We start from the raw sequence: 144,179 nt of genomic DNA on the forward strand, positions 1-144,179 counted from the left end.
ATAATAATGGGGAAATCAGCAAATGGCAGAGGAGTTGAAAAAATACTTTGCTTCAGTCTTCACGGTAGAAGGTACTAATGGCATTCCAAAAATACTAAATAATCAAGGGGCAAAAGGCAGGGAAGAAATAAATACAATAACTATCACTAAAGAAAAAGTACTAGGGAAACTAATGTGGCTAAAGGCCGATAAGTCCCCTGGACCTGTGGGCTGCATCCTAGGATATTAAGGGAAGTAACTACAGAGATAGTGGATGCACTGGTAGTAAACTTCCAAGAATCCTTAGATTCTGGAAAAGTCCCAGAGGATTGGAGAACAGCCAATGTAACTCCCTTATTCAAAAAGGGAGGGAGACAAAAAAACAGGTAACTATAGGCCAGTTAGCTTAACATTTCTCATTGGTAAAACGTTGGAGTATATTAGAAAGGATGTAATAGCAGAGCATTTAGAAATACATAATCTAATCAAGCAGAGTCAGCATGGCTTCATGAAGTGGAAATCATGCCAAACAAATTTATTAGAATTCTTTGGGTAGGTAACAAGCAGGATAGGTAAAGGGAAACCAGTAGATGTAATATATTTGGATTCCCAAAAGGCGTTCGCTAAGGTACTGCACATAAGGTTACTTAATAAGATAAGAGGCCATGGTGTTGGGAGTAGCATGGGTAGAGGATTGGCTAACTAATAGAAGACAGAGAGTTGGGATACGGGGCATTTTTAGGATGGCAACCTGTAACTAGTGGAGTGTCACAGGGATCAGTGTTGGGGCCTCAATTATTTTCAATATATATTAATTACTTGAATGAGGGAAGTGAATGCGCCATCGCCAAGTTTGTGGATGACACAAAACTAGATGGGAAGGGAAGTGTTGACTATGACACAAGGAGTCGACAGAGGGATACAGACAGGTTAAGTGAGTGGGCAAAAACGTGGCAGATGGAATATAATGTGGCAAGATGTGAAGTTATACACTTGGGCAGGAAGGATAGAGAAGCTGAATATTATTTAAATGGAGAAAGACTGGAGAAGGCTGCAGCACAGTGGGATTTGGGAGTCCTTGTGCATGAATCCCAAAAAGCTAACATACTAATTCAACAGGTAATATGGAAGGCAAATGGAATGTTGGTCTTTATTTCAAAGGGAATAGGGTATAAAAATAGGGTAATCTTGCTAAAACTATACAAGGCACAAGTTAGACCACACCTAGAATACTGTGAACAGTTTTGGTCCCCTTATCTAAGGAAAAATATACTGGCATTGGAGGCAGTCCAGAGAAGGTTCACTAGGTTGATCCCTGGGAAGGAGGGATTTTCTTATGAGGAGAGATTGAGTAGTTTGGGCCTGTGCTCATTGGAGTTTAGAAAAATGAGAGCTGACCTTATTGAAACATATAAGATTCTTAGGGGGCTTGACAGGATAGATGCTGTGGGAGAGTCTAGGACCAAAGGGGCACCCATTTAAAACAGAGATGAAGAGGAATTTCTTCTCTCAGAGGCTAGTCAATCTGTGAAATTCTTTACAGCAGAGGGCTGTAGAGGCTGGGTCATTAAGTATATTCAAGGCTGAGATAGACAGATTTTTAATCAGTAAGGGAATCAAGGGTTATGGGGAAAAGTGGAGTTGAGGATTATCAGATCAGCCATGATCTCATTGAATGGCAGAGCAGAATCAATGGGCTGAATGGCCTTCTTCTGCCCCTATGTCTTATGGCCATCTTATAGTCCCATTAGTTTTCCTAGGACCTTTTTTCTAGAGATCGTGATTATTTCAGGTTACTCCCTCCCTTTTGTTCCCTGCTGTTCTGCTATTTTTGGAGTGCTTTTTGTATCTTCTACTGTGAAGGCTAATAAAAATACTTGTTCAAAGTCTTTTCCATTGCCTTGTTTCCAATCATTAATTAATCACCCAAGCGACCAATACTTTAGCTACTCCTTTCCTATTTATGTACTTACAGAAACTTTTACTATCTGTTTTTATATTTCTTGATAGTTTTTTCTCATACTCTGATTTCCCCCCTTTATTTTTTTTTCAGTCATCTTTTGCTAGTTGCTAAAATTATCCCAATCTTCTTGGCTACCACTAATCTTTGTAGCATTGTACGTCTTTTATTTCGGTTTGCTAGCATCCGGGGCTGTTTCTATTCCCTGTACACTAATTAGTTGGAATATAGGCAGGGGGGAGCGCTGCTGAAATTTTCAGCAAGTGATTGGAGGCAGAGTAAATAATTCACAGGACCAATGAAATCTGTAAGCAGAATTTGATAACATGGTGAAATGAACAATAAATGCACAAATTGGAGGAACAACACCTCATCTTCCGATTAGGCACTTTACAACCTTTTGATGTAACATTGTGTTCAACAGCTTCAGGCCATGACCTCTCTCCTCCATCTTTACCTTTTTAAATCCAATTTTAAAATTTATTTATTTATTTATTCATTTTTTTAACCTTTCCCCCCACTCCTACACAAGGCCATCTGTCACTTGTTTTTATGTTTTGCTTTCAGAGTGCTAAACCCTTGTTCTGCTGTTAACACATTCTGCTGTCTTACCCTTATGCCACTATCAGCACCTTCTTTAGCTTTTATCACTACCATTAACACACCCTTTGTTCTGTGTCCATGACATCTTTGTTAAATGTCACCGTAGTTCCCACGTATCTCTGACCTTCGATTTTGATCCACCTGCTCCGCCCCCTCTTCAGTATAAAATCCATCACATTTTACTTCTCTCGAGCTCTGAAGAAGTCATACAGATTCAGACCGTTCGCTCTATTTCTCTCTCCACAGATGCTGCCAGGCCTGCTGACTTTTTCCAGCATTTTCTATTTTTATCTCAGATTTCCAGCATCTGCAATTTTTTACTTTTGTCCAACATTCAATAGTTTTACCAGAATGTCCCACCGACTTCGTACTGACACCCTTCCTTTATTATGAAGGCAAAATACTGCGGATGCTGGAAATCTGAAATAAAAACAGGCAAATAAAAACTGGTAATACTCAGCAGATCAGGCAAGACAAGATGGAGAGAAGCAGAGTTAATGTCGGTAACCAGAACGGTCCTGATGTTCACCCACTATGTGAAACAGCGCAGAAGATCGACCAGTACAAAACTGGGGGTTGAAGGAAATCTGCCACGTCTGACATATTTTGATTTACGAATATAACCTATTTTAACAAATTACTTTTAAAAAGCTCCTTGTTTAAATTGGTTTATTTTAAAATCAGTCACGGACGTTTTCGGAAAAGTTACTCTGAAGAGTTTTTTTTTCGCAGGGCAATATATTCTTTGCTAAAAACAAAAAAACTGCGGATGCTGGAAATCCAAAACAAAAACAGAATTACCTGGAAAAACTCAGCAGGTCTAGCAGGTCGAAGGGTCATGAGGACTCGAAACGTCAACTCTTTTCTTCTCCGCCGATGCTGCCAGACCTGCTGAGTTTTTCCAGGTAAATATATTCTTTGCCTTCAATCAGAGGATCCTCCTCGACCCTGTTTAATGTTTTGAAAAGGTCAAAGAGAGAAACGCGCTGTCGAGTCGCCGCCTGTTTAGAACTTAAGCAGGAGCCGTAGGTGCGGCGCGCATGCGCAGTTGGAGTCTGGGCCGGTGTTGCGAGCTGTGTTCGCCATGAGTCGCAACTACAATGATGAGCTGGGTTTCTTGGATAAAATCCACAAGAACTGTTGGAGGATCAAAAAGGGCTTTGTGCCCAACATGCAGGTGATTGGAGCACAGGGAGAGACCGAGAGAAAGACACGCGGTGCAAAAGCTACTCGTCACCACCCTCATCGTTCCCCGCGTCTCGCTCCGCCCCCCCCTCCCCCCCTCTCCTCCCTTCCCCCCCTCCTCCCTCTCTCCCCCCTCCCTCTCCTCCCAACCCCACATGTCTCTCCATTCCCCCCCCCCCCCGGGATAAATCATAGAATTGTTATGGTAAAAAAAAGACCATGTCTGCAGTGCTTCTTTGAATGAACAGTTTACTTAGTGCCATTTTCCTGCCTTATGCCTCTAACCCTACACATTCATGGAATTCGAAGACACTATTTTACCCTGAGAGTGATGGGAATGTGCAATTTGCTCCCACAGGGAGTACTTGAAGCAAATGCATTTAAGGTGAAGTTAGATTAGCATACTCCTATGTAGGAGAAGGAAATGGAGGATTATGTTAATAGTTAAATGAGGAAAGACTGGAGAATACTAGAGTAGAGTACAAATGCCAGCATGGACTAATTGGGAAAATGGGCTAATTCTGCACCTTGTGTTCCATGTAATTTATTTGAGCTACGTTTTCAGTCATTGGACTGTTAACAAACTTGAATTATATGGCTCTCTATTCTGTTATCTAAGTTATTAATAAATATAGTGACTAGGTGAAGCCCCAGCACATTCCTTGTGGGATAGCACTAGTTATTCTCTTCCAATTCAAGTACATTCCATTACCATGCAAGAAGAATAAATTGAAGCATAAGGTATTGTACTGTGAATCTGCGTATTATTAAGATAAAGTGAGGGGAAAATTTGATGGGCTGGTCTTAAATGCGGGCTGAATGGCCTACTACAGCTTCTCTTTATGGTCTTGTGTTATTTGATGCCACTGGTATTGGAGAGTTTGCTTTATTAAAAAAAAACTACAAATTCCCTTTTTACAGAACAAAATGCCCCAGGTATGCTTGGGTATTAAAATGCATTTGTTGGTCATTCACTGGTGTCTCAAAGATGCCTCTTTGGGACAAGATGTACTGATCTCTGTCTAGTGGATTAATATCATTTTTGAGTCCTGGTATTGTCAATTTGTTCCAAAGCTTGAGAAAGGGACAATTTACAATGATTTTTTTTACCATCCACAGCTTCAGGAGGCCTCCAAGTGTTTCACAATCTGTAAATTACTTTTTGAAGTGTTGTTTCTGTTTTGTAGTGACACTCGGTAGCCAATATGCATAAAATATGCATGTATGTGTCAGCTGGTAGCACTTTTACCTCTGAGCCACAAGTCCGGATTCAAGTCCTTATCCAGGACTTGAGCACAATAATCAAGGCTGACACTCCAGTGCAGCACTGAGAGAATGCTGCATTGTCAGAGATTCAATCTTTCAAATGAGATGTTAAACCACAGTCCCATCTGTCGTCTCACATTATTTCAGAGAGCAGAGGAGTAGACCCTGGCATATATTTATCCCTCAGTCAACATCATAAAAGCAGATTATCAGGTCATTATCATATTGCTGTTTTGTGTGAGCTTGCTGTTTGCATGTTGGCTGCCACATTTTGTACATACAACTGTACCCATGCTCCAAAAGCACTTCATGTTATATGGCTGTAAAACACTTTGCGATGCCTGGTGGTCAAAAGCGCAAGACTTTTTTTTACGAGCTGCATATTAGATAATTCACCAGTTATTTTGTTTAGTGGTATTGATTGAGGAATGAATGTTTGCCAGGACATCAGAAGAACTCTGCTCTGCGCTTTGAATAACATCATTGGATCTTTTGCAGCTTTGGTTTAACGTCTCATCTTAATGGCTGCACATTTAAAAAATGTAACATTATGTGAAATCTACCCCAACATACCAGGCAGGCTGCTTTCGATCTCTTTAGTGTCACTGGAACCCACAACCCCTTAACTTCGAGTGTTATAAATGAACCAAACTGGTACTCCCTTCACCTGAAAAGTAGCTAGCTGGCATTCATTTGAGTTAATTTGGTCTCGGATACAAGACTAATCAGCTGTAGTTAGTGTTCTTGTTGCAAAGAGGAGACGCAGCTTGATGATTACAGATTTGGCCTTGGTAGGAATTCTCATCTCTCTCTGCTATATTAGTGAGACGATAATTACGGGTTATTGCAGATAGAAATTAGGCAAAAGTTGATGCTGTAGTAATATGTTGATCTAATTTCTTAAAGGCTGACCTGATATTCTTGTGTTCTAGGTGGAAGGGGTGTTTTATGTCAATGATACCCTGGAGAAATTGATGTTTGAGGAGCTGCGAAATTCATGTCGTGGAGGAGGTGAGAACAAATTGTAAAATGTTTGTGATGTACAATTTGAGCACAGGAGCCAGATTTTAATTGTCCACGTGTGATGATAAATTATAGAATCTCAAACTAGCATTTGTGTATGTGTTATGATCTGATATCATAATTTGACCTTGGTAAAGGAGAAGTGCAGTCTTGTTCATGTAGCAGTTCATATAGCAGTACAGGTCAATGATGGCATTTTTAAATCTCTACACATTGGAGGAAGCTGTAAATGTATGATATCACACTAGTAATGTCACTAGACTATTAGTACAAAGGCCTGGCGACTAATCTGTAGACATGAGTTCAAATCCCACCACAGCAGCTGGGTACTTCAAATTAAATAATTTAAATAATTAAATAAATCTAGAATACAAAGATAATGTCAATAACGGTGACCACAAAACTACCGGATTGTCATAAAATCGCATATGGTTTACTAATGTCTTTTAGAGAAGGCAATCTACCATCACTATCGGTCTGGCCTACATGTGACTCCAGGCCCACAGCAATGTAGTTGTGTTTAAACTACTCTCTGAAATGGCTCAGTATTCAAGAAGCTGGCTCACCACCACCTCAAGGGCAATTTGTGATGTCAGATGGACAGTGATTCAAATTTGTTAGGAGGAGTGGACGTAGCAGCAAAGTAAAAGAAATGCCATGGAGAGCGGTTCCTGAGATTTACCCCCACTCTATCCAAGATGAGCCTTTTTTAACGTAGTTGGTCATATCTACCTAAATTTAGACATATCTTGTGACTCTGCCAACCAGTGTGGCGCTGCACTTAATAAAGTAATTGGAATATTAAATAACATCGCCAAAAATTAGAGTACAAGTTAATGGGAGTGTTGCTGTAAACTGTACGGTACTGTGATCAGATCACACTTTAATTTCTGGTCACAAAGACATCAGAGTGACATTTAGTCTCTAGAGACAGTTGAGAGAAAAGCCACAAGGCTGATCTCACATCAGGCGACTGATAGGTGAGCTTATACAAGCATATAAAATAACAAGCAGTATAGAAAATTACTTCAAACTAAACAGAGTAGGACAAGGGAACATGGTTCAAATGTATAAGTGCAAATTTAGAACTGATGTCAGGAAGTTTTTATTTACACAAACGCTGATCATGTGGAATGGAATTGTGGAGGTGACAACCCTGAAACTATGTAAGAAATAATAAGTGTCACGGGGATTTTAGATTATTCCTTTGAACTCGCTCATCTTTTGTGATGTTATGATTATGGTATGTATCCAGTGGCTTTTCCCCCTTGCTTTAAAAAATAAATTTTAGTATCAGACTCCTGGAACATCCATCCGCAGGGTAACAAAGATTTTGGTGGTTTATCACATTGCAGTAAATTGACCAGTGCTGAAATGAATGGACTCAGTTGGATTATAAAGCTCTTCTTTGGTGGCTACAGCTGTATGCAGTTGGTTCTTTTGGTATCTTTATATCTCCCACCTTTCTTGAATAATGGTGTTACGTTTGTGGCTTTCCAACCTGTGGGCAGTTCTGCAGAATCTAAGGAATTTTGGAAAATTACAACTAATGCATCCACCTCCACTATCTCTGCAGCTACTTCCTTTAAGACACAAGGATACAGGTCATCAGGTCCAGAGAACTTGTCAGCCTTTCGTCCCATTAGTTTTTCTAGTGCTTTTTGTTTAGTGATTGTAATTGTTTTAAGTTCTTCCATTCTTTTTGCCCCATGCCTTTATATTATTCTTGGGATGCTTTTTGTGTCTTCTGCTGTGAAGACAGGTACAAGATACTTGTTCAAAGTCTGTTATTTCTTTTTTTCTCAGTATTAATTTCACAGTCTCATCCTCAACTTTCTGTGAAAATAAGTTCCTAACCTTCTGCTTCTATAGCTATAGTGATGCCTCCCAATTCTCTTTTGCTTTCCTAATCTGAGTAACCTATCCATCTGAACAGAATCTATTCTCTCCATAGCATTAAAGACAACAGGTCTATCCTCTTGAAGTTTATGTATTTCCATAGCAAAAATTTCTTTCCTCTGAATGTTTTCCGGGCTTCAATATTCCCTATTATGAGAGGTGACTAAAATTACACAGTATTATAGATCAAGTTGGGCCAGGGCTTGCCTTGTGTTTTCTGACCTAACTGTGAATCCTAAACTGGTTTCAACTTCATAGCAGCCTCATAACATTGAAGGTGTACCTTCAACAACTTATCTATAACCTCCAACTGTTAACTTCAGTGCACAACTGTGAATGATGTATACGTGCTATAGGCAGAGTTGCCCTACTTAAATGCACCATACTGCATTTATTTATATTTCTCTTAAAAGGCATCTAGATACTAGCCCATCCCCCTACCATATCCAGATTTCCCTGCCTGATATTCTTGCATTCATACATAACTTAATGTCATCAGCTCATAGTGCATTGATCTCTAGATGTAGGAGAGAAATTAAATGGTCCAATCTTGAACCAAGATGTTAATGATTTATAAGGCTGCATAGCCTTTTCTGTTCTTACGTTTTGTGACTGCAACTGCAAATTTGGTGAAATTTGGATCCTCTCAGAAAGGGATAGTCTGGAGCATGGTGTTGTATATATTGATGGACTACCGCTGTGCATGTGGGTATATTCTTCTTTGTCACTCAACTCTCATCTTGTTGCTTACAACCACAGGAAAACTAAAATGGTTAATCCTTGTCTTCTAGGTGTAGGTGGTTTCATGCCAGCCATGAAGCAGATTGGAAATGTGGCAGCGTTGCCTGGGATTGTTCATGTGAGTTAAAATTTCATGTTCTGGGACCTTGCTTTTTAAAAATGAACAATGTGTTATTGCATAGAAAAATTAAATCCAACAACATTGTTTATTAGATAGCATAAGGGTCTGAAGTATGTTTCAAAGTGTAAACCATTGTGAAGTACGGATATTGTAACAGGATCCTAGCTTGAGTAATAGATGAACCCAAATATTATAACTTTTAAATGTTGATGTTTCTGAAACGTAGATATGAGTATGTGGGCAAGAAGAGATGCTTGAATGCTAGATTTCTGTGCATTACACATGGTAGAGTGAAATGGCATTTCCTTTATATGTTGTAATGGCAGAATTCAAGGGAAGTTAATATCTAGAGTAGATTTTTGGCATTGCTTTGCAGTGGAGTGGTTCAAATGAGGGTGCTTGTCCAACAGATTATTATATCCCAGCGTGTCTAGAGCCTGATGCTCAGGAATGCCATCGTATATATCCTGTAGACGGTTTGGGGTGCTAATTGATATTCTTGAGATCAGGTCATTTGATAGCACATTGTCATCAAAACATGAAATGTACCTGTAAATAAAATAAAATGAAGGAAGTTTATTTTGATAGGAATTGTGGAAGAGAAAGCAAGCATTAAAACAAATGGCAAGGCCTTTTATAGGCTCCCTTTGATAATATTGGTTTCAAGCTGATACTATGAAAGGTACTGATCTAATGATGCTTTGAAGCATTCCTGACGCATGACACCTATTACAACAAAGTTGTTTGAAACTTGACAATTTCAGTGGCAGCCTTCCATCTTGTAAGACGGTGGTTTGTGTTGTGGTGTTTAGATCTGTGTTAAGCATCGTCTGGTGGGACTCGTCCCCATTCTGGCATGGCAGCCTCTGAGCATTTGCTGCAGTGGAAAGGTGCACAATTTTCTGACCTCTGTTTTCTTTGGGCCCTCGTTTTGCTTCTGCTCATCTCTTCCAATGCCCTTCCAAACAGTCAGCCTCCAGAGTTCACAGCCTTCATGAGTTGTCAAAACTTGACAGTACTACTGGACATTTGCAGATACAGAATGTCTGTAATGAAAATGCTTTAATGTGAGATCACTTGTTAAAACTTAAAATAAACTCTTCAAGATTAATGCTAAGTAAGCATACGTTATGTGCAGCTAGAAGAGCACACAGATAGTGAGTTCTGAACACAGTGGTTAAAACTTTTCAAGAATCTAATAGATTACTGTGCGCATGTGTGTTTGTGTACATTCTGATGCGCGTGTTTCAGACTTATTTCTAGTTATTGAAACATTATTTTTATTAACTCTCTTAAAGAAATCCATTGGACTTCCTGATGTCCATTCAGGTTATGGGTTTGCAATTGGAAACATGGCTGCCTTTGACACGAATGATCCTGAGGCTGTGGTATCCCCAGGTAAAAAAAAAATTCACTGGCTAGATTGGGCTGGGGTAGACACTTAATTGTGAAGCACTTGACAAGTTGAAGATCTGGAGCTTTTTCTTAATGATTTACATATTATTTTGTTACATTAGATAAGAAAAGCACAGAAATATGACTGTCCTTGTTATTATAACTACTTATTTTCAAGGGAATGGTGCGCTTGTGGCAGTGCCAGAATATTGCACGAGGATAGGGGTGTCCAAATGCAGTCCAAAAGCTCTTTTGATCAGGTCTACAAAGCTCTTGTCACCTGTGTGTGCAAAGCAAACTTTAGAATCTTTGGACTTTGACTTTTTATAATTCTCAGGACATGAAAAGACTGTCCTTCAATTGATGAATTTTAACTAAACCTGGAAGTTTTAAAGAGCTAAAGCTTCCAAGATTTTGTGAAAGGGACTTAGCAGGTTTGTGCACGGAGATGTCTTGCTATTTATGAATTTGGAAGGGTGAACCTTTTTTTTTCCCTGAATAGGAATTTCATCTTTTGTTTATGGGGGCTCAGATTACTGGTTACCTGCTCTGCAGTTACTGTTTTTCTCTGTATTTGGCTCCCATATCCAGATATTTGGACATTTCTGCAATAGGAAAGCTAAGCTGGAATTCCAGTTTCTATTGGTGTTATTTTCATTCTGATCCATGTTGGCACAGGGAGTCTCTATTTATGAAGATCCCTGTGGATTGAGCAATATGTGCATTCATTCAGATACCTGAATTTGGGGAAGGGTAGAGGTGAGATGGATTGTAGATATATGAAAATAATATATTAGTGATATTTATGGAAGTATATTTTGCTTTTGTAGGTGGTGTGGGTTTTGATATCAACTGCGGAGTGCGTTTGCTGCGTACCAACCTCGATGAAGGGGACGTGCAGCCAGTAAAAGAACAGCTGGCTCAGGCCATGTTTGATCACATTCCTGTAGGAGTCGGATCCAAGGGAGTCATCCCTATGGGTGCTAAGTAAGAATGTTGCATAAGGACTTGGGAGAAAGGAATGTAAAAATTATATTTTTGATGGCAGGAAGCAGGAGAGAGTGACCTTTAAGTTTTGTTGCAAATTAGATGGGTTAGCATTAATCACCATGCGAATGAAATTTGTTTAATGGAAGGGGGTTTGGCATTGATGTTACAACTTTGTCAAAATTAATATAATATGCTGAAAGAAAGAGATGAAAAATTGTGCTCTCAATGTTTAAATGTGTGATTCTTTAGATAAACAGTAATTTTTAGTTTGGCTGAATCCAGTGACAAATTAATTCCAATTAATCAGAAGTGATAGTTTTTTTTTAGTCCTTGTACTCCATATGTTCCACGTTTCAACCTACTTTCCTAAATGAGTTCTCCCTCACCCCATGAGAGTATTTTCATTTTCTAGATTTTATATGTATAAAGAAACAAAGAATAAAACATCTTTCCACACCAAATAATAAATCTATCCTTTTTTGGATTGCTTCAGCTACTAGATCTATCCTGTACAGGGTCTTTCTGTCTTCAAAATTGGTTGAATAACATTTGCAATAAACTTTATTTGGCTTTAAATTCCCAGAAAGTTTATTCAAATAGTAACAGGAAAAACAAGCAGCAGTAGTAAAGTAATAGGTACCAGTTGCTCATTTATAATTGAAATAAATAGTTTTAGCACAAAGGTTAGGAACCATCATTTGTAATTACTTTTTAATGTAGTTGTCCTATTGAAGTTACTTGGCTTTCTTTGGTATTTGCAGTCAGATGACCTTTTTTCAAAGACACCAGATCAAACTCAGTTCGAAAAGCACAAACTAATATTGCCTGAAAAAAAAACAACTAAAAGTAACTAGCTGGTAAATTCAGAAAGCTGCTAATTGTGGTAGCTATTTGAACAAATCTCTCAGTATTTGAATTGCATGACTTGGCTTTGCTTTCAAGCAAACTGCCAGACACTGAACAGACTGTTGTTGTAACACTGTATTGAGCTAAGCTAGACATACTTTCTGTGATTGTAGCTGTTTTTAAATCCTTTACATAACATAATGATAAAGAGCGCAATATTAAATGTTAGGACAAATTTGATTCATTTTTGTTACAATGATAAAACAATTATTTTATACTTGAAGGAAATATCCAAGTAATTAACAACTTTCATTCATGAAATTACTGTTGCTTATATGCAGCATTGTTACTTCAAAAGGAGCAGGAAGTTTGAGTACTTTGTGTTCAAAGTATTCCCGCCCATCCCATCAAATATCTGTTAAAAGTGCTTTCAAATTTGCTACGTTTTAGCTTAAGACATATTTCAAGACCTGACGGTAAATAAAATGCTGTTTGTAATTGACCTTTGCTATGCTATACCAATCTTCAAAATTACTTAAGATTGTTAAGTTTTAGGATTTTTCTTTATTGATCCTTCTGCTACCTTGCTAACAGTTGACATTTACTTGCAGAGATCTAGAAGAAGCTTTGGAGATGGGAGTGGACTGGTCCCTGAGGGAAGGCTATGCCTGGGCTGAGGATAAGGAGCACTGTGAAGAATATGGCAGAATGCTGCAAGCTGATCCTTCCAAGGTCTCTTCAAAGGCCAAAAAGAGAGGATTGCCCCAGGTAATGTTTTTTGTACCGTGCATCCTCCTAGGCTGAAAGTAGCCATGAGGCTTTGTGTCTAGGCAACAGACTTGCTCAAGAGCAGTCTGCAGCAAATGGTAAATCACCGCCATGTCAGTTTTGTCCAAGATTAACTTGTTGCATGATGATTCACAGGTATCGCGCAAAGATGGGTGGTAGGTCAGAAGATTGGACAGAATATAAAGAACAGCAAAGAATGACAAAAAGATTAATAAGGAGGGAGAAATTAGAGTACGAGAGAAAGCTAGCTGGAAATATAAAGACAGATATTTAAATAAGAAAATAGTTAACAAAGGGAGTGTTGATCCCATAGAAAGTGAGTCTGGGGAATTAATAATGGAAAGTAAGGAGATAGATGGCAGATGAACTGAACAGGAATTTTGCATTGGTTTTCACAATAGAGGATACACGTAACATACCAAAGATAGCTGTAAATCAGGAAATGGAAGGGAGGGAGGACCTCGGGAAAATTACAGTACCAGAGAAGTGGTATTGAGCAAATTGTTGGAACTGCGAGCTGTCAAATCCCAGGTCCTGATGGACTTACCCTTGGGCCTTAAAAAAAAAAGTGGCTAGTGAAATAGTTGATACGTTGGTTTTAATTTCCCAAAATTCCTGAGACCCGGGGAAGCTTCCATTAGATTGGAAAATAGCAAATGTAACTCCTTTATTCAAAAAAGGAAGGGAGACTGAAAGCAGGAGACTACAGGCCAATTAGCTTAACATCTGTCATAGGGAAAACATTAGAAGTTATTATTAAAGATGTTATAGCAGGGCATGTTTAACCAATTTATTAGAGCTCTTTGAAGGAGTCACATGTGCTGTTGATAAAGGGAACCTGTGGATGTACTGTACTTGATTTCCAGAAGGCATTTGATAAAGTGCCACATCAAAGATTATTGTAGAAAATAAAAGTTTATGATGTAAGGGGTAACATATTGGCATGGATAGAAGATTGGCTACCTAACAGGATACAAAGGGTAGCCATAAAATGGGTCTTTTTTTGGTTGGTGGGATGTAATAAGTGGTGTGACGCAGGAATCGGTGCTGGGACCTAAGCTTTTTACAATTTATATAAATGACTTAGATGAAGGGACAGATGGTATTGTTGCTAAATTTGCTGATGACATAAAGATAGGTAGGAAAGTAAGTTGTGAGGAGGACGTAAGGAGGCTACAAAGTTACGTAGGTAAACAAGTGGGCAAATGGAGTATAATGTTGGCAAATGTGAAATTGTCCATTTTGGCAGAAACAGTAAAAAAGCTAAATGATGAGAGATTGCAGAGCTCAGATACAGAGGGATCTGAGTGTCCTACTGCATGAATCACAAAAGGCTAGTATGTAGGTACAGCAAGTAATTAAGAAAGCTAATAGAATGTTATCATTGATTGTGAGGGTAAGTGAATACAAAAGTAGGGAGGTTATGCTTCAGTTATACAGGGCACTGGTAAGACCCCAAGTGGAGTACTGTGTACAGTATTGTGCCCCTTATTTAAAGAAGGATGTAAATGTGTTAGAAAAAGTTCAGAGAAAGTTTACTATATTAATACCTGGAATGGACAGGTTGTCTTATGAGGGAAGGTTGGACAGGTTAGGCTTGTATCCACAGGAGTTTAGAAGAGTAAGAGGTGACTTGATCCTTTAAGATCCTGAGGGGTATTGACAGAGTGGATGTGGTGAGGATATTTTCTCTTGTGGGAGAATCTAGAACTAGGATTCATGGTTTAAAAATAAGGGGTCACTCATTTAAGACAGATGAGAATTTTTTCTGAGGGTCATGAGTCTTTGGAACTCTTTCTCAAAAGGCAGTGGAAGCAGAGTTGTTAAATATTTTTAAGGCAGAGCTAGATAGATGCTTGATTAATAAGAGGTTGAAAGGTTATTGGAGGTAGGTGAGAGGTTACAAGCAGACTCAACATGATCTTATTGAATGGTGGAGCAGGCATGAAGGCTGAGTGGTCTACTCCTGGTCCTAATTTGTATGTTCGTGCAGTCTTTTTTAATATTAAATGGGTATTATTGTTGTTTGCGTGCAAGTCCTTCTGTGAACTCATTGCTTTGCATGGACAATGCCCAACTTTCTGGATCACAAAGCTCATTGTGATTGGAATAATTACGGACAAACTTATTTCCTACTTTGCTTTTTTGGTGTGCAGTGGTGTGTAATTTTCAGCTTTGCAAAGTTAACTTTGGAAATTATTATTAGAAAGTTGATCATTGTGGTTACAACATAAATGTTAGGAAGTGTTTGGAACTGAATTGATGCCAGGAGTTGTATCTAAATGGTATGCATTTTTTTAGCTGGGAACTTTGGGTGCTGGAAACCACTATGCCGAGATTCAGGTGGTGGATGAAATCTACAATGATTATGCAGCACGCAAAATGGGCATTGACCACAAGGGCCAGGTGTGTGTCATGATTCACAGTGGGAGCAGAGGTTTTGGACACCAGGTTGCAACAGGTGAGGCACTTTTCCCTTTTCTACTTAGCATATAGCCAAGATATAACATATCTTTTGTGTTCAGTGCAAAGCCTGCCCCAAATACCACTATTCCAATGTAGGGTCATAAGAATTGGGAACTGTCACTTGAGTCTTTCTTGTCAATCAATGAGATCACAGCTGATCTTGGACCTCATCTCCACTTTCTTATCTGACCCACATTCTCTTGCTTCCCTTAGAGTCCAAAAATTATATTGATCTGAACACCTAAGTACAAATCTGTAGCATGAGGACAGCCTTACAAATGCCTGATGTTATAATTACAACAAACTATGTTGAGAAACTCCTCCATCACATTGATCCATCTAAAGCTTGTAGCCTTAAAGACATCACAAACTATACACTTAAAACTACAGCGAGTGAGTTCCACACCTATGTTACAATATGTCCTTCAACAATCCATAAATATAGGTGAACTACCCATTGACTGGCTATGAGTTCAAAGTGTCTCCAACTTACAAGAAAGAGCCCCTTACTGATCCAGCAAACTACTGACCCATTTTGCTTAATAGTGTTTACTGTAAATTATTAGCAAATATCATTGATAGTCAGCTAATGAGACATCTTGAAGGGCAGAAAGTCCTTACTGACAAACAGCATACCTTTTGTAAAGCTGGATCAACAGAATCACAACTCATGCTTACCATTCACAACCTGACCTATAACCTTGACAACCGCATCACCTAGCTATTTTATATCTTTCCAAGGCTTTCGACTGTGTACCACACGCAAAGCTACTGGAAAAACTGGATCACTGTGGAGCACAATGAAATGCTAAGTAATGGATAAGAGCCTATCTTAATAAATGGCAATGAAGAGTAACAGGGAATGGGGAAGCCTCAAACTGAAACCAGTCTTAAGCAGCATGCCCAAAGATATCATCTTGGGCCCCCGTTTGTTTCTCCTCTTTATAAAATGACATCCAGGATTGAATATCAAGCCAGATCAGATTCTTTGTAGATGATTCTTTAGTCTATAGAGCCATCAGATGTGGTTAGCCTTCAAGAAGACTAAATAGTCCCATCAAATTGGCCAATATATGGGGGAATTAGAATTCAACATGGAAAATGTAACATCATGCGAATCAACTATCATCGATGTCTGACAGTACCCAACTACACAATGCATGATTCCCCCTGAAGCTGCTAAAGAATGCCATTATTTAGGAATCTGCATCCAAAATAATTTAAAGTGGAATGTGCAAAGGCAACACGCAACCTCCAAGAAGTCCAAAATGCTGGGTTTGTGAAACAGAACTTCCATCACTCTTCAAATACAGTAAAGGAAATGCTGTACCAGACATTGGCTAGATCATAAAGAGTATGGCGTAGCCACTTGGGACCCATATACTGCTAAAAACATCACCTTACTTTAGAGAGTTCAATGCTGGGCTACTTGTTTTGCAAACAATAACTTGCGAGATTCTAGTGTCTCCCAGTTGCTTACATCACTAGTCTAACACCGCCTCAAACCAAAGTAAAACCCATAGGTTGACGTGCATCTATAAAATTTTGAATGAACAAGTAAATATTTCTAAGCAGTACAGTAAGCCCAAAAGTGACCAAGCTTAGAGTTCATGACCAACAGCTCCAACTGTACACAACCCAATGTGCTTCCTTTGCCATCTTCTTTTTCCCAACAACAATTAAGGGCTGGAATAATCTTCCTCAAACCTAATCTCCATGCCCTCTAAGGATTCATTTAAAAAAATTTGTTGAGCATTTTTATTAATGTGACCATCGACTGCACTCATTATGCACTGCCTGTAAAAATTCCCTAGTGGATGATTATGGAGGAAAACCTTACTAAGCACTAATCTCCGCTTGAAAATACTTAAGTGAACATTCATAGCCATCTGAGATAGAGAATTCCAAAGATTCACAGTCCTCTGAATGAATAAAGAAATTTCTCATCTCAGTTGTAAATGGCTGACCCTTTATCCTGAGACAGTGCCTGGAGAAACAGACTTGAAGGGCTAACTGGCCTGAACCTGTATACATTAGTCCAGGTGTGTCTCACCAAAGCTCTGTACAGTTGCAACAAGACTTTTTTACCCTTATACTCCAACCTCCTGGCAAAAATGGTGAAGATCAGTGTGATAATGGTGGATTGTGATACCTGCCTCATGCTATCTCAAATGGCTTACATTGAAGCACTTTCCTCTTCGAGTTTTGCACTTTCAAAACTCGGTATTATACAGTGAATGTTGTCTCTATCTTCCCTTGTGGCTCTGTACAACAAGATTTTGACCAACACTTAAGGGTAACTACAGGGTAAGGCACAATAATGCTTTTAACCTCAAGTGTTCTGAATTCTAAATAGATTTTTCCTGTTTTAATTGATCTAATTTATTTTTACCTGGTTATGGCTGGTGATTTTTGAGTGAGCATTTCAATATTTGGGGAAAACAAACCATGAGGTTTCGGCACATAAGCTTGTCCTCCCACAGCAGTGATTGAGTGACATAGTGTGTCTTACTGTTAAGATAACATTGCATGAAGTGGCTTTTGAAGTCACTTTGATGGAATTAAAATGCAAATCATCAGTGCTGTGAAGACTCTACAATATAGGCATAATTTCTTTTCTGTCCATTGCAAGAAGATTATTAATCCCCTTATATAGTACTCCAGATATCTTAAGCATCCTAAAAGTATAAATTATTTTTGTAAATATGATCAATTTATGCATGTTTTAAAATATGTGTCTGTTGGTTAGATTTAACAAATCTAGCTTTTACTTCATTGAAATGGTATAGAATCTACCCAACGTACTTGCTGGCTGAGGCAGAGCATTGCTTTGTTTTCCAGATGCGCTAGTGGCTATGGAGAAAGCCATGAAGAGAGATAATATTATTGTCAATGACAGGCAGCTGGCATGTGCCAGGATCAATTCCCAAGAAGGTCAGGACTATCTCAAAGGCATGGCAGCAGCTGGAAACTACGCATGGGTGAATCGCTCCTCTATGACCTTCCTGACACGACAGGTAGAGATTGTGTTGAACTGTATTATTCAGCTAATATTTCAAGCTTTTGTGTGCTAACTGTTTCTCAATTTGTTTATACTCTTAAGTAAAGCTTTTGCTTTACTTATGTACATTTTTTAGCAATATTTTTTTAAAAACTGCTGCGAGAGGCACTGTGTCAACACACATCTTAGATTAGTAGAGAATGGGTTTCTCTAAGTAATTTCCTGACAGGGAGCACCTTATTTCAGTCCATGATGGGTGTGCACCTCCTGCACAGTGGGATTTATTGTTGTGTGCTTCATCGATTTAAAGGGAAGGCTAACACATTGCATGGAAATTAGGAAATTGTCTTTTTAGTTCTCTGGTGTGGCAAGCAACAAGGGATTAAAGGTATGATCTTATGCAAAGGTGGAATTTGAGCATTTGGCTGGAATTGTATTGAAGTTTATTTCCTCTTCCTTCTGTCCTACTTTTCATACCTTGCTCAAATATTTATCTTCCACTTCTCTCTCCTCCTATTTTTCACTTTCATGTTTTTTCCCACCTTTCCTGCTTCTTCCATTTGTGTTCTCATCCACTTCCTATTCGTTCCCCATCATCTGCTTATGGTCATTTTATTTCCCATTCATTGTGTGCACTTGCTCCATATCTCGCTTTTATTTTTTGCCAATATTTCAAACACTTCCATTTGCTTTTGGTTTTTTTTTTTGGCCCTCTCTTCCTTATCTCACTTTAATTCATTCCTTATGTCTCCTGCTCTTTTCCCAAATTGCTTTCACCTACCTTTCTTGCTCTTGCTCATGTGCTCTCAAAAGCATTAACTCCCTCTTTTTCTCTTCCTCCCACCCTGTCTGTTTTAGGCATTTGCCAAAGTCTTCAACACTACACCGGATGATCTGGATATGCATGTGATTTATGATGTATCTCACAACATAGCCAAAGTGGAGGAACATGTGGTTGATGGGAAACAGAAGACACTGCTAATCCATAGGAAGGGTTCCACTAGAGCCTTTCCACCACACCACCCTCTTATACCAGTTGATTATCAGGTATGGAAACTACTGAAATGGAACATGTGGGCTCTTTGAAGTTTTCTAGTTATGAGAGTTTTGCTAGACTTTAGAAACTTGCATGGCGTTAAGATTGTTGACTCTTAATTTGGATGAATGCTATGGAAAGGACTATTTAACATTTAAATTGGACAATTAGTACTAAAAACTGGAACAGTATTGATCTGCCACTAAAGGCACAACATTTTAGTAAAAATAAAAACAAAAAACTGCGGATGCTGGAAATCCAAAACAAAAACAGAATTACCTGGAAAAACTCAGCAGGTCTGGCAGCATCGGTGGAGAAGAAAAGAGTTGACGTTTCGAGTCCTCATGACCTTTCAACAGAACTAGCAGTTCTGTTGAAGGGTCATGAGGACTCGAAACGTCAACTCTTTTCTTCTCCGCCAACATTTTAGTAAATATTGGGCTGAAACTTCTGAGAAGTGGCAGACTGTCACCCTGCTAATTTTTTTTTTACATTGCACCGGAGCTTCCGAACCGGGCCACTTCAGAAATGTGGAGTGTACATGTTCTGGAGCTCTCCGTTGTAGGGCTGGGTCATTGGGGAAGCCGAACCATGCCTCCTTTTTATGGCACCAGCTGCTGGAATTTGGTAAATCTTCATTCACTAATGCAGAAAAGCTTTGCGACATTTTAAATAGATTTTCAGAGTGTTAGTGAAAGAGTGTGGTAATTGGGTTGGGTGGTAGGTGACAGAATGGATCGGATGCCAGTTGGGTTCGTGGGGGGTGGTTGTGTCGGGTTGGGAGTTGAAAGATCAGGGTGGGAGTCGAAGGGCTAGGGTGTCAGTGACAGTTATTATGTATAAGTTAAAACTTTTTTCCTAATCTTCCTGGGTAATTATCCAGGTAGGTAAGTCAGAACCCTCCGAAGTCTCCAACTCTTAACTCAGAGTTGGGGACTCTTTCGGAGGGTTCTGGATACAGGGGAATTGCCCATTGGAAGTTCAAACTCGTGCATCGGGACTTCCGAGAGGTCCCATAGTGCATCTTGAGTACATCAGCATATGGAAATCCAGAAATCATAAGTTATGGGCCATTAAGTCCTGCCATATATGCAAGGTGCATAAAAATGAGAATCGAAACAACATTGCTACAGCAGCCTAAACTTCACTTTGATTCATGAAATTTGAACATGGGAGTCTGCACTGAATCTTCAATCAGAAACCTTGGAGCCATTTCAATACTCAAGCTGCTCAAATGGAGAAGTTGACTTTATGCACAATTAATCCTTGGATTATTTAGATGAAGGCCATTTGTACATGTTTTTTGGATTTGGTATGCTGAAAAGTTGAGTTTTTGTTTTAGAAGTGTGATTCAATTTGAAACTTAAAATAGTACCATGCTGTTATACAAATTGTCTTTTTTGGAAAGATGTGTGGTCTGAAATTCTGTTAACCCAGATTTTGTATATTTTTTGACAGTTAAAATTTATAGCTTAGTTTACATACGAGCACTGGTGCTCTTATCTGCACTGCATTTTTCACTGGCTGGCTAACAGAGAAAAGTTAGAATGTCTTTCTTCACAAAATTGTTCAGTACTGCAAAATGTTAACTTGCTTACACACCATACAATATAAAGCCCATTAAATATATTCATAAAACATCAATCCAGGATATTGACTGCTCTGCAGTGGACCCATGAATTTATTATACAGACTACATTTAATATAATTAATCACTCGTTATGCAGACTGTTCATAATCATAATTAAAGCTATTGGACAAAATTTTACAGATCAGAAGGCTGGCAAAATGGTGTGGGAAAATGTCTAGAGGCATGCCCAATACCTTTCCGCTGCCATGCCATTTTACCAGTCATGGGAAAGCTTGGAGACCAATTGAGTCACTAAAGTGTCCAGTTAAGGGCCTCTTGCTATCTTAGCTTGTATTTTAACAGCAGCCGCCTTGTTGAGAAACATCAGGTAAATCCTGGTGGGTTCCAGGGGTGGGTCCCCCTCTTTTGAATACTCTTTGCCCTCAAAGGCCCCCTTTCTTTCTCACCCCCCTCACGCTAATGACCTATCCCCAGTGGTAATGGCACCACTTGCCCTCACTGATCCTACCTTCCTGTTGGTGCCTGGCTGGCCCCGGCATCCCCAGACCCCCATTTAACAGGTTGTGAGGGCTTATGTCCATTAGTGCACCCTCATCCTCCAGATGCAACCAGAGTGGCCACCATTCTTGGTGGTGCTACTGGCCCTTTTATTGGGGTGGCTGCGCACATTGTAACATTTTATTTATGCTCTGTCGACCGACTGCAGCTCATTTGGTTTGGAAACGGCTAAGAAACAGTGAAACAACATTTAAAACTGGAGGGGAATATGAAGTAGTTGGCGTTAGAAATTCTCATGTTGATTAGGTAATATATAACACAAAAAACTTAAAGAATGTAGCTGTCACTAACCTGGCGATTTGGGTGTATTTCAACACACATTTTATTTACTGCTTTTGCTTTTATCATCATTTTATGGGTAATTTCCTAATTGGTTTCTAGTCCAATTTTATAAAGCACCTTATTTATCTGCATATATATCTTTGGAGGCAATGTAGCTGATTCATATTGAGACTTGTGAAAGACAATGAAGGGAAAGTACTAGGAGCAGAGGCTATGTAGGAAGATGATCGGTAAAAGATAATGTTGCTAGGGATGTGCATAGAAGGCCCAATTGGAAGAAGGTACCTGTGATCAATCAGAGCTCAGATTTATTAGCCATGTGATTTCCATGTGTCAAATAATGATGTACAGATGATTAACTTTAAAAAGAGATTATATAGATTACCATTCAGAAGATATTCTGACGAAGAATTTTCATGCAACTATAACTTATGTGTTACTTGTGTTCTCCTGTTTATATTTTTTTTAATGCTTGTAGTTGACTGGACAGCCTGTTTTGATTGGTGGAACAATGGGAACCTGTAGCTATGTCCTTACTGGCACTGAGCAAGGCATGACAGAAACATTTGGAACCACCTGCCATGGAGCGGTAAGGAATTATGAAGTGGAGTGTGTAACTGGAAAGTGTTAAATTTCAAAGGTTTCCCCCTTCTAGAGTGACCTATCAGTGTAGACCTTCACAATGCAATATATAGCCCAATTGTCTTCTGATTCTAAATTATGTTGATAGACTTCCTTGAATTTTTTAATATTTTACAGGCATAGCCCATTGCATACTCTGTATGAATAGATTGTACAATATGATTAGAATTCGCTTATGTAAAGTAAGGAGTTGGAATATAATTTTAGAATTTTCTTTCCAGGGGCGAGCTTTGTCACGTGCAAAATCCCGACGTAATCTTGATTTCCAGGATGTGTTGGACAAACTAGCAGATAAAGGAATTGCTATTCGTGTTGCTTCACCCAAACTAGTAATGGAAGAAGTAAGATCTGCACTTTTGTCTTTGAGATTTTTTTTGAAGTTGGCTAAATGTTGTGAGAGCAAGTTACTTTCTTAATCTTTTTCCTATGCATGTTAGGTGCCATTGATAAAAATGTTAGAGATCCTGTGTATATTTGAATTAAATTTCTGAATATGGAAAATCCTGATGTGGTAGACATTTGCAACTTAATCATCTCAAAGTTGATTTACAAATGTGACAAACAAGACCCAGTCCACATTAGAAATAACTATCTTTACTATGGCATTGAGTAGAAAAACATTTTTCATCTTGATTACAATGGTTAAAGGGATGTTTGTACCCTGCAGGGCCTTCCCCAAATGTCCCGTTTCTTGTGTTTGAGCCCAGTTATAATTAGCAGGCTGTTTGAAGGAGGTGCATCATAACCAAGCACAACTGATTCCTCATCCCATATCTGCACCTGCATTTCAGATTATCAATCATGAGTATTTTTTCATTCCCTAATCCCTGGTGCTAAAGTCAATTGTAACTTTCCTAATACCTTAGCAGCTGAGGTCAGCTAACTTACTAAAACTGTAAAGAACTGGTTATATTTTTCCCCCTTTGATACTACATGCACATTTTGAAGTCAAGGTACCTGATGGAGACCTGCTCAACGGTGACTGCCAATCCTGCTAGACTTGAGAACTCTGGAGTGACTGTTTCCTTCTTTCTGCAGAAGTGCCAGTTTCCAGGCATCTTCTGACAGTGAGTGGGAACTCATGACGGTTCCATTTATACATTGTTGCTTTTGACAATGTCATTGTGCTTTGATGCATTGCATGTTCCTTAAAATTTACAATGATAGAAAACAATTTGTAAATAATAACCGTCCTATTAATAATTCAGATTTGATAGTATAGTTTTGCCAAGCAGAGTCAGTGGTCTTCTCTTTCTTTGGGCCTATACTAAAGGTGGCTATTTGATTTCTGTGGAACAGGGTAAGATAAATGTTATTCAGAAATTAGTTTGTTTGTTTTGTTCCTTGAACATTTGTTGGAATTAAGATAGTAAACTTCTGTTCGTAATTAGATCTATTAGTGTCATATGTTTTCTCAAAGAATTAGGACCCAGGTTCAGACTCCTAGTCATATTACAAAAAGCAATACTAATGTAAAACTTGTTGTCGGTTGTTAAAGAATATCTTTTTCTCTTCTAGGCTCCTGAGTCCTACAAGAATGTAACTGATGTTGTGAATACTTGTCACGATGTAGGTATCAGCAAAAAAGCTATTAAACTGCGACCTATTGCAGTTATAAAAGGCTGATGGAGACTCCTTGATGGGATAAATTAGGAAAAATACTTTGAATGGACTGACCTTTTTATTAAACTTCATGTACCTATTTGGTGAAAAATCTTGATTTTTCAGGCTTACCGTGCAACACAACAAATACTGAATTAATTATTGTCCCACTTTTACTTTAAGAAATCTCATCACATTACTAATATTTGTTTATTCCAATAAGTTGTGATACTTTTTCATCTCTCCCTACAGCTAACTTTGCAGAATGTTTCACCTTTTTAATTTGATAAAACAGGAATTGTGATTTTTAAAATCACAGTGCAATGGATAGATGTACAATAAAATGGTGGAGAGTCAAATCTTGTCTTTTTTTTTGTAAAGAAATATTGGCTTGAAATTTACGGTGTTGAAACTGTCAGCATCTACCTTTGTTACTCAATCAAAATTGACTTCAACTTCTGAAGTCTGCACATGCACAGAATGTTGCAGAAATGATGACGCTGCACATCTCCAGAAGGCAGGCTGTCAGGAACCCCTGAACTGCAATCAACAGAAATCGGTTGAATTAACTGCAATTTGCACTCCTAGGCTGTTGGTCTCGCTGTAGAAAAAAAACCCTTGAAGTTGCACGTCGTTGAATGAGATATAACTAGAGTTTTAAGGATGTGCTAACTTAATTACTGTTAAATATCCTCACTGTCCTGAAAACCTAATTTCATTTTTGTGAAGTGTCAAATTTCTGCATGAAGGATATTAAATGCCTTTAGCCTATACAGAAGCAAAAATACTGCCGATGCTGGAAAAACTCAGGTTAAATCTCCTTTCTTCTTCTCCAGGAAAGCAGTCCCAATTTCTCTAATCTATCTTCATAACTGAAGTTTCTCATCCCTGGAACCATTCTTGTAAACCTCTCCAATGCATTCACATCTTTCCTTCCTAAAGTGTGGCATCTAGAACTGTACACAACATTCCAGCTGAGTGTTACTTAAATGAAAAACAGCTGTGGATTCTGAGGAGTAGAGAGATCTGGGTGTTCTAGTACATGTCACAAAAAGTTAGTAATACAGCAAGTAATTAAGGTGGCTTATGGAACACTATCCTTTATTATGAGAGGAATTGAACATAAAAGCAAGTATGTTATGCTTCAGTTATACAGGGGATTGATGAGACCAGAGCTCAAATATTGTGTGCAGCTGACCTGATTTAAGAAAGGATGTAAATGCATTGGAGGCAGTTCAGAGGAGGTTTAGTAGATTGATACTTGGAATGAGGAAGGTTAGACAGACTGGGCTTGTTTCCACTGGACTTTAGAAGAGTGAGGGGTGACTTGATTGATGTATGAGATCCTGAATGGTATTAATAAGATGGACATGGAAATTATGTTTCCCCTGGTGGGGAAGTCCAAAACTAGGGGGCACTGTTTTAAAATTAGGGCTTGCTGTTTTCAGACAGAGATGAGAACTTTTTTCTCTCAGGGTTGTGTGACTTTGGAACACTCTGGTGGAGGCAGGGTCACTGAATATTTTTTAAGGAAGAGGTAGATGGATTCACGTTAGGCAAGAGAATCAAAAGGTTAATTGGGGGTAGATGGGAATGTGGAATTCGAAACACAAAACAGATCAGCCATGATCTTATTGAATGGTGGGGCAGGCTCGAGGGGTCAAATGGCCTACTTCTGCTCCTATTTCATACATTCTGCTATAATAAGTCCTAGTTAAACCATATAGAATACTGTGAACAGCTCTGGGCACCACACCTTAGGAAGGATATATTGGCCTTAGAAGGAGTGTAACAAATTTACCAGAATACCACCTGGACACTACAGTGTGCTTGCACACGGACAGGAGAGAGAGAGCACATCCTGAGTAGGGCACAGCCAGAGTGGGTATTTGGAATTTGTTGCATGGGGGAAGAGGTGCTCTTTGCATTTTTTCCTTGCTATCCAAACTTCTTAAATCTTCAGAGCGTGCTGCAGCAGGAGGCACTACAAGGGAAAGGAATCACTAAGTTATTTACTACTTTAATCGCTTATAGTTTAAGGGTTTTTTGTGGTTTACAATTTGTATATTCTACAGTAACGAGGATCAGGTAAGGAAGGGCCCTAGAGTAATTGACTTTAAAAGATTTAATTTAAAGGGATAAGTCATGGCAGGAGAGCTCAAAGCCGTGGTGTGCTCCTCATGCTTCATGTGGGAAGCCAGGAACATTTCCAGTGCCCGGGACCAGCATGTATGTGGGAAGTGTGTCCAGCTGCAGCTCCTGGAAGCTCGGGTTTCAGAACTGGAATGGCGGCTGGGGACACTGTGGAGCATCCGCAAGTCTGAGAGCATTGTGGATAGCATGTTTAGAGAGGTCACACCGCAGATGAAGGGACTTGACGAAGGAAGGGAATGGGTATTGAGGAAGGAAGGGACTTGAATGGGACTTGAGGAAGGAAGGGAATCCAGGCTGTCCAAGAGAAACAGGCAGGTAGTTCAGGGGTCCCGCTCACAAATCAGTATTCTATTTTGGAGGCTGATGAAGGCGCTGGCTCCTCCTGGAAGTGCGGACAGAGCCAAGCTTCTGGCACCACAAGCAGCCTGTCTGTACAGGAGGGGAAAAGGGAGGAAGAGCAATAGGAATAGGGGATTCTATAATCAGAGGAACAGATAGGCGCTACTGCAGCCGTCAATGTGACTCCAGGATGGTATATTGCCTCCCTGGTGCCAGGGTCTGGGATGTCACTGAGCAGCTGCAGGGAGAGGGTAATAAGGCAGAGGTCATGGTACATGTTGGTACCAATGACAGGTGGAAAGGGATGAGGTCTTGCATCAAGAATTCAGGGAGTCAGGCGATAGACTAAAAAGCAAGACCTCTCAGGTTGTAATCTCTGGATTACTCCAGTGCCATGTGCTAGCAAGCTCAAATAGAATAGCGCAGATGAATACGTGGCTTAAGAGTTGGTGCAGGAGGGAGGGTTTTAGATTCCTGGATTACTGGGACCGTTTCTGGGGAAGATGGGACCTGTACAAGTGGGACGGTCTACATCTGAACCACAGCAGGACTAACATCCTTGCAGGTGGGTTTGCTAGTGCTGTTGGGAGGAGTTTAAACTAATTCGGCAGGGGGAGGGGACATAGAGTAGGGACACATCATAATACAGTAAAACAATCAAGTCAGAGGGAGTACAGCTGCAATAAGTTTCAAGGGAGTAAGGCAAGGCTGGATGGCTTCTACTTTAATGCCAGGAGTATTACAGGTAAAACGGATGAGTTAAGGGTGAGGATGGACATGTGGAATTGTGATATAGTAGCCATCACTGAGACGTGGTTGAGGGAAGGGCAGGATTGGCAACTCAACATTCCAGGATATAGAATCTTCAGGGGAGGGTGGTAAAAGAGGAGGCATTACATTATTAGTTAAGGAGTCAGCTACTGCAGTAAGGTAAGATTCTATCTTGGAGGGGGCATCAAATGAAGCTTTGTGGGTAAATCTTAGGAATAAAAAAGGGGCAACCACATTATTAGGTGTTTATTATAGACCCCCAGATAGTCTAGTGGGAAATTGAGGAGCAAATATGTGCACAATTTGTGGAGGTGTGTAAAAACAATAATATTAGGTGATTTCAACTTTCCCAACATTAATTGGGATAGACAGTGTTAAGGGCATGGACAGCGTGGATTTCTTGAAATATGTAGAGGGTCCAACAAGGGATGGTACATTGCTGGACCTAATTCTGGGGAATGAAGCCGGACAGGTAGCTGAGGTGGTGGTGGGCATTTTAGTGATAGCGACCACAACATGGTACAGTTTAAAACAAAAACAGAATTACCTGGAAAAACTCAGCAGGTCTGGCAGCATCGGCGGAGAAGAAAAGAGTTGACGTTTCGAGTCCTCATGACCCTTCTACAGAACTTGAGTTCGAGTCCAAGAAAGAGTTGAAATATAAGCTGGTTTAAGGTGTGTGTGTGTGGGGGGCGGAGAGTTGGAGAGAGAGGTGGGGGGGTGGTGTGGTTGTAGGGACAAACAAGCAGCGATAGAAGCAGATCATCAAAAGATGTCAACGACAATAGTACAATAGAACACATATTGTTAAAGTTAAAGTTGGTGATATCTAAACGATTGTGCTAATTAAGAATGGGTGGTAGGGCACTCAAGGTATAGCTCTAGTGGGGTTTTTTTTTATAATGGAAATAGGTGGGAAAAGGAAAATCTTTATAATTTATTGGAAAAAAAAGGAAGGGGGAAACAGAAAGGGGGTGGGGATGGGGGAGGGAGCTCACGACCTAAAGTTGTTGAATTCAATATTCAGTCCGGAAGGCTGTAAAGTCCCTAGTCGGAAGATGAGGTGTTGTTCCTCCAGTTTGAGTTGGTCTTCACTGGAACAATGCAGCAAGCCAAGGACAGACATGTGGGCAAGAGAGCAGGGTGGAGTGTTAAAATGGCAAGCGACAGGGAGGTTTGGGTCATTCTTGCAGACAGACCACAGGTGTTCTGCAAAGCGGTCGCCCAGTTTACGTTTGGTCTCTCCAATGTAGAGGAGACCACATTGGGAGCAACGAATGCAGTAGACTAAGTTGGGGGAAATGCAAGTGAAATGCTGCTTCACTTGAAAGGAGTGTTTGGGTCCTTGGACGGTGAGGAGAGAGGAAGTGAAGGGGCAGGTGTTGCATCTTTTGCGTTGGCATGGGGTGGTGCCATAGGAGGGGGTTGAGGAGTAGGGGGTGATGGAGGAGTGGACCAGGGTGTCCCAGAGGGAGCGATCCCTATGGAATGCCGATAAGGGGGGTGAAGGGAAGATGTGTTTGGTGGTGGTATCATGCTGGAGTTGGCGGAAATGGCGGAGGATGATCCTTTGAATGCGGAGGCTGGTGGGGTGATAAGTGAGGACAAGGGGGACCCTATCATGTTTCTGGGAGGGAGGAGAAGGCGTGAGGGCGGATGCGCGGGAGATGTGCCGGACACGGTTGAGGGCCCTGTCAACGACCGTGGGTGGAAAACCTCGGTTAAGGAAGAAGGAGGACATGTCAGAGGAACTGTTTTTGAAGGTAGCATCATCGGAACAGATGCGACGGAGGCGAAGGAACTGAGAGAATGGGATGGAGTCCTTACAGGAAGCGGGGTGTGAGGAGCTGTAGTCGAGATAGCTGTGGGAGTCGGTGGGTTTGTAATGGATATTGGTGGACAGTCTATCACCAGAGATTGAGGCAGCGAGGTCAAGGAAGGGAAGGGAAGTGTCAGAGATGGACCACGTGAAAATGATGGAGGGGTGGAGATTGGAAGCAAAATTAATAAATTTTTCCAAGTCCCGACGAGAGCATGAAGTGGCACCGAAGTAATCATCGATGTACCGGAGAAAGAGTTGTGGAAGGGGGCCGGAGTAGGACTGCAACAAGGAATGTTCCACATACCCATAAAGAGACAGGCATAGCTGGGGTCCATGCGGGTACCCATAGCCACACCTTTTATTTGGAGGAAGTGAGAGGAGTTGGTACAGTTTAAGTTTATTATGGACAAAGAAATCGACAAGTTGCAAAAAAAATGTTTTGGATTGGGAGCGAGTGGATTTTAGTAAAATAAGGCAGGATCTGGCCAAGGTAGACTGGGAACAGTTACTTGTGGGGAAATCTACAGAAGAGCAGTGGGTGGGTGGGTGGGGCGTTCAAAAAGGAAATGGGGAGGATACAGGCTCAACATGTTCCCTCTAGGGTGATAGGAAGGAGTAACAAGCCCAGAGAACCATATATGACCAGAGATATTCAGGTTACGATGAGAAGGAAAAGAGAGGCTTTTAGCAGGTACAAGGGAAGCAAATCAGCAGAGGCATTAGTGTAATAGACAGTGCAGGGTGGAGCTTAAGAAAGCAATTAGGAGAGCAAAGGGGGGATATGAGAAAGCTCTGGCTGGTAAAAGTAGGGAAAATCCCAAGATATTCTATAAGTATATCAATGGGAAGAGGATAATCAGGGAAAGAATAGGGCCCATAAGGGACCAAAGGGGAAATCTGGGTGGAGCAATCACTAGAGTGTTGAATGAATACTTCATATCCATCTTCACCCAAGAGAATGAGGATGAAGGTATCGAACTCAGAGAGACTATGTTTGATATAGGGAGTATCAAGGTATTGGAGGTGTTGGCAGGCTTCAAAGTGGACAAATCTCCAGGTCTGGATGATTTGTGTCCCAGACTGCTGAGGGAGGCAAGGGAGGAGATAGCAGGGGCTATGACCCAAATGGCTCTGGCCATGGGGGAGGTGCCAGAGGACTGGAGAACAGTTAATGTGGTTCCGCTATTTAAGAAGGTTTGTAGAGACAGACCAGTGAGTCTCATGTCAGTGGTAGGGAAACTATTGGAGAAATTTCTGAAGGAGAGTATCTATCTCCACTTGGAGAGGCAAGGTTTGATCAGGGATAGTCAGCATAGCTTTGTCAGAGGGAGGTCATGCCTAATAAATTTGATTGAATTTTTTGAGGTGATGACCAGGTGTGTAGATGAGGGTAGTGCAGTTGATGTAGTTTCTATATGGATTTCAGCAAAGCCTTTGACAAGGTCCCAAATGGGAGACTTATAAAGAAGGCAAATGCACATGGGATACAGGGTAATTTGATAAGGTGGATTCAAAATTGGTTTAGTTGTAGGAGGCAGAGGGTGATGACAGAAGGATGCTTTAGTGACTGGAAGCCAGTGTTCAGTGTACCACAGGAATCTGTGCTTGGTCCCCCGTTATTTGTCATTTACATAAACAACATAGATGACTGTCGGGGGTAGGATTATTAAGTTTGCGGATGACACAAAGATTGGCCGGGTGGTTAACAGTGAGGTTGAGTGTCTTGGGCTACGGGAAGATTTGGACGGGATGGTCAAATGGGCAGATGGAATTTAACCCTGAATAGTGTGAGGTGATACACTTTGGAAAGAGTAATTTGACGACGAAGTATTCAATGAACAGCATAGCACTAGGAAGTTCTAAGGAACAAAGGGACCTTGGCGCGTGTGTCCATAGATCTCTGAAGGCAGAGGGGCACGTTAGAGGGGTGATGAAAAAGGCATTTGGAACACTTACCTTCATCAATTGAGGCACAGGTTACAAAAGTAGGGAGGTCATGTTGGAGTTGTATAGAACCTTGGTGAGGCCACAGCTGGAGTACTGTGTGCAGTTCTGGTGGCCACATTTATAGGAAGGATGTGATTGTACTGGAGGGGGTGCAGAGGAGATTCACCAGGATGTTGCCTAGGATGAAACATTTAAGTTATGAAGAAAGGTTAGATAGACTTGGGTTGTTTTTGTAGCAGAGAAGACTAAGGGGACAACCTGATCGAGGTGTACAAGATTATGAGGGGCGTGGGTAGGGAGCGACTGTTCCCCTTAGTTGAAGGGTAAGTAACAAGGCGGCATAAGTTCAAGGTGAGGGGCAAGAAGTTTGGGGGGGGGGATTTGAGCAAAAACTTTTTTACCCTGGAATGCACTGCCTGGGAGGGTGGTGGAGGCGGGTTGCCCCACATCCTTTAAAAAGTACCTGGATGAGCACTTGGCCCATAGCCTTGAATGTTATGACAGGCCAAGTGCTGGTAAATGGAATTAGGTTGGTAGATCAGGTGTTTCTCACATGTCGGTGCAGACTCGATGGGCTGAAGGGCCTCTTCTGCACTGTGATTCTGTGACTCAAAGGATTTAAATTATGAGGAGAAACTATACAAACTTGGGTTGTATTCCCTGAAATTTAGATAGATAAGGGGTGATTTTATTGAAATTTTCATGTTCCAGGGTAACAGATGGATAGAGATATTTCTGCTGGCTGGGAAAATTTACAACTAGGGCATTGTCTAAAAATCAGAGCAAAACTTCTCAGGATTGAAAGTTGGAAACACTTTTACACACAAGGTGTTAGAAGTTTCATACTTCCTTCTGCAACTGACAATTGATATTAAGTTTAAAATTAATTGATCTGAGGTAATGCTTTTGGTTAACAAAAATTTCAGGGAAAAAGGGGTACAGGTGCATATATGGAGTCAGGTTTCAGATCCGTTATGATCTCACTGAATCTCAGGCACAAGGGCCTGAATGGTCTACTACTGGCTAATCCAGAACAAAAAAACCTTTTGTTCATATTGCACCTTTGACCACCACGAGGTGTCCCAAAGAGTGTAGTCAACTTGTAATGTAGGAAATGTGGCAGCTGATTTGCACACAGCAAACGTCCACAAAGAGCAATGTGATAATTAATCTCTTTTTGACTGAGTTGACACAAAAGGGAGCATAATCAAAATTAGAAACAAAAATACCTGGAAAAACTCAGCAGGTCTAACAGCATCTGCGGAGAGGAATACAGTTAACGTTGAGTCTGTATTACTCTTCAACAGAACTAAGGAAAAATAGATGAGAGGTGAAATATAAGCTGGTTTAAGTGGTGGGTGGGGGGACAAGTAGAGCTGGATAGAGGGCCAGTGATAGGTGGAGATTGCCAAAAGATGTCATAGACAAAAGGACAAAGAGGTGTTGACGATGGTGATGTTAGCCAAGAAATGTGCTAATAGGTGACATTAAGGTAGAAAGCAGGACAAACAAGGTACAGATAGCCCTGTTGGAGGTGAGGGAGGGGCGGGGGGGAAGGGATTGAAGTAGGCTGAACGGTAGAGATAAAACAATGGATGGAAATACATTTAAAAATAATGGAAATAGGTGGGAAAAGAAAAATCTATATAAATTATTGGAAAAAAGGGGGAATCGGAAAGGGAATGGGGATGGAGGAGAGAGTTCATGATCTAAAGTTGTTGAACTCAATATTCAGTCCGGAAGGCTGTAAAGTGCCTATTCGGAAGATGAGGTGCTGATTCTCCAGTTTGCGTTGGGCTTCACTGGAACAATGCAGCAAGCCAAGGACAGACATGTGGGCAAGAGAGCAGGGTGTGTGTGTTAAAATGGCAAGCGACAGGGAGGTTTGGGTCTTTCTTGCGGACAGATTTCAGGTGTTCTGCAAAGCGGTTGCCCAGTTTACTTTTGGTCTCTTCAATGTAGAGGAGACCGCATTGGGAGCAACGAACGCAGTAGACTAAGTTAGGGGAAATGCAAGTGAAATGCTGCTTCACTGGAAAGGAGTGTTTGGGCCCTTGGATGGTGAAGAGAGAGGAAGTGAAGGGGCAGGTGTTGCATCTTTTGTGTGGGCATGGGGAGGTGCCATAGGTGGGGGTTGAGGAGTAGGGGGTGATGGAGGAGTGGACCAGGGTGTCCCGGAGGGAACGATCCCTATGGAATGCCGCCGACGGGGCGGGGGGGGGGGGGGGTTAAGGGAAGATGTGTTTGGTGGTGGTGGAGGATGATCCTTTGAATGCAGAGGCTGCTGGGGTGATAAGTGAGGACAAGGAGGACCCTATCATGGTTCTGGGAGGGAGAGGAAGGTGTGAGGGCAGATGTACGGGAGATGGGCTGGACACGGTTGAGGGCCCTGGCAACCACCATGGGTGGAAAATCTCGGTTAAGGAAGGAGGAAGACATGTCAGAGGAACTGTTTTTGAAAGTGGCATCATCAGAACAGATGCGACGGAGGTGAAGGAACTGAGAGAATGGGATGGAGTCCTTATATGAAGCGGGGTGTGAGGAGCTGTAGTCGAGGTAGCTGTGGGAGTCGGTGGGCTTGTAGTGAATATTGGTGGACAGTCTATCACCAGAAATTGAGACAGATAGGTCAAGGAAGGGAAGGGAAGTGTCAGAGACGTACCATGTGAAAATGATGGAGGGGTGGAAATTGGAAGCAAAATTAATAAATTTTTCCAGGGCCAGACGAGAGCATGAAGCAGCACCGAAGCAGTCATCGATGTACCGGAGAAAGTTGTGGGAGGGGGCTGGAACAAGGAATGTTCCACATACCCCATTAAGAGACAGGCATAACTGGGGCCCATGCGGGTACCCATAGCCACATCTTCTATTTCGAGAAAGTGAGAGGCGTTTAAGGAGAAATTGTTCAGTGAAAGAACAAGTTCAGCCAGATGGAGGAGAGTAGTGGTAGATGGGGATTGTTCGGACCTCTGATCGAGGAAGAAGCGGAAAGCCCTCAGACCATTCCAGTGGATGGAGGTGTATAGGGATTGGACGTCCATGGTGAAGATGCGGCGGTTGGGGCTAGGGAACTGGAAATTGTTGATATAATGTAGGGTGTCAGAGGAATCGCAGATGTAGGTGGGAAGGGACTGGACAAGGGGAGAGAGAAGAGTCAAGATAACGAGAAATGTGTTCCGTGGGGCAGGAACAGGTGACACGATCGGTCTGCCGGAACAGTCCTGTTTGTAGATTTTGGGTAGGAGGTAGAAGCGGCAAAATTAGGTTATTTAGCAATGAATCAAGGAAGGTTTTTGTCATTCAGGTAATGGAAATCTCCTCAAAAGCCAGGGATAACTGAAATTTTTAAATTGAGATTTTTGTTCAGTAAGAGCACCACAGGATATAGAGCAAAGGCAGGTAAGTGAAAGAAGAGCAAGAGGAAAAAGAAAAAAAATACAGCAGGGATGTTGGAAATCTGAAATAAAAACAGAAAATGATGTAAATACTCATGTCTGGCAGCGCCTGTGGAGAGAAAGTTGTGACATTTCACCAGAACAGTTCCGATAAAAGGTCAGGACCTGAAACATAACTGTTTCTCTCCCACAGATGCTGCCAGACCTAAATTGAGTTGAAGTACTGATCAGCCATGATCTGATTGAATGCAGAACTGGTTTAAACTGAACGGCCTGCTCCCATTTCTATGACCAGTGTAATCTTAATAGGCAGATTAAAATACCCGATCACCCAAGGGATGATTCCTTGCCCGCTAAGCCAAGAACTGTAAAGTAAAACTAGTGAGAGAGAAGACAGACAAAGCTACCTGTGAAAGTCTTATTTCAACAATTCCTCTTGTTGAAAAACAAGATCACAGCTTTTACCACCTTGCATGAAACATGGCCAGTAGTACTAGTGCATGAATGATGACGGCATTTTAACACGGGCGATAAAGAAATGCATTATACTTCACATGAACTCTGGTTTAGATGTCTCTATGGAGCTGACCAACGTTATGGAGCACAGAAGCAAAGGGAAACAATCAAAAAAGATTTATAACATATCCTGAGACCCCACTATTATGAGCTACCACAAAGAAAAAATCCCATTCAACATCAGTAGTAAAAGTTTTTATACTTAGATTTACAATTCTATATGGTTCATGGCAAAATATTGACTGCTCCCCTTGGTCACTGATCAGCTTCTTGTTTAAAGTGATACAGTGGAACTGATATAATAAAACGTGCAATGAGGGCATTGCAATGTAGATTGAAAAAAGTATATGAAGTGACCCCGTGGCCTTTCTGAATAGCTTTGGCAGATACAATGGCAGCTGTGATAATGAAGTACTGTCAGCATTTCTGCATAATAGAAATACATCAAGATCTGTTCAACCATAGTGAAAGTTTAAAGGACAATCTATAATTGCAAGCCATCCTTTAATAAAAAAAAGGCAGGTTGTGTACATTCCAATCTGACAGCTTTTTGCATAGCTTATCTAAAAACTTCACCATTTTCTCATCACTTGGAGACATTTTGTTTTTGGGTTGATGTAGCTTATTGAATAATTTCAAAGAAATTGCTACAATGGGAATTTTCTCATGCAAAATGGCACATGGCTGGAGACATTACAGTCAGTCTCCAAAATGGTCAATTAAAGTACAGCAGCTATGCAGGAACAGATTTTCCTTACTGTACACAATCTGCCAACCTGCAGCAAACCTTTACTGTACCTTGTGGCTAATTTGAAAATGTCCTGCTTATACAAAAAAATGCAACACAAGGAAAGCACTCTGCCAACCCACAAAATGCATATTTGATCATTCTACATTAATTTTACACTTTATGTTATTTCACAATTCTTTTGGACAGCAAATTAGATTTTCCTCAACAAGCTCCTCATTCCAATTTAACTGGTGACTTATACAACAGGAACACTTGTGTGTCACACTTTCTGTTTCACTTAATACCTGCACAAACATGGAGTTGTGTAGAAACCATGCTGTTTCCAAACTATTGGTAACAGCCATTTGTATTTCAAACTTTACCTCTTCCATTCAACGGGCAGACTAAACTTTGACTGGTCTGTTATAATTGTGCAAAAGTTCTATGGATAATGCTAAGTTTGGGTTGCTGTAAATTTAAACTACATACGTTGTTCATCATTTTGCTAAACTCTAATCCTTGTGGAATTCTGGATTAATATTCAATAGCACCTCAAAGCTGTGCATTAGACTGTAATATCAGAATAGTGGAACATACTGGCTTCTTTCCTCAACTCATTATTGTTACGAGTTGGAAATTTGGGCCATTGTCACCTGTTTTCTGAAACTGGTGAAGCAATATTGGCGGAAACCCGGAAATAAATTGGCCATCCAGAAGAGGCATACGGCCATATAAGAGCTGCAATTTTAACATCCTTTTAAACTAGAGATAATCAAAGGAATAAATATTAGAGAAAAAATTGCTTAAAGCAATAGCCTCTTACATTGTTTTTATTAGCTGGAGTTTGGATTTCCCTTCTGCTCACACCACACACACACTCCAGTCAGATGGACATAGGTGTTTGTGTTGCAGCTGAGGCCCTTTAAGGAATATAAGAAAATATGATAGACATTCTACTGCTTAATTGTTGGGGTCTTTGGCTAGCTATATATTTATATATGTATCTAACTGGGATGCCAGGAAGATGAAGAGTCCCATGATCGTGTCTACATGGATTGGGTTGTTCTACTCCCACCATTCACAAATTGGGTAGAAAGAAAGTCACACACAAGCAAACATCTCCCCTCCCTTTTTTGCTTAGAGAGTTCCAAGCTTGAGCTGGACTTGACAGATAGACATGACACAAATTAATGAAAAGTTAAAGGTTTCACAGGAACCAGAGATTTAATACAGACATCTTTGCCAAATCAGGCAGCAAATCTCATGCGTCCCATTCATCCTCATCTTCAGCGGTTTGCTGCTGTGGAGGTGGGAGGGGTGGAATAGCATCAGACATTCGAGCAAAAGCGCCACCTGGTACAGGAACATCGCCAGCAGCTGCTCCACTATTGCCACCCTCACTTTGAGGACCTTTACCTGAGATACCTGTAAATCAGATGTACAAGTTTTAATCCAGTCAATTACACAGAATTATAGCATGTGTTGGTATGATAAACCGCTATTATATTTTGAGGAGTTCAAGTTACGACACTATTCTGTACATAGTTTCAGCATCGAGCTGTCAGTTCCAGCAGAATAAAGTTTCTGTTGGATGTAAGAGGACCCATGTGAAGTGAATTTCTCAAAACAGTTCAGTTGGCAGAGTTTGCAGCATAAACCTGCAAACAGGTTGGTACTAAAAGTTGTTGATCTCACAAGAAAGGCCACTAAAATGGATACTGCAGAAACATAGTCAGGGCAAAGGCACCTTATTAGGACAAAGCAGAGGAAGCTTAATCCTTCATTAGAATAAATGCCAAATACAAAGTGTAAAAAGTAAAGTAACAGTGAGTAAGGATGTAATCGGCCAGTCTTTTACATAATGTCGCTCATGATTTGCCATCAACTGACCCTGTTTAATAGCAAAGCTGTGTCAGCACTGGATTTTGTACCTTTTCTCCTCATCGCAAGCTTGTTGAAGAGATCAGACATCAGATCCCCACCTCCCTTCGTTGTTCCAACTAGAACACAAAATACAGGTCAAGATCAGTGAGGTCTCTACTTCCTCCCCTGCCCACACTCAAGATTGCTTTGTTAGCATAGTTGCACCAAGAAAGAGAGTACATTATACAGATTTCTAATCTAAATTTACATACACACTCCCATTAACAAACTAACAAATGAGGAAAATAAAAAGCACATCGCGGGGAACAATTCTGCTGTTCAGATTCTCAACAAATTATGTTGTTTTTACAACCATCAGCACCTGTGATACAAAAGGCTTCACATATGCAATAAAAAAACGGAAAACATTGAAAATATTCAGCAGATCAAGCAGCATCTGTGGAGAGAAAAATAGCGTTAACGTTTTGGGTCAATGATCTTTCATCCGAACTCCATGTGCAGCTAGCAAGGTATTTTACTTTCACTTGGATAAAACCATTTCCCAAACTGACAGCAGGGATTGGCACCAGCTCAGTGTTCCTGAATTCTGGGGTAAAATGGGAGTGTCTGCTGCCTCCCTAGGTTCACTATTTAACTAAAGATGATACAAAGGATTCCTTTGTAGGCCAGCTTCTGGGAAAAAGTGAAAATGTGACCATGCAACACCTTCAAAAGATTCTATAATCCTAAATAAACGTAAAGTGGTTTTATATATTTTCAGAAACATCACCATTTAATTCTGATCAATTACCTGAAATAAAAAAAGAGTTAAATAGAAAAATACCTTGTTCCTGTTCTTTTTGCTTCTTCTTTTCCATTTTAATGGTCTTCGCATTGCGCAGTTTGGCTTTCCCAATTCCTCCAGCCTGACGGATTGATTCCAGCAGACTGGCTCTTCCATTTGAGGGTTTCACAACCTCCTGAGGTGCTCCCTGCACAATGCCACCTTCTGAAGGACAGTTAGTGAAAGTAGAAGTCAATGAAAGAGCCTTTCACAATTAAGGTCCTATTGATTTGGGAGAAATATTACAGGGGTATAATTAGCTTTGCCATGGGCACAAAAACAAACAAACTGTCTTCAATGGAAGGGAACATCAGCTGATATTTAGAATCATGGAATGATTACAGCGCAGGAAGAGACCATTCGACCCACATCATGTCTATGTTGTCTCTGCAAAAGCAATTCACCTAGTGCCACTACCCACTTTTTTCCCTGTAACTCCACATTGTTTTTCTCTTCAGATAATTACCCTAATCCATAATAGGTGGCTTATTTGCTACTGTCCATTTTACATTTCCATTGAAGATGCATTTTACTCCCCATATCTCTTGGGCATCACCAAGTACTTCACATCCAATGGATTACTTTTTTGAAGTCATTAGTGGAGATAATAACTTCACAAACAGCACAGCCCACAAAGGGTCCAGAAGAATAATGGTTATGTTTCTGGACAAATAATTCAGCGGCCTTGATAAATAAAGACATGAGTTAAAATCTCACCATAGCAACTGGAAATTTTAAATGCAATAAATTAAAATTTGGAATAAAAAACTAGTATTAGTAATGTTGACTATTAAACTGGGATTGTTGTAAAAATCCATCTGGTCCACCACTGTCTTTTAGGGATTGAATTCTGGCCTATGTCACTCCAGACCACAGAAACATGGTTGACTTTTTACTGCCCTCTGAAATGATGAAGCAAGCCATTCAACTGTATTCAAGGTGGGCACACCATTACCTTGGCAAGGGCAATTAGGGATAGGCCAAAAAAAATGCAGGCTGTATGAGCAACGCACATCCCATGAATGAATTTTTAAAAACTGCTCATTTTATCGTTTTTATCTATTGTCCAGCTTTAGTTGCTCTTACGATGGTAGTGAGTCGCATAAAACCACTGCAACCTTTGTGATGAAGGTATGCCTACAATGCTAAATAAGGAATTCCAGGGTTTTAAGCCTGTGATGTTGAAGGAACAGCTAGTGGATAATACATCACATGCTGTGGTTTGACCCAGATAAGCACAATTCCCCAGTTTGATAGCCTGTGATTTGAGGAGTATTACAACTGACCTCAAAATTCTTGGGTTACAGGAGGAGAAAAACTAAAAAAAAAAAACAACAGCTGGGACTCCTACATAGTGTCCCTGGTTAAAAATCTAATTTGTAGAGATGATTGAGCGAAGTTGTAGTGCTTCTGAAGTGGAATAAGCTGTTGACACTCATTTTAACTTCCTTTTCAAGATGCCATTCTCTTGCCAATATCAAACCTGCATTGAAAACAATTTTAAGGGCAGTCATAATCAAGTCAGCAACCCCTGGATCAACCAGATTATTAATTTTTGGTAAAAAAAGCAAGTATTTTAGAACAAAACAGAATCTTGGTAATCCTTTAAGCTCATGAAACTAAAAGTCACAAAAGTAGAAACCGTAGATCAATAAAGACATTTGGGCACAAACCCTCTTGTATTTGGTGCAGTGAACATCACACTCAGTGATGACCTGCAGTCCCACTAGATTCCTGCTGATGGTAGCACTGATCTATAAGAAGGCACCAACAGCAACATGTTAATGAATGCCTGTTTATTCTAAGCATAACCTATCACTGGACAGAATAATGAATCATATTTTTATGCAAAATCAAAATACTGCAGATGCTGAAAATCTGAAATAAAGATAGACGACGCTAGAAATACTCAGCAAGTCAAACAGTATTAGTACAGAGAAACAGTTCTTATGAAGAATCATCAACAACCCGAAATGTTAACTGTTTCTTGCTACAGATACTGCCTGACCTGCTGAGTATTTCCAGCACTTTGTATTTTTATGCAACAACCCTGTGTTGGTTGACACACAATTTAGATAGGATTAAGACACATTTACAAACAGACCTGGTGGTTGACTGTTACCAACATTAATTTGCAGAGAAGACTGAACTGGAGGTGGAGGTGGAGGAGGAGGTGGAGGTGGTGGCGGTGGTGGTGGAGGTGGAGGAGCACTAGCTGGTGCCAGTAGTTCCGGAGGAGGGAGTTCTACAGGCGGCAGTGGAAGAGTAGTATTCTGTTGATCTGAAATGCAGAACATAAAAGTTATGGACTTTGAGTAACAGCCATTCCACAATCACTACTGAAATTAGAAAATGTTAGATGCAACATTGATTACTGCTTTACAAATACATTTTCTGAAAATAGAGACATGCCTAAGCTTTTCATGTTGCACTTACCAGCACACTTTGCAAGAATACCAAAAAAGGGGAAATACAACAATTTATACTGTATGTGAAGAGAGTGCTGATTGGCACTTAAACTAGGCAGCTTTACCCTGATTCCTCAGGGCAATGCCTTGAGCAATGAATCAGTGAATAGCTGTCACTTATTTTGTTTAGCTGAAAGAGGCACAATGTATGTACATGTTCTTTCTGTCTGCAAAGAACAGGGTCCTGTATATTAATATGTGTAGCTTCCAGTACACACAAATGCGCCACACTGCGAGCCCAACTGACCATCTTAAATTAGTTGTCAGCATAATTCTTAGCACACTGGGGATTATTTAGCAAATGTTATCCAATCGTGGAATCACATCTAGTGTTGGACACTGTTTTGAGTTTTGCAGGCACAGGCTGGTTGGATATAGTCTGTACCCTGCCCGTTGCAAACAGCGGCTGGGACTTGCTGTTTGATACGATCCGCTGGTCTTTGGGACATACGGCCTACGTACCTAGCATCACATTGGCACCGAAATTCATATACCACGTTACTCATTTGTGAGATAGGCAGAACATCTTTTGGGCTTGATGGCAGCATCTTGTTAGTGGCGAATATCACCCGTGTTTCTACCTTTGAAATGGAGCAGTCAAATGAACTCACCTTCCTTAATGTACCAGTTGAGAAATCTGCCAAGGATTCTCTACACAGTCTACTGCAAGCCTATCTTCACTGGTCAATATACTCATTTGGATTCTTACAATTCTACGCACTATAAGGTTAGTCTCATGGGCATCCTTGTAAATAGGGACTAAGCCATTTGCTCACCATTCAAGCTTGATGCTGAAATAGGGTGCATCAAAGGCATCCTGCAGGATAATGGCTACCTTGATCAGATCATTTCATGCTGTATATCACGCAAACTCATGAACCGGCCTAAGGCCACTACTTTCAGCCCTGAAAAATGTCCAAGTCTACCTCGGATTACCCTGGAAGGGCAAGATATCTCAAAAAATTTGAGCAACAGGTGAAGCCAGCTGTTTCACGCTGCTACAATGCAGTAGCAACACGAGTGGTATTCGCCACTAACAGGATGCTGCTGTCACACAAATGAATAATGTGGTATATGAAATTCAGTGCCAGTGTGATGCCATGTATGTAGGCCATTAGTCCCAAAGACTGGCGGATCATATCAAACAGCAAGTCCCAGCCGCTGTTTGCAACGGGCAGGGTACAAACCAAACCCCAACCAGCCCATGCCTGCAAAACTCAAAACAGTGTCCAACATTAGATGTGATTCTGCGATTGGGCAACTTTTGCTAAATAATCCTCACTGTGCTAAGAATTACGCTGACAACCAATTTAAGATTATTAGTCAGGTTCATAGTGTGGCACATTTGTGTGTACTGAAAGCTACACATATTAATATACAGGGCCCTGTTCTTTGCAGGCAGAAAGAACATGTTCACATACTGCGCCTGTTCCAGCTAAACAAAATAAGTGACAGCCATTTGCTGACTCTTTCCTCAGGGTAATGCCTTAACCAATCAGGGTCAAGCTGCCTGGTTTAAATTTCAAACAATGCTTGGCAGTTAACTGTCTGTTACCATAACATATGCATTCTCCATGAGCAACGCCACTTGCCAACCAATCAGCACTCTACAGTATAAATTGTTGTTTTTCCCCTTATATTGGTGCTCTTGCGAGTGTCCTGATGAGTGCAAGACAAAAAGCTTAGACACGTCTCTCTTCTCAGCAATACTCAAGTTCTGTACTACCAAACGACTATTCAAATACATTTTCCTGCAACTTTGCAATAAATTGAAGATTGCCTTAATGAAGAAAATACTTTCTAATCTTGAGCTATTTTCTAATGTATGGCAACAATTAGTTTGCTATTAAAATTGGCCAGGCTTAAAGACAATGCAGGTCCAGACAAAGGTGTCACATACAGCACCAACCTGCATACCTTCTCTGGTCCTCCTCTTCCCGTCCTGCAGAACTTTGTGCTTTAAAGTGGTTATATCTCATATTAAAGCAGTGTGCTCCTATTTGTACTGAATGTTTTATAGAATGACTTCATTTTAAGAGATAAGATTTGAATGCATTTTAATTTTTCTCAATTTTCTATCCTTATTCTGGGCACAATTCTAACATGCCTTCTGATGACCAGCCAAGAGAGACAGAGATTGGCAGTCTCGAGAGACGGAGCCTCCTTCGGCACTGCACCTCGGACATATTGAGGTAGCTGTTTCGCTGACTGTATACCCTGGCAGCAGGATAGTGGCATTTTCTGTGGCCCCTTTCGCCTTGGTCTACCTCTTAGCCCTGCGCCCCTTGTGCCTGTCCTCCCAAAAGGTGGCTCCCCTGGAGGCTGAATGTGCACTTCTGGCTTCCTCCCTTCCTCCTCAGCAGATGTGCCTCCAGTGCAGAGTTCAGCTCCCATTCCCAGGCTATGGAAAGGCTTCCAGAAACCTGCAAGCCCAAAAAAAATTCCTCACTGCAGAGTGCTGACCTGAGGGTTAAGAGTCCTGACAAAGCAGCTGGTATGTGTTTTGAAGTATTGCAGATCACACAGGCAAGTTTCAAAAAATTTGAAAAATCAATACCTGAGAGAGCACACCCGCAAAACCAGTGAGCCCTCTTATCCCGCCCGTGGATGAGGTTTATACAAATGTGTCCTACCTGCCTGCCCATTGTGCTTGTGCGCCGACCCAAAGATTGTACGGGCGCTGAGAAATCAGCGTCGATTGGTGAGTCAAGGACCTTAAGTGACCCGTTAATTAATGGCGGGCGTGCAGCAGATATCATCGTGCACCCGCCCAATGAAATACCATGATGGCGCGAGATGATGTCGGGGCGCTCGCCCGAAATCATCATGCGTCATTTTGCATGCAGACGTGTGGGGCCCGCTCCCGCATGCCAACAAGAAAATTCTACCCCAAGTTAATGGAGGCAATCACATTCTAGCGAACGAACGTGCAGACGAGCGAGAACAATGTGCTAATTCTACAAACAACAAAGCAGTAATGCAGACTATTGTACAGTACCTGGGCCATTTGTGTAAACTGGTTCTGTATTGAAGTTGGGCAGTTCAGGCATATTACTTCCTGGCACAGAGGGTGCAATGCCTGGACCCAGATCAGCACTGTACATGAGGTCATCAGCAATACCAGGCAGATCTGGCAGGTAGGATGGGACATCAATCTCTGGGACCTGTCCCAGGTCTGGCACATAGAAATAATTTTCAGTTGTCTGAAAAAAACAAAAGATTACAATGTTCAGAAGCCCATACAAAACAGCTTAAAGTAAAACTCTAGCAATAGTGAGAAGCAAATACCGTAAGAATATTTTTTCTGTTCAGTTTCAGTCAGCTTGGTGTTAGTTTGCTAACAAAAGTGCATCAGCTGGCTCTCAGTAGGTTTGATATCAGATCAGACTTATACCCTAGAAATGCATTTGGGAGCAGGATATTACTGCACCAATTGCATTTTCCTTTAAATCTGTTGAATCCATGTTTGGCTCAATGAAACTGAAAGGGGAGCCTAACTGGCTTAGCCAGAGTTCCAAACTTTAGTAAAGATTAGAGTTCAGTTTTCCCCATTAACACCAAATGACTGTGGTCCCTCTTGGATGAACCTTTATCTACATTAAAAGCATAAGGAAATAAATCTGCCAATGGCAAGCCAACAAAGCTAAGGGAAACCTTTCAACGGAAAGCTAAGAAGCTGGATGTACTGATAATGCAAACACATGTACAGTTATGAGCAGTTAGGAACATTTCATTACGAAAACAACGCAAAGTAACTTTGTTACCCAGAACTTTGTATCACACATAGGCTTTGCAGAAATTAACCACGAGACTCTCATTCCTGTTTGTTCAGTGACTGAAGCAACGTGTAGTTTTAATTAATTATGGATTAAAACACATGGACGTCTCCTCTTCTATGCCCATTGGGGCAGTCTGCAGAGGATTACTGGTGACAGGTAAATGCATTACAACCTTTTATCAGTGCATAATAAAGAACTATGCCCAGCATACTTCCACAGTAGCATTTTGCACATCCATCACTTTTTTTAAAAATCATGTAACGGACTGGATGGAATATAAGCGCCCCAGACTTTAGCAATTACCTGTCTTTCAAGTTGCTCTCTCTTAGTGATAGAGAGTGGAGCATCAAATGGTTTCTCATCTTTCTCAGTCTCCAGAGCAGTGTGGGTTTTTGTCACAGCTCCGGCTAATGGGTCCAATAGAACATACTTCTTATAGCTGTAGGGAGAAAGAGTAGAACACCATCATGCACAGACCAAGCTGATCTGCTTCACTATCTTAAAAACTCAATATAAAGAAGAGAACAAAACTGATTACCTATAAAGCAAGCTATAAGTCTAGCACACAATACTTCCTTCAGGATTATCTTGATAAATATACTAGTCTTTTCCTGCTCCTATTTCTTATATCCTTATGATCTCCTAAAGCCTCAAAATTCATCATTTGCTAATAGCATTAAAATATTTTCATGTTTTCCCCCCTCAAAAGAAGTGAACCCAGGGGTTCAGACATCATGAAAAACCATGCTCCCAAATGCCTCCACCAAAATTAGAGTACAATTACTTTATTCCTTCAGGATGCTATGCATCAATGTAAAAGCAACTTCAGTTACTTTTTTGATTAAATTTACTTATTCATTGTGATCCTGGCATGAGCTGGCCAGGTCAAACAACATACCTATGTCTACATATTTGTGATTTTTCTATTTGTTTGAAATCACATCACACTTAAACACTATAAATTATTTATAATTCATACACTGAACTTGCAATACACGCCAAAAATGCTCTTTTTCTGAATAAGCTACAGGATGTTGTTCTGCAAGTGTTGCTAGGAGTCATTAGTTAATTTTCTTCCATGAATGTCATCTTGCATTAATGTGAAGAACCACAGACCACACTGGCAGTTGGTATGCCCATGTACAACTCACATACTGAACAAATATACCAATAAAAACAAAATTATTCCCTTGCTCTTAATCAGGTTATTGACACCTACGGGTTCTCAGTGGTGTTGAAAAGTAGCAGAGAACTGATGGAGGTGATATTTCGAGGAAGGCTTCCCAAACCTTCCTCTGTCTCATTCTCCTCCTGCGATTTAATATTCAAACACACAGGATAATATTTCTTTGCCTTCTCCTGAAGGAAAATAAAATAAAAATATCTCTATTAGTTCAACCTGCAAATCTCAACCTGGAAATGTTTCATGCTATAACTAGATTGGCATCTAGATGTTTATTTTACTTCACTGATGAGATAGGTCCCTAATGTCAGTGGAGGAATCACATGAGCAACCTGCCCTGCCTTTATGGTGAGTCCTTCCAGTGAATTTCAGCAGACTGACTTGTGGGAAGGAAATCTAGAGCACAGCTGGACGTACCTGATGTTCAGCTCTCAGTATTTTCAACACTGGACAGTGAACAGGAACAGAAATTCCCACTGATATTTCTCCTACTTAGCTTTAACCCATTAAGACCTCACTGACACCCCAGCTGAGATTAGATATATGTTTGAAATATTACGGCAGTAGTGATAGTATTGAAACAACCATCTCAAAAATATGGTATTGGAGTTAGTGTTGATACAGAGGCCAATACCAGCAATCATGAATAGGTTGAAAGGAGGTTGAAGGAAAGGGGAGAAAAGAATTACGGGAAAGGACGTAAAGGAACTGATGGACACATGCAATGAGGACTATTGCTTATGTAGAGGAAAAAACTGAGCAGCCTCTTTCTGTGATATGTGCATGCACTTATTGTATTTCCAACTTAAAATATAAAGACTTGGCAGGAGCAGAAGGCGGTGGAATGTGTTCATCACACTACTTTTATACACAAGGTGGCACGATGTGTGGATCACCTATCTTTTCTGTTCAAGAAGAGTGTGGAGAACACTTACTTTTCCAGACAAGATTCCATTTAAGATATAAAAGTAGAAGCAAGAGGAACAGATTGCATATTGCTCCTATATTTGGTAGAGAAAGGGATGGAAAATCCAGTGTAAAGATTGTTTTGAAAGACTCTAAAGGCAAAATCTAGGAGCTGGGGGATTGAAGAATGCATTATGCAATGTTCTATTAGTTTTCTAGTCTGATTTATCTTACATTGTAAATAAATAATCCACTGTGTAAAGATTGATATTTGTTGTCTATTAACCAGTACTTTGAATGTTTTAAGTTCATGCACACTTAGTTGCACAGCTTTTGATATTTAAACAGCTTGCAATAAGGATCGTCAGAATGGTACATAAAAAGGCGGAGTAAATTGGGTGCCTATATTTGATTTCATTAAAATGTCATAATTCACAAGGGAGTTGTTGTGGGCTTATGAAGAGCCTAAGGTTGCCGTTTACCTGCACTGCCTTTTCATCCAGTGGCTTCAGCTTGCTGTGAATCTTGTAGCGTGGACGCTTCTGCAAAGCAGGGTCATCCACCCCAGTGAAAATGGAAACATAATCCTGAAGCCTTTCAGGTGCAGGGTATTTTGCACTGGAAAACACCTGCACAGAACACAACAGAACAAAAGGAATATGAATCCTATTGTTAGGCTAGTATTAATAAAGTAATATCACACAGCCTCATTTCCACGTAGCCCAAGATGACCTTGCAGTTGTGCATCCGGCCAGCCTGAGGAGATACGCTTTCAATGATCATCAAAACTGTGACTCAAAGCTAGATGTACAAAGGACCATAAAATGTAAACTACACGTAACACTTCATGGTTTAGTGTGCTGAAGATTGATTTGAGATTTCACTTAGAGGAACAGATCATCATTTGGCCCCTTGGGCCGGCGTTCTATTAGCCTTTTTAATTGTTTTTGTATTTGCCCATAACATTTTAATGATTTATGCACATGGACCTTCAAGTCTCTTTGGATCTCTAATGCATCTAGCTTTTCACCATTTAAAAAGTACTCTGATCTATCTTTTTTGGGTCCAAAATGGATGTCTTCACAATATTACCATTATTTACTTCATTAATATTAATTTGCTTATGCTAATTTTGTAAAGTTTTGTCCCTGGTACACTGGGCCTCCCAAGGAAACTATCTTGCCCTTAACTGTAAACACTGGGGCAAAATAACTATGTTCAGTACATAAGGGCTCTTAACCACCCTCTTTTTCCTAAAACACCCTTAAAAGTTTGTGCTGCTTTTGATATCCTTTGCAAGCTTCATTTCATACTACATTTGTGTAGCTCGTAACCCTTTGCTGCTTTGTATCTTTCCCATTTGCCAAGATCTATACTGTTTCTCTGCATTCAAGAAAGTATTTTCTTTTAGTTTTAAGTTGTCCCTTACCACTTTCGTCATCCATGGTTTTTTTTTGAGAAGTACAGCTTTTGCCCCTCAAGGGTATAAACTTAACTATTTTAATTAATTAATTACATTATTTCTTGAACACGTCTTCCTAATCTGTAGTTTTACCCATTAACAGATTTGCCCAGTTTACAGTCAACAGTCTGTTCATCCCATTGAAACTGGTCTTACCTAAATCTAGAAATCTTAATGTCTTTTTCATATTTCTCCCGATCAAACAACACCAAATTCAAATATACTATGGTCTCTATTAAATAAATGTTCATTCAGCATTAGGCTGCTCGCTGAATTTGGCTCATTATTAAATCTAATATGACATTCCCCCTTGTTAGTCCTAAGATAGATTGTTGTATAACACTATCCTGAAAACACAAGAAATTAAGTACTTTCCTTTCATGAGTTTGTCACTTATGCTAATCGATAAGGAAGTTAAAATCCCCCATAGTTTAGGCAAGCATGCAGTAATATATTCTCCTACTTCACAGCTGCTACCTGGGGGCCTATTCACAACTCCCACTAACAGTCTTAAATTCCTTTCTAAAATTCTACACATACAGTCTCCACTACTTGCCTACCTCTTATCTTTCTTTTCTTACAGAAGTATCTCTTCCTTGATCGCTAAGGATATTCCTCCCCTCCTTTTTTTCTATATTCCCTATCCTTCCTATAGATCTTCTAACCCGGTTTATTCAGTTCCCAGTCTTGATGATCTTCAAGTCATGTTTCAGTAACAACTGCCATGTCATACCCTCCAAGTTGAATTTGCTTCTGCAATTCATTCAATTTGTTGCTGATACTCCTGTGATTATATAAAAAACATTTGTTAACATGTTGATCCAAATCCGGCCATCTGTTCTAATGTTTTTCTCACATTTCTTATTTCGCTCTCCTGATTTAATCACTTTATATCTTTTAGTTTTCCTTTTAAGTGTAGTACCTAACACACAATTTCCAATAATGACGCTACTCTCTTCCTTTTTGTTTGTTTTTGATTTATAGTACCATTCCCGCCTGACACCTCCATCCCAGTTAATACCTTATCCTTGTGGTCACCCTTTTTATCTGTTCCGCTAGGATCCTGCTCCAAGCCTGCTTCAGGTGGAGTCTGTCCTAATGTAACAGTTCCATCTTGTCCCAATACTGGTGCCAGTGTTCCATGAAATGGATCCTGTTTGCCACACTACTCCGCAGTCACATGTTCACTTCCTTAATCTATTTATCCATATACCACTTTGCATATGGCTCAAGTAATAATGTGGAGATTATAACCCTTGAGGTTCTAGCTGGTACTCTCTGAACAGGGCCTCTTGTCTATTTTTCCTGTGTTGGTGATCCCAACATAGAGCATAACATCTGGTCCTCGCACTCCAATATCCTTTCAAGTTGGTTTGAGATGTCCTTCACCCTAGCACAAGGTAAACACACCATATAGGCCTCCAGATCCTGCTTACAAAGGATGCTATTGTCCCCTAACTACTGAATCTTCTACAACTACCACATGATACTTCCCCTTTACCTTCCTTTGGGCAACCTCCTGCTCCAAGCTGTTACGGTCAGCATTCTCTGTCCTCCAGTTTTATCCTATCCTCAGTTAGAAAGTACATCAATTCTGTCCAACAGGTACAGTTTCTATGGACATTTGTTCTCCATTTAACCTGGGATCCCATTACTCTGTATACTAGCAGTCACATCTGATTCTGCATCTCTATACAAGACATGGCCGAAGACTGGAAAAAATTGTCCAGATATTCCTCCCCTTTATTATGTGTCAGCGTGTCTCCAACTTGCACTCCAGCTCGATGATCTACTGCAGAAACATTCACTTGGGAAAATCTAACTATTCTCAAACCCCATATACCACAGTCCAGACACAACCTGCTCTGCCATATCTTAGACTATATTGATTTACAGATTAAATTCTAATTCTTTTTAAAACTTGAAGGCTATTTAACTGTTTAGTTTACACCCAAACATAAACAACAACTGCTAAATAAAGATTGCTAACATCCCAAATAAACTAACCAATAAACTTAACATTTATCTGTAACTTACTTGCACCACTGAGCCATTCCACAAGCTATGCTGACATTGTCATTGAGCTTTTACCTTGCTTGTCTGGTGCATGCTGCTCTGCTTCTCCCAATAGCTGGCAGAAGCAGAGCCTCTCACTTTATTTTATCAGCTGCTGTACCTCCTGTCTCAAGGTTACACAAACCACAACAAGTGTTAAAGGCAAAAAGACGCATCTCCTGCTCCCTTTACATTGAAGTTTGACTGTTACCAAATTCTAAAGTTCCCACTTTATTCCTAGTTGCCTCAGTTAACATTGCAATTTCTAGTTACATCCTGTGCATTAGCTCTAATGACGGTTTACTGCTGCCATTTTGCAATCCCTTTATTCCACTGGATAAAAACATATGGCAGAGGAAGATATACTACATAGAAAAAAAAAATACACACATGCATACAGTTAATTTACAATAGATTTGATGTTCTTATAGTACTGTGATATTTGGTCACCATGGTGCAGATCATCACCTTAAAAGATGGAAGGCTGTCACCACACTGATATTCGAAGAGAGCACTATCATTGACACCACCTAGATGCTGTGACAGCAGTCATTGCAGATTCAAACACCATTTACAATGGCACTTCAGAGAGTAACCAAGGAAGTAACTGAACAACTGACTGGAATTATGATTAATTGGAAGCTTTATCTAAACCGTTTGTGTTGTTACAGACAAACTGTAAAGGGTATTTTGTGTACAAAAGGTTAAATAGTTTTCTGACTGAAAAACATGGAAAATACCTCAGAGCCAACTGGAGTTGAAGTGCAATTATTTAGCATTTTGCATTGAAAAAGTCAGATTATTTAACTTCAAATTGTGCAAAAAAGGGGCAGTGACACATTGAAAGAATATTTTTCTGAATTTGCAAATCCCTATTTCCATGCAGAAACAGTCCAGAATCTCACACACCAAGAAAACCCTGGAAAATTTGCCCTTACTTTAGTGGCTTTCTTGCTGCCTTTGATTTTCTTGATCTTAGCTTGTGCCAAGTTGATTCTGTCATTGATGGACTGCAAACGTGTTTGGTTGTTCGCCACGTTTTGGGAAACCCTGCAACAAGACATCCTGCTGTTTAGAGATAAAAACAAAAAACAAAAAACAAAAAACTGCGGATGCTGGAAATACAAAACAAAAACAGAATTACCTGGAAAAACTCAGCAGCTCTGGCTGCATCGGCGGAGAAGAAAAGAGTTGACGTTTCGAGTCCCCATGACCCTTCGACAGAACTAGGCGAATCCCAGGAAGGGGTGAAATATAAGCTGGTTTAAGGTGGTTTGGGGGGGGGGGGTGTTGGTTGTGGGGAGAGAAGTGGAGGGGGCTGGTGTGGTTGTAGGCAAAAGCAGTGATAGAAGCAGATCATCAAAAGATGTCACAGACAGCAGAACAAAAGAACACATAGGTGTCGAAGTTGGTGATATTATCTAAACGAATGTGCTAATTAAGAATGGATGGTAGGGCACTCAAGGTATAGCTCTAGTGGGGGTGGGGGGAGCATAAAAGATTTAAAAATATTTTTAAATAATGGAAATAGGCAGGAAAAAGAAAAATCTATATAATTTATTGGAAAAAAACAAAAGGAAGGGGGAAGAAACAGGAAGGGGGTGGGGATGGAGGGGGGAGGTCAAGACCTAAAGATGTTGAATTCAATATTCAGTCCGGAAGGCTGTAAAGTGCCTAGTTGGAAGATGAGGTGTTGTTCTACTCCGGCCCCCTTCCACAACTCTTTCTCCGGTACATCAATGATTACTTCGGTGCTGCTTCGTGCTCTCGTCAGGACTTGGAAAAATTTATTAATTTTGCTTCCAATCTCCACCCCTCCATCATTTTCACGTGGTCCATCTCTGACACTTCCCTTCCCTTCCTTGACCTCGCTGCCTCAATCTCTGGTGATAGACTGTCCACCAATATCCATTACAAGCCTACTGACTCCCACAGCTACCTTGACTACAGCTCCTCACACCCCGCTTCCTGTAAGGACTCCATCCCATTCTCTCAGTTCCTTTGCCTCCGTCGCATCTGTTCCTATGATGCTACCTTCAAAAACAGTTCCTCTGACATGTCCTCCTTCTTCCTTAACCGAGGTTTTCCACCCACGGTCGTTGACAGGGCCCATCTCTCGCGCATCCGCCCTCACGCCTTCTCCTCCCTCCCAGAAACATGATAGGGTCCCCCTTGTCCTCACTTATCACCCCACCAGCCTCCGCATTCAAAGGATCATCCTCCGCCATTTCTGCCAACTCCAGCATGATGCCACTACCAAACACATCTTCCCTTCACCCCCACTGTTGGCATTCCATAGGGATCGTTCCCTCCGGGCCACCCTGGTCCACTCCTCCATCACCCCCTACTCCCCAACCCCCACCTATGGCGCCACCCCATTCCCATGCAAAAGATGTAACACCTGCCCCTTCACTTCCACTCTCCTCACCGTCCAAGGGCCCAAACACTCCTTTCAAGTGAAGCAACATTTCACTTGCATTTCCCCCAACTTAGTCTACTGCATTCGTTGCTCCCAATGCGGTCTCCTCTACATTAGAGAGACCAAACGTAAACTGGGCGAACGCTTTGCAGAACACCTGCAGTCTGTCCACAAGAATGACCCAAACCTCCCTGTCGCTTGCCATTTCAACACTCCACCCTGCTCTCTTGCCCACATGTCTGTCCTTGGCTTGCTGCATTGCTCCAGTGAAGCCCAACGCAAACTGGAGGAACAACACCTCATCTTCCGACTAGGCACTTTACAGCCTTCCGGACTGAATATTGAATTCAACAACTTTAGGTCTTGACCTCCCCCCTCCATCCCCACCTCCTTTCTGTTTCTTCCCCCTTCCTTTTGTTTTTTCCCAATAAATTATATAGATTTTTCTTTTTCCCACCTATTTCCATTATTTAAAAATATTTTTAAATCTTTTATGCTCCCCCCACCCCCACTAGAGCTATACCTTGAGTGCCCTACCATCCATTCTTAATTAGCACATTCGTTTAGATAATATCACCAACTTCGACACCTATGTGTTCTTTTGTTCTGATGTCTGTGACATCTTTTGATGATCTGCTTCTATCACTGCTTTTGCCTACAACCACACCACACCTCTCCACTTCTCTCCCCCCACCCAACCCCACCCCCCCACCACCTTAAACCAGCTTATATTTCACCCCTTCCTGGGATTCACCTAGTTCTGTCGAAGGGTAATGGGGACTCGCAATGTCAACTCTTTTCTTCTCCGCCGATGCTGCCAGACCTGCTGAGTTTTTCCAGGTAATTCTGTTTTTATCCTGCTGTTTAGATTTGTTCTAAATGATGAAACACCAATATAAAAATATATTTGCCACTACAGAGTTAAGATGTATGGAATTAAAGGGAGGATAGAAACTGGATTCATAATTAGTTAGAAGGGAAAAACAGAGAGCAAGGGCTAAGGGTTAAAAGTGTTTGGAAGTGGTTAGCAGGGTTCCCACAGGGAACTGTTCTGGGGCCACTCTGTACATCAATGATTTGAAGAACAGGGTTGGATTTGGCAAATGGTACAAAAATAGATATTGTTAATTCCGTAGAAGACCAAATGAAGTTGTAAAAGGATTAGGACAACACACTGAAGCTGTAGAGGGATATTGATAAGATGAGAGAATGGGATAAAAAATTCAAATACTATGCCACTAAGTGTAAGCTGAGCTGATGTATTTTGGCAAAATAAAAGTTATATTCAGAATGCAGGGAGGCTTGATGCAGTGGTAAGGCAAGATACGAATATCTAACTTAGATAACGAGGGTGGGTATAATATCATTATTGCACAATCACATAGGGACTAGGCAGTGTACTCTAGCACTTAAAGGGCATTGGAACCAACCCCACACAAATGTACTGCTCCCAATCAAACCCTCATCTGTGCTTCCATTATCTCCAAATTTAATTTAACATCCACTTGCTGGCCTCCTAAACTCCATTTTTCATAATCTACAATGAGACCATACTGTGCCACGAACTCATATTTCCTACTGACCTCAACTTGTATGTTGTTCCCCAACACAACCAATTCAGTAATCTTCATTCTCAATCTTTCTACATCTTTCTCCTTCCCTATCTCAGCAATTTGGATTTAGGATCGATATAGATCATTGTAATCCATCCAGGTAATCTCAGTATCTAAAGCCATATCCCAATCACACCAGTTACACCCCTCTAAAATCTTTTTCTCCAGTTACTTATCCTCTCTGTCATTCTGTGATATAATCAGGCTCCACTGCTTACATCGGTAGGACATTTCACACATTAAGCACTCTTTGCACAGGTAAATCTAAACTAAATCTCTGCCCCACTCTCTGAAACTCCCACAATAAAGCTATCTGACTTCCTTCGTCTTTCTTGCTTTTTAAAAGCCTTCTCAAAACCATGATTTTGGTCACTTCCCCTTTAACTGTTTGCCATTTATTACCTCACTATGATATGCCCTAAACTATTAATGTGAAGACTATATTAATCTATCTTCTCCATTTCAAAGTACTCTCTATACTTCCTTTTGAAACATTAACGCCTACACAAACTAGCAAAAAGTGAAAATGGCCAGTAGAATTCTAAACTCAAAGGTTGTTCATTAACTTGTTCTTGCAAGTGACACAGTACCTAGAACCTCAAGACACTAAAAACACTAATAAACACATCTGCGAAGTGATGCCCCTGCTCAGTAACACACGTCTAATGTTTACACAAGTTTCTCACTACCCATGTTATTTATGGTCCATACCTGGTGAAAACATCATCAGAAATTTTCTGGAGATACTGAAGGACATCACTGATCTGGTGAATCGCTTCCTCACGTCGCAAGTCTGGTTGGATGATCGGAACAGTGTACACCTGTCCTTCAGTGAAGTACTTCTGCATCATTTTAATTCAAAATTGGAAAACTAGAATCAAGAAAAGGCAGCAGTAATCAAGCTTATTTTTCTCAGAAATCAACTGCCGTTTTCTACTATTAAACCGTAATTGTGACTCATGCGGCCATGACTCTGCTTTGATCACTGCATATTGATTACCTTTATGGGCTAAACAGGAGCGCTTACACTGAAGGCTCGAAATGTTAACTCTGTTTCTCTCTCCACAGATGCTGTCAGACCTGATGAGTTTTTCCAGCATTTTCTATTTCAGATTTCCAGCATCTGCAGTATTTTACTTTTATGCTTACATTATATTTCAGTTGCAGGAGACAGACATGAGATTTGATGGTGAAAGAGACGGCCTATTAACGCCAAGGGTTACCAGTATCTGTGTAGATGGTTGGGTCTGTGCTGTCAGCCCGAACCCCAATTTTAGGAAACAAACTGTTGCATCTTCCCAGTCAGCAGACCTCTGGCCGCACATGCGCACATCATCCCCCATGCTCTGCGCAGGTGCAGACACGCACACGGTCTGCCGGACTCTTCCCGAGCTCAGTGACGAAATTGCTTGGCAGTATCCCCGCCTTCTGACACTGCTACCACTGCCCTCTTGGTCCTTACCGCCCAACCTCAAACACCACTCATTCATTAACTGCTGCTTCCAGCTCGACCGCCGCAAGCTTACCTCATAACACCAATCCGCACCTGCGCATCGCCTTCTAATTCAGGCGCACGCGTAGAACTTCAGCCCCAAGCCTTCATTCCTCAAGCCCCGCCCACCACAACAGGCCGCGCACCGCACAACCGGCCCCGCCCACCACAACAAGCCGCGCCCACCACAACAGGCCACGCCCACTACAACATGCCGCGCCCCAGGGCCTTTGCTCAACCACTTCGGGTTTACTCCGCCCAAAGATTTCAGAAAGTAATCTTCCTACTCCTGTTTCGAGTTCTCCGCCCAAAGGCTGACCCACAGCATCGCGATCTCCACCACGGGTAGCGCAAGAGGCAGATCCCAAACCAGCAATATGATAATGAGGAGATAAGTTGTTTCTTTTCGTAAGATGTTGGTTAAACGTCTCATCTGGAAGACTTAAAAGTTTATCCCGAATTCCTAATGGGTTTATTCGTGCATATCTTGTATTTATGGTCTAAAGAAAGAAAATGCAGGAAAAGATCAGTAAATCTGACAGCATCTGTGGAGCTCTGAAGAAACGTTAACTCTGTTTCTCTCTCCACAGATGCTGTCAGACCTGCTGAGCTTTTCCAGCATTTTCTGTTTTTATTTCAGATTTCCAGCATCTGCAGTATTTATATATCTGTGGTCCCTAGTTTTGGACTTACCCAGAAGTGGAAACATCTCCATGTCTAACACTATCAAACTCTTTCATAATCTTTAAGACCTCCATAAGCTCACCTGTCCGAATAAGAGCCCCAACCTGTCCTAATCTTTTTGTAAGAACTATAACCCCTCAGTTCTCGTATCATTCTAGAAAACCTTTGTACACTCCTGCAGTGCCTCTTCATTATACGGAGACTGGAACTGTTTACATTACTCTCAAAAATAGGCTAACCAATGTTCTGTCTAAGTTTAAGATAACTTCTCTGCTTCTGAATTCTATCCCTCTAGAAATGTACCTCAGTGCTTTGTTTATGGCCTTATTAAGCTGTGAAGTTTTTTTTAGTGATTTGTGTATCAGTAGCCCAGATCATTGTGTTCCTCTACCCCATTTGGATGCTTATTTTCACAAGAGCATGTGGCCACCTTATTCTTCCAACTAAAAATATATTATCTCATACTTATAGTAAAGTGCTTGTGGTGTTTTATCTGATAAAAGTGCTTTATAAATATGAATCAGTGTTGAAGTTTGTGATTACAGATCTATTTTGTTGTTGATTGACTTGCTGTGTTTCCAGCATTTTGAATTGGTGTTTCCTTTAGAATCATAGAATGGTTACAGCACACATGCTAGCTCTCTGTAAAAGCAACTCACCTTGTCCAATTCCCCTTCCTTTTCTCCATAGCCCTGTAATTTTTTTTCTCTTCAAAACAGAATTGAAAGATTATCTGAAGGCCTCTGTTGCATCTGCCTGCTCCACACTTTCAGGCAGTGCATTCCAAATCCTAACCACTCACCGGGTAAGAACATTCTTCCTCATGTTGTTGTTGCTTTTGCCAATCACCTTAAATTAGTGTCCTCTGGTCTGGATTCTTGTGTCCATGGGAAAAGTTTCTCCTATCTACTCTAACCAAAACCGCTCATGATTGTGAATACCTCTATCAAATCACTTCTTAATCTTCTCTTCTCCAAGGAGAACAGTAACACCAATCTATCTATGAACTGAAGTTCCTCATCCCTGAACTATTCTCATTAATCTTTTCTGCACCCTCTCTAATGCCTTCACATCCTTGTCATTGTGTTTATCAGCAGGCCAACAGGATTCCACCCCTAGGAAATAACTGAGAAAACCACTATTATGTAGTTTTTTAAAAAATTCATTCACAGGATGTGGGCATCACTAGCAAAGCCAGCATTTATTGTCCACTTTTAATTGCCCTTGAGAACGTATTGCTGTGTCACCTTCTTGAACCACCACAGTCCATGTATATTATAGTTTATCATAGCATCTTTGATAAAACTGAAGGCAGTTAAAAGCCATCCACATTGCTATGGATTTAGATTCATATAGGTCAGATGAAGAAAGGGCAGCAGGTCTCCTTCCATACAGGATACTAAGTGAAGGTGATGTGTTTTTGCAACAATCCGATAACTTCATGGTCACCATTACTAACACCATTTTTTATTCCAGATTTATTTAATTAATTTGAATTTAAGTTCCCCAGGTGCCATAGCAGGTTTGAACTCAAATCTCGAGATTATTGGTCTAGGCCTCTGGATTACTAGTCTCGTAACACAACCACCATGGTACTGTACCCATATTGTGGAGAATTTCAGGAAAAAATACCTCATGAAAAGGAAATGAAAGAGAAATAATTAAGCAAAATACTGCGGATGCGGGAAATCTGAAATAAAACAGAAAATTCTGGAAAAACTCTGTAGGTCTGGCAGCATCTGTGGAGAGAGAAATAATTTTATTGTTTTGAGTCCGCAGGACTCTGAGCTCTGAAGAAGAGTCATACAGAATCAAAAGAGAATTAATGCTTTGGAACTGAAATAACAATATATAGGCCCCCATATTGCTGGGGAGGTGTATGGGGAGCAATCCAATAATGTGTGGGAAACTTGGACGAAAGGTCAATGACCCCAACAGTGGCTTTTTAACTCTGCCAGATACCTACTTCACTTTCTTGTTTCTTGTCCAGTGGGTTGGAGTGGGTGTGATGAGACACAATCTCAACCCCAGAAAAGGTCTGTCAGAAGAAGTTTAAGAATGGATTGGAAATGCTATACCATGCGTCAATTATGCCTGCCTTGATGTTCTGCTGGGTGGTGAGAAACCAGGTGTAGTGAGAAAATCTGCCGCAGCAATGGCAGGAAGAAACCTGCCACTGCCATCAAAAAAGCATGGCTGGAGATGACCAAGGTGGGCATGAACAGAAGCAATTTGCAACGCTTGTATATTCAGTGTAGGAAGTGCTTAAATGAAAGGCGAGTACAGTTGCACATTCACCTGCATCCTATTGTGCATCAACCCACTAACTCACTCTGCCTTCTCACGGCCTACCCAATCACGCCACTTCTCATGTCCATTTACCTTGCCCAAACTATCCTTCTCTTTCTATGCATTTCCTCAATTCCATCCATCATTCCCACTTGCCCTCATCCTTATGCAATTTTATTCTCCTCCTCTATACTACACCTCCTCCGTGAGGTTAACAGAAGAAATATGCTAATGTATGATGTAGATGATGATGTATCGCTGACATCAGTCAGTCAAAGTCATGCGTTATGACTGTCAACAGAGAGAAGTTGGAATACATTGCTCAGGAGCAACATGTCTACCCTGTAACCTGTTTAGATGCTGTACTAATAGACAAGTGTTAAGCAAGTACCGGAGTATGGCCACAGTCTGTCCAGTAACCAGGAATCATGCGTAGAGACCAGAGACAAGAAGGACCCTCTCAGAACACCCTTGACATCAATGCAGCAGTTGTGGCATCAAGAAGCCCTAGCAAAATTGAAGTCAATGGGAATCAAAGGGAAAATATCCCACTAGTTGGAATCATAAAGGAAGGTAGTGGTGGTTGTGGTTATTGGAGGCCAATCATCTCAGTCCTGGGACATTGCAATGAACCTGGACAATGAAGGAAAAAAAAATGACAACATTACTGTAAGCCTTTCTGAAAAAGAAGATATGATTCTTGATTGTATTTTGGAAGGACTGTGTACTTTCTGTAGGCAGTTGTGAGAGACCCACACTTTTCTCTGTGTGAGGCAGCTCCACTCTGAGCAATGGAAATTATTGCTGAGGATTATTGCTGAGGATGTGGAGACAAGACAGCACCAACTTCTGCAATGGAACGAATTTCAATGCCAAAATAAAGATAAATTTTCTGTAGACAAATAACTTGGAGACAAGATTGCTGTACAGGATTCTGCAGCTTCTTAAGTGCTAAAGATTCTGTTGCAGCTTCTGTGCGGACACCCAGCTCTAAAGGAAAGAAGACTTTCAGCTAGGACTGAAGTACAGGTGTCACTTGACTTTTACCCCTGAAGTTACCAGCTCTTTGGCAGTGTGATCTCTTAAGGACTCTGACATGGAATCAGGCAAGGCATCCTCTCTGAAAGACCTTTCATGGCAAACAATAGATAGACTAGGCCATACGTTGGTCGGCTCAGTGGAACATAGATCTGAATGCTGCTCAGCGGCTAGAAACAGAGCTGATATCTTGAAAAAGGCATCAGGGACTTCATGTGGTACATCTAACGATTAGAAAGACAGACCAATCTCTAGGACCTCATCCTCCAACAGATCACTCAGTGCTGCAACAACTTCTTCCTTATCTCTTTCTTCAGGAGAGAGACAGTTCAGGCCCAGCATGAGCTTTCAGGTCTTCATGCAGATGGCCAACTGCAGTGCCTTCTGTACCCATCATCTCTGGCCTAACTTCACGAAGAACTGAGAGATTCACAACTTCAATCTCTGCGCAAGGTGTAGTGGATGGTGTCTCTGTGAAAAAAAGGAACTTGCTGTTCATTGAATAAACTTCCTCAGCTGGTGTAGCTTGAAATTCCGAGATAAAAGCAAAAAACTACGGATGCTGGAAATCCAAAACAAAAACAGAATTACCTGGAAAAATTCAGCAGGTCTGGCAGCATTGGCGGAAAAGAAAAGAGTTGACATTTCGAGTCCTCATGACCCTTCAACAGAACTGAGTAATATTAGGAGAGGGGTGAAATATAAGCTGGTTTTGGGGGGGGGGGGGTGGACAGAAGTGTGCGGGGGGGCGGGGGGGTGGTTGTAGGGACGAGCAAGCAGTGATAGGAGCAGATAATCAAAAGATGTCACAGACAAAAGATTAAAGAGGTGTTGATATTATCTAAACGAATGTGCTAGTTAAAAATGGATGGCAGGACACATAAGGTACAACTCTAGTCGGGGTGGGGTGGAAAGACTAACAGGGCATAAAAGGTATAGATTTAAAAATAATGGAAATAGGTGGGAAAAGAAAAATCTATATAAATTATTGGAAAAAACAAAAGGGAGGGGGAAGAAACGGAAAGGGGGTGGGGATGGAGGAGGGAGTTCAAGATCTAAAGTTGTTGAATTCAATATTCAGTCCGGAAGGCTATAAAGTGCCTAGTCGGAAGATGAGGTGCTGTTCCTCCAGTTTGCATTGGGCTTCACTGGAACAATGCAGCAGGCCAAGGACAGACATGTGGGCAAGAGAGCAGGGTGGAGTGTTGAAATGGCAAGCGACAGGGAGGTTTGGGTCTTTCTTGCGGACAGACCGCAGATGTTCTGCAAAACGGTTGCCCAGTTTACGTTTGGTCTCTCCAATGTAGAGGAGACCACATTGGGAGCAACAAATGCAGTAGACTGTTAGGGGAAATGCAAGTGAAAGGCTGCTTCACTTGAAAGGAGTGTTTGGGCCCTTGGAGGTGAGCAGAGAGGAAGTGAAGGGGCAGGTGTTGCATCTTTTGCATGGGCATGGGGAAGTGCCATAGGTGGGGGTTGAGGAGTAGGGGGTGATGGAGGAGTGGACCAGGGTGTCCCGGAGGGAATGATCCCTATGGAATGCCACCAGGGGGGGTGAAGGGAAGATGTGTTTGGTGGTGGCATCATACTGGAGTTGGCGGAAATGGCAGAGGATGATCCTTTGAATGTGGAGGCTGGTGGGGTGATAAGTGAGGACAAGGGGGACCCTATCATGTTTCTGGGAGGGAGGAGAAGGCATGAGGGCGGATGCACGGGAGATGGGCCGGACACGGTTGAGGGCCCTGTCAACGACCGTGGGTGGAAAACCTCGGTTAAGGAAGAAGGAGGACATGTCAGAGGAACTGTTTTTAAAGGTAGCATCATCAGAACAGATGCGATGGAGGCAAAGGAACTGAGAGAATGGGATGGAGTCCTTACAGGAAGCGGGGTGTGAGGAGCTGTAGTCGAGGTAGCTGTGGGAGTCGGTAGGCTTGTAATGGATATTGGTGGACAGTCTATCACCAGAAATTGAGACAGAGAGGTCAAGGAAGGGAAGGGAAGCGTCAGAGATGGACCATGTGAAAATGATGGAGGGGTGCAGATTTGAAGCAAAATTAATACGTTTTTCCAAGTCCCGACGAGAGCATGAAGCAGCACCGAAGTAATCATCAATGTACTGGAGAAAGAGTTGTGGGAGTGGGCCTGAGTAGGACTGGAACAAGGAATGTTCCACGTACCCCATAAAGAGACAGGCATAGATGGGGCCCATCCGGGTACCCATAGCCACACCTTTTATTTGGAGGAAGTGAGAGGAGTTAAAGAAGAAATTGTTCAGTGTGAGAACAAGTTCAGCCAGATGGAGGAAAGTAGTGGTGGATGGGGATTGTTAGGGCCTCTGTTCAAGGAAGAAGCTAAGGGACCTCAGACCATCATGGTGGGGGATGGAGGTGTAGAGGGATTGGACATCCATGGTGAAGAGGGAGCATTTGGGGCCAGGGAACTGCAAATTGTTGATGTGACGTAAGGTGTCAGAGAAATCACGGATGTAGGTGGGAAGGGACTGGACAAGGGGAGAGAGAAGGGAGTCAAGATAACGAGAAATGAGTTCTGTGGGGCAGGAACAGGCTGACACGATCGGTCCGCTGGGACAGTTCTGTTTGTGGATTTTGGGTAGGAGGTAGAAGCGGGCCGTCCGAGTTTGGGTGACTATCAGGTTGGAAGCTGTGGGAGGAAGATCTCCAGAGGAGATGAGGTCAGTGACAGTCCTGGAAACAATGGCTTGATGTTCAGTGGTGGGGTCATGGTCCAAGGAGAGGTAGGAGGAAGTGTTGGGTGACACGGTGTGACATTAGTCGTCTCAATTTCTCTGCTCCTCTCACCCATTCTAATCTGTCTCTCTCTCAACTTACTGCACTCCATTCTCTCAGGTCCAACCCCAATATTGTCATCAAACCCACTGACAAGGGTGGTGCTGTTGTTGTCTGGTGCACTGACCTCTACCTTGCAGAGGCTGAGCGTCAACTCGCAGACACTTCTTTATCCTCAGTTATCACCCCACAAGCCTCCGCATTCAAAGGATCATCCTTCGCCATTTCTGCCAACTCCAGCATGATGCCACCACCAAACACATCTTCCCTTTACCCCCCTGGCGGCATTCCGTAGGGATCGTTCCCTCCGGGACACCCTGATCCGCTCCATCACCCGCTACTCCTCAACCCCCACCTATGGCACCTTCCCATGCCCACGCAAAAGAAGCAACACCTGCCCCTTCACTTCCTCTCTCCTCACCGTCCAAGGGCCCAAACACTCCTTTCCAGTGAAGCAGCATTTCACTTGCATTTCCCCTAACTTAACATTCGTTGCTCCCAATGCGGTCTCCTCTACGTTGGAGAGACCAAACGTAAACTGGGCGACTGCTTTGCAGAACACCTGCGGTCTGTCCGCAAGAAAGACCCAAACCTCCCTGTCGCTTGCCATTTCAACACTCCACCCTGCTCTCTTGCCCACATGTCTGTCCTTGGCTTGCTATATTGTCCCAGTGAAGCCCAACGCAAACTGGAGGAACAGCACCTCATCTTCCGACTAGACACTTTACAGCCTTCCGGACTGAATGTTGAATTCAACAACTTTAGGTCTTGAACTCCCTCCTCCATCCCCACCCCCTTTCCGTTTCTTCCCCCTCCCTTTTGTTTTTTCCAATAATTTATATAGATTTTTCTTTTCCCACCTATTTCCATTATTTTTAAATCTATACCTTTTATGCCCTGTTAGTCTTTTCACCCCATCCCCACTAGAGCTGTACCTTGTGTGTCCTGCCATCCATTCTTAATTAGCACATTTGTTTAGATAATATCACCACCTTCAACACCTCTTTATTCTTTTGTCTGTGACATCTTTTGAGTATCTGCTCCTATCACTGCTTGCTTGTTCCTACACCCACACCCCCCCAACTTCTCTCCCCCCCTCCCCCCCCCCCCCCGCCCCACTCCCCACCTTAAACCAGCTTATATTTCACCCCTCTCCTAATATTACTCAGTTCGGTTGAAGGGTCATGAGGACTCGAAACGTCAACTCTTTTATTCTCCACCGATGCTGCCAGACCTGCTGAGTTTTTCCAGGTAATTCTGTTTTTGTTTAGGTTGAAATTCCACTGATTCTAAACAAAAAATTGAAGATTGACTTTGAGTTGTTGAAATACTGGACATCATTTGGTTTTTCAGAATTCCTAGAAGGATGCCAACATCACCACTCAATAAAGATGTACGTTGATTGTGACAACATAGAGAGAAACGATGATTTATCACCACTTGTAACAAAGAGGAGCCATAACCCTGTCTTTAATCGGAAGGTCTGTGCCACCTGGACCTTGTAATTTGATGCCTGATGGATGAAGGGTCATTGGCTGAAGCCAGTCAAGACCATTTGCTAATATGTTAACAGCAGCTCCAATATCAATTTTAAAGGTGGTATTGAAGCTTTTAACTCACACATAACTGTCCAATAGTCTGGACTAAGACTATTAACTTTCCCAAGAAACTCTGTCATTTTGGCTTTGTCTTGATTTCTAATTCCTTGGATGGAGTGTGTTTCATAAATATTTTCTTGTCCTCTGCCAATATTAAAGTTTTTGGATTTGCAGAAGCACTTGAAATGTCCAGTTTTACCGCACTAGAAGCATTCCACACCGCTTGCTGGGCAGTCCTGACGTCTATGTTGGCTCTTTGCGCCACAGCACAAGCATCTCAAAATGGCTACATATGTGGAATTTCCCATCCTTTTACCCAGTTTGGCAGACTTCCTTATCGGTGGGGCCGCTACCAGTGGGCCTACCCAGTCAACAGGGTTATGGAAGTTTTGGAGTCACATCGAATTATAGCATGGTTAAATTCTCTAAGCTTGGCCTGACTTGAAACGGGACGACTTGATCTAAAGTAAGGTCATCTTTGGTCTGCAGAAAGTCAGAGAGTTATTCATCTTGTATACCCACAACTATGCAGTCATTGATTGGCTCATCCTTCAGCACACTGTATCTTCAAGACCTAGCTAGGTGATATAGATCGGTGAGAAATATTTCAATTGATTCCCTGGGTTATTATGACCTTAGGTTAAAATTTGGTTAATGCTCGTTCTATTATTAAGTTTCACTACGGGCTAAAATATGTGTCGAAGGCTATGATAACAGCCTCAAACTCCACAGTAGACATCTCTACTCCCTGCCTCAGCAGAATGTTGTCTACTACTGGACCTACAGAATAAAGAGGACTGACTTGATGTTTCCACTGTTTAGCATGAAGGCTTGATGCTGCTCAATATTGAAGGAAATGCATTTTCATGATTCGCATGTCTGGCTCCTCTATGAGCCCTCGAGACAGTCAAACGGGCAGGGTAGGGATAGGGACAGCTCACCGGATAAGGTCATCCTTACCTTTCTCCAGTTTGCATCCTATTTCTGTCAAGCAGTAAGTACAAACTGCTACAAGTTTTTCTTCACTCTGTTGTTCTGTCGATAACTCCAACGTATTTTTTACAATGATTTCTCCACTGGTTCCACCATGTTCTGTGATGGCCCTCGAGGCATAGTTCGTGATTAGTGCACAGACTGTAATCATACTTGCTTAATGTGTGTTTATTAGTACAACGTCTAAACAAGTTACAGAGTAGGCATGTTGCTCCTGAGCATGATGTTCCAACTCTCTTTCTCGAGTCTAATGCATGACTGACTGATGTCAGTGAAACATTGTCATCTACATCATACATTAGCATATCCCTTCTGTTAAGCCTTTACACTACAAAGGGCAGTCATTTTCACCTCACTACTGGCATTCAGCTCTTTTATCTATGTTTGGTCCAAGACTGTGAAGAGATCTGGAGCTATATGGCCCTACCAAACACAAACTGAGCATCACTGAGCAGGTTATTGCTGTGTGAGTGCCAGTTGACAGCATTGCCAATGACACCACTTTGCTGTGATTGAGAGTAGACTAACCTGGGGATAATTGGATTTGCCTTTTTGTGTACAGGACAAAGCTGAGTAATTTTCCCCATTGTTGGTAGGTGTCAGTGTTGTAGCTGTACTAGAACGGCTTGGCTATGGGTGCAACTACTTCTGGAGCACAAGTCTTCAGTACTACAGCCAGGATGTTGTCAGGGCCAATAGCCTTTGTTGTATCCAATGGATTCTACTGTTTCTTGATATCACGTGGAGTGAATCAAATTGGTTGAAGACTGGTACCTGTGATGCTGGGGACCTTAGGAAGGATGATGGCAGGGACAGCATTGGACAGTCCTTGTCAGGATTGCAGCCTCTCCTAGCTCTGCTCAGTTGGACACAAATGTTGTATCCCCGTGATTGTCAATGATAAAGAGAATCATTGAGGAGGAGCAGAGAATATGTGATGTATTGACAGACATTCCAAGGGAATGGAAAATGATAGGAGCAAAAATGTATATTAATGCAATTGATGAGTTGCCCTCAGTAAAGGTGCGGTGATAGTCAACTCGCTGAAGATCTGTGGATCCAAGTCCATTATGGTAAATAAAAGGGAGAAGGAGGTGGTTCCTGGGACAGGTATGTAAGATCAGGCATGAGGTGGGGAATTTAATCTTTGTGGGACTAGAAGCAGCATTAATGCTGCCCCTTTACCCCCCCCCGATTCTACAAAAATAATTTAAGAACTTACTGTGAAGTTTTAGGAGCAGCCTCTGGTGGTCCGTTTAAGAACCACGGTTAAGACTTTTCAATGTCAGATAGACCAGGCAGAGAGTGCATGGTGCATAATCCACTCATTGGTACTTAAAAATTGCATCAGGGACCTATTGACAATTTTTAGGGGCTAATGAGTCATGAACATGTTTCCAGAGGGCAGCTATGTCATCCATTTCAATATTCTCACCAAAGCAGGAATGCTGGATCAACAGCAGCAGTATGGTAATGAGAATTGTATCATAATTTTCATCACTCAACTGCCCCTTTCCTTCCAAGTGGTTAAGACGAAAACTGACCCCGCTTTCTTGATATGAAGAATGATTTTTGGATTAGACATGCTGGTGCTCAGCAACCATAGCCCGTTATGAGTCAGCACTTTCGGGAAAGCAGAGAAAAAACAATAAGTGGTACATTCATGTGAAATTATGTATAGTATAGATGATGGATCTTAATGGGTGCATTGGATGTTTAATAAAATGCAGGAAGTTTACAGCACTGACTTACAGTCTCTTAGTTTCAAGTAAACAAAAGCACCAGCCTAGAAAATATTCAAAAGTTGCTTTTATGGTGCATTTACTCTTAAAATAAAACTCACGCACACTGTATAATGTACCTAATGGCATATTTAACTACAGGGCAGTGAACTGGATAATTCAAAGCCTTTAGAATCTCACATTTTGCTTCCTCCTGAGGAGTAATGTTGCTTCTCTCGACAAAAGGAATAAAAAGCTTCTTGTACAAATGGGTTCTCTGGTCTTCAATATTTAATATTCAGGAAAGAAAAGGTAGCAATGGTAACTCAGCACAACAAATACATGAATTGATGACAACAATTTTGATAGGTTCCATCTAGCAGGAAGGAAAGAAGGAAATGAATGGCAATGATAGGAACTTCATTCATTTTTGGCATCACCATTTTGTCAGTGCCTTGACAATATTTACAGGAGGTGCTGGTGGGGCACCGTTCTGCAGCTTATTAAAATAGTGAAAATCTAGTTGGATCCAAAAAAAAGTGCACAGGTATATGAACTGAAGACCTGATGTCCCTAAAATACTGAGATCACATTGCCACTAAGATGCTTTTACTGCTCTATTGCAAATGGTAGTTGAGCCTTTCTTACACCTCCTACTTGCTAATGAAAGAGCAGTATATGGAGCACTTTGCTGTGTGAATGCTCTGCAGGCTCAGCCTTATAGATTAGGAAGTTCTCAAGTTTCATCACAATCTGTGGTAAGTTTGTTGCTGTCAAATCAATTAAGAAGAGGTTTTAAATGGATAATATCTGTATGTTCTTCTCAATGTAAATGTACCAAACATATGACAAGGATTGGTAGAACAATAATAAGTTCTTTATTTGAAGATAAGACTATATACATACAATATTTACTGGGATACTATGTACACACATCTGACTTCTACTGCTGCTGCTGTAGACTGAGTTCAGAGTCATGGGAATAATACATCTCATCCTGTCTCAGTGGTAGTGATTGACAGCTGTTTAAGCCATGTACCCTTGAAGGTATATGTACATCATATCACAACGATATCTGTTGTGCTATTCAAAACAGAATTACCTGGAAAAACTCAGCAGGTCTGGCAGCATCGGCGGAGAAGAAAATAGTTGACGTTTCGAGTCCTCATGACCCTTCGACAGAACTAGGTGAATCCAAGGAAGGGATGAAATATAAGCTGGTTTAAGGTGTGTGTGTGTGTGTGTGTGTGTGTGTGTGTGTGTGTGGGTGGGGCGGGGGGGGGGTGTGGTTGGGTGGGGGGAGAGAAGTGGAGGGGGGTGTTTGGTTGCAGGGACAAGCAAGCAGTGATAGAAGCAGATCATCAAAAGATGTCACAGACAACAGAACAAAAGAACACATAGGTGTTGAAGTTGGTGATATATATCTAAACGAATGTGCTAATTAAGAATGGATGGTAGGGCACTCAAGGTATAGCTCTTGCTTGTCCCTACAAAAATTCTTAATTAGCACATTCGTTTAGATATATATCACCAACTTCAACACCTATGTGTTATTTTGTTCTGTTGTCTGTGACACCTTTTGATGATCTGCTTCTATCACTGCTTGCTTGTCCCTACAACCACACCCCCCTCCACTTATCTCCCCCCACCCACTCTTCCCCCCCCCCCCCCCCCCCCCCCCCACCACCCCCCACCCCACCCCACACACACACCTTAAACCAACTTATATTTCACCCCTTCCTTGGATTCACCTAGTTCTGTCGAAGGGTCATGAGGACTCGAAACGTCAACTCTTTTCTTCTCCGCCGATGCTGCCAGACCTGCTGAGTTTTTCCAGGTAATTCTGTTTTTGTTTTGGATTTCCAGCATCCGCAGTTTTTTGTTTTTATCTCTGTTGTGCTATTGTTGGATCAATAGCAGTGCTTTTTAAAGCATCCTGAGCCACCTTCAAAATGAGTACCCTGCACCCAGAAATCACAGTCAGTCCTTAAGCATGGCACCTACCATTTTTGCATGGGTGGGAATGGGGGCAGGTCAAGTTCAGCGCATGCATGTTTCATGGAGGCAGCTACACATATTAATCAGCAGTGGCCTCCACTCAAGTTGGATTTTGGTCTCACAGGTGTCTGAAATGCAACCAGTGCATAGTAGACCTGGTAGGAACAGGTCTGAACTTTGTGCATTTCTTTGGATAGCCAGAGCACCCTGTTGGAGATGTGAACATACTCCTGTGGAATTAGCGTTAAACTTGTCCTAACTGCCTCAGAATTGGTAAAAGCTCAATTCAAACTGTCATGATTTAACCCAAGGAAATAAGAGGGTGGGTCTGCTGGACTCTCAGAGCAGGTTTCTTTGCCCCTACTGACTTGTGAACCCAGGTGCCAAGAAGAAATTTGTGCTGGAGAAAGGCGCATTGCGCTTTGATCGAAGGAAGATACAAGATGGTCATGGTACCCTTACGTAAACACCATGGAAGCTAGTCACTGTGAACAGCCAGAGGCCAGAGGGAGGGCGGAACATCAAGGGAAAGACCCAGTGCCATATGCATCAGGAAGAAGAAGGAAGAGAGGCAGGGCAATCAGATACTTCCCTGTGGGAAGGGTGTACAGACCTGAGACATCATATGTCAGTATGACTGAGAACCAGTGCCAAAGACAACTGAGGTTAAGCTGTGAGGTCATGACAGACATATGTTGCATGGTCCAGCAACAACTTGAGTCAGACCCTATTGATCCCCATGCCCTGCCGGTGGCTGTAAAGGTAAAAGCTCTCAGTTTTTATATCTCAGGCTGTTTCCTGGGATCATCAGGAGACCTGTCTGGCATTTCCCAGTCAGCAGAACGCAGCTGCATTAACTGTAACTCTTGCCCTGTTTGCTCATGTGAGGGAACCACGTTCATTTCCCTGTTGGTTTAGCATCTCAGATGCAAAGAGCCCTGGCCTTTGCCCAATTATTAAGCTTCCCTCAAGTGCAGGGTATTATTGATTACATCTATGTTGCCATAAGGGCTCCAACTCATAATTTGGACACCTTCATCAACTGAAGGCCCTTCACTCAATCAGTGTAGAGGTGGTTTGTGACCACAATATGGTCTTCCATCAAGTGTGTGGAAGGCAGGTACCACAACTCCTCTGTATTAAAGAGTTCCCAACTCCCTCAGCTATTTCAGCCAACTTTCATTCCAGCAATCACTGAGCCAACCGTCCAACTGGCCTGCTAAGTGCACCCAGCTCCTCATGTATTCCATAGATGTCATCACACATACTCTGAGCAGACTGATTTAGGTTACTGAGGGAAGCTTGCACCCTTTCCTGGCTGAGATGTTGCTCTTTGATCCTCTCCATAAGAGTGGACTATCTCCCATGATCAAAACTCATGTGGTTGAGCCCCCATGTGGAGCTCATGATGGTGATGTACTCCTTCATTGGCAGTCCAAGAGCTTCCACTGCCTCAGAGAATTCCACTCGATGTCTACACATTTGCTGCTGATTATCTAAATACTGTGCCCAAAAGGGTGACACCTGAGGCTCCACATTCCTGCCCACTGGAGCATTGTTGTGACTTTACTCCCTCCTCTGAGGGGGACTGTGCACCGATGTCTCTGACAGCTCCTCCTGCACTCTGGTGCAGTGACTTTCACCCTGTGCCCCTGACTCTCCACATGCTACATCTCTCCAAAGTGCTTGTATCTGAGTTGGCGAAGTGTGGACTAGACAGATGTGATGCTGGGTCCTCGGACATCTCTCTCTCTCATCTTCACGCCTGAGGGATGACCTGGCCCTAGAGGTTGGGTGGGAGTGGTGTTGGGGAGGGGGTGGGTGGGGGGTGGCATGGGATAAGGGAGCAGAACTGAAATCTGTGTGAGACACAAAAGGAGTTATTTAGGTATAGAAACTCTCACTAATTTCCTCTAGCCCTAGTAAAGGTGTTGAGACTAATCTTCCCACCAGGCCAACTACAATCAACTCATTCAGCATATGATTCAACAGGGATACAAACTGTTCAGAGTCAATTGGGAGCCAACAATTCTCCCCTATTCATGTACCAAATACTCAAATTCCTTTTTCATGTGTTTGTACAGACACAAGATGATGTGTGGGATATCTCATAAATATATTTAAATCAGGCTCCCACTGTGCAATTGGACATCTGTTTTAACATTTACTGTTGCTGTTTTCCTGGGATCTGTAAGGACGGTAGTGAAATGGAGGAGAAAGCTGCCATTTTCACGAAGTAAATGCCTCTTTCAATACTCTATGTGGACCAGTAGGAATGAGAGTGGTATCCCAAGACCCCTTAAGGAACCCATTAACCGTGGACTTGTCAGTCTGCCCTGTCCTTGAGACCTGATTATCAACATTTTCTCTCAGTCCTCCTGAGTGCTGACCTCCCCCCCTCAGCCCTCCTGAGTGCTGACCTCCCCCCGTCAGTCCTCCAGAGTGCTGACCTCCCCCCCTTAGTCCTTCTGAGTGCTGACCTCCCTCTATCAGTCCTCCAGAGTGCTGACCTCCCCCCTTCAGTCCTCCTGAGTGCTGACCTCCCCCTCCCGTCCTCCTGAGTGTTGATCTCCCTCCGTCAGTCCTCCAGAGTGCTGACCTCCCCCCCCTTAGTCTTCCTGAGTGCTGACCTCCCCCCTCAGTCCTTCTGAGTGCTGACCTCCCCCCCCTCAGTCCTCCTGAGTGCTGATCTCCCCCCCCACCCCCCAGCCCTCCTGAGTGCTGACCACCACCCCCCCAGCCCTCCTGTGTGGTGACGTCTCCTACCTCAGCCCTCCTGATTGCTGACCTCTCCTCAGGCCTCTTGATTTTGGACCTATTCCACCTGTTTGCCGAGGACTGACCCTAAGGTTCCCTGATGGCAGCATCCTGTTGTTGGTGTTCACTACACCCTCCACCCTGCCCCCCGCCCAATAACCTCAAAGCAGTGTATTTGGCCAACTGTTGCTGTTTTCCTGGGATCTGTAAGGACGGTAGTGAAATGGAGGAGAAAGCTGCCATTTTCACGAAGTAAATGCCTCTTTCAATACTCTATGTGGACCAGGAGGAACGAGAGTGGTATCCCAAGACCCCTTAAGGAACCCATTAACCGTGGACTTGTCAGTCTGCCCTGTCCTTGAGACCTGATTATCAGCATTTTCTCTCAGTCCTCCTGAGTACTGACCTCCACCCCTCAGCCCTCCTGAGTGCTGACCTCCCCCCGTCAGTCCTCCTGAGTGCTGACCTCCCCCCCCTTAGTCCTTCTGAGTGCTGACCTCCCTAAATCTAATAAATCTAATAGATCTAATAAATGTAAACGTGGTCCTGCCATTAAGATCAGGAGAAGGCTCGTGACTCAGGTCGTGTCAGGTTCCTCCATCATTTTTTGTTTCACCCACAGCCTACTAGCCTCCCTGTAAATATTGGACAATGGCCCTGCTCGGCTAAATGTGATTAAACCCTCCAAAGTACAGAAATTGCAAGAAGTGTCCATATATAGTGCACCTAAATTTCATAGAATCGTAGAATGTTATAGCACGTAGGCCCATCATGCCTCTGCCGGCTCTTTGGTAGAGCTATCCATTTAATCTCAATTCCCTACTCTTTCGATATAACCTTGTGAATGTTTTCCCTTCATGTATATATCCAACTCTCTATTGAATGATACTATTGAATCTGCTTCCAGCACTCTTTCAGGAAGTGCATTCCAAATCACAACAATTCAACTATACAAAAAAATGTTTCCTTATGCCCTTTTTTTTTCAGCATTCACCTCATATTATTGACTGGCACAAGGTTATACATTATAACCTCAGATATTGTATGCAATTCTGGGCACCACATTTAGAATGCAATGGCGAGGGTGCAGAGGAGATTTACCAGAGTGGTACCAGGGATGAGGGAATTCAGTTATGAAGAGAGACTAGGGGAGCTGGAATTGTCTTTCCTAGACTCAAAGAAGTCTTTCTTTGGTTAGGGGGAAATTTAATAGAGGTGTTCAAAATTATGAGGTGTTTTGATAGAGTAGATGGGAAGAAACTGTTTCCACTAGCAGAAGGGTTGATAACTAGAGGATAGAGATTTAAGATAATTGACAAAAAGTGAGGGAAGCAATGAAAAGAAAGAAACTCTCAGTGAGTTGTTATGATCCGGAATGTCCTGCCTTGAAGGGTAGTGGAAGCAGGTTCAAGAGTAGCTTTCAAAAGGGCATTGGATATATATTTTTAAAAAGAAAAATTTGCAGGGCTGTGGGGAAATAGCAGGGTGTGGGACTAATTGGTAGCTATTTCAGAAAGTTAGCACAGGTATGATAGGTTGAATGGCTTCCTCCTGTGCTGTATCTTTCTATGATTCTATAAACTTACATCAAGAGGCTGCAAGAATATTAGAAGTATGCTGATGCAACTGGTGATAGCACATATTGCATTCCTTAAACAATACTTCATTAAAAGAACAAGATTCTTTAATTAACAAATAAATATTTCTAAGCTCACAAGCTTCTTTTTTTCTAAAACTACAGGAAACACATAACAAGAAACATTTTTGTTTTAATTCCTTCTCTGCAAATATTTGCTGTGGTTCCAGACTAGCTATGATTTTGTTTTATTGATCTAATTTGTTTCTCCAGAACCTTGTCAGTTGCATGTTGTAGTCCCAAGAACTTCTTTGGAAAACTTAGAAAATGTTTCACAGTGCTCATTTCCAATTAACTGCACAAACTGTTCTTTCTTTTCCTGGATTAGTATATGCCATTATTTAATGATCTAACCCTTCAGACCTGTCAGCAATTCTCCCCATTATCCAATCCCTTGTGACTATATATAGTCCATCATGCATGCATGGATTAGCCTTATGCAGTTACATCAGGAAGCCCTTACTGGTTTACAAATGGCTAACTGGAGGATCTTACACACATTAACTGAACAGGAATCAGAATAATGATAGTATGCTTTGTCAGCAATAGCAGTAGGCTTATAATGGAAATGAAGGCCAATAGAATTGAAAGCAATGATTAACTGGAAGAAATAAAGGCAAAATACTGCGGATGCTGGAAATCTGAAACGGAAACAAAATATGCTGGAAAAATTCAGCAGGTTTAACAGCATACGTGGAGAGAGAGAGCCAGAGATAACTTTTCGAGTCCATTTGACTCTTCTTCAGATTTAAAGGGAAGTAGAGATGTGGTGAAATATATACTGATTAAGGGGGGTGGAACTGGTGTAGCTGGATAGAAGGCCAGCGATAGGTGGAGGCAAAGGAGAGAAGGCAAAAGATAGCATAAACAAAAAGTCAAAGTTAACAGTGTTAACAGTAACTGTTAACAGTGGTGATACTGGCTAAAGAAGGTGCTAATGGTGACATTAAGGAAGCAAGATATGATAATGGCCGGATCAGGGTGAGCACTCTGGAAAGTGACAGATGGCCCTAGTGGGGGTGGGGTGGGGGAAGAAAGATCAAAAATAGGCTAAAAGCTGGGGATGAAATGATGAATGACAATGGAAATAAATGTAGAAAATAATAATAATGAAAATAAGTGGGAAAAGAAAAAATAATTAACTGGAAGCCTTTTTTGCAATAGAGGACAAGTAACCAGATTTAACTAGAGTGGTTTAACTCAGTTGCGGTATAACAATGAAACACAATTCATTATTGTACAGATCAGTTTTTAAGGTTGCATAACAGGCCTTAAAAGTATCATGGGCCCAAACATCTGAGAGCCTTTAATCCTGGCAGAAAAAGCAGACTCTGTTCACTAGGGTTCTCTACTGCTTACTCTATCAAAATACATTGAGACTGGGGAAGTTCCCTATTTAAGCAACCACAGTTGATGTATACCATACCCGAGGGAAATGTAATGAATGGCTCATGGGCAGCTACTCCATACCCTGAAACCAAACTCCCCAAGGGACTATTGGTTTCACTTTCTTCGGCTGGAATGCTGCCTTGCCTCCTATCACTTGGGGTACTGACCACATTGAGGCCCAGGAAGCTCTGTACCTTCATCTTCTCCACCAACCATATCCTATATTTGGAATGGCATAGGTTCTGCTCCAAGCAGCCCCAAAAGTAACTTAGCAACAGACGTCAGGCATGTGGCATATCTGAATCCTAACACAATTCACTGGCTGCCAGCTTGTACAACTTACGGCAAGAATACACCTAAAGGTGCAAAGATTTTTGAGCCCAATATACTACTACAGCTATTACTAAGTTAGGCAGAAGCACTGAGGGCATGCTGCATTGTTGAAGTGTCTTTTGGATGAGACAAATTGTGATCTGTAGAGTTGTCTAGTTGTTCAGGTGGATGTAAAAGACCTCATGGCACTTTTCAAAGAAGAGCAGGGAGTCCTCCTGACCAATATTTGTGTCTCAACCAACATCTCCAAACCAAATGAACTAATTATTTATCTCATTTATTGATTGCTTGGCCTTGGTTAATTGACTGCCATGTTTGCCTACATAATCACTTCAGAAGTAATTTATTGGTTGTGAAATATTCTGAGAAATTCTGGTGATGTGAAGGACACCAGATAAATTCAGGGTCTTTTTCCTTGCTCAGCACACCTGGATAATATGTTTTGTTACAGTTCCCTCATCAACAGAGAAACCTTTACACATCGCTAATTGTTGCAGCTCCCCTGCTAACAGAGAAACTGCTTGATACACCTAACATGTATCATATGTCATAAAAACAAAAAAACTGCGGATGCTGGAAATCCAAAACAAAAACAGAATTACCTGGAAAAACTCAGCAGGTCTGGCAGCATCGGCGGAGAAGAAAACCCGATGCTGCCAGACCTGCTGAGTTTTTCCAGGTAATTCTGTTTTTGTTTTGTATCATATGTCATTGTAGCTCTCTTACTAGCTTACTATCAAGGAAACAAAGCCTGCTGAGTATTCCCAACATAGATCTGTAGATAACAGGACAGTGTTCCACAAGACTGCTCATAAAAGTAGTGCTTAACTTTTAGCATACGAGAAAATAGATCCTATTTCAGAAAGAGGTGAGCTGCAAGAATTGTGGCAAAAATTTAGTTGTGAAATATTAGCTGAGTTCTGTGAACAGTTTTATTCAGCTGAATTTGTATGTGTCAAAAGCATTCCATATGCATATTTACTCAATTCTTTTATACTTATTTTAATTTTAATTTCCTCATTTGAGTTTCCATTCCATTGCTGAAATGAAGCTTGTGATGTCCTAGGTCTCTTGTTGCTATGAGCTTGTTGAACATGGATGGTACTAGAGGATCACTCGTCTTCCCATTTGCCTTTCTCCTTATAAACACCAGGCCCCACTCTAGCTTCCCCACCTTGCACCACCCCCTTCCCAAAGCCATAACCAAAAATGAGGATCTGACCAAGAAAAGGAATTGAGGGTGTACTGCCTTCTGCGCACAGGGTTGCTCCTTGCAGGATTAATATGTTTTTGCATTAAATATTTTAATTAGTTGTCATTAATGATGTATAATTAAAAGGAAAAGGAGCAACAAGACCCAACACCAGATGGGGCTTGAGATGTTTGTTGGGGGAGGGTGAAATGAGGACTCATTGTAGGATGAAAAGCTGTGACTGCGATCAGCTGTTTGTTTCTACTTCAGGGATAATTGTGGTTCAGCTCATACCTTAGCTTTGCAAATTGAACGTTACAAAATATCAAAATCCTCTCAGCTCAGGATGGCCCAGGAGCTTGAATGATGCTGAATTCCATTTTAATTTCAACAATTTGTTTAGTTTACATGTGCAGAAAGGGTTTGTGGGTTAAAGCATTTGTCAATGACTGTATCTATCTTTTGAATTGGTTTATTTTAATTAGTTGATTTTTCTTTTGTCACTTGATGGTCTCATTGTTAGGAAATTGTACACCTAGATCTTTTCCTTTTGAATTTATTTTCTCTTTTCTTCTGAAGATGTCAGCTGCCCTCTAATGCTTCATTCAAGTGGCCAATCTTCACTGAGGTTTGTCAATTATTCAATGATCTCACACCACAATCAAGTGCAATCCTAACATAACACACTTCCAGCAGCTCTCTGGGATATCAAGAAATGGGATATCTAGTGGATAATTCCCTTCCCTTACTTAATGATACTAAAAACAAATGTAACGCCTCAACTATTTCCCATGCTGAGATCAACTAACTCAGAGATTGGATTCTCCTAGTTTGTGTGGCTCACATTTCCAAGTGAATTTACCAGGCCATGGTTTTAGGCTAAGGGGTGATAGATTTAAATCAGAGATGAGGAGGGATTACTTTTCTCAAAGGGTCATGAATCTGTGGAATTCACTACCTCAGAGTGCAGTGGATGCGGGGACACTGAATAAATTTAAGGAGGAGATATATAGATTTTTAATTAGTAATGGGTTGAAAGGTTATGGGGAGAGGGCGGGAAATTGGAGTTGAGGCCGAAATGAGATCAGCCATGATCGTAATGAATGGTGGGGTAGGCTCGAGGGGCTGAATTGCCTACTCCTGCTCCTACTTCTTATGTTCTTATGTTATAGGAGAATTAATTAGGAGAACATATCCTATTATTTTAATGTGCAAATGCTTGTATGGCACACCAGTGCTCTGGGTTGTAGTGAAAGGAGAGAGACAGAACTTCAGAATGTGGTATTGATTCTGCACAAGTATCTAACATTGGCTGTGCTCCCACGATGGGTAGGCAGCAGCAAACTGAGAAGTCCAGCATTGCTTTCGGGCAGCAGGGGAAACTGGAGTATTAACCAATCCAAGTCAGTTATCACACTCTTATGAGAGGCTTATGCAGGATGAGCATTGATAGCAGTGAAGGAGAGAAAGTAAATTAAGTGTTCAAGAAAGAACATCAAAACATTCAGTCAGAAACATGTCCTGTGGTCTTTTTTTTCAATTCATTTCTCTTCCTCCATCTAACATGGAATGATGCAGTAAGCAAATATGTAAAGATAGTAATTCTAGTTCTACGGCTTCTTTTTCTTCTTGGAAATGCATTTGTTTTCTTTCCTTCCAATTGCTGAGGTTGGACACTTGTTTCCAGGTCCACCTGTGCTACTTTGTGGTTGAGTGTATGAGGATTCCCTAAAATGATCTTGCCCAATGGCTGCAAGTAACTGTCCTTTAAATTTCTGCTTGAGAGCAGCATTGTTTCTAACAAGGTTCGGTTCACAAGGCTGTCAGTTGACCCTGGGAGTAAAAACTTCCTGCACAGAGTTCCCAATTTTGCATGCTGGAGATGCACATTTAGCCCCCAGGAATGTATCAAGCTGATATTAGGTGATCACAACATTGTTGAAATATAGTGACCTGTCAGACTGTCACTGAGTGAGAATAGAAGTTGAGGCAGAGCTTATATTGATATAGTGATCACCCAGCACCAACTTTTTCTTCTAAAGGAGCAAAATTGTTTAACTGTGCAGTGACCATACAGTCCCCAACTGTGATCCAAACCTTAATTTTAGCCTCAAATCCATATCACTGCCTTAATCATAGACCTAATCCTAATCCTAACCCAAATCCTAGTTTGAAATCCACCTCTGAGTTAATTATCGTCCCTTCAATCCTGCCCCTGCTGTGCTTAAGAGGATCATCAGCATTGCATTTGGATGTTTTAGTTCCAGATATAATTTTAAATTTGCAACTGAGACAGCAAAAAAGATCCCAGCTTCAAGCAAAAGTCACAGGAACTGTTGTTTTATTTTATGCAGAATAGCCAGATAACTTGAACACTGGAGGCTAGCTGCAAGAGGCTTTTAAAACAACAAATTACTTTCATATGTCTGATTTGCTCGCATCTTATTTTTAGGTCTCTCATTCTCCTTCAATGACAGTTTGAATTACAATTCATGAGTCTGTTTCACTGAGTTCCACAGTGAAATGATCACACAATTTCTCCATGATCTCTTTGCATAGCCCTGGGTTATACATTTAGACAGAGCTAAATAATGCAATTACAGCAGTCAGAAAATGTGGAAGGGGAATTTCTTCCATCACTGCTGTATCACGTTAATGATCACAGCTCACAGTTTTATCATAGCACAAAAGATAGAGAGAAATGCTGTCAGCTAAAAGTCATGATTCATGTAGCTCCTTCATCTGTGTAGACATCACAAGGCCGAAGCAAAGATAAAGGACATTATACAGCCGAAATGTTGCAAGGCTAGGCCAGTGCCTTATGCACAGCTAGAAGCTGCAAGTAAAAAACTGAATAGATTAGAAATAACAGGGACAAGTAAGAAGGTGAAGAACAGTGAGTGGGCCATAAAAACCAGATTGATCAGTTCAGATTTGTGAAGATAATAAACAACAGTAAGGTGATTGAAATTGATACACACTGCTTGCCAATGAAGATTTGTTTTCTAATTTAGGCAATAGAAAGGTCTTCAGTGAAATGGATTTGTCAAATGCATATTTGCAATTAGAATTAACCGGCAAGTGCAAGGAACTGCTTACCTTTCATACACACATTCATACCAGTATTAAATGTTACCATTTGGAGCATCTGCTGCTCCTGCAGTTTTCTAAAGTGCCATGGATCAGGTACTAAGTGGGATGAAAGGAGTGCGCTGCTTCTTAGATGACATTCTCATTAGCAGTAAGGCAGAGAAAGAGCACTTTATAAGGTTGAATAAAGTCCTAGATCAACTTCAAGAGTATGACATCAAAACTAGAAATCACAAGTGTTGCTTCATGGTGGCCAGTGTAACACATGTGAATCACAAAATAAATATTGAAGGTATCCACCCAACACATGAGAAGGTTGAAGGGATTTTGAAAGCAAAGAAACGAGAGAACAAAGAAGAATGTAGAATAATACACAACAATGCCTGTAAATGTTCTAAATTCATTCCCCACTTAGCTAATACATTTGCTTTACTGTATCAACTGCTCAAAGATGAAATAGATTGGGGTTGGTCTATGGATTGTCGGAAAGCATTTGAAGAAGTGGAGAAAGTACTGTCTAGTGATGCTGTTTTGACCCACTATGATCCCAAAAAAAATTAGTTTTAACATGAGATACCTCGAGGGGTTAGGTGTGGTGTTATCTCATAATGGAAGATGGTGTGGAAAAGCCTATAGCATATGCATCATGTATTTTAATCAAGTTAGAGCAAAATTACTCACAAGTTGAAAAAGAGGCATTAACCATCATTTTATAGTGTTACTAATTTCCACAAATACTTGTATGGTAGAAACTGGTTAACTGACCCGTACGATCATATTTGGTTCAAAGAAGGGAGTACCATCTCTAGAGGCATCACAGCTCCAGAGATGGGAATTGATTTTGATGGCCAATCAGTATGGCAGTGATGAGAAATTTCTCATTTGAGAAATTAAGGACTGAGGAATATTAGGTGGAATTTTCTGTCCTCATTGGCGTCGGGCGTCACGGCAGGTGTGAGCAGACAATATGGCAAGAAGGCCAAAAATTGGTTTCACACTGTCATGTGTCCGCTCTGCCCTTCAATGGCGGGCCATGTTTCCCGTTGCTGCACATTGGGAATATCATTTTAATACAGCTGTGTCTCATATCCTTGCTCGCCAGAACCTTCTCCCATGCTGGATCATCACGCTGATGTGTTTCACAACTGTACATAAGCAATGTGCGCCTGGCGAGCTGCGCTTCACTCGGAACTTTGAGGTTTGTTTGCCTACCTTGCTTTGGGCAGAACTAGCGGTCATCAGCACTAAGCTTCACAGGCACCACCACATCATTTTTAGGGTGGCTCACAGGCAGGTCTCTAGCTACCAGACCAGCTGTAAGGCAGGGGTGGATTCTCAATGACTGCAGAGCAAGTGCTTGCTTGGCGAAGGGGGAGAAGTGGCCTCAGGAAAGGGAAGAGGCTGTAGAGCGAGGGCTGTACTGGGGAAAGCGGGTATCCCAGGGTGTGTTATCTGTGCAAGTGGCCTCAAGCTGATGAGGGCTTAGGAAGCAATATCCAGAGGAGATGAGGCCAAATGGAGATGTGAGGGTGTGTGTGAGAGAGTGAGTGGTGTTGGCCCTTGAGCTGGCAGTGAGTGAGATGTCAGTGAAAGCGGATGGCCTTGTGAGTGTGTGAGTTTAGAGTGATAAGATGGTTTTCTTACCCTGGTGGCACAGATGAGACCATTCATCCTCTTTCTGCACTGGATGGCCGACCCTTTGTATGCTGCATTGTCACTGACCACATCTACCACTGTCTCCCAAGCCAGAGTGGTGAGATTGATCGGCCTCCTGTGACCAAAGCAGGGATAGAGGACATCACAGCAGGTGTCCAGTAAATGCCCCAGGGATGCATCATTGAATCAGGGGGTTGCACTCTTCTTGGCTTTTGGGGCAATGTCTTCACCAGTGCCCTCCTGGGCTGCAAGGATTGAGAAGTGTGCGCGCGGCTGCAGTTTAAATATGGCGTCCTGCATGAGGAAGCAGCGAGGTAATGGCATGGTGGGCAAATCGGAGGTCCCCAGTGGCTGTATAATTAATGAGGTGGGATTGGGACAATATGGTGTGAAAAACTGCCATCGCAGCCGGCAGATAAAATGACTTTTTTCCCGCCCGCTACTGCACTTTGTGCAAACCTGGGATGATTCCGCCCTTTCTGCCACAATTTTGGAATTTCTAAGTTTGATTTTGAGGAAGTGTGAGGAGTTTGAAAGGTTGCTCCATGTCTGCATCATATTTAGCTACACAGTGAATCAGCATGGTACGTAACTGAAAAAAATGGCACTGAAGACACTGAAGTATTTGGAGACAATGGGTGATTCAACACTAATAAAGAGGACTGTTGTAATAACGAATGAAGGTTACAAATTTGGCCAAAAGTGAACAAAATAGGAGTTGAGAATAAAAAAAATGGTTTCCTCACCTTTATGGGGCCAGAAATTTTTGAGGTGGTGTCTAACCAATATTGCCTAAGAGATTCTGAAATTAACGGGATTCTGGATGCATATTGTGGCATGACTAAAAATTAGCTTGTACTAAAAGTATAGTCCGTGAAAGGAAGCAGTTGCCAAGTGAGACTGTTGCAGATTACATTCTCAAATTAAGGGAACCCTCTAGTCAGTGTGGTTATGTGCATATTAGAAATCAACCTTAGAGACACATATGTAAGAGGCCTAAAGAACAATAAAATCTAGGCCAGGTTTTTGAACGAAGGCAATAAGCTGACATGGAAGGAGGCCTGCGATGAGGCGTCAGCCATGGAAATGGCAGAAAGAGAAAGCTGCAAATTGCCTGAGCCGGAAGGGGAGGCCCACAGAATTTCAGTGGGATCCAGGCCATGGTCGCCAGGTTCACAGTTTCAGAGGTAGAATACCATTGCCATAGAAGCTACCACCCATTTAAATTTCCCTATTTTCAATCAAAGTGCTATGCTTCTGGGAAAGTTGTCATAACTGGAAGGCATGCAGGAGTAGGGGAAACAGTAAATCTCCAGGTCATGGTAAAGTTCTATGCACCAGGTCGAGGTCATGGTTGATCTAAAGGCTAGTTCAAGAGTCTACAAATTTTCAAATGTGCATATGATAGATGTGGAAACAGAAGTTGATATTATCAAGAAGGAAGAGTTGTACTCAGTTAGAGAGCAAGAAAAAAGGCACATGGAAGATGAGAGTAATAGGGCTGAGTAGAAATGAAGGTTGGAGATTCACAACTTACTGTCATCACTAATACCACTGCAGCCATATCTGTTATCGCAGAAGGAGAGTACAAAATGGCTCTAAGTCACATTTCATTATGTAAAACTGGTCCAAAACTGATCAGTTATTCCAATAATAACATTCCAATGTTGCATGAAGTTAGTGTTAGAATGGAATGTGATTATGTATCCTGTTACTTGTCACTGGTAGTGGTAGGAGGGAACAAAATTTCCCCTATGGGAAGAAATTGGCTCCAGAAGATATGGTTAAATGAGCCAAGTTATTTACAGTAGAAATCAGTAAGATTATGTCTGTCATTGAGGAAGTGTTAAGAGAGAACAAAGTGTCTTTGAGTAAGGAGGAGCAAATGATAAAATTAGCCATCAATATGATATTAAATATCATATGTCAGCAGATTATGCAAATGCAGACTTTCTTTCAAGATTTCCCCTGAAGTCTGATTCATTTTTAGTGACTGAGTTACCTGTGAATTACTTTACATACACAAGTGACATGCCAGTATCTGCCAGAGAAATTAATGAAGAATCTCACAAGGATGTGGTTGCTCAGTAAACTGCTCAATTATGTCATGAATGGTTGGCCTAAAGTGTGTTATGATGAGAAATTGCAGGAGTTCTTCACATGTTAAAATGAACTAGTGTAGATCAAAGCTGTCTCCTATGGGATTTAAGATTCAAAGTTTAGAGAGGGGTTGTGAGAGGAACTTCATCAAGAGCACAAAGGGATAATCCATATGAAAGCAGTAGCAGGAAGATATTTTAGGTATCAAAGGTAGATAGTGTGACAGTCACATCATGCCAAAAGAGCAAACTGGGAGGTGAACATTGTACTTTTAAAATGAAAACCACATGAAAAAATGGACATTGTACCTTCTAGACCTGTCAGCAGCATGAAGATGGGATATCAATGAGCTAATCATACCTGGAATTAGGGTTGCCAACTGCGATAAAATGTATTCAAGGGGGTTTCATCACATGGCTTGTCCCCAAATTCCAGCCATTCATTGGCCAACACATCCATTCTTGCAACGTACTGCCTTTCTATGACAATTGGAAATCAAAAAGACTCATTACCCAATTTAACGATGCTTGACTGTCAGCCAAACAGTCTTTTTCCCCCCATTTTCAAGATTTTTATATCTGGTAAAGAGAAATGCTCAATAAAAGTCAAAAGAAACTATCTTTTAAATGTCCCTGTGATTTTTCTCCAGGATTGCGCACAGCAATGTTTTGAAATATGATCTTCAATTCCTGGAGACTCCAGGCCAATCCTGGAGGTTTGGTAATCCTACCTGGAATATTAATGGGATATCAATCATCCTACCAGCAACCACCCTCCCATCCCCCCCCCCCAACCCTCCCCAGAATACTGTATTATTGACATCAGCTCCAACTCATTCTTTCAACATAGTATGTCTCAATACTGCTATCATATGACCAAAACTGGCCGGAGAGAAGTCAATATTTTAATAATCCACAAGGGAGCCAGTAAGTCAGGCTGGGTCCAACAGTATAGAGGGAGAGACCACCTAGCAGAAAGGAAAGAACCCTGCCTCCATAAGTCATCTCAGCCAGTGAAATGAGACAAATTCATTTTACCTGCAAGATTATATTCTTCACTTCAGGTGTTTGGCCACGATTTTGCCTAGAAAAGCCAGGAACTTCCAATGTCTATTATTCTTCAAAGAACCAGGAGGGGATCCTACAGAATTGTACCATTTTTAACTTCCATCTTAAGGACTGGTTAAACAAGTGACTTGTTTCTTGTTAGTCTGTCAGTAATCTAACTGCATGTTATATCTCTGGAAATCATATTTTCTTGTGTCTATGTGTGTCTGCGTGTTTGTGGAGTGGGCGTTTGTTGCGTTTACATTTCGCGTGTTGTTTGTGGAGTGGGCATTTGTTGCGTTTACATTTCGCGTGTTGTGAAAATAAATGTTTATCTTTTCTTTTTATTTAAACTTACAAGAAAGCCTGTCTGTGTCTGTTCTTTAATGTCACAGCACTCAAAAGGCTTAAACACTCCTTCTCAAAAATACATCTTGTTGCAGTCAGCCAAGAGATGAGAACAGGCGGGAGTTATTCCACACCTCTCCCCGTCCGTAACAATAGAAATATTAAAGAGTTGGTGAAATGCTCTGAAGTGTGTCTCACAATGAGAAATGATCCACCCAAGTTTCCTTTCATTCCATGGTCAAACACAAGAAAACAAGTGGGTATGAGTAAATGTTGATTCCTTTGAAGTGGAAGTGCAAGTGGATAAACATTGAGTCTATGCCCAAGACAACTTTGTTTTGCTGACTTCCTCATTTTCTCTTTTGTCTCATCATCTCCCATTACATTTCTCTCACTTTTTCTTTCTGTCTGACTCTCTTCATCCTCTCTGTTTCACTCTCCTTCTGCCTCTCTATGGTTCTCCTCTTCTATCTGCCAGTTTATTTTCTCACCTGTATCTCCCCTGTCCATTTTCTTTCTTTCTTTTTATCTGCCCGTCCAACTCTATTTTGATCTGCTTGTCATAACAACAACATGTCAATTTTGTATTTTAACAAAGAAATGTCATTAATGTAATAAAATGTCCTAAGGCACTTCACAGGAGCATTATAAAACAAAATATGGCACTGAGCCACATAAGGAGATATTAGGGAAGATGACCAAAAGTTTGATCAAGGAGATGGGTTTTAAAGAATGTCTTAAAGAAGGAAAGTGAGGTAGAGAGGCAGAGAGGTATAAGGAGAATATTCCAGAATTTAGGGTTAGGGTTAGGATTAGGCTAGGTAGCTGAAGCCATGGCCACCAAAGGCAGAGCTATTAAAATTGAGAATGCTGAAGAGGCCAGAATTTGAGAAGTGTGAACTTCTCGGAGGGTTGTGGAGATGAAGGAGATTACAGAGCTAGGGAGGAGCAAGGCCATGGGGGGATTTGAAAACAAGGTTAAGAATTTTAAAATTAAAATGTTGCTTAGCTGGGAGCCAACGTAGGTCAGTGAGAAATGGGGTGAAAGGAGAACAGGACTTACTGCGTATTAAGACATTGGAAACAGAGTTCTTTTCCTTCATATATCTTTCTTTCCATCTGTCTGGTTACCAGTCTGGTTCCTTTCCTGTCTGTCATTCACTCCTTTTCTGTCTGTCTTTGCCTTCTTTGCCTTTGTTGTCTCTCTATGTATGTGCTTCTTCCTCCTATCCACTATCTTGTTTTAAATCACTAAGTTTACCCATTGAGAGAAGGCTGGTGACTTGTTCTAGGAGTGACAGAGGGGAAAAAAAAATTAAGTTCACAGCATAAGTCATGTTCATGCAGCTCATAATGACTGATTCAGGCAACAATGATGGAGCCCTGTGAGTAGGCTACAACCCAGAGCCCTGCTCAGCAATAAACGGTGTAAACCAAAGAAGATGAGGGAAACTAATAAAGAAGATGTTTTTTATGCTATCAAACAACAGCTTAAGGCTCCACAGAAGCAAACAAAGCAGCTTATTTCAATTTGTGTTTTATTTCTGCTCATTAGGATGGGCAAACGTCATTGTCAAGAATTTCCAGCTAGATCAGGTACAACGTGGTCCATGGAGTCCTAATTCATATCATTACAACGTAAGCAGTTTTAGGAAAAAGATGAAATTTACTCTAACAAACTTATCTCTTATTGAGACATCTCAATCCACCTTCTCACCACATCCATCAATTCCTTCTCTTGCCAGAAACACACTGGAGGCAAATTGGATCTATGGGGGTTGGAGGCAGTGGGCGGGAGCTGAACTGAACATTGGAACCAGACGATGAAATCAGAGCCAAGCCTGAATGATTTTAATTCTAGTTTTCATAATATGATTGGCAGGCTGGCTAATCAATTGTCTGACAGCAAGCCTCATTCCCGCTTTAATATACAATTTGTGGTGGTGCTCATGAGTCAACATACTTAAAGGGTGAATCTACCATTTAAAGGGAGGTTACATTGATCTAAGTTTATGATTCTTTCTATTTCCATTTCCTTTTGGACTGGACAATGAACAAGGCTGGAAGAAGGGCAATGGTTGCCCTCAGTTTTGATGAATCCTAGGAGATGCCACTTGCAGTGGTCAGAGACAGAAGGAGTGTGGAACAAAGTGGGAAGAAGGTACTAACAGCCTCTCAAAGAAAGCATGGTTAGAGATGGTCGAATAAGGCAGTTACAGTCCCAACGTCCTACATCCATTGCTGGAAGAAATTTAATTAACCTCATTAGGTCAGCAAAGTTACATATAACGCCCCTTTCTCCATATCTTACATTGTAACTGGTCAAAATCCCTCCCCTCCATTCTTCAGCATGTAGATCGTCACCACAGCAACGTATCATCACCATCAATCACAATGTTCCATCTTTCAAATATAAACTTCCTGCTTGCTGCCTTCCTTGCTTCCACTTATGCCATGTTTTTCTCATCTACTGTCAGTTGCTGAGACTGCATCTCCTCGTCATAATTCTTCCTTAATTCACACTCAAGCCACTCACTTCCCACTCAAAGGCCAGAATCTTTCATTCTGGAGTCTAAGGTCGGTGGCAGGCACAAAAGTGGGGGTGATTCCCACTGTGGGGATGGCTGACCATGTGCGACCTTGCTCTCTTCAGTTTGTTACATATTCATCTATGAGGGGTTTTTCAGCGGGGTAGGCCAGGAAGTTGTTACCTCATGGGGTGGAAGGTTTGGTGTCATATTTAAAGGGCACCCTGAGCCATTCACTCACTGCAAGCCAGGAGCTCTGGATTCTGCTGAGACCAGGATGTCACAGAGCAGACAATTGTGGTCCCATTGTTCAGTGAATCCTCCTTGGAGATTCTCCTCCAGGCTGTCCAGGAAAGGCAAGAGGTGCTGTTTCCCAGGAATGGCAGCAGGAGGCCCTCCTATTTCACCACACTGGTCTGGAAGGAGGTCACAATGCAGATAAGTGCCCTTGGGGCCCACCAAAGAACTGCCCAGCAGTGTAGGAAGAGGATGAATGACCTGCTGTGCTCTGCCAGGGTAAGTGGCATCATCTACTCACTGCAAACTGGCACTCATAAGGGCATCAGGCAGTTAAGTGTGCAAGTGCACAGGGATGTGAGACAGGAGTTTGAGTTGCAGGATTCAATAGCAGATGGGACATCTGCATTGAATGTGTGCCAGCCACTTCATGCTCTCAATCATCCATCAGTTGCAGGGCATCCTGCTTGTTAATCATTTACTGGGAAGGGTGCAGGAGTTGCCATTGATTTGCATGTTCCTAAACTGATCATGCGCCTGTAGGTATGACAATCAATCCTTCTGTCTGTCTGCAGGACAAGAACGCCCACAATAAGAAGAAGCGGTCCACGACTGGAGGCTGCGTTACAGACATTTGAGTCCTTACCCCTTTTGAGGAGCAGGCTGCTGAGATGGCTGGGGAGGAGCAGGAATATGCCTGTACTAAAGGTAAAATAGGACTTCCCCAGGAAGCCAGTGAGGATGCCTTCATTTGCAGTTGTCAAGTGTGCCTACAGAGTAACACATTGCTTTAATTAACAAGTTTGCTTAGGCATCTACTCAATCTTTCTTCTCTCCATTCCAGGGACCAGCAAGAAAAAGGGGAGGCCCACAATGGAGACCAGCCACAGCTCCAGCTCCAACCCCACCTTTGAGGATGATGCCTCAGAAGCCTCAGAGAATGCACTGTCACAGCCTTCACCTGCGTCCTCCACCAATGCCGATACACTCAACTCGATGGGTCCATGTTCTAGAGTAGGCTCGGGGTCACAATCTGGTGAGAACATCATTGACATGGGTCCACAGCTGGTTGAGGAAGTGACAGCTGAGATCCATGACGCTTGAAGGACTGCTGGAGACTAGGCCTCTGCTCAGCTCCATACAAATGACAAGTCTCTGGACTCGGCCTTAAGAGACCTGTTGGAGATGCAGAGACAGGCAGGGTAACATCAGGCAGAGATGCCAGGGTCCATGCGCAGATCAAACCAAAGGCAGGAGGAATCCATCCATGTTCTGTCTGCTGTTGTGACTTCAGCATGTGAGTGCTTGGCTGCCTCTATAGAAAGAGTGGTGGCTACCTTGGAAACCCAGGTCCAGCTGAATACACAGTGGCTGCTGGAAATGAGCTCAGACCTGCAATCTCGCATTAGCCCTGGGTGCAGTGCAGCATTGACTAGGTAAGAGGGGGATGGGGCACCTCAACCTCCCTCCAGTTATCCCTTCTCCTTGAGAGTCAGGGAGATGCCATCGGGCACCCATAGGGAGGAAGAGTGCCAGCCAGGCACTATAGCCAGTCAAATAGTCGAGGAAATGTCTTGGCAGCTTACTCTGCCTATAATCTGTTAGCTATCAGATTGCCACAGTCTGCTGTGTCATACCCTTGCAATGGCCTCTACATGAGGCCCCATGACATCCTGGCCCTTGTCAGCACCATCCCCTTCACTGTCCTCATTGTTGGGAGGAGACATCTCAGTCTTCCATGTCTCCCTCATCCAAGACATCTCCCCTTTGTAGTCCAAGGTTGCGCAGGGTGTAGTAGACAATGAGGATCTGGGACACTTCTGGGACTCATCTAATCCTCATCTTTAGGAGGCCAATTTGAATTCAGCAAAGGAGGATTGATTAAGAAGGGGAAAATAGAGTACTAGAGTAAGATTGCAGGGAATATAAAAACTGACTGTAAAAGTTTCTATAGATATTTGAAGAGAAAAAGATTAGTGAAGACAAACGTAGGCCCCTTACAGTCAGAAACAGGGGAATTTATAGTGGGGAACAAAGAAATGGCTGACCAACTAATTACATACTTTAGTTCTGTCTTCACAAAGGAGGACACAAATAACATACCAGAAATGTTGGGGAACACAGGGTTTAGTGAGAGGGAGGAACTGAAAGAAATCAGTATTAGTAGGGAAATGGTGTTGGAGAAATTGATGGGATTGAAGGCCGATAAATCCCCAGGGCCTGATAATCTACATGCCAGAGTACTTAAGGAAGTGGCCCTAGAAATAGTGGATGCATTGGTGGTCATCTTTTGAGATCCTGGAACAGTTAGGAGGGTAGCTAATGTAACCCCACTATTTAAAAAGGAAGGTAGAGAGAAAACAGGGAATTATAGACCAGTCAGCCTGACGTCGGTAGTGGGGAAAATTCTAGAATCCATTATAAAAGATCTAATAGCTGAGCACTTGGAATACAGTGGCAGAATCGGACAGAGTCAGCATGGATTTACGAAATCATGCTTGACAAATCTATTGGAATTTTTGTAAGATGTAGCTAGTAGAGTTGATGAGGGGGAGCCAGTGCATGAGGTTTATTTGGACTTTCAGAAGGCTTTTGACAAAGTCCCAGGTAAGAGATTAGCGTGTAAATGCACATGGGATTGGGGGCAGTGTATTGAGATGGATAGAAAGCTGGCTGGCAGACAGGGAACAAAGAGTAGGAATAAACGGGTCTTTTTCCAAATGGCAGGAAGTCACTATTGGGGTACTGCTGGTACTGGGACCCTAGCTATTCACAATATATATTAATGATTTAGGTGAGGGAACTAAATGTAATATCTCCAAATATGCAGATGACACAAAGCTGGGTGGGAAGGTGAGCTGTGAGGAGGATGCAGAGATACTTCGGTGTGATTTGGACAAGCTGAGTGAGTGGGCAAATGCATGGTAGATACAGTATAATGTGGATAAATGTGAGGTTTTCGACATTGGTAGCAAAAACAGGAAAGGAGATTATTATCTGAATGGCTATAAATTGAGAAAGGAGAATGTGCAACGAGACCTTGGTGTCCTTGTACACCAGTTGCTGAAGGTAAGCAGGCAGGTGCAGCAGGTGGTAAAGAAGGCAAATGATATGTTGGCCTTCATAGCGCGAGGATTCGAGTACAGGAGCAGGGGTGTCTTGTTGCAATTATACAGGGCCTTGGTGAGATCACACCTGGAATATTATGTGTAGTTTTGGTCTCCTTATCTGAGGAAGGAAGTTCTTGCTATGGAAGGAGTGCAGCGAAGTTTTACCAGACTAATTCCTGGGTTGGTGGGACTGACATATGAGAAGAGATTGAGTCGTTTAGGATTATATTCGCTGGAGTTCAGAAGAATGAGGAGGGATCTCATAGAAACCTATAAAATTCTAACAGGACTACACAGGGTAGATGCAGGAAGGATGTTCCTGATGGTGGGGGAAATCCAGAACCAGGGGTGACAGTTTGAGGATACGGGGTAGACCATTTAGGACTGAGGAGAAATTTCTTCACCCAGAGGCTGGTGAGCCTGTGGAATTCGCTACCACAGAAAGTAGTTGAGGTCAAAACATTGTCTGTTTTCAAGAAGGAGTTAGATATAGCTCTTCAGGTGAAAGGGATCAAAGGATATGGGGAGAAAGTGGGAGCAGGGTATTGAGTTGGATGATCAGCCGTGATCATAATGAATGGCAGAGCAGGCTCGAAGGGCTGAATGGCCTACTCCTATTTTCTATGTTTCTATTGTCTGCTCATTTGTGACATTGTACTTCTCCTCAGCAGGACTCTGTGGATAGCAAACTGGTGTCATCAGCCAGATCTACTGGGGGTATCCCTTGTCCCAAGGAACCAGCCCTGTAGTCACCGAGGTCCTTTAAAAACCTGTGGCATCTGGGGGTGGGTCAGAACGTAGGCATCGTGGAACTGAGCACAAACATGCAGGATTGGCCTTTGGTAATCATAAATCAGCTGCATGTTCAAAAAGTGGAATCCTTTCCTATTGATAAATGTGAGTGGCTGCTGCCAGGGAGATCTCAAGGTCATATGTGTGCAGTCAATAGCCCCTTGCATTTGTAATAGACCTGAGATTACTGCAAAGCCCAATGTTCTTGCAGCCTGGCTTTTGGAATCCAGGTGGAATTGGACAAATTGAAGGACTTTCCTGAACAGGGTATTTGTCATGTCTCGGGTGCGGGACGTGTGTTGCTGAATGGTGAATAATGCACAGGTCCCCGATGGAGCCCTGGAAGGAGCCACTGGCAAAGAAGTTCAAGGCATTTGTGACCTTCAAAGCCACCAGCATGGGATTCTCTCCAAGTCCTTTCGGCTGCAGCTCATCGTAGAGAAGCTGGCAGATGTGAGCAAATACATTTCGGGACATTCTAAGGTGCCTCTGGCATTGCCTTTTGCAATCTGTAGATAACTGTACTGCCTGTGAAATATTCACAGTTGCATTGGCCCCTGTTTTCTTTTAATTAAAAATCAGTAATGCTGATCATGAAATTCTTGTGTTCACTGCTGTCCTTTAGTGGAGGAAACATGCTACTCTTGCTCAATATGGCCTGTAAGTGACACTAGCCTACAACAGTGGTGTTTACTCTTAGCTGCCTTTAAAATTATTTAACAAGTCAATCAGTTGTATTCAATAAGGCAGCTCACTACCACTTTCTCAAGGACAGTTAGAAATGATCAATAAATGCTGAGATTATCAATAATACCCATATCCTATGAATGATTAAAAAAACAGTTCCATGTCTCCTAAACACTAATGCTGAGGCTCTCACCTTGGTTGAGATAGATAGTGAATTAGAGGGTCTACACCTGATGAAACACAGAGCTCATGTGACTGATGGACAGGACAATCCCAGAGATGTCGGCCTAACATCAATATTACTCAGCTCTGATGAATGGGGAAAATATGCAGACTACAAAAAAATAAGTGCTTGAGGCACATCAAGAATTACAGGATGTACAGGAAAGACTGCCTAAGAATTTGCGTGCCATTTCTGAAAGTATGGAGAAGTTTTCTCAAGTAGGTTTCCCATTCCAAAGTCTTTAAGTCACCTCTAGGGCCACTGCACCTGGACCCTTCCAGCAGGACTTTGTTATATCAACTTTGGCAGCTTTGATGGGAACTCAGATGGTTCCCATCCAGAACATGGGCTGTGAAATCAACGCCTCTTTGCACAGCCTGGTGTAATAGATTAACAATCTGGCAGACCACACATAGGGGCCTTCAAAATGTCACTCATTTCCTCCGGTGTGCTTTCCCTCAAGGGGTATGATATGCTTCAGCTCCATGGGAGTGATGGTGATGTGACAGAGCAGCATGTTTGTTCTCTCAGCAGCTCCTCACCAATACCCATCATGGGGCCTGAAAGCCAGGCTGGGCCAGAAAGCTGCAGCTGGGGAACTCCAGTTAGCAGCCCTGCTATGATGGGCTCCAACTCCCAGAGATTATCAAGTATCTGGAAAGGGACCAACATTATCCAGAGCAGCCTAGTACAGCTCTGCTGAAGCCAGTGGAGGAGGTGTATCTGGTGGGAGTAACAAAGCGAGTAAACCTTTTTAAAAGGGGCACTGTGAATTGACACTTGGATAGTTCAAGATTTGATGCAAACTTCTATTTTTGGGTGCACATTAAAACCTTCCTGACTTTTGGCACTTTGATCTGCAGTATTTATAGAGCAGCTTGTGAGTCTTCCTTGTCAGAAAGTAATTGGTGTAGAATGGTTTCAATATTATACAAGGCTAAGGGAGCGGGGACCGAGGTGACCAGCATTGTGACTGCAAAGGGGATTTGTTTCCGTCTTGGGGACTGAGCTTTTATTCCAGCTTTCGTCTCTAGCCAGACTCCGGTCCATCTTACAATTCTCTCTCGCCTTCAATCACCGCTTTCTCATCAGATCAAGACCCTTCCTGCCTATCTGCAATCCTCTCTAGATAGCGATAGTGCGCAGGCAGCAGCCGGACACTATCTGGATCATACAAAAATGCAATATTAAACAGGAGCTTTCCTTTTAAGATTTGAAAGATGAAGACACGCAGCATGGCTCCTGCTGTACTCCCGCCTGTAAAACATCTTATAAGAAAATAAATAATTGCTGTTCATAAAAGGTCTGTGCTATTCTTTGTTTTAAATTATCCTTTTTTTTGTCGGCATGTGCATGGATATGATCGCGATCGCAGTGCCTTTAACAGGCGGCTTGTCCCTTTAACTAACGTGGCTGTGCGTCAGTTTTCCAGCTGGTCCAGGAGCAGCCTGAGCGCTGAGCAGCATCATCCCGCCCTGATACATCTCCGTCCTCTCCTCTCGCAGCATCCTCACCATGGAGAGCCTGATGGAGAACCCGATGAGGGCAGTGCTCTATCTCAAAGAGTTGACCACCATCGTCCAGAATCAGCAGACCCTCATCCAGACCCAGAGGCACAGGATCCACGAGCTGGAGCTCAAAGTGGAGGAGCTCCTGGAAGAGAACCAGAGCCTGAAAGATCAGCCAGGGAACGGCGGCCACCACCGTCACCACCACCACCACCACCATCAGCAGCAGCAGGAGCAGCAGGAGCAGGAGCGAGATCTCCAGCATCATCACCAGGATCCGCAGCACAAACACCCCGCCATCAGCAGCACCAGGGCAGCCATCCCCTGCAACCCAGAGTAAGTCCTCGAGATCGAGCCTCTTCCTTCTGAACTTTATCCGTTTCTATTGATATAAACAAACGCAGCAAAGACTAGTTGAGAAGGCGCTGCTCAGATTAGCTCAGTACCAATTTATCTCTAAAATCATTCATCTTCGTTTGTAATTCATATTAAAAAAGCGCATCAACCCCGTGTAATCAAAAGTGCACCAATGACTGGCCACATATAATTAGTAGATTGATTACTCGGCAAGAAATATACAAGAGGGTCACATTTTTCATACTGAAGTTTTTAATCTTCTCCATTTCTGAGCTTTAAAATAAAAGTGGAGAAGCCCGGCTGAACGTGAAGCCAGATTTACTGACACTGAAATGCCTCCCTCAACCACAGAATTCGCCAATTACAGATCTTGTGTAGTGAGGTTAATCGTTTAATAAGCGTGAGGACAGATGCATTGATTTTTATTTACATGTATTTCCTACTGGTTTGTTGAAAGGGTTGTGTGAAAGGAAAGAGTAGCTACGATTGAAGTTAACTTTGAAATATACCGAGCTAAATTGATGTAGAAGGAAGCGGGAACAAAGAGGAAGAAACAAAAACAAAAATAGCTGGAAAAATTCAGCAGGTCTAACAGCATCTGCGGAGAGGAACACAGTTAACATTTCGAGTCCGTATGATTCTTCATCAGAATGAGGAAGAAACAGTTCTTTTTGGAGTATCGTCCACAAATCTAATGAAAAGTGACTCCTATTGTACTGAAATGGAGGGACGAGTTAAAAAGATTTGCAGAAACTTTAAATTGCGTATCAATCCAGACTGTAAATAGGTGCCGAAGATAGGATTCTACCGGTAAATATTTAAAGGTGAAGAGAATCAGTAGTTATTTTTGCTTGTACGGTGCATACTTTTACCTATCTAATGTGTACATTATTATTTGATAAAGTCGCAGGGATTATTATGAATCTTTTGGTTTAAATGCCTTCGTGCATCAATGCATAGATTTTACTGGCTCTGGGCATCTCCCTTGACAAAGTTTATCAGTAAACATAAGGATGCCAGCCTTCTTCCTCTCTTCCTCCTCTTCACAGTATATTCTATGGGCATATAGCTACAATCTCATACTGGGGTTGCAAAAACGAAATATGCAGAGTTAACATTTCAGCCAAGACATTCATCAGTGCTGGCGGAAGGTCATCGATCTGAAACGTTAACTCCGTTTCTCTCTCCATAGATGCTGCTTGACCTGCTAAGTATTTGCAGCATTTTCTGTTTTTATACCTAAGGTTATAAACATGATCTTGCAGATTATGAGGTAATGTGAACCATTTGATAATGTTGCTGTGTTTTAATCACTCCCAATCATCAATTATATAAATTATGAATATATACATGAGCAAAATCTAATTATTTATTTAGCTTTTCACATGTTCTGTGTGAATCCAAAAAGTTTGGGTACATTGTAATTCTTCTTTATCCCCATGGCCATAGACAATCTGTCTTTTCACCAAATTCATTTTATGTCTTTCTCTCTGGCTTCCTTTTGTCTCTGCTTTGCTTCAACCCTCTGTCTTTGTGTCTATACTTTTCCCTGTCTGCTTTTTACTGTTTCTTTCCTTTGTCTATCTTAGTCTCTCTAGCTCACCCTATCTATTTCTCTCTGTATCAATGCATACTCATCTGCTTTTCCTTAATTGTCTCTACTGCTGACTCCCTGTTAATGTGTGTGTCTTTATTAGAGCTCTGTCCCTTTGTGTTTCCATCCTTCCTTTGTTACTCTTTCACCTCAGTTGCTTTGCTTGTCTCTCTATCTATTATGTCTCCCTGATGACAAATTGTGAATATCTCTGTCTTTTTCTTCCTTAATTTTTTCTCTTTTTAAAAAAATTGTAAAAGAAAAGATCTTTTACCCTAGTGACTATGTCACTGACATGGCCTCTAAAGACTTTAGTATTGTTCTTGCACTGCATCTGAAATTACAGAATCATAGAATGGTTACAGCTCAGAAGCAGGCATTCGGCCCGTCATGCCCATACCAACTCTGTAAGAGCAACTTAGCTAGTTCCACTCCCCAACCTTTTCCTCATAGCCCTACAATTTTTTTCTCTTCAGGAGTTTATCCAATACTCTTTGGAAAGCCACAACTGTATCTACCTCTACCCCATCATGGTTTTGCAGGCTATCGGTATTGAGATGTATATCATGCTTCTTGTTTGCCCTTGTGCTGTGAAAAAGTTGATGTCAATAAGTGCAAATTAATATCACAGATTTATTGATCAGTATGACTAATGGAAATTTAGTGAAATAGCACCTTTTTTATTCTATTCTACTTTGTAGCTCCCTAATTGGAGGGTTAAGTTGAGGCAAATATATTGAATAGAATTTACTGACAGCTTTTGATCAATTCCAAGTAATTCAGCCAAGGTCTTTAAATGATTGTGGAAACTGTCTGAGTGAACTACAAGTTCATAATTGTTATTTGAATATTTATTAATGTCTTGTTGAACTGCATAATGAGAACTATCATACAATTTAAATTATTTGTTATATCGGAGCCGGAGGAGAACCAGCTCTATCATGGAAGTCATTGTCTATTAGATGAAAATTTCTGCTGGGCATGATGCTGATTCTTAATTCTATTGCCTAACAACCAGTAATGTCCAAGTTCAGATGCCTGTGAGAGTGGGGCAAGTATGTGATCCATCCTAAGATACGGTAGACTGTGATGGAAAACCATGTACATTGTTATTATTTATGATGGTAATCCTCAGAAGTTACATCTAGTATCTCATAATATATTTATTGGAAAATAATTTTGTCATCATTTAATTCTTTTAATCTCTGGCAAAAAGGGACAAATTATGTAAAGTGCTGCAATATCCTTTTCCTCAACGCTGCCACAGTTTACTTACCATGCTTATTCATTCTCAGAAGATTCTCTGTTTTGCTGCATTAGGTGAGTGATATGATCCCTCAAGGGAGTGAATGCTTTATTTTTTAATTATTTTGATTGAATGTTAACCCCATTGAATGAGCTTTGCTGATTGTAAATTAACTGAATACTTATGCTGTATGGTTTTATTTTGGAATGTAGTAATCCATGTTACTAGCACATATAATCTTGTGAAGAATAAATAACTATTTTCTGGCAGCAAAACACTAAATGCTGTGTAAAATGGAAATGTTGGCATTGTTTTTTTTTATTATTCATTGGATGTGGGTGTTGCTGGCTAGTCAATTTATTGCCTATCCCTAACTGACCTTCTTCAGAGGGCATTTAAGAGTCAACCACTTTGCTGTGGGATCTGGAGCCAGACCAGGTAATTCCAGATTTTTATTGAATTCAAATTCCACCATCTGCCATGGCAGGATTTGAACGCAGGCCCCAAAGCATTAACCCTTGGTCTCTGGATTACCAGTCCAGTGACAACACCACCGGCTCTCATGTCTCATGTGTCGATCAGTGTTGGCTCCAATGCATACCATAAACAGTATAGATTAGGTAAAAGGCAATGCTTTCTTCCCATCTGATATAACAGTTTGTGCCTCTGTGTCAGTTCCTGTAAATGTGCAGTACAACGTTTATAAAAGCTGTGGCATTCTTGACCATTTCTTGTTAAGTTGCACCTTGCACTGCTTTGATAATTTTTATTTCGAATTCATACAGAATTTCCAATGACTTGACCAACCCCATTAGCAGAAATTACTTTGTTATATAAGATGTTATACAACGACAAAAAGTCTTTGTTCCTGACATTTTATAGCTGAATGGGTGTTTAAGATGATGTTGGAGGAAGGATTGGTCTGTTCTTCATGCAGGATTGAACCTATGAGTCAGTGCTCTAGTAGACCGACTAAGCACAATAACTGGGTGACACAGTGGATTAGAAATGATCACCTCTGGAATCAGGCTAATGGGATCAAAGTCTTTTTCTTTGCCTGCTGAAAGGAATTGAGTTAAATAGACTTCGGTTCTTTCAAAATGATTCGTAGTGAATTCAAATATTGAACCTCCACTGTTTCTGAGCTGAGAGTGCTTTGTGTTGATTCTAAATACAAAGTAGAATAACTGTTCCATTTCTAATATTGACTTTGCTCATCTGGTAAACACACTTTCCTCTAAAGAAAATGGCTAGGCAAAATGATGCATTATAACATGATCCCATAAATTTACCGGGTGTTTGTGTGTGTGCTGAACTACTGTCCCATGACCAACTAAATAGTGCAGCAATGGTAATTGGGTAATTGGCACGGGTAGTAATGATCTCATGTCTCCCAGTGCAGCAAATCACAATGCAAAATCCAACTGGAGCTTTGGATCAAAATAATTAGATGTAACTGTAATCTGAGTCTAATAGTCAAACTATTATTAGTGAACTAAACATCTTCTAGGATTATTATGGCTGTGTTTTTCAGTTGGGGTAGAGGAGCAAAATATTTAAGTACTTCAGAATTCTTACATCTTTTATGTCGCAATTCAAGGGTGGGAAGAGATTGACAATCTTTTACAGTGTCTGACTTCTACAGTTTTACAGGAGGAACTTACTCTAACCTCTAACCCATTTAAAATAAACACATTTTTCAACCTGTGTTAAAATAACAGAGGACAACATTTTCAATGAAAAGATTAAACATCAGTCAGTTAATAACCATCTGTAATTTCTAGCCTTCACAACAAACTGTGACTGTGATGGGATGGGGGGAAGGAGTTGAGTGGGTGTTGTCAGAAGGTTCTATATCCTTCACATGCACTGAAGAAAGGCCTCCATTATCAGCAATCGCAGCCGAAATGAAAGACAGACTTATTTGCCAAAGATTGCCAAGGCTTTATGTTGTCAGAGTTAACCTGAAGGTTAAAAATGTTCAGTGCATGGATCAGTAAGACAATCATTTCCAGCCCTATAGAGGAAGAGCACATCATCATTGTTGCAAAGAATCATGATTAACTTTAACAATCTTTCATTTCTATCTGTTTCCTTTTATCTTTGCGAGCATTTTTGTTTAATAAGTGCCGCTTTCAGAGGGCAGGCTGAGAGTGTTACTCAAATCAAAGGTGTGAAGGAGCTGGCTTTTTTGTCTACTGTTTTCCTTTCCTTTCTGGATAGGCTCCATGGGTACTGGACACTCTCTGATATTTTTCCCAAGCAGACATTCTTTATGGAGGAACATAGGTCCTATGTTCCAGAGGCATCATGAGCATGCCTGATCCTGTTCTCACCTGATATCCACATAGGCGTTTCTTGCATTTTAAATTTGTTCTTTCACATGTCCTTACCCAGAGACACTGAGGTCAACTGCTGAGCAGCTGAGATGTTCTAATTCAACAAGGACGGGGAAACATCATCACACATCAAGGACATAGCAGTTACTGTCAGCTATCATCAACTGAAACAAGACTCAAAGACAAAAGAAAAATCACACACATGAAACTGTATGGTGAATGCATGGCAACCCTGTGATTTACAGGCTGGAATCTGATCAGGTGGATTATATATAGAATAATGGATACACAAAAGTAAGCTCCAGTCTAGAAACTAATTGGATTGGATAAATTATGTATAGAATAATAGATCCCAGGAGTGAACTATAGGTTAGAATCTAATGAAAGCTTTAGATGAATTATATATAGAATAGTAATAGATGCCAAGGATGATATTATTTGAATTTTAATAAATATGGCAAAAATCTTGGTTGGTTCTGCCCTGGAGTGGGGTTTGTTCAAATGAAAATGCAAGCTTCCCCCACCACCCCCCCGCTAAATATTTAAACTAAATTAAAATACAGGGCTGCATGAAAATTATACAGAGGCATTATCATGATTAGTGGCAATTGCAGAAATATATAAACCCTGACTTTGGTAGATTCTGAGTTCAGTTAGTGGCAGGATTGCCTTGTGCATTTTTTAGCCCCATGGCTGACTCCTGTTTCCATTAAAAATCCTTGACATTGTGAAGATTCCTACTGGCTCAGACTAATCTCCATCCGATTGACATGGGGGAGTAAGAGCAATGTTGAATCATTGGCTGGCGGAGTTATTTTGTAAAACATCCCCAGGAAATTAGATACATACGATGTAAATGCCGTATTTATGACATGAGTGATATTTGTCACTACACAAATTACCTTTTGGGATCATGTTTTGAAAACTACAGTTAGAGAGCTGTTCTAATAACTTTCTAACAATGACAATCTTTCTTTAACCATCAAGATTCTAGCTTTTGTTCTTTCCAATTTTCTCCCCAATTTCTTCCCCTCACCTAATGCCCTTGACTGTCTCACTAAGGCTTGGTTCCATGGTGGCAGTTTCTATTTAATATCTTGCTCAAGTGGCCATTTCCTATGAGTATTGAAAGTGAGTGCCAATACACTATAGAGCACAGCTAATTCTGATCCTGTTCTTCAGCACATGTGCACTTACAATAAGGGTCTCAGTTATAGACCAGGAGCAGGAACTCTGGCTAATTTAGCCTTCCCTAATTTGTATCACTCCTTCTGCTACCTTGGCTGAAATCAGCTAATTCAATACAGTGCAGGGCTTGAATGTTTCCAGATTTTCACCGGCAGAGAATCTTTAGTGCCAAACACAACAGATGAACAAAGTCATGTTAGATACTCATAATTTGAACTTGTAGACCTTGTTTCTACCCTTCAAAACACTTTGAGAGACCACACAAATCTTTTAATTGCAGCTAGTTAGCTATTTCTTGCTTGTCTACTGGATTTTCTGGCAACTTGCTCAGTACCTTCAGTCATTTGATTTTTGTTTTGATAGATGCAGTGAGTGGATTGCTTAGAGACATGTGATGCAGTTCCACCTGACAATACAAGAGATGCTGCTAATTATGCCATATTGCACTTCACAATTTGAACAGTACAAGGCTTGAGCCATATGAGGGTAACAAACAGAAATGAAGCCCCTGAAAACTGAAGTTCTTGCTTTTCAAAACACAGAAACTTAGTGAGAATTTACATACTGAGCAATTTCTGAAGGAGTGAAAATAAACCAGTAAGGGAGGAATGCTTCCATATAAATGATATTCTCTCTAAATTAGCTGAATATAGAGCTTTATGCACTCAGAATACATCTTTCTTGCAGAAGCAGAGATTAGTTTGTGAATTCCAAACAAGTGTGCAGATGTACAACACTCACATGACTGTTATAACTATATGAGGTAACAATTCAATAAACACTGCTTCTCCATAGTTTGATCTGCTTTAACCCATTAACTCCTCTGCCATGATAAGTGTTCAATTTACCTGCTTTACAGTGTACTTGCATAAGAACTTTTGATGAAAGCATACTGTACATATTTAGAAGCTGATGCTGAAACATTTATATTGCTGCAGAATATTTATGTATTGAGTGACTGAACAGGGATATCCAAGGTCTGCACTATGTTAGGTGATTTTAATAAGGACTTTGAAATTAGCCTAAACATCCTTGAGTTAGGAAGCAGAAAATCAACCATTACCTATTTCTTCACCAGGAGTGGACACTGTGCTAACTGGTGTTGACAATCTCCATGATATGCAGAATTCTGCTAATTGAAAGTCTATGGTTTGGAATGTTGATTGTTGCTTACTGTGTTGGCTTGGCTAAATTAATGGTACTATTTCCAAGTAAGAAGGCTTAGAGTTCAAGCCCTACTCTGACATCTGATCACATAATCTAGATTTATATTTAATTGTAGTGTTGAATGAGTGCTTCATTGTTTCAGACAATTGTTTCAGATTTTATTTAGAGACTCTGTATGCCTGTTCCAGTGGACTTTAGGCATCCTGTTTGAAGATCCTCAGAAAATCCTTCTGGTGCTTTGGCTAACATTCCTCTTCAGCCACCACACTCAAACATAAATCTTTTAATCAATCCTTTCCTCACACAACATAAGTAATTTCACAGTCTTGAGGGAGGGCCAACGTATTACCAAATTGGCTGAGATGATAGTGATAATGTGACAAGAGCAGTCTGAGTAGATCTACCTCAACGAATAGGGAAATACTAATCTTCTACTAGCATTTTCATCTGCCCCTGAAATGGCTGAGATAAGGATCTCACTGTGTGATAAATTGTGAGTCGGATTACCAAGACCTATCATTTCATGACATAATGTATTGAACCATTTCATTTGCACATCTCTACTTTTAATATTTTTTTAATTTAATTTTCCCTTTGGAAATGTTATGGTCTTAAAGTTGCAAATATCTCAAATTTCTTCATCTCCAAAACAGGCGATTCAGTGACTCAGCTCTCTCAGCCTCTTTTTCATCATTCCCACCCCACTTCCAACCTCACACCAATCTAGTTTCACTTCTTCTTAGACCATACCAGATGCACCTTTTCCATTATGCCAGCCTCCTATTTTATTAACCTCTCTCTGAAAGCAACTCCTGACCAATGCACTGCCCCTCCTTAGCCCAGTGTTTAAGAACATTAGCAACTGATCCCACTCTCTAGGTATCCACCCCTTGATTTATGAACCACTGTAACCTCTCTGCAGCTTTTGACATGGTCAAATACACCATCTACCTTCACTGCCTATCCTCTGTGGTCTACCTCTGTGGCATTGTCCTCTCAGGACTCCAATCATATCTGTCTCAATGAAGCCTGTAATGGTTTCTCCTCCTTTGCCCTGTGCTCACTTCTAGTGTCTCCCAAATTTGTATCTTAGTTCCCTCATATTCCTCATCTATATTTGGCCCCCAATAATATTATTTATAAGCAAGGTTCAACTTTCATATGTTTGATGATACCTAGCCTTAATCCTCCACTATCATCCTAGATTCTGCAACTGTTGTTGTACTGTCAACATCAAGTTGTGAAAGAGCTAGGATTTTTGCAGCTTAATGTTTGTTAGGTGGAAGCTAAACTGATCAGTCTCCATTAGAACCTGTTGAAATCCTCATTGTGTTTTTACCTCTTCTAGATTTGACCTTTCCAATGCCTTCTCCTGAATCTCCTTATCTAATCTCCAATTTATACAAATCTCTGTTCAGTGCATCCTACCTCACATAAAATCCCGCTGACCAATCACCCTCATCCTTACTGACCTCCATTGATTACCTTTCCCTCAAAATCTTTGTTTTTGTCTTCTTATCTGTCCTTGCCTTGCCCCTTCCTACCTTTGCATTCTTCCTCAGTCCACATTCTCTGTCTTCCAAGTGCAGTCTTCATCATATTCCTCCCTCCTTCTGCACTGCTCTACCATCAGTGTCAGAGCCTTCAGCAATCACCTCCCCCCTTCTTTGGCTCAAGTTGGACTGTCAAATATAAGGCACCTTTGATATCTAAAGGCACTTTAGTAGATGCAAGTTACTATGTAATTGTTAAAGTTATACAGGTATTACTTAGCGGGTTTTGCTTGGATTTCCTTTTGCCACCCAGTGCCAAACATGAGAATAGTTAAATAATGCTTTAGTTATAATTTAGCACTCCATTTAAATTCTTTGATAACCTTCCCTATCTTATTTTTAGAAGCGAATCTCATGCTTGCAAATGTGATATTCTTGATTCACGGTTAGGAAGTCAGTTTGCCTTACTACCTTATTGACAAAGATTAAATAATTCATGCTGAAATATGTGTACTTTGATGCTCTGGAGTTGTGTCTATTTGGAATGCATTTCACTTAGGACTCTTAGCCACTGTTGGAGAGAGTAAACTTGCATTCCATTTGTCTGTTCTGAATTTGAATTTAGTCCCCATGAGAGGATATTGTTCCACACCCATTGCTTCAACCAGTCTAGTTTTCATTTGTAGTAAAGCAATTTTAGTCAATCACCATCTATTTAATTCTATTTTTATTTATACTGCAGGGATCAGGTTAGGATTGACATCTTCTTCCAACTTCAAAGCCAAATGGGAGCAACAAATTCTGGCTTGTGATCAGGGTGCTGAAATTGATCTTTGGTGGGCTATAAGAAATCGACATCTCAGTATTTTACACCCTACTTGATGTCCGTTTCCCTTGATGTTGAGGCTACTGACGATTTGTGCTTTACTTTCACTGCTCCATGTACCCCAGTGTTCTCTTTGCTGTCGATGAAAACTTATGGAAAATGTTTTTAACTAATACCTTTATCACAAAATACACAATTAAATTTAAACAATTGGCTTCTGTAAAAAAAATACTGGACTTTTAGAATTCTTGCTACTTGTTGAAAATTTATGAATCATGCACTCAAAAAATTGACTGAGCGTCTCAAAACTGGTTGGGCAAGAACTATGCTGGAAGTAGTCAGAATGTGAAATCCTCTCATAAAGAACTCTGATGCAATGAGACCTTTAAGGAAAGACTTGCTTTTCACAACCTCAGGATGTTCCAAAGCGCCTTACAGTCAATGAAGTACTTTTGCAGTGTAGTCACTGTTGTGATGTCAGAAATGCAGCGGCTAATTTACAAACAGCAAATTCCCATAAGCAGCAATGTGATAACAACCAGATCATTTTTTAAAAATGATGCTGATTGAAGGATAAATATTGACCAGGATGGCAGGGATAACTTCCCTGCTCTTTTTCAAAATGGTGCCACTGGATTTTTATGTCCATCTGAGAAGGTAATGCAAAGTTTCTTGCAATAATGTGACGAAGATTCGGTGGTACAGTGGGTTAGTACACTGTCCTTCAAAGGAACAGTTTCAAATCCAGCTATAATTGAGGAGATTGCTGTATTATTACTGTAATTTGGTCCAGTTCAAATCCAATTTGTAACATAATGATCTACAAATCAATATTAGCAGAGTTTGGAGCTGATGATGCAACATATTGGGCAAAATACTGTTTTCTAAATGTACAAATAAATAAACTAACACACGAAGCACAACAGGTAACATTTCAACTTCAGTGCATTTCAACTTCAAAGCACTTGCCTGCAGATTCCTGTTTAGCAACAAACATGATCTAAGGAAAAGCAGTGAATAGAGTGACCTGAAATAAAAACTGTTATTGACTCAGCAGGACTGGAAGACTGTCACACAGGGGGAAGCATTTTAATGTACTATGATTCACCCAGTCATTCTGCAATTATAATCTTAGAGTCTCCAATTCCAAAGTAGATGCGCATGTGTACACCTCAGTGCAGACAGCTGTCCTATAATTCATGTAGATAAGGATCTCCTGTAACTACAATAATTAAGTAATAACTGTCTGCAATGAAGTGTGTGATATGTATGTTAGAAATATTACAATTACAGGATTATTGGATGATTCATAATATCAAATTCACTGGCTATATAGTAATCTGGCTGAGCACATTGCGTGCCTGTTGTAGATCCCACCTGATTTTTATTCCATTGGCTTCAGGCAAGGTTCTATAAGGACAGATGACCCACTCAGTTGGTTTATTCCTCAGGTGCAAAATACCTCAGAGTGGAAGTTTTTACCACAGAGTGGAAGTTTCTACCTCATGGCAAGTTGAGGAGTTCTTGGCAGTATAACTCTCCCTGCTTTACTCAATTTTCAGTATTCAGTGGCCCATGTTAGATACAGAGTAAGGCTTTTTTAACACAGGGGTATTCCTAGGCCAGGAAAGCAGAGTTAGATAAAGCAAAGCTTTATTTAAATTTCCCATCACAGATTTGGGGATGGCAAGCCTTTGATACAAAGTAAATGTTCCTCTATATTCTCCATCTATCACTCATGATCAGGCGCCGCATGTACTAGAATAGATACATGATAATGGAGTCTTCTGCCTTTGAGCACTTGATGGAATGTAGAGTGAGCATCTAATGTGCATAATAATCCTAAACTGATATAAAGGCCATATGCCTGAGGTTGACATGTGCTTTTCCCCCACCCCTATATATTCCCTAAACACTGAGTATTGATGACAAGAAGTTGTCTACACTGAGCTGTATTTACACCACAGAGAGGATTTGCAATCCTGTGTGCCAGTGGGAGCCGCATTTGCGGAGAGTGTTAATCGGAGCAACAGTGTTGTTGCTCTCTCTCTCTAACCCAAGCTCCTTTGAATGCAACGCTCCTGCTTAAACATCACTGTGGAGCAATTTCTGCTTCACAGCATCACTAAAATAGAGTTAAAACTAGATTCAAGGCTGGGTGGATGCACTATAATGCATGTCAGAAATCCTAAATCCTAGAGCAGCTGTAGATGTTCAATCTTATTGTTCCATGGACAAACATACAGAAGATATTTCATTTTGTTGCATTATAGGACATTGCATTATGTTTCCATGAAGGGTAATATATCAATTCTCAGTATACATCCTGACTATTTGATATGCAGTGGTGTGCTGATTGCAATCTGTTTTGACTGATTATGTTGATTACCTTCTTTCCATGTGCCTTGGTAATTCCCACCCTAGATTGTATAACTAATTGCATTAGAATAAATGTTTTCTGGATGTTTTTCATGCTACATATGAGGTATGTCATTACTGCCTAATGAAACACTTGGCAAATTTTTGCATCTTACTTTACCAGAATCAGCAACAAACACTTGTAAGGTCCATCAAACCTTAGATACAGATGGAAGCTCCTTCAAAACTAATCAGCACTTTTCAGGACAGGCATTGCACTCATTAAATTCTTCATTTTGTTTCTAACAATGTCCCTGTTCATTCACTTCACCTTCAAGCTATTCCAATGTGTCATTTTGCTTAAGATAATCAACTTATGTCAATATGAAAAATGAAACAAGATATGATGATTTGGGAAAAATCTGCTCACATAATGGCACAACTGGGAACCAAATTGGAAAGCTCATTTGGAGAAGGCACAGAGATGAAGACATTCACCCCAGTTGCATTGGAGTGCTCCTCAGGGGTTGCAAATTATTATTTGAAGTGAATAGAACACAGATACAGACATTCCTCACCTGACAAGTACAAAATAATCCTACTTTTGAGTGGAAGTCAAGCATTCCATAATGGAGTGATTGGTAATTAGGGCTAAATCCAATCTCTGCTGGGTATCTGTCCATCTTTGCTTCACATGACACTCTCAAAAGAAGCAGCTTGCACATTTTTCTCCACTACCCTTGTCTGCCTCAATATCAATTTTGGGGACATATCTAGAATAGCCCTGACCAGACCCAGTAACAATTTACATTGATATAGCACCTGTACTGTAGGAAAATGTTACAAGCTGATCAAAGGCGAGTGATCAAAAGCCAATGATTGCCGACTCAAATTAGGAGAGGCGATCAAAGACTTCATCAAAAAGGTAAGTTTTAGGGATGGTCTTAAAAGAAACCACTAAAAAAGAGAGGTAGGGCATTCATCTCCTTCAGCTTTTAAATTAGTTCATGGATGATCTGTACCTCAGCTCCATTTACACACCTTTGTTCAATATCCATTTGATACCCTTGGCCAACAAAAATTTAGCAACGTCAGCCTTGAAAATTTTAATTGATCCACAGACCTTTGGGCATGTGCTCCTGATTTTCAGCACGTGAACAGGCAGAGGACTTTAGTGTGGAGCTCAGGTGACTGAAGGCAAAGCCACCAGTTGTGGGGTGAATGGACAAGGAGCCAGAGTCAGAGGAATGAAGAATTCAGGGTGGAGGGATTGTAGGGCTAGAGGAGGCTACAGAGAAAGGAAAGTGCAAGATCATTAAACATGAAGGTGAGAAATCTAAATGTGAGGATTTGGGAGCTAGAAACCAATGTAGGTAGGACAGTGAGGACAGGTAGGATTGATAAGCAGGACTTTCCTGTGGTTATGATAAGGGCAGTAAAGCTTTGGATGGATTGACTTTGGAGGTGGAGGTTGCAGAGCCACCCAAGCAGAATACTCAGAGTCTGGATGTGACAAAAGCACAGATGAGAGTTTTAACAGCAAATGTGCAGAGGTGGATGGTGTTAAAGAGTTTGAAATAGGTGAACTAAGCTGCCTCCAGAAAACACACCAAACCCTTGGTACAATCAGTTGCATGTTTATCCGGAGGAATCAGACTTATGTGGTCTACAACTGCATGTGGGTCACATACGACAGGAGTTGGCCATTTAGCCCTACAAGTCTGTTCCGGCATTCACTGAGGTCATGGCTGATCTGCAATCTAACTCTATATACCTGCCTTTACCCAATATCCCTTAACATATTTGGCCAACAAAAAGCTATCAATAACAATTGTAATATTAATAATTGATTTAACATCAATTGCCATTTGTGGAAGAGTGGGCTACAATGCCATTTACAAACATGCTGACAGGTGAGAGAGAATGTTTTGACTTAATTCTGACATTGCAATGAATTAGGCCATGTTAGCATATAGGTGCTGCAAGGAGTTACTCTGACATCCAGCCAGTTTGTGGAGTGGGCACCAGTGTAACAGCATTGGTCCCATTCCTGATTGTCCCGTCCCCAGTACTTAGAACAACATCATGTTGGGGACATAATACTGGGCAGTAGGTCTGCTCTGTAGTTCAGCAGTAGAATCTGTGAAGCCATTGTACTGTTGAAGTTTCTGCATTAATGATAGCTCTGTGGTCACTTTTACTGATAGCAGCATTTAAAATAAATTTTTAATAATTTTTTTCAAATTAATTCAAATTCTCCAACTACCATGTGGAATTTGAACTCACATTCTCTGGATTATAAATCCAGTAACATAGCCTCTACACTATTGTACCCCTAGGTGGTGTATTGTGTAATGAAAGTTAATTACCTGCTATAGATAATGTCCTTGTTTTGGTTAACTTTTTACAATTCAGTCCTGTATTTCATGGTGATCTAGGAAAAGGTTATATTGAACACAAAAGCTAAATTTGAAAGAACTTTCCTGGAGTTTTGATGATGTCAATTAATGAGAAATGAAAGTGAGCTCATTTGCAATCATGAAAGTAATTCTGGCAGAGTGGTTTATCTGTAATATGTTATCAGGTAATTTAATCTTCAACTGGATGTCATTTAACAGAACTACTCAACCAAAATTGTTTCCCACGTGGAATCTAGTCCTCTGCATTGGGAAGAAGATGTCCAGTGATTTCAAAATGAATGATATGAAATGGGTAAAAAGAAGAATTCCCTCTATAGAGATCAAGTAGTGTGATAGCTGATTGTGGATGAGATAGTGAGTTATAATTTCAATTTGGATTTAAACTATCGCATCCCTTGTCACAGAAAATTCAATGGGAAACCAGCTAAACTAATTGCATCAGCCCACTAAGTATGACATACATGGAAATGAGGATGATGCACATGCACAGAATGGGAATATAGTGCTATGAAAGTATAGCATGAATCAGTTTAAGAACAGCTTGTGATTTGATTCATATTATGTTATTAACTTAAATACACTTCCAAAGTCTACCTTCTAGCATTCATTGCTTACTTGTTATTTAATCTACCATTTAAACAGGTTTACAATATGAGAAACTTTCACCTAACAAGAATGTTCTTCCATCACTGTGTAAAGATCTTAGCAGTCTTTTTTTTTTGGATAAAGTGCACAAAGAACTATAGATGTCAGTACATCAGGCTATTTAATTATGAAGTATTCTCAAAATAAGCATTTTTACTTGGTATTTAACAAAAAAGGAGATTTTGTTTTCTTGCTAATGTCTGTCACACACTCAGAAAGTGAAATAAATGTAGAATTCCACAGAACTCCTTTCTTTCTTGCTAATTTCATCAAGTCATGCATTGCCATGGTCTAGTGGCAAAGGGCTGGTGACAATTTCTTCAGAGTCGTCAATGGATGTTCTCTGTAGGTGGAAAAAATTGCTTTGAAGCTTGTTATTTACTGTGTAGATGAAATTCTATATTGCCTACCATTAAACTTAGTCAAAATTAAAATTGAAGTCTATACACTGTAGAGTAAGGAAGATGTGCAACTGAGAAAATCAGAAGTTTGCTAGTCTCTTACGGTTTTTTCCATCCTGAGTCCTCTAGATTTCCCATCTCTATGCAAATAGATTGCTGTCTACTTAGTAATTTCAGTCAGAAGAAGTAGTTGCACTTCAAGACTTCTGAAAGGGACCTTACATTATTTTGTTTGAAGACTTGTCAGATCATGTATCTTCTAATATGAATAAAAACAATTAAGGATGATTTTGTTGGATTTGGTGCCTACATTTTAAAAGGTCTTTTCTTGGGATGTGGAGATCATTGCCAAGTCCCCCATATCTTACCCACCCCTAATTTCTCTGAACTCGATCCCTAATTTCTCTGAACTTGATAACTGAGTGGTTTGCATGGGCACTATGCACAGGAAAAAATGGTGCTAAGCCTTTGTCCCCATTTGATTTTGAACTTGAATTTCCTTTATGACCTTTCAGGTTTTGTACCTGCCAGTGTCGAAGAGGGTGTATTATGGCACAGTAGTTGGTAAAGGCTGAGTTGTTTAAATCCCAGAGGGAAACTTGAACAGCTGTCATAACCTATATTTTCAATTGGTACGTTTGAGATGCAGCTCTGAATTCAGGAATAAGACCACTGAGCCTCACGATGTTTTTTTTTATATAAAACTAAATTAAACATTTATTAATTTAACAACAAGTTAAACACATACACATGTCTACAAATTATTATCATAATATCTTTTAAACAAATCCCCAAATTAATCACCTCCAGGTAAATCTTCACCAAAGCACCAATAACCCAAAGACTTTAAACAGAAACTAGGCAAAGCACATTTGACCTTACAAATTCAAAATGAGGTTCCTTGCAGTTTGGTTCCTTTGCAGACACAGTTGTAGGCTTATGGGCTGGTTAGATCTTAAATGCTTCCGACTTAAACACACAAACTCCTTTCCGTTTATACCTAGCTTTTCCTTTGAAACTAAATTTTCCATGGTATCCTAGGCTTTTAACGTTCCATCTTCTAACAATAACATTTTCATCCCATTAATTTTATTATTAATATAAACACACTGCTTGGCGTCTTCAGCCAGGTGCAATATTTTACCCATTCTTTGGAATGCTTTATTCAACAAGTGCAAATATACACTTAACCTTTTTAACTTCCTGACTGTTTATTTAATTAACATCTAAGAACTACAATACATCAAAGCACCCAGACTAGCTGGCTTTAATCCAATTAAACCACACACAGACATACATAGACACAGACCCTACTACAATCCCAATTTAAAAATAATTTCCAATAACATTATACACATTAGTATTTTTTCATAACAGGGTGCACTACTAAATGCCTACAAATGAGGATCAGAAATCCATGCATTCAGATTTCCTATTTTAGCATAGTTCAGGGCAAACTGCTGTAAAATAAAATAGTACTTTAGTTTCTATCTGTCTTAAAGGGTATGTTGTTATGCATCCAGGACATCACTGCAGGTGTTCCTCAGGGTAGTGTCCTCGGCCCAACTATCTTCAGCTACTTCATCAATGACCTTCCTTCCATCGTAAGATCAGAAGTGGGGAGGTTAGCTGATGATTACATAATATTCAGCACCTTTCATGACTCCTCAGATACGAAGCAGTCAATGTCCAAATGCGGCAAGACCTGGACAATATCCAGGCTTGGGCTGACAAGTGGCAAGTAACATTTGCACCACAGAAGTGCCAGGCAATGACCATCTCCAACAAGAAAGAATCTAACCATCATCCTTTGGCATTTAATGGCATTACCATCACTGAATCCCCCACTATCAACATCCAGGGGATTACCATTGACCAGAAACTGAACTGGACTAACCATATAAGTACTGTGGTTACAAGGGCAGGTCAGAGGCTAGGAATTCTGTGACATGTAACTCACCTACTGACTCCCCAAAGTCTGTCCATCATCTACAAGGCGCAAGTCAGGAGTATGATGGAATACTCCCCATTTGCCTGGATGAGTGCAGCTCCCACAACATTCAAGAAGCTTGACACCATCCAGGACAAAGCAGCTCACTTGATCGGCACCACATCCACAAACATTCACTCCCTCCACCACCAAATCAGAGTAGCAGCAATGTACCATCTATAAGATGCACTGCAGAAATGTACCAAGGCTCCTTCAACAGCTCCGAAACCCACGATCCCTACCATCTAGAAGGACAGGGGCAGCAGATAGTTGGGAACACCATGACCTGGAAGTTCACCTCCAAGTCACTCATCATCCTGACTTGGAAATTTATCACCACTCTTTCACTGCCGCTGGGTCAAAATCCTGGAACTCCCTTCCTAACAGTACTCTGGGTGTACCTATACCACATAGGCTGCAGCAGTCAAGAAGGCAGCTCACAACCACCTTTTCCAGAGCAAATAGGGATGAGGAATAAAGGTGGCCCAGCCAGCGAAGCCCACATCCCGTGAATGAATAATAAAAAATACTCAAGAAAAGTCTTTGTTTTTGGTCTTTCAAATAAAAAAATGGTTTTCAGCGTGATTGTAGAATGCTGCAACTCTTTTAAACTCATTTATAGATACCATGCTTGGTATAAAGATTTCCCTAAGCCCCCTTTTTATCTGATGGCTTACTTGGAGGCAGAAAAAGAGCAATAATAATATGCTGCCTCGACAATTGAAGATATTTGCCTGGTTTCTTCATAGCCAGCAGCCATTTTTTCACTAACAAAGAGAACAAATCGTGCTTCCACTTTTCCAAATATGGTTGAATTTTAATTCCCTTCAGGAGGAAATAAGAATGGAGAGGAAGCGCTACCATCTCCCAGTTTGTCTCTTTATTAACATGGTGCTTCTCTCTTATCTTTTTTTCCATGTCAGTGCAGATGGGCCTATACCTATCCTAGTTTTCTTTTGAGATGAGCTCTCATCTACAGGAGAATGGGATAGAACATGGCTCTGGGAATGGAGTGCCCCTCAATTTCTGATAACCTTTCACCCCCTTGTTTAGCAAGATTCTATCTAGCTAGCCAATCTTTTTTCCATGCCAATATGTTACCCCCTACATCATAACCTTTTATTTTCTGCAATAATGTTTGATGTGGCACTTTATCAAATGCCTTCTGGAAACAGTGTATCCACCTGTTCCCCTTTATCCACAGTGCATGTGACTCCTTCAAAGAACTCCAATAAATCGGTTAAACATGATTTCCCTTTCACAAAATCACGTTGACTCTGCCTGATTGCCTTAAATTTTTCTAAGTGCCTTGCTATAACACATTTAATAATAGCCTCTAACATTTTCCCTATGACAGATGTTAGACTAACTGGCCTATAGTTTCCTGCTTTCTGTCTGCCTCCTTTTTGAATAAAGGAGTTACATTTGCTATTTTCCAATCTAATGGAACCCTCTCCGAATCTAGGGAATTTTGGAAAATTAAAGTCAGTGCATTAACGATCTCACTAACCACTTCTTTCAAGACCTTAGTGGATCTGGGGATTTGTCTGCCCACAGCCCCAACAATTTGCTCATACCACCTCCCTTATGATTGTAATTTTCCCAAGCTCCTCCTTCCCTTCCATTTCCTGATTTACAGCTATTTCCAGGATGTTACTTGAGTCCTGTATAGTGAAGTCAATACCTGTTTAATTCATCCGCCATCTCCCTACATTCCATTATCAATTCCCCAGACGCACACTCTATAGGAGCAATTCTCACTTAGTTAACTTTTTTCTTATTTAAACATTATCCTTTCTGATGAGTGAACAATTTCTGGCAAGGCATCCATATGTGACTGTGTAATGGAACCAGCTTTCAGTTCCTCTGCTATCCATTTTGCTCCATGAGGTGTACAACCTTCACCTTCTGCCTGTTTGTGTGCAGCATGATGCAACTCTTCTGTGCTTTCCTTTTCAAACTATGAATCCCATAGCTTTCCTCCTCTTGTTGCTGCTATCCTCTCCTGCCAGCAGGGCAGGAAACCATTATCAAGAGATGGAATTTTAAAACCAGCAAAGAAAACTTACATGTCAGGGAAGCTGTCAGTCAAAGACCTATTTAAAAGCATTTTTAATAAAACTACCTGACATACTTAAATCGATCTGGAGCAACCAAAACACTCACAATCAATCATCCCAAAATCTCAGGGGCAGTGAACTGCATAATACTGCGGCAGCTCTTTGTGAAACTCCATGACTCTTTAAGATGCCAGGAGCTTTTAACACCCAAGGTGCACCCAAGCGTCCCGTCACATGTGTTCTCCATCAGTAATATGTCTCCACATATGTTGAAACCCAACCCTTCTAATAAGGTGGGGGCCATCTGCTCTGAGTGCAGTGCATTTCTGGTGCCTTGTGCACATGCAACTTTATTGAGTTGTGATATCTTCTAAGGTTTAGAGTTTTAATATTTTATCAGAAATTACTATAATATTAATAACTCTTTAGAAGCCTTGAAAACCTAAGACATTTTTTAAAGATTACATTTCTGCCAATCGAGTTTAAAGGTTTCAGCATTTACAATGATACTTGAATTGACTATACCACCTTGTTTTTCATTCTTTCATGGGATGTGAGTGTCACTGGCAAGGCCAACATTTATTGCCCATTCCTAATTATCATCAAGAAGGTGATGGTGAGCTGTCTTCTTGAACCATTGTAGTCTGTCTAGTGTAGGCACACCCACACTACTATCGGGAAGGGAGTTCCAGGATTTTAACTCAGTGACAGTGATGGAACGACGGTATAGTTCCAAGTCAGGATCATGGTGTGGCTTGAAGGAGAATTTTTTAGGTGGTGGTGTTCCCATGCATCTGCTACCCTTGACCTTCTGGATCATAAAGATCTCAAGTTTGGAAGGTGCTGTTGAAAGAGGCTTGACTAGTTGTTGCAGTGCATCTTGTATATGGTATACATGGCTGCTACTGTGCATCAGTTGTGGAGGGAGCAAATATTTAAGATGGGGGATGGGGTTCCAATCAAGCAAGATGTCCTGGATTGTGTTGAGCTTCTTGAGTATTGTTGGAGCTGCACTCACCCAGGCAGTGGAGAGTATTCCATCACGCTCCTGACATGTGCCCTGTAAATGGTGGACGGGCTTTGGGGAGTCATCAGGTGAATTACTCACTGCATAATTCCCAGCTTCTGTTCTCCTCTTGTAGCCACAGTACATAGCTGGCTAGTCCAGTTAAGCCTCTGGCTAATGGCAGCCCCAGGATATTTATGGTGGGATTCGGCGATGGTAATGCTGTTAAATGTCAAGGGGAGATGTTTAGATTCTCTCTTGTTGGAGACGGTCATTGCCTAGCACTTGTGTGGCATGAAAGTTACTTATCATTCATCAGGCCAAATTTGTACGTTGTCCAGGTCTTGCTGCATACGGACACAGACTGCTTCAGTATTTGAGCAGTTACTGAACATTGTGCAATCATCAGCGGACTTCCCCACTTCTGACCTTATGATGGCTGGAAGGTCATTGATGAAGCAGCTGAAGATGGTTGGGTCCAGGACACTAACTTGAGGAACTGCTACAGCGATGTCCTGGGACTGAGATGATTGACCTCCAACAACCACAACCATCTTCCTTAGTGCTAGGTATGAATCCAAGCAGTGGAGAATTTCCTCCCCCATCCCCGATTTCCATTGACTCCCTGATGCCACACTCAGTCAAATGCTGCCTTGATATCAAGGGCAGTCTCTCACCTCACTTTCTGAGTTCAGCTCTTTTGTCCATGTATAGATTAAGGCTGTAATGAGGGCCTGGAGTCAAGTAGCCTTGGCTTGGTACAAGCATCTAGAGCAAGATTGGGGAACTTTTTTCTTATCATGGGCTATTTACATGTAGGTAAAATCAGTTGCAGTCTATACTCACTTAAAAATCAACTTTTTAGTTTTATTTTAGAGAGAATACAGAAACATTCAACTCACCTGCTGTTTTAATGTGATGGCTGAATTTGGTTATTATATTGTTAAATGTTATTATAGTAATTTAGCCAAATTATCCAAAGCTAATTCGTAACGAAGATGATAAATGCAATTTTGAAGGCGCTCCAGTCATAGGTCTATATTTTTAGAAATATTACTGCAGGCTGGATGAAATTGAGCAACAGGATAGATCCGGCCCATGGGCTGTAGGTTCCTCACCCCTGATCTTGGGACTGAAATTGGTCAACACGAGTAGCACAAAATATGTTAATAGCAAATCGACAACTTGTTTTACACTGTACACAATTTTTCTTTCATTGAAGTGAAATATGACTATGTGCTAAAGTCCTTGGGGTGATGTCAAATGCATATGCAAAGAAAGACCCCAAGGGCTTTAGCACATAGTCATATTTCACTTCAATGACTTTGGATAGGTATCCTTGCAGTTCAAGGGTATGTGGAAGTCTGAACAACATAGCAGTTTAAGGTAACGCTACTTAAAGAAAAATTTACTGTGGTGAATTGTGTTTTTGTAAATGAAACCTTTTCTTTAGTGGTAATCTCGTGTTTGTTCTCCACGTCAAACCTAGGTTTTTGGAGTTAGCCAACAGAAATTCACTAGAAATTCACAAACAGTGCCCTCCATACAGTGCACAAATGTAGTGAGCCAAAAGTTCTTATCAGTGGTGTCTTCCGCAAGCATGTACCCATGTTTCTCTCTGTAATATCCCCGACAGTGATCATTGTTTATGTCAACATCATACAAATAATACTGAAAGAACCCAGCAGGCTATGTTTGGCTGGAATTCAGCATTATGATTTCTGCATGGAAAACAAATTGCTTTGCCCAGCAAATAGAAAATCTTGATGTCTATGATACATTTTTTCTGCTGAAACACAACTTATATACACCTGTAAATGAGCCTAAGTCTCACCAAATTTTTTTAAAATTATTCATTAATGGGATGTGGGCATCGCTGGCTAGGCCAGCTTTTATTGCCCACCCCTAATTGCCCTTCAGGAGGTCATGGTCAACTGTCTTATTGAACTGCTGCAGTCCATGTGGTTTGAGTACACCCACAGTGCTGTTAGGGAGGGAGTTCCAGGATTTTGACCCAATGACAGTGAAGGAACGGTGATATATTTCCAAGTCAGGATGGTGAGTGACTTGGAGGGGAACTTCCAGGTGTTGGTGTTCCCATGTGTCTGCTGCCCTTGTCCTTCTAGGTGGTAGCGGTCATGGGTCTGGAAAGTGCTGCCAAAGGAGGCTTAGTGAGTTTCTGCAGTTCATCTTGTAGATGGTACACACTGCAGCCACTATGCATCATTGGTGGTGGAGGGAATGTTTGTGGATGGGGTGCCATTAAAGCTGCTTTGTCCTGGGTGGTGTCAAGCTTCTTGAGTGTTGTTGGAGCTGCACTCATCCAGGAAAGTGGAGAGTATTCCATCACACTCCTGACCTGTGCCTTGTAGATGTTGGACAGGCTTTGGGGATTCTCTCTTGTTGGAGATGCCTGGCACCTGTGGGGTACGAATGTCACTTGCCACTTGTCAGTTCAAGCCTGGATATTGTCCAGGTCTTGTTGCATTTGGGCATGGACTGTTTCAATATCTGAGGAGTCATTGATGATGCTGATCATTGTGCAATCATTAGCAAACATCCGCCCTTCTGACCTTATGATGGAAGGAAGATCATTGATGAAGCAGCTGAAGAAGGCTGGGCCTAGGACACCCCCCACACAATGCAAAAGGGCAGGCTCAATATAATTACACTTTTAGTTTACATATTTCAGATGGCGTAACGAGGGCCAGAAGGAGACAACTTTAAAGAGGGCAGATATCACTGGGCCATTGACATGCATTTATAATGCGCTTTCCACAACCACCAGATGTCTCAAAGTGCTTTACAGGCAATGAAGTACTCTTGAAATGTAGTCAGTTGTAATGTATGACACAGAGCAGCCAATATATACACAGCATACACCTACAAACAGCAATGTGATAATGACCAGATAATCTGTTTTTATGATATTGAGGGATAAATATTGGTCAGGACACTAGGGATAATCCCCTTGCCCTTCTTTGGAATGGTGCCCTGGGATCTTTTACATCCATCCAGCAGACATAGCCTTCTTGTTTCTTTGTTATTTAGAATGTGGACTCCGCCACGAGTTAGGCCAAGGTTATTCAGCCTACTAGTCTTAATCACATTGGACTATACTGAGTCCCAGAGCAAGAAATTAATTTCCTCTCTCTAACTAGATTTAAATATTCCATAATGAGGTAAATACTTGCTTTAGATAAAAGTTGTTCATGGTGACAAATAAGTCAGAGTTTCCAAAAGGTCAGTTTTTTTTTAAAGTCACCTTTAGCTATTGGTTGCTTCAGTAAAGAACAAATAGAACTATGCTCCTAGGAATATGAGCATTTAAAATATAGGGCGGTATTTTAATCGAGGAGACAGGGGTCTAGCCTGCCAACTGGAGAGCTGGTGAGATCACCATGTCACCTCTTTTCAGGAAGGCCACTATATTAAGTGCCAATCAAGCACTTAACTGGGCAGCGGCAGGTCTTCCCCAGGATCAAGGATCCCAAGGGCAGAAGTCCTGCCTGCCGAGGGCTGCTGGCCAATCAGAGGCCGATAGTTCCTCATTGCACTAATTACCCATTTAAAGGCATCAATTGGCCACAGGGTGGGAAGGCCATTCACAAGCCTTCTGGCTACGAACTTAATCAGGACAGAGTGGGGAGGTGGTGGGGTCCCTACCTGTCACCCTACCACCCAATTAAATGCCCCTCACTGCCAAACTCACCATGGAGGGACAGCATCAAATTCCGCTCATAAAGTCTCTGTTAGTAGAATTGTATGGATGCAAGGCTTGGGTTTTCTACTGATTTCTGATCCTTGGTTCACTGAGGGAAAACTGCTAGTATGTTGGGAAGCAATTGTTAGCAGTGGGAAACACCTGTGGGGAAGGTGGATCTGAGATTCTAATATGTTAATTAAATGCAGTTATAATTCAGCATTCTGCATTTAACTCTGTGTGCACGTATTTCCTGGGCTTCCTGGAACTCACCAGGCTAAACAAAATGGGAGGACAATGGGCATTGACATGGCTGAAAAATTGACAGGCTGGAAAGGCTTTAAGTACTGAGGTATGAGAGCTGCTTTTGCCTAATTGAGGCGCTTTTGCTCACAGGATTTGTTCTGAGAGTGTGCTTTCACTGCTTTGAATCAATTTCCAAGACATTGGAGATAGCTTCTGCTACCATGGAGGTTTTTTGCCCTTGATCTGCACTTCCTAGCTGTCAGCTTTCATAGCAGCTTAAGAGCCAATCATGTAGCTTTATCTTGTAGCTGTGTTGAGGAACAAGAGAAGTAGCAGTAGCAAAACCAACAGCAATAGGAGCAGCAACTGCCTTCTCCTCAGTCAGCGGCTGCTCCAGAGGGAAAAGGGAATGAGTACTGATCTCCAGATTACTGGAGGCGATATCCCCAACACATTGCATACAGACAAAAGATCAGCTTTTTGGACATGACTGAGCACCAGTGCCTCCAGAGGTTCTGACTTTCCCATCTGGTCATTGCTGACATTTGCAGCTCCTGGACAAGACCTCCTTCCAAGTGGACTAAGTGGACATACGTTGCCAGTGATGGTCAAGATCACCACAGCCCTCAATTTCTTTGCCTCCAGTTCTTTCCAGGGATCTGATGGAGTCACTTGTGGAATCTCACTATCTGCATTCCATTAATGCATGGTGATGGATGCCATGTTTGCCACTTATATGTACTTTGTCACCAATGAGGCCAGTCAAAATGAGCAGACCCTCAGATTTGCTGCACTGGATGGATTCCCACTGGTTCAGGCTCGTAGATTGCACAGATGTGGCAATCAAGGCACCATCAGATCAGCCAGCAGTGTTCATCAACTGAAAGGGATTTCTCTCCATCAGCGTTTAGCCGGTCTGCAACACACCGATAGATTATCATGAATGTCTGTGCAAGAAACCCCTGATGCCTTCACCTTCCTCAAATGTCCTACAGATATTTGTGCCATCAAGTAGAGTCAGTGAAAGGCATGAATTATAACTGACAGGATGAGAAGATTCTAAGTTATCATTGTACAAATCATCATATTATGGTGGCTGCAGACATCAAGTCTATATGAATGAGTGTTGGACGGCACGTGGCTGTGTGGTTTTTAGTTCTGCTACCAGGTAGCTAGGTGACCCTCATCACTCTATTGCCTTGGAGACAAGAACTAATCTCCAAGGACATGGCTGATGATACCTAGGAGGAGCCCTTTCCCTAATGGACAGAAAGGTACAACCAAAGCCACATGAGCACAAGAATGGTCTTAGAGCAAGGCGCTGTGATGCTGAAGAAGTGATTCAGGTGCCTGGACAGATCTTGAGGTGCTCTTCATTATGTACCAACAATGGCATCCAGGACGATAATGGTCCGCTGTGCTTTGTACAACATAGTGCAGCTGCAAGGACTGGAGCGGAAGGAGGAAGGTGAGGGCCATTTTGCAACTTTGGGGCAGGAAGAGCAACAGGAGGAGGAAGAGCCAGATGCGGAGTAGGCACCTGCTCACTTAGCTGCCAGAAACATCTTGGACAGACTGATTCAGACACACTTCAGCTAATCAGAGGCTGTGTAGCCATTAACACACCAATTCGGAACCCATTGTATAACCCCAGTCCCCAGCACAAAGAAGTTCCACAGTTAGCAATCCAACCTTTTCATTGGCACTCACAGCTCAACTTTTATACCTGTCATACCACCTGTAACAAAGCTCAAGGCTGAAGGTCACTTGACATCTGACAGACAACAATGGGGAGAATGGGACAGTGGAGCTTTGAAATAAATGTTGAATAGAAATGTGTTAAACATCCATATCATTACTTTGTGATAACAATTAACTTATAAATTAATCTGCAAACTACAAATCCTCTTTCTTTCTGCATATCTGACCTGGTAGAGGATGCAGATGAATCATGTGAAAGTTCTTCCTCAGAGTGAGTGTCCTCCTCTGAGGAGTCTTCATCATCCTCCAGTGGCAACTCCTCAAGGACCCTTGTAGGATCTACGGGAGATGAAAAACATGAATTATAACTGACAAGATGAGAAGATTCAAAGTTATCATTGTACAAATAATCATATTAAGGCAGCTGCAGACATCAAGTCTATATGAATGAGTGTTGGATAGCATGTGGCTGTGTGATTTTTAGTTCTGCCACCAGGTAGCTAGGTGACCCTCATCACTCTATTGCCACTAGCTATGCATGCCAAGTCCCTGGTTATCTCCTCCACAACTGTCAATAACTGGAGGGCAACCTCTGATTCTCTGTCTCTCTCTGGTGTTCTGTGCTCCCTTCTCCTGCAAGGCGAGGTGATGGCTTGGTGGTATTGTAGCTGGACTAGTAATCCAGAGACCCAGTGTTATTCTCTGGGGATCCAGGTTCAAATCCTGCCATGGCAAATGGTGGAATTTGAGTTCAATAAAAAAATCTGGAATTAAACCATTGTCAATTATTGTAAAGACCCATCCAGCTCACTAATGCCCTTTAGAGAAGGAAACCTGCCGTCCTTATCTGATGCAGACCCACAGCAATGTGGTTGACTCTTAAATGACCTCTGCAATGTCGAGCAAACCACTACAAATTCACAAAAAAGGAATGAAACCGGATGGACCACTCAGCTACACCCAAAAAGACAATGGCAAACTCAGCCCTGTCAACTCTGCAAACAGCTCCTTACTAACACCTGGCCAAAATTGGGAGAGATGTCTCACAGCAACAACCTGACATAGTCATCCTCACAGAATCATACTATACTGATAATGTCTCAGACACTACCACCACCATCCCTGGGTATGTCCTGTCCCACCGGCAGGATAGACCCAGCAGAGGTGGTGGCATAGTGGTACACAGTCAGGAGGGAGATGAAATTGACTCCGGACCCATGAAATCATGGCATCGGGCCAAACGTGGGCAAGGAAACCTTCTGATTACCACGTATCACCTTGCCTCAGCTGATGAATCAGTGCTCCTCCATGTTGAACTCCACTTGGAGGAAGCACTGAAGGTGGCAAGGGCGCAGAATGCACCCTGGGTGGGGGATTTCAATGTCCATCACCAAGAGTAGCATCACTGCTGGCTGAGTCCTAAAGGACATAGCTGCTAGGCTGGGCCTGCAGCAGGTGGTGGGGGAACCAACAAGAGGGAAAAACATACTTGACCCCAGCCTTGCCAACCTGCCTGCTGCAGATGCATCTGTCCATGACAGTATTGATAGGAGTGACCACCGCACAGGCATTGTGGAGATGAAGTTCCACCTTCACATTGAGGATACTCCCCATGGTGTTGTGTGGCACTATCACTGTGCTAACTTGGGATAGATTTCAAACATATCAGGCATCCAAGAATGGGCCTCCATGAGGCGCTGTGGGCCATCAGTAGCAGCAGAATTGAACTCGAACACAATCTGTAACCTCATGACCCGGCATATCCTCCACTCCACCATTACCATCAAGCCAGGGGATCAACCCTGTCTCAATGAAGAGTGCAGGAGGGCATGCCAGGAGCAGCACCAGGCACACCTAAAAGTGAGGTGTCAACCTGGTGAAGCTACAAAACAGGACTAGTTGTGCGCCAAACAGCATAAGGAACAAGTGATAAACAGAGCTAAGCAATCCCACAACCAACGGATCAGATCTAAGCTCTGCAGTCCTGCCGCATTCAGTTGTGAATGGTGGTGGATAATTAAACAACTGAATGAAGTAGGAGGCTCCGCAAATATCCCCATCCTCAATGATGGGGGAGCACAGCACATGAGTGCAAAAGATAAAGCTGAAGCATTTGCAACAATCTTCAGCCAGAAGTGCTGAGTGAATGATCCATCTCGGCCTCAACTAGAGGACCCCAGATCACAGATGCCAGTCTTCCGCCAATTCGATTCACTCCACGTGATATCAAGAAATAGCTGAAGGCACTGGACACTGCAAAGGCTACGGGCCTTGACCATATTCTGGCAATAGTACTGCAGACTTGTGCTCCAGAAGTTGCCGCGCTGCTAGCCAAGTTGTTCCAGTACAGCTACAGCACTGGCATCTATCCAGCTATGTGGAAAATCGCCCTTGTTTGTCCTGTACATAAAAAGCAGGACAAATCCAACCAACCCGAGTCAATTACTGCCCCATCAGTCTACTCTCCATCATCAGTAATGGAAGGGGTCATCAACAGTGCTATCAAGTGGCACTTGCTTAGCAATAACCTGCTCACTGAAGCCCAGTTTGGGTTCTGCCAGGGCCACTCAGCTCCTGACCTCATTACAGCTTTGGTTCAAACATGGACAAAAGAGCTGAACTCCTGAGGTGAGGCAGGAGTGCCATCAAGGCAGCATTTGACTGAGTATGGCATCAAGGAGCCCTAGCAAAACTGGAGTCAATGGGAATCAGGGGGAAAACTCTCCGCTGGTTGGATTCATACCTAGCACAAAGGAAGATGGTTGTGGTTGTTGGAAGTCAGTCATCTGAGCTCCAGGACATCATTGCAGAAGTTCCTCAGGTTAGTGTCCTTGGCCCAAACATCTTCAGCTGCTTCATCAATGACCTTCCTTCCATCATAAGATCAGAAGTGGGTATGTTCGTTGATGATTGCACAATGTTCAGCAGCATTCGCAACTCCTCAGATACTGAAGCAGTCCATGTCCAAATGCAGCAAGACTTGGACAATATCCAGGCTTGGGCTGACAAGTCGCAAGTAACATTTGCACCACACAAGTGCCAGGCAATGACCATCTCCAACAAGAGAGAATCTAACCATTGCCCCTTGACATTCAATGGCATTACCATCACTAATGCACTAATCCTGCACTATCAACATCCTTGGGGTTACCATTGACCAGAAACTGAACTGGACTAGCCACATAAATACTGTGGCAACAAGAGCAGGCAAGAGACTAGGAATCCTGCGATGAGTAACTCACCCCCAAAATCTGTCCATCATCAACAAGGCATAAGTCAGGAGTGTGTTGGAACACTCCCCACTTGTCTGGATGAGTGCAGCTCCCACAACACTCAAGAAGCTTGACACTGTCCAGGACAAAGCAGCCGGTTTGATTGGCACCACATCCACAAACATTCACTCCCTCCACCACTGACGCACAGTAGCAGCAGTGTGTACCATCTGCAAGATGCACTGCAGGAATTCATCAAGGCTCCTTAGACAGCACCTTCCACACCCACGATCATTACCATCTAGAAGGACAAGGGCAGCAGATAGATGGGAACACCACCACTTGCAAGTTCCCTTCCAAATCACTCACCATGCTGACTTGGAATATATCACTGTTCCTTCACTGTTGCTGGGTTAAAATCCTGGAACTCCCTCCCTGACAGAACTGTGGGTGTGCCTACACCACATGGACTGCAGCAGTTTAAGAAGGCAGCTCACCACCACCTTCTCAGTGGCAACTAGGGATTGGCAATAAATGCTGACTCAGTCAGCGAAGCCCACATCCTGTGAATGAATTTTAAAAAAAGGAGAGAAAGAAGAGTGTTATCAGTGTGAGAGATGGAATGTTTTGAGAAGATTACTGAACAACATTTGTGGAGTGATACTCTCAGGGTGGATATGAGATGGTGATAGACAAGGGTGAGTGCCAGTGGTGGCTATTCAGGTAGGGGTGCATCTGTCAGTTTTGTTGGCCTGAGGAGTAATGTGCAGGAGATGCCTCAGGTAGACAGAGTGAAGGGATTTGTGCTTTGATGCACAGTGCCACTTACCTTTTCTGTATTGGTCTGGTTATTAAGTCTCTTGCAGTTTGTATTCAGGAGTAAAGCATCACATTCCTACTACTGGCTTTGACTACCACTTCCAGCTCTACTTATTCAGAGCTTGCCTTCTTTCTCCCGTCTGCAGTGAACAGAATCTTCTTGCGGCTCTGACAGCCCGTAGCATGAATTCAGGGATACAGTACACCTGAGAACCATGGTACTGCTTTTTTTCATGTTATCTCTCTCTCTCTCTCTTTCTGCCAAATTCCTGGCTCTCTTTTGACACTTTGATAATGCTTCATCCCGACCCTTGTGCGATCCCTTCAAACAGTGCAGCTGAAACAGACTGATGATCCCCACCCACTAATTGGTTGGGAAACTCAGAAATCAGGTGCAAATACTGTGGCTGAGTTAAAATGACACTGGCAGACTCTTGCTGAAACTTCCAGGTTCCCAATGCGCTGCCATGCGGGTCTGAAAGTTAAAATTCAGCCTGTCCATTTTTGTTTTTTTCTCCCGTCTCAATGCTGTCCTTTTCTGCACCCACCCAACCACCTATACATAGCTTCCAGGAAGACAATCACCTCCTAGATCTCTTTCAGGTGCTGTCTTAAACACATTTTTAAGAGGTGTGCAAGAATGCTACAGTGCCTCGATTTGTGGCTATCCTTTTCTTGAAAGATGTCCGGAGTTTAGAATAAATACAAACCGTTATGAGATTATACAGAGAATAGTGGATACCTAGGAGTGGTATATAATCAAGAGGCTGTGATAGAACATGTATCCGTGTAGAATAATAGATATCTGACAATAATTACAATGCTTGGATCTAATTGAACAATATTTAGATAATTTCATTAACCTCTTAGTCACATCCATCTTTTTGTTATTTTTCATAAGGTATGAAAGTTCATAGGGCCAGTTTTATTCCATTTCATCCACTTTGTCATATGTAATATGAACATTGACTGTGAAGTGTGTTTCAAATTGATCATGGCCGATGCAGCATTGGTGAGGAATTAAGAGTGACACAATCAATAGAGTTGATTACCAAGAAGTTAGCAATTCAGCGTACACTATAACACCCTCTAAATTAACTGCTTGCAGCTAGCATTAAATTAGATGTGCATTTATACTTTTCCGGACTCAGCATGAGCCTCCAATATTCAAATATATGGTCTAGACAGCTTTGTTTCAACTGTTTTACTTGTCGTTTCTGCATTACATCATGGTTGCAAACCCCAGCTGTTTTTCACTTAATTAGCTTCATCTTCTAGCCAATGGTGATTCTTCTAACCTGTTGCTATGTTACCTGATCAATGATCTAACAAAGCTCTCAATCAATGACTGCAGCTAACCTCAAGAATAAAACAAAAATCAAACAAAAATTAACCCACAATCCTCCAAGTCTAAGATGATCTTTTAATGTTTTTATCTACTGATAAATCACGAATAAACCAGGTACAATATCTTATTTACCAAGGCTAAGTGACTGGAAAAGATCTACTGAATATTTTTGTGTATGTGAGCATCTAGACCTTTCCTAGTGTGAATTTATTGAGGGAATTAGGTGTGGATAGATACACTGTGTGGGGAGGAGAAGCTGAGGATGGAAATGTTGTAATATGCCTGAAAGGGATAGCAGCATGCCATCACTAGATGGAAAGTGTATTATGTGATTCATTCAGTTGTACTTTGGCCTGAGAGCAGAACACAGTACACACAATTCTGCTGCTGATGTCTTCAAGCTTTCTATTCATGTATATATATTCTTATGTACCTATTCTAAATAAATGAGCCCACAATGTGTTTACCCATCCTTATAAAAACATGACAGGAAGAATGTGATTGCAAGTCCATCTCCAGTTTGTACTTGAATATAAACATAAACTTCTGGAAATAGGCAACATTTGGGAGAGAAAAGCAGAGTTAAAGTTTCAGGTCATTGACTTTTTGTCAGAACTGGAAAATGTTATAGTTATAACAGGTTTTAAGAGAGACAGAGGCGGAGAAGAGGAAAGAACAAAAGGGAAGACCTGTGATAGTGTGAAGGACAGGAGTGATTTTAAGAGACAAAAGGGTTGACGGTGAAAGGCAAAAAATAAAGGTAATGGAACCAGTAAAGAAACAAAGATGGATTTACAGGAGCAGTAAATGGCATCAACAAAACACACATTGCTCTTCAAGAAAAAAGATGGGGTCAGAGGTTATGATTTGAAATTGTTGAACTCAGCGTTGAGTCTGGAATGTAGTAAGGTGCCTGAATGCATAATGAGGTGCTGCTCCTAAAATTTACTTTGAGCTTCATTGGAACATTGCTGGAGGCTGAGGACAGAAAGATCGGAGTGGGGTGATTAGAATGACAGGCGATTAGAAGTTTGGGGTCATGCTTGCAGACTGAATGGACGTATTCTGTGTTTCATTCCCTACTTTAGAGGAGACTGCTTCAGGAACATTGAAATTCAAGGAACCAGAAGTAAGTCAGTGTTTTATCTAGAAAGAGTGCTTGGGGCACTGGGAAGGGAGGTTGTGAAGGGGCAGGTGTTGTATTTCCTGTGCTTGCACGGGCAGGGGAGTGGGTGATGGAAGTGTGAACCAGGATGTTGCAGAAGGAATGGTCCCTTTGAAATACAGGGTAGGGTTAAAATTTGAATATTCATCTAACCAACCATGTGCTAGAGCCAGAAATTGTCTCAGCTATTAGTATCCATATTAAGCATAACTTTTTTTTGTTGAAAAATATTCTTTATTCATAAAATATCTGGAAGAACATTACAAAACATTTCTAAATCGCCATCACAAAAAGTACAATCAGATTCAACTTTTACACATGGATCACGAGGTGCTTCAATACAATCAATGAATGTTACCATCATTTCAATATGGTCATTACAGACGATCAGACAATGGTATTGGAGTTGTCAACATACATCATGTTGCACTCTGAGGTGCTTCAATACAATTATAATACAATTAGTATTCAACGCATACATTCATTTTGAGCTGTACAGCCTGAGGGGCTCTCAACAATTCCCAGTCCCTCAGTGCACTGTGGCAGAAAGGTCTTAGACAGCGACCTTTCCCCATTGCGCCTTTGTGGCAGCTGCCCCAAGCTTTAGTGCGCCCCTCAGCACGTAGTCCTGGACCTTGGAATGTGCCAGTCTGCAACACCCATATTGAGCATAATAATTGTCAGAAAGCAAGACATTAAAGCTCCTTATCTTGCAAACATGGTTGTAACAGGTAGCCAGTTCACACTATCACCTTCATTAAAGGAAAATTCAGCTCAGGAACTGAGTCATTCTCCTGGCTTATATGAACAATTATAGGAAGGTCATTGTCTTATAGACATGATTCTCAGCTAGCATTAGGTCAGACCCATTAAAGATTAGAGGATATGCAAATGAGAGCCTTATGAATAGGCAATGCAGAGCACTTAACTTGCTTCATCATATATATCCTTCTGGATCTATTCAAGCCACTTTCTTCTCTCTTCCACTTTAACAACCAGAATGTATCTCTCTACTCCTTCCTGAATCAATAATGAGGGGATTTTTCCCAGGGCCTTGGAGGTAGGTTTGGAAGTGGAGGAGGGAACAGCAGGGAAAATTAGAAAAAATATGTTTTGCTGCTTTGCTGAAACTTAGAAAAATCTGATGTCTGAAACTTAATCAATTTTGCTATGATTGCTGGAACTAGAGTTTTTCCTCACGAACAAGCTCCTTGATTGCTTTTCATGCCCGTTGAATGCCTTCTGAGCAGTTGAATGATTCTATTTGATCACAAATGACGTTTGAGCTTTGTAATCATCAATGAAGTCATTTGATGTCAAATGATAACTGTTGAATACAGAATGATGTCAACATTTTCTGGCAGGGGAGGAATGCTGTGCTGGAGAATGCTGGGAAAATGAGAGTGTTTGGTTTGGCACCTAAAATTATTATGCCTCTCACCTTTCCCACCCACCTGAGGTCTTGCATTTTCAAGGCCCACTGTCTCCAGGTTAGAGGACCACATTGCTGCTGCTTACTTCCTTGACCACTTCTAACCATGCTTGTTTGGTTGAAGAAAATGTCCTCTGCACCTTGCCCTTCAGTGAGCCCACCTTTCTCCAGCCCCTCAGCTCCCACAAATGGACCTCCGGGAAAGAGTGAGACACCCAGAAAGGGGTGGGGAGTGGGGTTTGGGGGGTGGGGGTTTGGGTGGGGGGGGGGCTGTTGGGCGAGGGGGAGGGGTTGTTGTTGTTGGTAGTGTGGCAAGGGGTTTGATGTAAAAATTTATACCCACAGTCTCCTACACCCATTTTGATCTCCTCACGTGCATTCAAGTGAAGTTGAAAACTGCAGAACTGATGCCTTCCTGCAGCAAAGAAGGAAGCAATAAAAAAACTATTAGTGAGAAGAAGGCAGCTCACCTGGAACCATCAGGGGAGTGGTTAAACAGTGACATTGACAATTAGATGGTTTCTAGGTTGGATGCAATTGAGAGAAAGATTAAAAGAGCCAAATATCACTGATACATGTTGCATTTTTATGCCAGTCTAAGGATTTGTCAGGGAGTGACACCGCTGATATTGTAAGTATAGTAAATTATAAATAGTCAGAAAAGACTATCATCAACTGAAGGGAGATGACTAGATTGTACAGTCTCAGCTAACGAGTTCAGCTCTGTTTCTATGGCAACCCTGTCCTGAGAGTTAAGTGCTGCACATTGCTTGTAATCTCCAGTTCCTTTGAGACTATTTGTGAAAAAAATTCAAATGGCACACAAAGGCTCTTGCGATATGAAGAATGCTCTTTCAATTCCACGTTCTGCACAAAAATGATTTGGCTAATACAGCACAGTTCCAGGTAAAAGGGGGCTAGTTCTCAGGAAGCACTCCCCTGCAATGAACAAAGTCCCAGACCCCGAATAGATGTTGCTGTTTTGCAATTAATCGGTCAGTTGGTAGAGGACCTGTGAAATTTGAGATTGAATCCAGCTCAGAACAATTGAATGACAGTCTCCTCTCTCCGACAACTCTATACGACATGAGTTTGGTGCAGGCTTAATCTAATTTCTCATGGGTACAATTCCACATCCTCCAAAAGCTCATAATTCAACACCAGTTGTTTCAGCAATCTCATTTCAATTCTACGGATAAATTGATTTTAGCTATTTACACTGGGGGTTCTGCCAAAGTCCTACTGAAGATTTTTTGTCAAATTCCAGGCAGTGCTGTCTATTGCCCTTTCCCAATGTAGAAGGTGTTTTGCTCCAGAGCTTTTGAGCTGGATTGTTGTTTGTGGAGCAGACATATGAGGTTTTCTGGTGATAGAATGATGGAAAAATGGTGTAAAAAGCTAAAGTGGCCATTTCGCCTGGGGTTCCACTGATCTGCCAAAAGTTATGGTAGGTGAATTCAGGGTCAGAGTATTTAATTTGTTGGTCTGATCATTGCATTTAAACATTGATGTGCACTTTGAAGAAGTACTACTGTTACATAGAAAATCCCCATGTGTATTTGTCCCGTAAATTGGGTGACCAATAGCTCATTGAGCATAGCTGTCTTACAGATCTCTGCCCCCAGTTCTTCATTAAATATATTGGAGTGTTGATTATGAACATGAATTAATAGATATAATTTTAAATTTGTGCGTTGCATCTCACGCCATTGCAGAAGTGTTAGGATTTATGCACATGAATGAATTTTCCCCATCTGTCAGGTTACTCCTTTTATTAAACCATGTCAGCAAATTTTAATAATTTGTAATGCTGCTGTACTACTTTTGGTTATTTTTATTGTCTTCCAGTTTTTTCACATGCAATGTGCTTGCTTCAGCTGCCTTCATTGGCTGAGAAGGTAGCGTGCAAATTTACTTCTAAGTCCCAATCACCGTGTTATCAAATAACTCTGCTCCACTCCCTTTTCCTTGAGGTACTTGGTCTCCACTCTTCTCAGACCTGAAATTTCATGCTGCTCTGCAGAATGTTTTGTTGGAGTCCCATGTTACTTCAGCAGGGTAACAGTCATGAGGATGCTGGAAATAAAGCAGTAACATGTCATAGTCAATCATTTTAGTGAGAAACTGACCTTGAAGATCTTCAACGAGCTGCTGGGAGACTGTGAGATGATAGTTCATATGTTTTTATTAATGAATCAGCATGGTCTAATAGTTCATGGTATGTTACAACTCATGGCCTACATATGGGAATGGTAGATCTTATAGTATTATAGTGAGGAGATGTTACAGTGAAATGTATTAAAAAAGTGATAGAGGTTCAGACACCAATGTTGAGACACTTACAAGCCATTCAATACTAATAGTGTATTTTCTACAGACAAAATAATAAATGATAAAAGTGAAATACTGCAGATGCTGGAAATCTGAAACAAAAATAAAAATAGCTGGAAAAACTCAGCAGGTCTGACAGCATCTGTGGAGAGGAATACAGTTAACGGTTTGAGTCCATATGACTCTGCATCAGAACTGAGGAAAAATAGAAATGAGGTGAAATATAAGCTAGTTGATGGGGGTGGGACAGGTTGAGCTGGATAGAGGGCCAGTGATAGGTGGAGGCAAAGAAGAGATTGCAAAAGATGTCATAGACAAAAGGACAAAGGGGTGGTGATATTAGCCAAGAAATGTGCTAATGGTGACATTAAGGGCAGAAAGTAGGACGAGCAAGTGATAGATAGCCCTAGTGGGGGTCAGGTGGGGGGGGGCAAGGGATCGAAATAGGCTAAAAGGTGGAGATGAAACAATGGATGGGAATACATTTAAAAATAATGGAAATAGATGGGAAAAGAAACTATATTTAAAAAATATAAATAATTAGAAAAAGGGGGATTGGAAAGGGGGTGGAGATGGAGGAGAAAGTTCATGATTTGAAGTTGTTGAACTCAATATTAAGTCCGGAAGGCTGTAAAGTGCCTAGTCGGAAGATGGGGTGTTGTTCCTCCAGTTTGCGTTGAGCTTCACTGGAACATTGCAGCAGGCCAAGGACAGACATGTGGGCATGAGAGCAGGGTGGTGTGTTGAAATGGCAAGCGACAGGGAGGTCTGAGTCATGCTTGCAGATAGACCGAAGGTGTTCTACAAAGCGGTCACCCAGTCTGCGTTTGGTCTCTCCAATGTAGAGGAAACCGCATTGGGAGCAGCGAATGCAGTAGACTAAATTGAGGGAAGTGCAAGTGAAGTGCTGCTTCATTTGAAAGGAGTGTTGATATATGACTTCTTCTCGATTCTCTTCCTGCACACAGAGGTGCATGAGGCAGACTTAGCTGGTTTTTCCTGGAACATGTCACTAGCCTGAAGCCAGAGTCTATAGCTTGAGGGGTGCCACTCCATTTCAAGTGTCGTTGACCAGGAGACTCACCTGGTCTTATCACCTGCCATAGACATTGTAGAAAGATTTATAAGTTGATAATCAGCTGTTTTGAGCACATTATGAATGCACCTTCCTTGGCCATGAAGGCCTTGAGTAGGACTCAGACTTGAAGCTTCTGGCCCAGAGGTAGGGATGCTACCTACTGCGCCACAAGACCTCCATGATATATGACTATCATGTGCTATGTTATTTCGGAGTTCACTGTAACTGATTTTAGACAGGCTTCCTATCATCTGAACCATGAATAAAGACAATCACACAGCCATTCACACCTGCACCCATTAAGTGAAAATTCACACCATTCATACAGAAGAGGTAGGAAAGTTGGAGGTTTTAGAAGTCAGATACTGAGAAAACTGTTTGAATATATGTCAGTTTTTAAAGTCCTAAGGTTTCCACAGGTAAAGTCTGGTGAGAGTAGAGACCATAATCAGCTATATTACTGTTTCTCTAAAGAGTGAAGAGGGCTGCAGTGCCACTGGTAATGCAGGGCGCTGGGAGCGTAAAATTAAATGTGGAATACAGCAATGGACATTTAGAGGGAGAATTCCTGTTGGGATTCTCTTGATTTATTAACGTTGGTGGAACCTCTGAAGTAACAACGTAAAGAAGCTTATAATAATGTTGCTCATGCTGTTCCCCAGGGTTTTGCTGGCCACCTGCTGAAATTATGACAGAAGATCAGGAGAATGCCATGGAAATTTTCCCCCACTGTCAGAGATGCTCATTGGTTGCTTGTTCAGGTGGAAATAGTAATAACCTAAAGATTAAGAAAAGGAAAGCTTGGGGCACAAAAGCTAATGTACAAAAAGAGATACAATTGAAACAGGAATAATGAAAAACAAGAGCACATTATACATTGTTCTAATTTGACTGCATTACATCAGCAACAAAACATGGAATTGGAGGTGTAATTAGAAGAGAGGAAATAGCTGTCATAAGGATAACAGAAACATGGCTGCAGACCTGACAGGCTATAATGGCAGTAGCAAAGAAGGACAAAGCTAACAAAAAGATTGAAACTGAATCTATTTGGATTAAGATAAAGGATAAGAAGTTGGGGGAGGTGGGGGTGGTGGTTGTTAGGCATCCATTTCAGCTTACTAAGTACTGGAAAGGAGTAGAGAGGGAAATGTGCAAGCAAAAGTATGAAATGAATGAACAAATTAATAGTCATGGAAAGTTTCAACTATCCCTAAGCCAACTGATGGAGATTGCAACTTAAATGGGAGAAGGTGTTGGAAATTTTATAATTGATACAATACAGGTTCTGACCCAATGAGCTGGATTTTCCCTTGGGCTTCAGGACCCCAGAGGCAGGAATGCATCGGACATCCTCTGTGCCTCCACTCTGAAGACCTCCACGCTGTTCCCCCCACACCCTGTCCTCCCACACAACTGTGCTATTGGATCAACTTCTAATATCTGGCCCCCTGATCTCTCCCTCCCTTCTCCACACACCCCAGCTGCAGCCTGATAGCACGGGCCTACCCTGTCAACAGGCAGGAAAGAGTTTGCAAAAATGGTACTTGTGTCCTGTCACAAAATTTGACAGAAGCTAAGGGAAACTTGTACTTCTGGGTCTGCTGAGCTCTAAACGGTCCCCTGACCACAACTGCACACCACCCCACCCCGCTACATCCCTCGCAAAACTGGAGTCAATGGGAATCAGGGGGAAAATTCTCCGCTGGTTTGAGTCATACCTAGCACAAAGGAAGGTGGCTGTGGTTATTGGGAGTCAGTCATCTCACCTCCAGGACATCACTGCAGGAGTTCCTCAGGGTAGTGTCCTAGGCCCAACTGTCTTCAGCTGCTTCATCAATGGCCTTCCTTCCATCATAAGGTCAGAAGTGGGGAAGTTCACTGACAATTGCACAATGTTCAGAACCATTCCTGACTTGTCAGATACTGAAGCAGTCTATGTCCAAATTCAGCAAGACGTGGACTATATCCAGGCTTGGGCTGACAAGTGGCAAGTAACATTTGCACCACACAAGTGCCAGGCAATGACCATCTCCAACAAGTGGGAACCTAACCATTGCCCCTTGATGCTCAATGGCATTACCATCACTGAATCCCCTACTATCAACATCCTGGGGAGGTTACCATTGACCAGAAACTGAATTGGACTAGCTATATAAATACTGTGGTGACAAAAGCAGGTCAGAGGCTAGGATTAGTGTGATGAGTAACTCACCTCCTGACTCTCCAAAGTCTGTCTGCCATCTACAAGGCATAAGTCAGGAGTGTGATGGAATACTCCCCACTTGCCTGGATGAGTGCAGCTCCCACGACACTCAAGAAGCTTGACACTGTCCAGAACTAAACAGGTTGCTTGATTAGTGCCACATCCACAAACATTCACTCACTCCACCTCTGTCACACAGTACCAGCAGTGTGTACCATTTACAAGATGCGCTGCAGGAATTCACCAAGGCTCCTTTGACAGCACCTTCCAAACCCAAGACCACTACCATCTAGAAGGACAAGGGCTGCACATAGATGGGGACTCCACCACCTGGAAGTCCCCCTCCAAGCCACTCACCATCCTGACTTGGAAATATATCGCCATTCCTTCACTGTCGCTTGTTCAAAATCCTGGAACTCCCTTCCTAAAAGCACTGTGGGTGTACCTACACCACATGGACTGCAGTGGTTTAAGAAAGCAGCTCACCACCACCTTCTCAAAGGCAACTAGGTCTGAGCAAAAAATGGCCCAGCCAGAGAAGCCGACATTCCGTGAATGAATAAAAAAAAATATTGGGACCATAGGGCCTAATCTTCCTCTGGGTAGCTCGCAAACTGCACACCCGACCCATGTGTGACTTCACATGCCATTTTTGCCTTTTCACACAGGAGCCAGGTTTGCAGTGTTTTTGTGAGTCACGATGGAGCAATGAGGAGGGTGGCTGCGAGGCAGGCTTGTTAGAAGGCCTGTCTCAATTCTTCGACACAGCAACCAAGCTCCCAGCAGTGTTTAAAGACCTCCTAAATCTCACTCCTCAGCTTCCAACCCACCCTATCTGCCTTGGATTGCCATGCCACATCATGCCACCTCTATGCCTCCCAAGTATCCTCCATGCCTCCTCAGATCTCCCATTGCACCTCTATGCCCTTATGTATTTTTCACACCCTCTCAGATAACCATGCCTCCCCTTCTCTTCTCTATGCCCCCATGTATTCTCCGTAGCCTCTCATCCAATATCCTCTATGTACCGTCCTCAGATTCCATGCAATGTTAATGGAAAATATTTTACACTCCTTGGGGGAAAAATAAACCTCTCACCATCTAATAAAAACTTCCATGTCATTGATTCTGAGAAAAAAAAATGCAGTTTGCCATTTGAAGACCCATGTAATACTTGTAATCCTATTAGCTTGGGTCAATAAACCAGAAACCACAAAGAAGGGGCAACCTGTTATTACAACTTCTTGAAACTGTCATTCATCCTCAGATGAATGGAACATTTCCTTTGCTGAAACACATTAGCACTTGAAACTCAGTCAAGCATTAATAATGGCCACAGCTGTCCAAACAACACACTGGTCTCTCAGAAGGAGCTCATTTCAATTTTGAAGCAGAGCCCCTATTAATCAATGTAAGGGAGCAGGTATCAAAACCAATTCTTTTTTAGTAGCCAGAGCCACTTAACTCACAGAAGAAAAGATGACAGCACAGGTTGACTGGATATTTTAACATTTTTAGGCTGGTCAATATAAGGGTCAACTTATCTTTGCAGGACAGATTCCTTTGATGAATCACTGCATTAAAAACACATCTATGTTTTAATACTGCACCCAATCATAATATTTGAAGGTACGAAAGCACTTTACGTTTCCTTTCAGAATGTTCCAGACTCCCCAGCAGACTTTCATTTTCTTCACAAACTCTCAAACCAGGCATGCTTTCAATGGCCTTCTAAAGCCCCATGCCACCAGACAAAAATGGTATGTGGGAGGAAATTCAATTTTCTTTCCTTATTTAAAATGGGGAACTCGACCTCAGTGGGGTCAGTTGTGTGTTTTGCATAGTAGGCATTCCTGACCCACAAAAAGGCCAGAAGGAAATGATTCACAGTTGGGACTAAGGAGGAAAATTACATTTCCTCCAAAAAAATCATAATGTGGCTATTTATGCACCAAAACGTTCCTCTGCACCCAGGCACAAATTCGGTCCCTATGTTCTGTTGTGATGTACATTTTATACATGGCCTTGTGTGGTTAGAGGAGATGTTTATACATGTGCAGCAGGTTGGCAACTTGATGCCGTTGAATTTTTTTAATTCTTTCACAGGACATGGGTGTCACTGGCTAGGCCAGCATTTTTATTGCCCATCCCTAATTGCCCTTGAGAAGGTGGTGGTGAGCCACCTTCTTGAACTGCTGCAGTCCATTTCATGTAGGGACACCCACAGTGCTGTTTGGAAGTGAGTTCCAAGATTTTGACCCAGCGACAGTAAAGGAATGGTGATATAATTCCAAGTTAGGATGGTGGGTGACTTGGTGGGGAACTTCCAGTGGTGTCCCCATGTATATGCTGCTCTAGGTGGTAGAGGTTGCGAGTTTGGAAGGTGCTGTCGAAGGAGCCTAGGTGGTTGAATAGTGTAATGTGACATGCTGACAAATGAGGCCCATGTGAGTTGTTGGCTTTTGCTGAGCATGTCACTGTGCAAAGCACTTCCTGACTGAGGGAGGAAAAAAAAATCACCAATTGAATTAATTGATAGAATTGGCAGTGAACATCCAACGCACCTGTGGGAAAGTGGTTAAAAATTTGGAAGATGAGCACCTGAAAATTATGTTGCAGCAACTATTCATGTCAGGGAACAGGAAGGCAATTGGTTAATTTGTGCAGTGCAATCTAAAATCAGCCTGTAAAATCGATTTCACTTTTAAATTGAAAAATAGGATTGAGTTGTCCACCACTGCTAGAGGAGTCAACTTTATCGGGATAGTGAACCATCTGCAGAAATTCAATATACCTCAAAGAACAGTGCAAATTTGCCCTGATGTTTGCTCTTTATTCTATCAATTTTTACATCATCATTATACAGTAATGTCAGTATCTATGCCAATTTTGTACACAGGAACAGCAGTGGGCCATTTAGCCATTCTAGTCTATACCGCCATTCAATTAAATCTTGGCTGATCTGTAACCTACGTCTATATACCTGCCTTTACCCCATATCTCTTAATACCTTTGGTTAGCGACAATCAAATTCAGTTTTAAAATTGACAATTGATCTAGCATCAATTCTCATTTTTGGAAGAGAATTCTAAACTTAATCCACCCTATGGTTGATTGAAGCAATGTTTCCTAATTTTGCTGCTGAAAGATCTGGTCTCAATGGCAGACTATAACCCCTTGACCCTAAATTCCCCAACCCGCAGAAGTAGTTCCACTCTAAATATCCTATCTGTTCCCTATAATATCTTGTATATTTCAATTAAATCACTCCTTAATCTTCTTCCAGGAATATAGCCGTAATTTGTTTAACTTCTCATAGCTTAATTCTAGGTAGAGGGAGACGTGTGGGTATTTTCCCAGACTCTTGGAGGTGGAGCATCTGGAAAATTGATAAAAATGCCATTGTCAGGTATCCCACCTCCTTCCGTTTCTCCCCAGGGTGGCCCGGTGGAGAGTGTCAGAACCCCTGCGGCTGGGCCAGGAAGGTAATTAAAGACATTAAGGAGGCAATTAAGAGGACTGGAGGAAAGTATACATTGGAGATTCCCAGGTCTTGCTTCTAGGCCCACTGCTTTTCTTGATCTATATTAATGAGTTTGACCTGAGTGCACAGAACTGTTTCAAAATTTGCAGATGAACAAAACTGGGAAGTATTGTGAACTGTGAGGAGAATAATGATAGAATCCAAGAGGACTTAGGCAGGCTGGTGGAATGGAAGGACACATGGCTGTTGAAATTTAATGCAGAGAAATGTAAACTGATACATTTTGGTAAACTAAAGTATACATTTCTAAAAGCACTGGGACAAGAAGACTTGGGAGTAAATATGCACAAATTGTTGAATGTGGCAGGGCATGTTGAGAAAGTGGTTAATAATGCATATGGGATCCTGGGCTTCATAAATAGAGGCATAGATTTAAATGCAAGGAAATCATGATGAATCTTTATAAAACACTGGTCCAGTCTCAACTGGAGTAATGTGGCCAATTCTCGGTACCACATTTTAGGAAGGATGTGAAATCATTGGAAAGAATGCAGAAAAGCTCTATGAAAATGGTTTCAGGGATGAGGGATTTCTGTTATGTGGATAGATTGGAGAAGATGGGGTTGTTCTCATTCGAGAAGAGAAGGTTGAAAAGGTACTCAAAATTATGAGTGGTCCAGGCTGTGTAGTGTTGAGGGATTTCTCAATTACACTTCCTGGGGTCTATTAATTTGCTGAGGGCTTCCTGTTGAATTAATGTGGCCTAAAGAAAACAAGAGAAAGCCACGAGACCCCGGCTGGAGGCGAATGCATAGTTGATTTTATTATCGTTGCAATGAGAGATGCAGACTACACCAGAGTCACATCTTACGAATACAAACATGTATCCAGTTTTTATAGTAAGACAATTTCATTCATTGCTATGGCTAACAATACAGCGGAGATAGTAAATAATACGCGGAGATTGCTTCCCATTTCATATTAACGATTGTACGCATCCAAGTTCATGTTAAGATGCAGCCAGAGGTAAACTTTGATAAGTATTGATAGCCTGTTAACGATTGGAGGTGAACTCCAATGAATATTGATAGTCTACTATTGTTTACTTACAGACATCCATCTCTCTTTACAAAACAAAAACAAAAATACCTGGAAAAACTCAGCAGGTCTGACAGCATCTGCAGAGAGGAATACAACTGATGTTTCAAAATGTCAACTGTATCCCTCTCCACAGATGCTGTCAGATCTGCTGAGTTTTTCCAGGTATTTTTGTTTTTGTTTTAGATTTTTAGCATCCGCAGTATTTTGCTTTTATCCATCTCTCTTTAACTGCCCTCCCATAGGTTAGGGTGTTCACAATGCCCAGACGATTCCGATTATTTTAAACACACAAAATAGACATAAAACCCACGTCAACATCTGTCCCTATCTTACACAGATTTACATTATTAATTAGCTCAGCCTATTACCTTTGTCCTCAACTGACCCAGGTTGGGTCACGAGCAGCAGGGGTCCGAGCACTGGCACCAAGGAACTGTCCCTACATTCCTTTTCATCTAGCTAATGTCACAGGGGACCACCACACAGCCAAGGAACCATGTTCTGTGACTGAAAATTCCCCACAACAGTAGATAGAAAGAATCTCTTCCCATTGTTTATTACCATCCTTCGGTACTTCTAAACACGACGCTTACAACACAATTCTGGTTGGTCTACGCTCTACATTCTACCCTCCATAAACTTGAGGTCATCCAAAACTCTTGTTGCCAGTGCCTTAACTTGCAGCAAGTCCAGTGCCCCTCTTACTCCTGTGCTCGCTGACCTACATTGGCTGGCAGTCAAGTGATGTCTCAACTTTAAAATTCTCATCCAATCATTCAAATTCCTCCATGGTCTTGCCCATCCTTACCTCTAATCTCCTCCAGTGCACAACCCTCCGAGATATCTGTGCTCCTCTAATTCTGGCCTCTTGTACATTGACAATTATAATTGCTCCACCACTAATGGCCGTGCCTTCAGCTGCCTAGGTCCCAAGTTCTGGAATACTCTGCCTACATCTCTGTGTCTTTCTACCTTGCTTTCTTCCTTTAAGATATTTCTTAAAACTTTCCTGTTTGACCAAGCTTTTAGTCACCTGTCTTAATATCTTCATATGTGGCTCGGTGACATATCTTGTTTTATAATGCACCTGAGTGTGTCTTGGGACGTTTTATTACATTAAAAGCACTGTATAAATATAAATTATTGTTGTATTGGCAGAAGAGTTGAGAACCACAGGAAAACCACTGATTTAAGGTTATTGGCAAAAGAACCAAAAGCGACATGAGGAAAAACTTATTATGATTGGTTAGGATCTGGAATGCACTGCCTGAGGGTGCTGTAACCATTGTATTATTATATGAAAACCAAGTGACTTGTATATAACAGTTAAGTTATAAAGGGAAGCCACATCCTCAGTTTGGATCCTAGTCAGCAGAGAAATGATTTTGAGAATCCAGGCTGCCTATGATGTACCTTGAGTTGTGGAGATCCTGACCCTGCTCGGTTCCCACTGCCTCAATATAGTGACCAAAGATCCTGATTCTGTCAGGGCTTTACTCCATTGCTAAAGAGGCCTAATGAAACCACATCACTCTGCTATATATTGGTGTATCTTCCACAGCATCTAACTGCTGTAGTATCAGGACTGAAAGTTTAACAAGGTGAAAAATATATACTTAAGGTAATTCCATACATGTGTTATGAAATTAACCATCAAATTACTAACAAAGTATTCAAAGCTTTGGATAATCAAAGATGAATTTTTCAGGATGTTGGGGAACCAAGCTAGCTAAGGAAACCTGAAGTGTGGACTTACAGTTTGGTCCAAAATAAATTTACTATTTCCAAATAATCAATAATGGTGGTTATAGCCTGGTCCATGAATGCATTCAAGTCAAAAACAGCAGCTGGCTTTGTCTCCTGAAGGAAATAACAAGGCTCTTACAATGGAAACGCCCTTTTGTCCTTCAGCATCTTTCATCTGGAGAATATTGATGACACTACAGTTTTGATAAAGTGATTATTTTCTATTTCAAAGTCCATCGAAGATGTTTGAAAAGACAATGGGCCGGAAAACCAAGAACGTTACCCTGTCTTTTTAACATTGCTGGAGTGGGACATCAGTTATGCTGGTGACCTAAACACCTCACCTAGTCAAATTTCCTGGCATCGGACAATAATATTATTTTGTTGGGTGGCTATGCAAATGTTGATGCAGCAGGAGCACTGGCTGGGTGAGGTAGAACAGAATTTTTGGACAGAATTTTCTGGTCCCGCCAGCAGCGAGAAGCTTGGCAAGTGGGGGAACTTGATTTGGCGTGAGGCCAAAAATCATTTTCCTAATGGTGGGATGAACTTTTTGGAATTCTGTTCTCGGTTCTTTAAAGGTGGATCAAGCTTCCTAACGAACAATGTCAGGAATCCCTTTTGCATGCAATAGCATGTCAAGCATGTTCATTCAAAGGCCACTTCATTGGAATTAAGTTCCCCCACCAAATTAAGCTCTCTGCCAGTGAGAAACTAGAATGATTACTTTTACGACTGTATATGTAAATGGCATGCACCTGGCAGGCTTCACTTCCATGATTAACAGTGAGTTGCCGCTGTATTGTCTTCTTTGGGGAGCTTTTGCAAATTCTATCCTATGCTTCAAACCGGATGGCGGTGGAAGATGACCAAAGGAAGGAGAAAGGGAGGTAGGCTTAATTAGTGGGGAAGGGTAGAGCAGTGGCCAGATAAAGGTGGAAGGAAGAGTGCAGGCTGTCCAGGAAGGGGTGATGCAGGCTGTCCAGACCAAGATAAACAGGCTGATTCACTCGAGTGGGCGTTGGTCATGTTTTTGGTTGAGGGAGAGGCTGTGTGGTTAGCGATGGTGGCAGAGGGAAGTGTCTAAAGGGTGGGCCAATGGATGTCAAAGTTTGAGTCCTGAGGGTTAAGATTAGGGTACAAGGCAACAGAGGGTATGGTGATGGAGGGACGTGGATCCGCTAGGGTGGCAGTGGCAGGGTCATTGTCGGGCACTATAAGATTTCATGGGGACAGGTTAATGCCGGCCTCAAGAAAAGGAGGGGTCAGGGTCAGAATAGGCATCTACACTTGGATGCTTAAGAGCTCAGAGGCAGGTGCAGAGATAATGACATAAAATATTATAGGGTCAAGGGTAACAGTGAGGTGCAAAGTGAACGAGAGGAGATGAAGGATAATGTGGCATTGGTGAAGGTTGTGGATGACAAGGGGAGGGTAGAAGGTGCTGGACCTTCATCAATAGGAGATGCACAGCGTTGTTTAATTTGTAATGTCGCAATGTTCATGGTGGATGGAGATACTGGCGTGCTTAGTGGGCCAATTAAAGGGGCACCCTAATAATCATTAGTCAACTGAATGGAGAACCATGCTTAGGTGCATTCTCATCTCATTGATCAAACCCCCAAGACAGCAACAGCATTTGCCCATACCTCTCGGGTCTCATTGCAACGTCATTCCAGCAAGGTTGGGAGTAGCAGTGAAGCTTGAGCTGAAGGCCATCTCCTCTTGACTGAGCCAGGGATGGTTGCTGTGGGAGAGGGAAGTGGCTCTCCATGAGATTCGGATGGGGAATGGCCCCAATGTGCTGTGTTGGAGCCTCAAGATATGCATCTAGATAATAATGGTGGATAAGGAGCTGGGTGTTATGTATCGGGCAGGATCTACCGAATGTGTCTTGATGGTTTTGGAGGGCCGCTCAATAATGCCTGAGGGATGATGTGATGACTTGGGTTTCATGACCCAGTCCACGTAGCATGTATCCATGCACATGGATGTCTGTACAAGAGGAGCACTCATCCGTGGTCTTTCAGTATGGGCTTCGCTATACTGGGTGTGCATATGTGCTTAATGCCAGGATATATCGATCCTAGGTACAGGCCTTCCCATTGGCTGAATTGATCAGGGTCAGAGAGAAAGTTTCAAACAATGTGATGATTACATGGCTCACTGCAGTAAAAACAGAAAGTGCTGGAAAAACTCAGCAGGTCTACAGCATCAGTGGAGAGAGAAATGGAGTTAATGTTTCAAGTCCAATATGATTCTTCTTCGGAACTACAATGTGTTCACAAAGCACCTCAGGCATCTCCAGTGATAGCTGAAGGTGACCTTGCCATTTTTCTAGCCATGGTGCAACTAAGGAGGATATTGGGCAGGATGGCCCAGCACTAGAAACAACACAAAAGCATTCCCAGAGGAATCTAATTAGGTCACCTGTTCCTATTGGTAAGTCAGATTCGTAATCAGGCCTCAACTTCAACAATGATGCCCAAGAATTCCCTCTACACAGTTCTGCATCCTTAATACCTTGCCCAACAGATGATGCAGGACCATAAATGGTGATCGAACAGGCCCACGTCATCCGTGGATGCTCGGCAATGAACTGCGATGCTCTTTGCACATGATCATTTCAGCAACTAGCAGCCTAATGAGAATACAACAAGCATAAACATGGTTCAATTATACATATATTTGTAGTTTGCTTATGGACAGGAGAGAGACTCAAACTGAACTCCTTTATTTATCGCACCGTCCGTTCGTAAGCACAGATGTTTTAATTTTTGAAATAGGCTGTATGTGTTTCCCAAATCCTCTGTTTATGAAGTCAATTTTAAAATGACTCACAGCAATTTCTATTTAGGGTTAAATCAGGAGTATTGTTTATTCATAAATTCAAACCTGGCGTTGGTCGACCCAACCTACATACACACACACACAAGCACACAAGGAGCTAGATAGGAAAAGAGTTTTTCAGCTAGGAATAACTTAAAACAAAAAAAAAACCAAAGATACGGATATTAATTCATGTGAATGTCAGAGTCCAGTGAGGGTTCCTTCACGTAGGAGTTAAAGTTCAGGCAGGTTCAGCTAGCTGAAATTAGAAGTTGCCGAATTCCTTCAAAGTTGGTGATGATGCACCAAGATGAGGTTGGTATCCAGAGTCTTAGTCCACTCTACAGGCAATGGCAGGAATCTTCCAGAGAACGAGGCTTCAAGGTTTAGATTTGAAGCAGGCTTTGTTATCAGCCTGCTGCCCAACTTTGGTGTTGACAGGATGGATGTTAACAGCAGACTGCCCTGAGAGTCCAGAAATGTAACATTAAAACTTTCCAAAGGCCAAAGGAGCTTAGGTAATGTGGTGCTGCCCACTGATGAGCCAGTTTCAGGTTAACGATCAGTTTCTATGCCTCTGGTCCAAATCCATTGTTCACCTTAGGAGATAGATTGTGGCTATTAGTGTCTCTGCAGGTAGAATGAGTTTTGATGACTGTCTCTTTGTTATAAGTCCAGGCTGGGGAGATAGACCATCTGCTGCTCCCTTGTTTCACTGATTGTAAAGGGTTCACACAATGATAAATGTGAGAATCCATAAGGATGAGAGTTGAGCTTTGTCCTATAGTTACTGCTGGAAGTCCCCAGAACTGCAGTCAACTTGCAAATCATGTGACCCGTAGCAGCTGTGTTATAGGTCCAGCAAAGTTCATTTTTAAATAAGCAGAAAGTAAGGTTTGATTTACACAGTTTATGATCCCTTTCATGTCTTACGAACGTAACAATAGTGATAGATATTTATAGTGCTAATACACCTGTGGCACATTTGTGCCCTTTAATGTTTCTTTATCTTTCTTTTTGTATTGTTATGTCTAGGTGCAACCTCAACATCCACAGCTGAGCTGGGGAGGTAGCCTGCTGACTGCTATGCCCTGTTGACTGTGATGACTTTGGCAGGCATTCTTTGAAGGTCCAAGAGCTAGAGGACCCCTGCCTGCTAAGGGTCTTCTGCTCAGGTGTAGATGCACCCTCCTCT

General features: G+C 41.7%; 2 protein-coding genes across 8 annotated transcripts; one reads left to right on the forward strand and one right to left on the reverse strand.

The window, feature by feature from the left end:
* The first annotated feature begins 3,562 nt into the window (after positions 1–3,562).
* Positions 3,563–24,334, forward strand: rtcb (RNA 2',3'-cyclic phosphate and 5'-OH ligase). Its single transcript, XM_041216412.1, has 12 exons — positions 3,563–3,719; positions 5,926–6,004; positions 8,707–8,774; positions 10,076–10,175; positions 11,003–11,159; positions 12,620–12,776; positions 15,099–15,258; positions 18,105–18,280; positions 19,123–19,311; positions 22,210–22,320; positions 22,595–22,714; positions 23,892–24,334. Exons 1-12 carry the CDS (start codon positions 3,627–3,629, stop codon positions 23,997–23,999), a joined length of 1,518 nt encoding a protein of 505 aa, XP_041072346.1. The 5' UTR covers positions 3,563–3,626; the 3' UTR covers positions 24,000–24,334.
* A 10,765-nt stretch (positions 24,335–35,099) lies between these two features.
* On the reverse strand, positions 35,100–55,864 carry wash1 (WAS protein family homolog 1). 7 transcript variants are annotated; one of them, XM_041216171.1, is made up of 11 exons: positions 55,768–55,864; positions 54,953–55,112; positions 51,148–51,259; positions 47,175–47,321; positions 45,823–45,962; positions 44,907–45,042; positions 43,823–44,027; positions 40,461–40,637; positions 38,357–38,521; positions 37,581–37,649; positions 35,100–37,074 (listed from the first exon to the last, which is right to left on the reverse strand). In XM_041216171.1, exons 2-11 carry the CDS (start codon positions 55,090–55,092, stop codon positions 36,911–36,913), a joined length of 1,455 nt encoding a protein of 484 aa, XP_041072105.1. In that variant the 5' UTR covers positions 55,093–55,112; positions 55,768–55,864; the 3' UTR covers positions 35,100–36,910. The 7 variants fall into 7 exon arrangements, with proteins under 7 accessions (XP_041072105.1, XP_041072101.1, XP_041072100.1 ...); XM_041216167.1 differs by having other exon boundaries at positions 51,148–51,277; positions 55,768–55,857; XM_041216166.1 differs by lacking the exon at positions 55,768–55,864 and adding an exon at positions 55,465–55,750 and having other exon boundaries at positions 54,953–55,083.
* Between the last annotated feature and the right edge of the window lie 88,315 nt (positions 55,865–144,179).

Source organism: Carcharodon carcharias, chromosome 21, assembly GCF_017639515.1.
Source record: "Carcharodon carcharias isolate sCarCar2 chromosome 21, sCarCar2.pri, whole genome shotgun sequence".
Lineage (NCBI taxonomy): Eukaryota > Metazoa > Chordata > Chondrichthyes > Lamniformes > Lamnidae > Carcharodon > Carcharodon carcharias.

Coding starts and splice junctions, on each gene's coding strand:
- wash1 (XM_041216164.1), bottom strand. CDS start 55,731: ATGAATGAGTGGTGTTTGAGGTTGGGCGGTAAGGACCAAGAGGGCAGT. Junction 37,650..38,356: donor GCAAAAAGAACAGGAACAAG/GTATTTTTCTAT, acceptor TTTGTGTTCTAG/TTGGAACAACGAAGGGAGGT. Junction 37,075..37,580: donor GCTTGCGATGAGGAGAAAAG/GTACAAAATCCA, acceptor TCTGATTTACAG/GTATCTCAGGTAAAGGTCCT.
- rtcb (XM_041216412.1), top strand. CDS start 3,627: ATGAGTCGCAACTACAATGATGAGCTGGGTTTCTTGGATAAAATCCAC. Junction 11,160..12,619: donor GTCATCCCTATGGGTGCTAA/GTAAGAATGTTG, acceptor ATTTACTTGCAG/AGATCTAGAAGAAGCTTTGG. Junction 19,312..22,209: donor TTATACCAGTTGATTATCAG/GTATGGAAACTA, acceptor TAATGCTTGTAG/TTGACTGGACAGCCTGTTTT.